Source organism: Mercurialis annua, linkage group LG1-X (assembly GCF_937616625.2).
Source record: "Mercurialis annua linkage group LG1-X, ddMerAnnu1.2, whole genome shotgun sequence".
NCBI classification, from domain to species: Eukaryota; Viridiplantae; Streptophyta; class Magnoliopsida; order Malpighiales; family Euphorbiaceae; genus Mercurialis; species Mercurialis annua.
The window spans coordinates 69,318,743-69,462,093 of NC_065570.1; the positions used below are offsets into that span (position 1 = coordinate 69,318,743).

The 143,351-nt window shown below is 31.1% G+C and overlaps 16 protein-coding genes across 22 annotated transcripts; 11 read left to right on the forward strand and 5 right to left on the reverse strand.

The window, feature by feature from the left end:
* Window positions 1-3,127: 3,127 nt before the first annotated feature.
* Window positions 3,128-14,402, reverse strand: LOC126654837 (uncharacterized). Of its 3 annotated transcripts, none has more exons than XM_050348846.2 (16): window positions 14,131-14,402; window positions 13,996-14,055; window positions 13,869-13,923; window positions 13,659-13,734; window positions 13,386-13,431; window positions 12,956-13,066; window positions 12,439-12,526; window positions 11,317-11,413; window positions 11,154-11,214; window positions 10,927-11,057; window positions 6,155-6,272; window positions 4,992-5,115; window positions 4,143-4,250; window positions 3,975-4,049; window positions 3,475-3,583; window positions 3,128-3,334 (listed from the first exon to the last, which is right to left on the reverse strand). In XM_050348846.2, exons 1-15 carry the CDS (start codon window positions 14,209-14,211, stop codon window positions 3,528-3,530), a joined length of 1,287 nt encoding a protein of 428 aa, XP_050204803.1. In that variant the 5' UTR covers window positions 14,212-14,402; the 3' UTR covers window positions 3,128-3,334; window positions 3,475-3,527. The 3 variants fall into 3 exon arrangements, with proteins under 3 accessions (XP_050204803.1, XP_050204796.1, XP_050204789.1); XM_050348839.2 differs by having other exon boundaries at window positions 3,128-3,331; window positions 13,869-13,929; XM_050348832.2 differs by having other exon boundaries at window positions 13,869-13,929.
* A 908-nt stretch (window positions 14,403-15,310) lies between these two features.
* On the forward strand, window positions 15,311-19,548 carry LOC126654824 (MA3 DOMAIN-CONTAINING TRANSLATION REGULATORY FACTOR 2). Its single transcript, XM_050348819.2, has 4 exons — window positions 15,311-15,755; window positions 16,267-16,788; window positions 17,347-17,438; window positions 17,545-19,548. Exons 2-4 carry the CDS (start codon window positions 16,500-16,502, stop codon window positions 19,363-19,365), a joined length of 2,202 nt encoding a protein of 733 aa, XP_050204776.1. The 5' UTR covers window positions 15,311-15,755; window positions 16,267-16,499; the 3' UTR covers window positions 19,366-19,548.
* Window positions 19,549-21,119: 1,571 nt separating this feature from the next.
* On the forward strand, window positions 21,120-22,196 carry LOC126654875 (uncharacterized). Its single transcript, XM_050348878.2, has 2 exons — window positions 21,120-21,542; window positions 21,759-22,196. The coding sequence occupies exons 1-2, from the start codon at window positions 21,171-21,173 to the stop codon at window positions 21,969-21,971; spliced, it is 585 nt and encodes a 194-aa protein (XP_050204835.1). The 5' UTR covers window positions 21,120-21,170; the 3' UTR covers window positions 21,972-22,196.
* A 3,403-nt stretch (window positions 22,197-25,599) lies between these two features.
* On the forward strand, window positions 25,600-30,770 carry LOC126654867 (ras-related protein Rab7). The gene is made up of 7 exons (XM_050348869.2): window positions 25,600-25,919; window positions 26,095-26,121; window positions 26,403-26,502; window positions 26,599-26,745; window positions 27,943-28,023; window positions 28,104-28,249; window positions 30,287-30,770. Exons 1-7 carry the CDS (start codon window positions 25,867-25,869, stop codon window positions 30,348-30,350), a joined length of 618 nt encoding a protein of 205 aa, XP_050204826.1. The 5' UTR covers window positions 25,600-25,866; the 3' UTR covers window positions 30,351-30,770.
* Window positions 30,771-31,790: 1,020 nt separating this feature from the next.
* On the forward strand, window positions 31,791-37,004 carry LOC126666120 (uncharacterized). The gene is made up of 5 exons (XM_050359073.2): window positions 31,791-32,615; window positions 33,385-33,543; window positions 34,130-34,171; window positions 34,759-35,474; window positions 36,214-37,004. The coding sequence occupies exons 1-5, from the start codon at window positions 31,928-31,930 to the stop codon at window positions 36,853-36,855; spliced, it is 2,247 nt and encodes a 748-aa protein (XP_050215030.1). The 5' UTR covers window positions 31,791-31,927; the 3' UTR covers window positions 36,856-37,004.
* A 9,679-nt stretch (window positions 37,005-46,683) lies between these two features.
* On the forward strand, window positions 46,684-50,334 carry LOC126658705 (uncharacterized). 2 transcript variants are annotated; one of them, XM_050352683.2, is made up of 9 exons: window positions 46,684-46,908; window positions 46,994-47,045; window positions 47,121-47,194; window positions 47,271-47,372; window positions 47,507-47,650; window positions 48,497-48,548; window positions 49,146-49,219; window positions 49,874-49,963; window positions 50,111-50,334. In XM_050352683.2, exons 1-9 carry the CDS (start codon window positions 46,781-46,783, stop codon window positions 50,121-50,123), a joined length of 729 nt encoding a protein of 242 aa, XP_050208640.1. In that variant the 5' UTR covers window positions 46,684-46,780; the 3' UTR covers window positions 50,124-50,334. The 2 variants fall into 2 exon arrangements, with proteins under 2 accessions (XP_050208640.1, XP_050208639.1); XM_050352682.2 differs by having other exon boundaries at window positions 46,686-46,908; window positions 50,106-50,334.
* Window positions 50,335-51,252: 918 nt separating this feature from the next.
* LOC126658731 (ubiquitin-NEDD8-like protein RUB2) lies at window positions 51,253-53,357 on the forward strand. The gene is made up of 3 exons (XM_050352684.2): window positions 51,253-51,488; window positions 51,704-51,963; window positions 53,097-53,357. The coding sequence occupies exons 1-3, from the start codon at window positions 51,396-51,398 to the stop codon at window positions 53,209-53,211; spliced, it is 468 nt and encodes a 155-aa protein (XP_050208641.1). The 5' UTR covers window positions 51,253-51,395; the 3' UTR covers window positions 53,212-53,357.
* A 5,266-nt stretch (window positions 53,358-58,623) lies between these two features.
* Window positions 58,624-62,494, forward strand: LOC126665662 (polyadenylate-binding protein 5-like). Its single transcript, XM_050358517.2, has 7 exons — window positions 58,624-59,069; window positions 59,390-60,165; window positions 60,243-60,320; window positions 60,437-60,526; window positions 60,907-61,212; window positions 61,755-61,964; window positions 62,035-62,494. Exons 1-7 carry the CDS (start codon window positions 58,808-58,810, stop codon window positions 62,233-62,235), a joined length of 1,923 nt encoding a protein of 640 aa, XP_050214474.1. The 5' UTR covers window positions 58,624-58,807; the 3' UTR covers window positions 62,236-62,494.
* Window positions 62,495-62,915: 421 nt separating this feature from the next.
* LOC126666170 (uncharacterized) lies at window positions 62,916-64,666 on the reverse strand. The gene is made up of 4 exons (XM_050359162.2): window positions 64,505-64,666; window positions 64,097-64,388; window positions 63,873-64,028; window positions 62,916-63,327 (listed from the first exon to the last, which is right to left on the reverse strand). Exons 1-4 carry the CDS (start codon window positions 64,556-64,558, stop codon window positions 63,050-63,052), a joined length of 780 nt encoding a protein of 259 aa, XP_050215119.1. The 5' UTR covers window positions 64,559-64,666; the 3' UTR covers window positions 62,916-63,049.
* A 921-nt stretch (window positions 64,667-65,587) lies between these two features.
* Window positions 65,588-67,908, forward strand: LOC126666171 (uncharacterized). The gene is made up of 3 exons (XM_050359163.2): window positions 65,588-65,940; window positions 66,285-66,449; window positions 67,624-67,908. Exons 1-3 carry the CDS (start codon window positions 65,644-65,646, stop codon window positions 67,720-67,722), a joined length of 561 nt encoding a protein of 186 aa, XP_050215120.1. The 5' UTR covers window positions 65,588-65,643; the 3' UTR covers window positions 67,723-67,908.
* Window positions 67,909-68,996: 1,088 nt separating this feature from the next.
* Window positions 68,997-74,942, forward strand: LOC126661894 (DEAD-box ATP-dependent RNA helicase 39). The gene is made up of 9 exons (XM_050355778.2): window positions 68,997-69,608; window positions 69,916-70,011; window positions 70,087-70,275; window positions 70,451-70,591; window positions 71,244-71,384; window positions 71,963-72,105; window positions 73,620-73,749; window positions 73,954-74,002; window positions 74,323-74,942. The coding sequence occupies exons 1-9, from the start codon at window positions 69,069-69,071 to the stop codon at window positions 74,832-74,834; spliced, it is 1,941 nt and encodes a 646-aa protein (XP_050211735.1). The 5' UTR covers window positions 68,997-69,068; the 3' UTR covers window positions 74,835-74,942.
* A 36-nt stretch (window positions 74,943-74,978) lies between these two features.
* On the reverse strand, window positions 74,979-75,711 carry LOC126661902 (uncharacterized). The gene has a single exon (XM_050355786.2). It carries the CDS (start codon window positions 75,609-75,611, stop codon window positions 75,153-75,155), a length of 459 nt encoding a protein of 152 aa, XP_050211743.1. The 5' UTR covers window positions 75,612-75,711; the 3' UTR covers window positions 74,979-75,152.
* Window positions 75,712-76,239: 528 nt separating this feature from the next.
* LOC126677058 (embryogenesis-like protein) lies at window positions 76,240-76,980 on the forward strand. Its single transcript, XM_050371500.2, has one exon. The coding sequence runs from the start codon at window positions 76,311-76,313 to the stop codon at window positions 76,827-76,829; it is 519 nt and encodes a 172-aa protein (XP_050227457.1). The 5' UTR covers window positions 76,240-76,310; the 3' UTR covers window positions 76,830-76,980.
* A 3,179-nt stretch (window positions 76,981-80,159) lies between these two features.
* LOC126666076 (LRR receptor-like serine/threonine-protein kinase RGI5) lies at window positions 80,160-84,222 on the reverse strand. Its single transcript, XM_050359035.2, has 2 exons — window positions 80,879-84,222; window positions 80,160-80,692 (listed from the first exon to the last, which is right to left on the reverse strand). Exons 1-2 carry the CDS (start codon window positions 83,730-83,732, stop codon window positions 80,310-80,312), a joined length of 3,237 nt encoding a protein of 1,078 aa, XP_050214992.1. The 5' UTR covers window positions 83,733-84,222; the 3' UTR covers window positions 80,160-80,309.
* Window positions 84,223-95,890: 11,668 nt separating this feature from the next.
* On the reverse strand, window positions 95,891-100,592 carry LOC126664825 (protein PIGMENT DEFECTIVE 338, chloroplastic). The gene is made up of 8 exons (XM_050357387.2): window positions 99,621-100,592; window positions 99,324-99,398; window positions 99,162-99,233; window positions 98,553-98,633; window positions 98,316-98,413; window positions 97,608-97,733; window positions 96,497-96,545; window positions 95,891-96,398 (listed from the first exon to the last, which is right to left on the reverse strand). The coding sequence occupies exons 1-8, from the start codon at window positions 100,485-100,487 to the stop codon at window positions 96,234-96,236; spliced, it is 1,533 nt and encodes a 510-aa protein (XP_050213344.1). The 5' UTR covers window positions 100,488-100,592; the 3' UTR covers window positions 95,891-96,233.
* A 31,162-nt stretch (window positions 100,593-131,754) lies between these two features.
* Window positions 131,755-139,340, forward strand: LOC130014491 (type IV inositol polyphosphate 5-phosphatase 3). 4 transcript variants are annotated; one of them, XM_050358679.2, is made up of 10 exons: window positions 131,755-132,023; window positions 132,161-132,290; window positions 132,401-132,478; window positions 135,919-135,991; window positions 136,134-136,238; window positions 136,469-137,192; window positions 137,786-137,970; window positions 138,125-138,376; window positions 138,449-138,680; window positions 138,998-139,340. In XM_050358679.2, exons 1-10 carry the CDS (start codon window positions 131,973-131,975, stop codon window positions 139,046-139,048), a joined length of 1,881 nt encoding a protein of 626 aa, XP_050214636.1. In that variant the 5' UTR covers window positions 131,755-131,972; the 3' UTR covers window positions 139,049-139,340. The 4 variants fall into 4 exon arrangements, with proteins under 4 accessions (XP_050214636.1, XP_050214638.1, XP_050214639.1 ...); XM_050358681.2 differs by having other exon boundaries at window positions 139,014-139,340; XM_050358682.2 differs by having other exon boundaries at window positions 131,756-132,023; window positions 139,017-139,340.
* Window positions 139,341-143,351: the final 4,011 nt, after the last annotated feature.

Below are 143,351 nucleotides of genomic sequence, written 5' to 3' on the forward strand. Positions count from 1 at the left end.
TTTTTTCTTTTCCTAAAATTTCGGTTCGGTTCGATTTTATTTTTAAAAAGCCCAAAATTCGGTTCGATTCGGTTTGAACCGAATCCACGCCCCTAAATAGGGGGGACTTTTTGTTTATTTATCTAAGTTATGCTACACATTGAGGAGTCGATTTCAATTCAAGTATTAACATATTCTAATCCCTCAAAAATATTCAACCTTTTCAAATTTTATCATTTATTTTTAAACTTTTTAAAATTCATTAATTTTAGCCTAGTTTTAATAAGCACGTTTTAATTGTAGTCAATTTATTTATTTATTCAAAAAAAATGTCAATTTTTTTTGAATTTTTTCATATATGATTATTTTTTAAAATTGTAGCATAATTTTGATAGGCTGTTTTCAATGAAAAAAATGTTAAAAAAAATACTTGATAATGACTCCATTTTAATTGAGTCGATTTTATATTTGAACAACTTGAATCAACTATTAAATTGAATTCCAATCAAAATATCTAATTCGTCAAACTTATGAAACTAATCGAATTTTAATCAAGCAGATCCCCACTCTTGACTATTTTGTTGAATTCGAACTCTTAAAATAAAACTCTACTAAATTTGAGCTGAATTTCAAATTTAAATTTTAAAATCAAATTAAAATGCTCCTACTGGTTCAACCTGATTATATTCGTACTTGGAACTCAATAGATTTGCTAAAATGATTTCACCATTTGGACCTACAATGATAGTTTTCATTTTTTTTATTTATAAATTTTCAGCTAGCAAATTTATTCTTGTATGTGCCTATCTTAAAAATAGGTGGCTCAAACCTACTTAGGTGTCACAGTAGCCATAAACTTTTTTTTTTCTTTTTTCAAAATAATAGTGGATTGAGATTAAAGCAAATGTTAGTCTATTTGGTAATATATTTTAATTAAAAGAAAAATTATTGGCAAACATGTTTTGAAGGGAAAGAAGGTGGCAGTGTGGAGATAGTAAGCTTTACACTTTGTGCACAACAAAGGGCCACTCATTCTTCATCATTATCTTAAATCTTAATGTGAAAGTGATTGAATATTTGTTTTTCGTTTCCTTCCTTTTCCAGCAACCAAAGTCATATAATTATATACTTCACATAAAATACACTTTTTTAAAAAATCAATTATTTGTAAAGTTTGTTTTTTTTAAACAAATAATCAGAACGTTAATCATTTAGAAAGTAGTAATAACTTTTTTATTTGGTTTAATTTTTAATTTCCAAAAAAAAATTCATTTTTACAACATTGAATGTTAAAGATATTAAAGTTCTTATTATATAGTTACAATAGTAAATTTAAAAATATTTTTAAATGTTTTTATCCAATGACAATTTATTTAGATTTTGCAAGAAATATTATTTTCATAGTTAAAAGGAAGTTGGACTCCTAACTTCCCTGAAAGTAAGATTTATAAAGTAAACTAATTACAATAAAAAAATTATTCAACTTCTCAAAAAGTAAATAAATACTTCTTCAATCGATTTACTTTCAACCAAACGACCTACATAATTTGTTTACTATTAGTGTTTTAAGAATTGGACATGTTTAACTAGAAACAAGAAGCTAATCCTTCTTCTCTAAAAATACAAAAAATTAGTCAACCTCTTTGAACAAAAAAATCCACAAAAAATCACTTAATTCTTTATTTTTTAATTATAATGTGCTCCATTTATATTTTCAATTCATTTATTAATTAATTTTTTATAATTTGAAAATATATACTTATTCTAGAAATATATACTACTACTCATAGTGTCTTAGGCAATTACCCGTACAAGCAACAGAATCAGAAAAAACCGAACCAGTGTTACCTGAAAATCACTTTGATGTCAAAGGCAAGTCTAGATTACCGAAAAATGTCCAATTATAAGGTAATGTGTATATAAAAAATAGATATACAATATAATATGACATGTCTCCTACAAAATTCAAACTTTCGGAGTTTTGGCCACTCTTGGTCATGGATCCGGTGCTAAGTCCATAATTCTCATCACACATTATAATACCACCCACCTGCTTTACACAATAGTGAGGCTAAAGAAAGAAAAAAGTTGGATCATACACTTAAAAAATGGAAATAATTACACCTATATTTAATAGATTTTTTTTTAAAACTATGCTCCTTTTGACCAAAATTATTTGCAAAACCACTTTAGTGAAAATATTTACAAAAATATTTAGGTTCGAGTTTAGTTTTTAGAATTTTGGATTTAGTTTTTAAAATTTAGAGTTTAGGGCTTGTATTTTAGGATTTAAAGTTTAGCTTTTAGATGGTGACGGCCAACGATGGTACGTGATGACCGGTGTTGCCCAGTTACATCGATGGGGGGCAGTGGTAGTGGTGGTCGGAGGCGGTCGATGGCCGAAGACCGGAGGGGAGGGGGGTGATGGCCGCAGCGGTGGTCGATGGTGGTCAACAGTTTCCACCACCGATGGGGTTGGTCGTTGGAGGCTACTTGCCGAAGGTGGTGGTGTATAGATGGTTGACCAGAGGTGGTAGTGGTCGGATTTTAGGGTTAGAAAAGGTTTAAGTTGGTTAAAGGTTGGTTTATGATTAATTTATAGTTAATATTTTTACAATTATTTTTCACTTTTTTAAGTATTTTTGCAAACATAAATTTCCTATACAGAGGCCATGGTACTTCTTCCTATATATGTCTACCTCTTTCATTTTTTTCCCTTTAATATCTTCATAGTGCATATTGCAAATCTAAAAGTAGATGCTCTAGTGGTTTGATTTTTCCTAACGAAAAAAACTCTTATGCAGAAAGAGAGCTTCTAATTTGATTTTCTCAACAATTGAGGCTGATTTAGGATTTTACCGAACAATTTTTCAGATGATTTTGTCATTTCAAAGTGGTTGAACCAGAAATCTAGGTTTCAGTAAAGAATCAAACCAATGGGGCCTCAGGTTTGTGGTCAAACCGGTAGAACCAGCCGCTCTGGTTCAGCTCTTTAAAGTTTAAACACTGGTACACATTACAGTGCAAGTAATGATAAAACCTCTATGGCCTAATATTTGATGGATAAAGCTTTACAAAGAAGCTCAACCCCAACACACACCAAGGCTTTATCCTAAAACTAGCAGATGATTTTTATCAACAACAAAAAAATCGTAAATGAGCAAATAGGGTTGCATTTTTAGCATACACCCATTTGATCGTTTAACACTGGAATAAGAAAAAAAAACACAGTAAATATTCATTTTTGGTTTAACTATCTGGTATTTCAATCACCACATTGACGCCGACTAATCTGAATTCGAGCTGGGCAGTACCAGCTAGGCGGCAGAACTCTCCCCACTAAGTTTTAACGCTGCTGCATATCAGGATCCGAAACATTTAAGTAAGAATTAATCTAAAAGACCGAGGACATATCGACATGAATACATTATTACTCAAATTTTACCTGTAAATAAGTAGTACAAAATACTTATCTATAATAAAACCTGTACTTACAATTACAAATGTATGTAGCTAGATTCTCGATCAGCCGAACTCCAGTTGATAAGTCAGCAAGCTCTTAGCTTCACATTTATTAGTTTAAGGCGGCGCTCTTCATAAGATGCTGGTACAAGTTCAAAGCATTAAGAAACAGAAATCCCGATATCAGATTATGATGGTTCGATACAACAGAAATAAAAACATCCCTCTTTCTTACAAGTTAATCAACCTAATTGGAAACCATCTGAGGGAAAAACATTTTCTTTTTAGAAACACATTTTAGAAGAAAATAATTCTTAAACAGCTTCTGCTTGTTTTGAAAAAAATATTGCATAGATCGGTTGAAATGGCAGAATTGCTATTATAATTTATAACCCAAAAGATATCAGAATTAAGAAAGACTGAAATTGTACCATCAAAAACTTCAATATCAAGAATTCAAAATAATTTCTGAGCGGTGAAACACGCGAAGCATTTTTTAAGAGCATCAATTTATATTTAGGATTAGGACTTACGCTCAGTTGGCTTCAACATGATAGGAACATGGGAGGCTTTCTTTCTGACCATTCCATTGTTTGACAAGCTCCTATCTGGAAAGTCAGAATCATAATCAACATTAATCAAATGAAACTACTTCCTAATTTCTATGAGTCTCAAAAGACACGAGTCACAGAATTACGCACCATTTGAGAAAGGCACACAACAAAATAGGGCCTCGTGAAAAATAGCAGCCTGGAGTTGGTATAGTCGACACTCATTCTCCAAGTGAGTACGCAAAGCTTGCCCCGCATCTGACAAAATTGTACAGCCAGAATTTAAGAATTATTTCGACTGTTGCAATTTGAAATTGACAATTCATTCGACTACTTGTAAGGGATTAAATATGTGAGCTCTTTAACTCTATGTGACTTGTTTGAACTTCAAATAGCTATCATTGGACAAAAAAAGTCCAGTATTGAAATCGATAGAGTTCCAGGGAACTTTAAAATGTAGAGTTTACCACGTCTCCTCCCACCTAATCCCAGTTCTTGTCCCACCGAACTGAAGTGACATGCCAGGATAGAGAATTTCATGACTATTATGATTCAAGGTTTATGCATAAATTGGATGCTATTGAGACTCAAACTTCTACATTTGCTGATGTAAAGCCTAAATTTTTTAACTATTGCACCAAACAGCTTAATTTATTTAAAGTCAATAGTCAATCATCACAAAACAATAATCCATGCTATAACATGTACAATTACAGTGTACTGGTACAACAGTAAAATTTCAAACCTAGAGATAAATTTATCTGATGAAATGGCATACGATAGTCTAACTTTTATCTGCAGGAAAAGGAGATTCGGTAACTTCACATGGTGAAGTAACGTGTTATGTTCTACAACTAAAAAAATAAGAATTCGCAATCAAAGCACTAGACGAACATTTGCGGCTGAAAAAAAAAATTAAGAACAAGAATTAACATTCAAAGTATTTGACAAATGTCAATACATATACGATAATTTATTTACTTCTCATGTTTATAGTACCTGTTGAACAAGTAAACTTAAGGCCTTGAAATTCACAAGAATGAAGTACCAAAGGAACTTCTGGAGCCATGCAATACTGGGGTTTCCTTGGTGTCCTGTCAGTATCCAGTAACACATCTATCACCTGTGCATTGAACGCAAGTTTGTGTCATATCACGGAATCAATAATTTATGAAGTGGAATAATGTAAGATGTTAATCACTCTGAAACCATCTTAACGATGCATCTTGTGGAGTAATAAGCAAACCCCTATTGACATTTTCTACCTCTACTGAAGTGAAAGATTTCAAACCTCAGGAACTTTATTATATACATGAACAAAAGTGGCAAGCAGATGCTACCATCAGGATTATTAGTTAGTTGGGAGGTTCTGGCTCACTTAGAGGATCACCATGATTTGTTTTGTATACCAACAAGCAGGGAATGTTCCCACCATATGTCCCCACCTGAAAATTGTGATGAAAGAGCTATCATGTCGATACTCTGCTCACGGTTGGACTTGGGAGAATTACATGACTACAAGGAGGATATTGGGAAAAGAAATTTAAAGAAGATCGTGAAGATTGTTAACGCTTTAACAAATGTATATAGGATTTCAAGCTTGTAGAATTCATGCATTCATGAATTTCATGGTATTGTTTATCAGTAGCTAGTCATTTTATACTCGTGGTATCTCAGATGTCATTTTTCAGTTATAAAAGGATATCTTAACCAAAATAAGGGAACTCCCGGCTACATGTCATACTTACCGAGACCCAATCATGGGCTAGGCTTGTGTGGATTTAGATTGGTCCCATCCTGGCCTAACTCTTTTATATGCAATCCCAAAACTGGCCTGGGCCCGGTTCAGACCTACTTTTTATTATAAACCCGGACCATATATTTAATTTATATGGGTCCGGATCAGACTTTTTCGGGTCTACATGGAGTATTAGCTAAAGAATTAAAGTCCAAAACTGCTCGTAAAAATACGGGCCTAATGTGGGATTTACCCGGACTAGGTAGAAAGATTAAGTGTTTCAAATCCAACCAAGTTGGAGGGCTTGGGCGGGTCTGAGCTGATACCTAGGCCCATGCACATGTTTACACGAGCCTAGTTCATTCCTTAAATAGTTAAATTAATCAAAATAAATAACACAGGCAGAAGAGCATATGGTACGCACATCAGGGGATTCGAGACCTTGCCCGACCATAAATAGTACAGCAACCATACACCGGACTTGGTGCCACAGGAAAGCACTACCTCTAATATTTATTGCATAAAGTTGATTGCCTTCTGACCTGTATATAGAATAATAATTGAAGTTGCATTTATGTAAACAAGCTAACTGATAACAATATAGATGGTATTACCGCAAATCACCTAAGAGACCAATTTTACTAAAGGGCAACACTGATTACCTAGCATTGATAAGCATAAATATCAAGATGAGTCTCCATATAAACATACATAGAAATGCTATTTCTATCCCACATTGCTAGTTTACAAAGAAACCAACAAAACATGTGTCTATATAAGCCAAGACAACACATCAATAGGGGGGTAAGCTTTCCACCTCTTTCACATAATACTTTTAATATACTCTTTTAAAGACAAATACTGACTTGCTCGTCGGAGTGAACGTCCGGAGACCCTCTCCGGCGTTCTTCTGACTTGTTTGTTCTTAATCTCAGGCGGACCTACGTCACTTGAACTCAAGAATGAAGCTTAAATCCGGTCACTCGAAGTCGTTGATAATTTCACAATTATCACTTGGCGCCGTCTGTGGGAAACACCATCTCTATTCATTATGTCATCCTCGAAGGCAATTGTTCGACGAAGATAGAAGAAGTAGTTTGACAAATCCCTTCCAAAAAAATCAGAAATAGGCCATAGCCTTTCAAGCTTTGCTGAGTCTGGCTATTGTCTCTCATAATTGGCCGAGATAAACCATGACCTTTTCTGCTTTCCCAGTGTAAATATTTTTCAAATGAAAAAACCGAGCATAAGCTATTACTTTAAAAAAAAAAAACGAGCAGAGCATAAACCGAGCAGAACTGAGCAATTGCTCACCAAAATTTCCATAAGCCATAGCTTATGGCCGAGTTGAGCCATTACTCACCAAAATTTCCACAAGCCATAGCTTATGGCCGAGATGAGCCATTGCTCACGAAAATTTTCATAAGCCATAGCTTATGGCCGAGTTGAGCCATTGCTCATCAAAATTTCCATAAGCCATAACTTATGGCCGAGTTGAGCAATTGCTCACCAAAATTTCCATAAGCCATAGCTTATGGCCGAGATGAGCAATTGCTCACCAAAAATTTCCATAAGCCATAGCTTATGGCCGAGTTGAGCCATTGCTCATCAAAAATTTCCATAAGCCATAGCTTATGGCCGAGTTGAGCAATTGCTCACCAAAATTTCCATAAGCCATAGCTTATGGCCGAGATGAGCCATTGCTCACCAAAATTTCCATAAGCCATAGCTTATGGCCGAGTTGAGCCATTGCTCATCAAAAATTTCCATAAGCCATAGCTTATGGCCGAGTTGAGCCATTGCTCATCAAAATTTCCATAAGCCATAGCTTATGGCCGAGTTGAGCAATTGCTCACCAAAATTTCCATAAGCCATAGCTTATGGCAGAGATGAGCAATTGCTCACCAAAATTTCCATAAGCCATAGCTTATGGCCGAGATGAGCCATTGCTCACCAAAATTTCCATAAGCCATAGTTTATGGCCAAGTTGAGCCATTGCTCACCAAAATTTCCATAAGCTCTTACTTATGGCCGAGTTGAGCCATTGCTCATCAAAAATTTCATAAGCCATAGCTTATGGCCGAGTTGAGCAATTGCTCACCAAAATTTCCATAAGCCATAGCTTATGGCCGAGATGAGCCATTGCTCATGAAAATTTCCATAAGCCATAGCTTATGGCCGAGTTGAGCCATTGCTCACCAAAATTTCCATAAGCCATAGCTTATGGCCGAGTTGAGCCATTGCTCACCAAAATTTCCATAAGCCATAGCTTATGGCCGAGATGAGCAAATGCTCACGAAAATTTCCATAAGCCATAGCTTATGGCCGAGTTGAGCCATTGCTCAACAAAATTTCCATAAGCCATAGCTTATGGCCGAGTTGAGCCATTGCTCAACAAAATTTCCATAAGCCATAGCTTATGGCCGAGTTGAGCCATTGCACAACAAAATTTCCATAAGCCATAGCTTATGGCCGAGTTGAGCCATTGCTCACCAAAATTTCCATAAGCCATAGCTTATGGCCGAGTTGAGCAATTGCTCACCAAAATTTCCATAAGCCATAGCTTATGGCCGAGATGAGCCATTGCTCACCAAAATTTCCATAAGCCATAGCTTATGGCCGAGATGAGCCATTGCTCACCAAAATTTCCATAAGCCATAGCTTATGGCCGAGTTGAGCCATTGCTCATCAAAAATTTCCATAAGCCATAGCTTATGGCCGAGTTGAGCAATTGCTCACCAAAATTTCCATAAGCCATAGCTTATGGCCGAGTTGAGCAATTGCTCACCAAAATTTCCATAAGCCATAGCTTATGGCAGAGATGAGCCATTGCTCACCAAAATTTCCATAAGCCATATCTTATGGCCGAGATGAGCCATTGCTCACCAAAATTTCCATAAGCCATAGCTTATGGCCGAGTTGAGCCATTGCTCACCAAAATTTCCATAAGCTCTTACTTATGGCCGAGTTGAGCAATTGCTCACCAAATTAACCTCCATAAGCCATCGCTTATGGCCGACCTGAGCGCTTGCTCAGGAAAAGCTCCATAAGCCATCGCTTATGGCCGACCTGAGCGCTTGCTCAGGAAAACCTCCATAAGCCATCGCATATGGCCGACCTGAGCGCTTGCTCAGGAAAACCTCCATAAGTCATCGCTTATGGCCGACCTGAGCGCTTGCTCAGGAAAAATTCCCATAAGCCATCGCTTATGGCCGACCTGAGCGCTTGCTCAGGAAAACCTCCCAAAGCCATCGCTTATGGCCGACCTGAGCGCTTGCTCAGGAAAACCTCCAAAACCTCCATAAGCCATCGCTTATGGCCGGCCAGAGCGCTTGCTCAGGAAAACCTCCATAAGCCATCGCTTATGGCCGACCTGAGCGCTTGCTCAGGAAAACCTCCAAAACCTCCATAAGCCATCGCTTATGGCCGACCAGAGCGCTTGCTCAGGAAAACCTCCATAAGCCATCGCTTATGGCCGACCTGAGCACTTGCTCAGGAAAAATTCCCATAAACCATCTCTTATGGCCGACCTGAGCGCTTGCTCAGGAAAACTTCCATAAGCCATCGCTTATGGCCGACCAGAGCGCTTGCTCAGGAAAACTTCCATAAGCTCTTTCTTATGGCCGACCTGAGCGCTTGCTCAGGAAAACTCCCATAAGCCATCGCTTATGGCCGACCTGAGCATTTGCTCAGGTAAACTTCCATAAACTCTCGCCTATGGCCGACCTGAGCACTTGCTTAGGAACATTTCCATAAGTCATCGCTAATGGCCGAGCTGAGCTATTCCATATAGCCTAGTTAAGCCATAGAACTTACAGTTATTTACCTAAGTTGTTGCTTATCTCCTAGTTGAGCCATATACTTCGGACATAAATATCCGACATACTCGAGGGGGGACTTGTGATAACAATATAGATGGTATTACCGCAAATCACCTAAGAGACCAATTTTACTAAAGGGCAACACTGATTACCTAGCATTGATAAGCATAAATACCAAGATGAGTCTCCATATAAACATACATAGAAATGCTATTTCTATCCCACATTGCTAGTTTACAAAGAAACCAACAAAACATGTGTCTATATAAGCCAAGACAACACATCAATAGGGGGGTAAGCTTTCCACCTCTTTCACATAATACTTTTAATATACTCTTTTAAAGACAAATACTGACTTGCTCGTCGGAGTGAACGTCCGGAGACCCTCTCCGGCGTTCTTCTGACTTGTTTGTTCTTAATCTCAGGCGGACCTACGTCACTTGAACTCAAGAATGAAGCTTAAATCCGGTCACTCGAAGTCGTTGATAATTTCACAATTATCACTTCGTTGATAATTTCACAATTATCACTAACTCCAGTTATAAATTAAAAACAAAAAGGAAAAAAAATGTTCTCATAATGCATGGGAACTCAATGAAGTTGGTCTTTTATTAAGTTCTACTCATTGCAGACTTGAATATCTCTTTATCCATCCAATAAAATCATAACTACTGCCACCACCATATAGCACCAGTTAGTTAATCCTGACTCTGAGACACATTCAGGTTGTTTATGTTCATAGATGAGTATGCTTCCCTTTTTTGTTTTTATGTTTTGCTTAATGTTTGAACATCTTCTTCCAACTCCTAGCTTCTATATGCCAATAGCTAACTTGAAGATATTGTTGAGTTATGGCTCATATTGTTCCTATTTGGATTAGGATATATTGTTCCTATTTAGATTAGGATACTGAATCCTTTGTTTAGCATTGTTTTCCTTTTAGGATTTATAGTCTAGTTCCTTATTGGATTAGGACTTAAATTGTGTCTTAAGGGTTCACTATAAATAGAGGTGATGACCCTATTGTAAACTCACAACAAACATATAGAATAAATTCTCTCTCTGCCGTGGAGTAGATCGCATTGATCGAACCACGTAAAAAATCTTGTGTGATTCTTTTCTCTTCTCTTATTTATTTTCTGCTGCGCTAACAGATATATTACAACCAAGAAACCGGTTCATAGTTTGACGATCGATCTTAATTAAATGTGATTAATATTTTGGGGAAAAAGCAACATATTCTTTTGTAAACACGGCTATAAAGCCTCATATTTATGAGAGGTGTGATCAGGCCTAATATCAGTCATACAAGGTTCACTTACACCCAATGAAAAAGGGAAAGAAAATCATTTAGCGCATAAACTCATTCTGTTACCTTATACAGCAAGGGGAAATTTCAAATGAGGTAACTTTTCGCCTATAATTGTGCACATTTATTGCATCCATCTTACAAAAGTTTCTGAAGTCATGCTCTCCAATAAACTTCTTACCAGCACTCTCCATAGCCTGAAACACGTATGAGAAATAAGTTATGGATTATGTTGCTACACAGGGAGCAGTGCAGAAACAGGTTTCTTAAATGTCAAGAGAAGAGATTTGTACCAAGAGATTCAAATTGTCACTCCAAAAGAAATACTTATATTCCCTACTTAGACAGCTAAACCTGCATAATAATCAAAACATCCAATTATGGTAAAAAAACAAGAAGCAAAGTTAAAGAATTAAAAAACTGGCAAGTAAAAGTCTAATAAGTGACACGGCAAACCTTGCACTAAAATCATGAGGAACAGGACACCAACCAATAATCCGAATATCATTTGGAAGGACTCGATTTAATACTCTTACATAATCAATTTCTTCATCTGAAAAAAAAGTAAAGTATTATAAAAAAGGACAGTAATTGTGAAACTTAAGGGAATTGATTTAATTAAATGATGCTTCAATTGAAAAAAACACTCATAAAACTTGATCAACACTAACAGTTTCAAACATGGCTCTACAGTCAATTTGACCTTTAGGTCCCCATCTCCTCAAGATACAAATTCATGTTTGTTTAGCCCCCAAAAGACTAAAAACTTGGAGCCTAGGACAGTAATAAAGTTGAAGTAAGCACAAGCTTCTTCAAAATATAATTTGAGCTTCATTCCAGCTTGAGCTTTAAACCTTTAGTTTTTCCAAATGTGCTCAAGTTTGTTCACAAGTTCTACTAGCCAAGGAACGGTCACTATTTTAAGTGTCATGTTAAATTATGTTTATTACAAAATTAGACTAGATGAAAACTGCATATAAAATATCTCTTTTAATAACATTAATATAGCAGTCAAGCTTCATTCTATTTCCAGTTGCCCACAAATGCTCAAGCTTCATTGAGAATGCATATGTTAAAAGTATATTCACTCACGTAAGTGAGGCTAATTCTAACTTGAGTTGTTAAAGTCCGATGAAGCCAAATGAGATTATAATGGGCTAAACTCCAGCGTAGCACAAGAAGCTTGACTCATAAAACCTATGGAAATGCTAAAGCATTTTTGTATAAATCCATTTTTGAAGTGGTAACTACATTTAGTTAATATATCCTAACAAGGTTTTGCTAAACAAAAATGAATTCTTCTTTTGCTGTATATCAACTGAGTAATAAAAACTTCAAAACCAAACATGTAGCAATTATCACTAATCAAATTCAAAAAGTGTTTGCATTCATCTGCAGTCTCATATTTTCTTCCTTTTACAACCTATTTTAAGTGCATAAAGATTTCTAATTCAAGAAAGACTAAGTATCAGTAAATGAAAAGGAAAGAGAAACGCACAGTAACATGAGACACATTACAGATGACAAAAGCCTAGAAAATATCTATAGAAGTTCCTAACGAAGGATAATGATGCTGACCATTATGTTCTTCATAAGCGGTTTCCCCTAGAACTTTGTTGATGGCGCCAACGCCTTTGACTTTGGATCGTAAAAACAAAGCAATGACCTGCATTAAGCATTTTCCATGTTGTTAACTTTGAAACTTTTTTTCCATTTATCATATGTTATAAATCATAATCACCATCTAGATATGCCAAGTTCAAGTTGATGGGAAAAAAACGTATTTGTACAAAAGAAGGATATCATATCAATAAATGTTAATAGCACAGAACCATGATTAAAAGAAATAGGTGAGAGCTGTTTGTATCTTTCCCTGAACAATCCTGGTCCAGTAGCTCAGTTAAGCCAAGAAAATAGCAAAGCATATCCATATGGAGATTTTTATATAGTCTAACATCCTGGACAATGGCATGGAGCACCTCATATAATGTGTATGAACACCTTATTTCTTTCAGACTGTTATTATTCTAATTTCAAAAGGAAAAAAGAAAAAAAAAAGAATTACGGAACAAACCTAACTCGGAATCATCCTTACTTGCCCAACAGCAGAAACTCCTTTGTCTGTTCTACCACATCGTGAATACTGTATCTCCTTCTTGTCCCCAACTAAAAGTCTGGTCCTTTCAAGAGCTTTAAAAATCTCAGACTGCAAAAAAGCTCAAACCGTACAATATAGCATTCAGTAAAAGTTGCTTGACAACGCTTGACAACCTCATCATTTACCAATTCAACTGCTAATGAAGTAAACTCTGGAATTGAGGCACCCTTAAAACTTAAAAGGAACTAAAACAAAAAGGAGGATGAAAAAAAGAGAAGAAATGAATGAATAAACATAAAAGAGGATTATGCAACCACGGTTATCCACCATATGTTTCTACTTTTTCTTTACATACACTCGAACTAATGAATTTTTCTTTTTACAAGGTCTAATAATTGAAAAATGAAAAGATAATAAAATATGACACCTCAACAGTTGGATCCATTTGTCCTTCCGAAGAAAAGCCATAAAACCTGTAATACAACACATAATGTTACAAAAAGCTCTGATTCTTTCATTGTTAATTAAATTTGTTAAACATAATGATACCAATAAAACATTAAATTAACAGACTTTCTAAGCAATAATGCAGATTAAAGGCACAAAATAGACAATACTCTACAACCATAACAAGCCAAAGTAATTTCTAACACTGGAAAAAAGAGAAGTACTTAAGACTAAAAATAAATAGCCAAAGTACCTTTGACCAAAATACATGAGTTTGAGCGCAACATATCTCTTGAACTGGTGATTATACATGGTAATTGTACCATCACCTACACCCAAAGCACAACCACATTTGCAAAAGCGTAATTCACAGAATAAAATTGCATAAAATATTATATGTTATTCTCAGCTCATTTTACTTATTTTTGTTATTAACACTAAATTAAACAGAATAAAAGGTAACCTGGATTTTTCTGTTTGTTTTTCTTTTTGGTAGATGCATCAAGCTTCTGCTCTGCCTGCAACTACAAGCTTCAAAATTATGACTAAAATTATTGAAGTCAGAAACTAAATAATAAGAAAATTGTAACCTGAATGCAGCGGCAATTTGAGAGTTGAGAGGATAACTTAGAATTTTGAGCTTCCAGTTCCTGCATCCATTAAAATTAGTAAAAGAGAGAGTGGTTTTGGAAGGTAAGCAAATGTGTTAGGTTAGCTATAGACACCTTTACTCTGTTTTGGAGGGAAATCAGTTGAGATTTTAAACTGACTATAAGTGTCGTTTCGTCTTCTGCTTGTGTTGACATGATCGATTAATTTCGCCTTCAGGAGGTTGCCGTTTTGAGTTTTGGTGAAGAAGAAGACAGCGACTCTGCTCACTCTAGCGTCTAGTCTTGCGCACCGGAAATTGCTACTTAACTGATACTTCGAACGACACCGTATACCGACGTCTTTTATTAATCTTCATTTTTAGGGTCCCTTAACTTTATGTTTTTTATTAATCTGGTACCTTAACTTTCATTTGGTCTTAAACTTCATACGACACCGTATACCGACGTATATTTTTGTTGTTCTTTTTTCTAATTATACTAGTTTATTAATCTATATTGGTCGATACATTTTAACCCGCTAGATAAAAAAATGAGAAAGAAGAGTGTACTAGTTTTAAAACAAGGCTATCTTTTATAAAAATAACTCTCAAATAAAAAATAAATTATTTTAATCTATAATTATAATGTTTTAGTTTTCTATTTTATCATAGTTTGTACGTTTGAATACCGTTGTTCCACTTTTTCTTTTCAAAATATTTATCCATCTAAATAAATTATTTTTTACAATATCTTTATTGTCATATTTCGATGATGTAAATTAAGAAAAATAAAAATAAATTTGTACAATTTATAAAGATTTAGAATGTTAATTATGTTTTTTAAGTTGTATGAAAATTATCAAGTAGACAATTATATTGAGACTAGAGAAATCATATTAATGTTGAATTTTTGTATTTAACCACATAATTTATTGATCTTTTTTTTTGAAATTGGACTTTACAAATAATTTCTTATTAGAAATAAATCAAATCGTCATTCAGATAAATCGGAAACAATTACATCAATAAGATATTCAAAAAAGTTTAAAAATCGATCTCGATAGCCTGACAGAAAATTGGCAGTTTACAGCATGCACAACTTTATTCGCAGATGGCCTCACATGTGTCAAAAAAAAGTTAACGGCTTCGACAATGATAGACAGTCTTCGAAAAACACATCGCCCTCCGGGCTTTCGGAGATTCAAAATGACATCCATAGCGTCCGATTTGATATAATTTAGTTTTTGCAGCTAACATGAAAAATTAGAAATTACAATATTTACGTCATTTTTTTGAGGAAACCAACTTCAATTAAGAGAAATAGACAGGAATTTTGTTTGCCACAAGATAGCGTTTATTTAGCAAATTTTAAAAAGAAACTTATAGCGGAAGTCTTTGGGGATTTCCATGTATGTGTAACTGAATAAATTAATGAAAAAGAAGAGTCAGTTAGAAGAAAAACGAGTTTCGCGGGCAATTATTTGTTTCCATTTCACAAGGCAAAACAGAAGGCCGTGAGCAAATTCTTCTCTCAAGATCCGTGTTCAATGCAATACATTTTTTTCTTTTTTTAACTCTAATTAACTCGCCTTTTTGCTTTCTTTTCCTTTCATTTCGCTATAATCTTTAATTTTTCTCTGTTTTTTGGGTTCTTGTTTGTACTCATTTGCAAGTCACAATCCACTCAAAATTATTGTGTCGTATTTTGATCGTCACTGTGCTTTTCGGCTTTGGCGAACTTCCCGGTCTCATTCTGATAATGTAAGAATTCTTAATTTTGGTTATTTAATAAGTTTTGATTATATAATACCCCAGAAATCGGTGCAGGTTGTTCTAATTAATTGGCTTGATTCCAATTAAAATGTATAGTTATTTATACTTTAATCTTTATCTACGAGTGTTTCACATTGTGGGTGATTGTTATATATGCTATTGTTATTGTATTGTCTTACTTTAGAATTTCTTGCCTAGAACGTGTTCATCATCGAACCCTTGTTTGCATAAGGTGAATTACATAACTATTTGTTTGCATAAGGTGAATTACATAACTATGGCCTATGGGTTGTGGAACCCTTGTTTCGCCATTTTTCGTTTCTACATTTCGCTCGTTCGGCTTTTGCATTTTCGTGCTAGATAGATATGGATGGGGGATGGAATTATGGGGTTGATTGGTTATAGTTAGAACCTCATAATTGATACTTGATAGGATCTAAACTTTAAACTATGTGATGCATGAAGTTCTAATAATCATCTTTTTTTCGTTGTTGTATAGGTACTAGAGCAAGTGTATCAGTATTGTTGAGGATTTACTACTTTTACTGTTACAAATTGTTCAATGATCACCCTAACCAGATTCAAAATTCCATTGCATTAATGAAATGTGATGAGTGATTTTTGATTTAATTGGTGAGTGATGAATAACGTGTCTACGAAGAACCAATGCTTGGCAAATTTGGGTGTTTGAACAAGTGAGAATTAGTTTGTAGAGTTCAGAATTCGAGGGTGATGGATTCTGTATCAAATGCATCACCAAAGTCTTCTCCAATGCGGATTGCAGTGAATACAAGATCTGCAAACTCTTCGAGATCACCAAAATCTCCCAAGTCTCCAAGGTCATATCCAATGCCGATCCCAGTGAATACAATATCTGCAAACTCTCCAAGATCACCAAAATCTCCTATTTCTCCAAAGTCACCTGGGAAATCTTTTACAGGCAAAGGGAGTCCAAGCAAGGGGAGCCTACTTAAAAATGAGAGACATTCACATTCTCCAAAAGATGGCCGTCCTAAAAAAGGCAACATTATTCTCTTTAAAATCTTGAATTATAGTTTGTGCTATTTATCTCTCATAATATATATTGATTTCTTTAATCAGTATATGTTGCACGTAAATTTGTCAAGATCTATATTTTGACATTTCATTTTTCGTTTTGGAAAACGCTTCTGAAATTCCGAAAATTTGTATTTATAACCTATTTTTATTAAAAATATCATTTTTGTGTTTTTCATTTTAGATTTTCCTGTTGCAGCATTTACGGTTCCATGCGATTGATCTCATTTGTTCCAAAAAATAGAAACCAAATTTATTTGAGCATCCCAAAATATAGATTTTTGTGATCAAAATACTTGTGTTAAGAAAGTTATTGTGATTATAGAAACTTTTTTATATCTGTTTAAGACTAAGGAGAATATCAAAGTAAGACTCGTGGACAAATTTAATTAGTGTTTTATACTTATTTCATGCGTTTAGTTTGTAATGAGAGTCAATAATAATGTTGGTCAAGAGAAGAATATGCACGCATTTGCTCTTATCAGTTAGCTAGAAGTTATGGTGATTTTGTTTTTGATTGCAGGTGGCTCAGGTGGTAAAGGGACATGGGGAGGACTGCTTGATACCGATAATAACAATTTTGTTGATCCAAATGACCCAAATTATGACAGTGAGGTACTTTTATTAGCATATGTCACCTTGAGTTCCATTCACAATACACAAAATTGTTGGGAGGGTACATATTCCTATACTACATTAAAATCATTTCTATTGGTTGCAGGAATGTGATGACAAAACCGTGAGAAACTTGACCATAGATTTTGACGAGTACAGGAAAAAGGTTATGATAATAGTGGAGGAATATTTTGCAACCGATGATGTTGTTTCAACTTTCAATGAATTGAAAGAACTTGGAAAGCCTAGTTATAACTACTATTTTGTGAAAAAACTCGTCTCTATGGCTATGGATAGGCATGACAAAGAGAAGGAAATGGCTGCTGTTCTTTTATCTGCTCTTTATTCAAACATTTTTGATCCATCACAAGTTTATGAAGGGTTTACCAAATTAGTGGAGTCTGCAGATGATTTAATTGTAGATATACCTGATGCTGTCGATATTCTTGCGTTGTTCATAGCTCGGGCTGTGGTTGATGACATACTTCCACCTGCATTTTTAAAGAATGAGATGGCTTCTTTACCAGAAGATTCTAAGGGTCTTGACGTTCTTAAAAGAGCTGAGAAAGGCTATCTAGCAGCCCCTCTTCATGCAGAAGTTATCGAGCGACGATGGGGTGGAAGCAAGAATAAAACAGTTGAGGATGTGAAGACTAAGATTAACAACTTGCTAGTAGAATATGTAGGGAGTGGCGACAAAAAAGAGGCTTGCAGATGCATCAAGGATTTAAAAGTTCCGTTTTTCCATCATGAAGTGATTAAAAGAGCTCTTATAATGGCCATGGAAAGGACACAAGCTGAAGGTCGGCTTCTAGATCTGCTAAAAGATGCTGCTGAACAAGGATTAATCAATACGAGCCAAATAACGAAAGGATTTACCCGGATTATCGATGCTGTGGATGATTTGACACTTGACATCCCAAATGCTCGAGAGATACTGCAGTCTTTAATTTCGAAAGCTGCATCGGAGGGTTGGTTGTGTGCTTCATCATTGAGGCCTGTCTCAATAGGACCAGCTAAACCACCTTTAGAAGATAATGCTACTAAAATTTTCAAGACAAAAGCTCAATCCATTATACAAGAATATTTCTTGTCTGGTGATATTTCAGAGGTTAGTAGCTGTCTTGAATCCGAAAACAGTAATAGCTCTGCTGAATTGAATGCTATCTTTGTCAAAAGATTAATAACACTTGCAATGGATCGAAAAAATAGGGAAAAGGAAATGGCTTCTGTTTTGCTGTCATCTTTATGTTTCCCAGTAGATGATGTTGTAAAAGGATTCATTATGTTGATAGAATCCGCAGATGACACAGCTTTAGATAATCCGGTTGTTGTTGAGGATCTCGCTATGTTTTTATCCAGAGCAGTGGTGGATGAAGTATTAGCTCCGCAACAACTAGGGGAAATCGAAAGCCAGTTTTTGGGGGTAGAGTCAATAGGAAGCAAAGTCCTTCAAATGGCTAAGTCGTTACTAAAGGCTCGACTTTCCGGTGAGCGAATCCTGAGATGTTGGGGTGGTTCAGGAAGAAGCAAACCTGGATGGGCCGTCGAGGACGTCAAGGATAAAATTGGGAGGTTACTAGAAGAGTACGAATCCGGAGGGGATATAAGAGAAGCGTGTCGCTGCATAAAAGAATTAGGCATGTCGTTTTTTCATCACGAGGTAGTTAAGAAAGCAATGGTGATAATCATTGAGAAGAAGAGTGAAAGAATGTGGTCATTACTTGATCAGAGTTTCAGTTCGGGACTTATAACCTCATATCAGATGATGAAAGGTTTTGAAAGAGTTGCAGAATCTCTTGAGGATTTGTCTTTGGATGTGCCTGATGCTCACAGACAATTTATACATTTTGTTGACAGAGCTAAGGTTGCAGGCTGGTTGGATTCTTCATTTTCTTATCACATATCAGGAAATGGAATCTGTTAATAATACATGTAAGCTCATAATTTGTTCGATATCCCGTCGAAAGTCCGACAGATCTACGGGCGGTTAAAACTATTTTGACATATAGTAATATTTTTTTATTCATAAAACTCGTATATGAGATTTTACTTGTAGAACAAAATTGTAAGGTGATTTTTTGTTTAATTAATAAGTGATTCAATGAAAGGTAGCTTTTAATGGTTATATGTTTATTTTTTTATTGAAAATTGCAGGTTTTGTTCTTGATTTTATGCTTTATATTCAGAATTTCTTGATGGAACCAAGGAAAATACAAGGTGGATTTGATTTGGTTTCCTTCATTATGTTCTGTAATTTCCATCTTTAAGTTGTTGCTATCATGAATGGTTTTCGCATCGAGTTAACACTGTTTCATATGATCTAATTGAGTTATTTTTATAATTTTGAGGATATATTTGAGATAAAAAAATTTGGATTATTTCATATTAAATTTCAATGTTCCATTTTTATAGTAATTTAATGCTATTTTTTAAAATGTTGTATTGTACACCCTATTTTTTTCAATTTATGAGATCGTGTAGCACTTTTCCATTTTTTGACGTTGTTTTATACATAATGGTGCCCATTTTCTTTTACACATTTTATAGCTTTATGTTTGGTAAAAATCAATCATAGAATAATATAAAAGCTCGAAAATTGGAATATGCTATACACCATCTTAAAAAATGAGATTGTTATAAAAGCGAACGTTGAGATCTAATTTGTCAATAACTGTAATAATTAATTTAAAATGATTTATTTTTATTTTGAAACAAATATTAAGAATATATTTACATTTTCTACTTGATGATAAATATAGCAAAAACACTTCATTCAATCAATATTTTTCATTTCAAAAACTTGACGTTTCAGACACGGAATTTTCTCTTTAACATAGAAAGTCTTAAAATTATATCATTTCCGTGTCCAAGTGTCTCTAAAGCAATTATAAGAAAGGTTCGTTATCTTAAAAATACCAACATTTACGTTTGAGGTCAACTCTAACACTAAACATTTCATAATCACTCTACTTATCATGTTTTGGAGGTATGTGCGTCAATTGTCATATATTCTAAAAATGATCAGAAATGCAACGATTTTGAAAGTTTTTTTTTTTTGGTAATTGACAACAAAAGCAATGTTTGGTATTTTTCATACACTAATCCAAAAACTAAACTCATTTTTATTTTATTTTTAAGATATCTTTTGTCGTGAAATCTTCAAAATAAACATGAAAATCTATTTTAAACTCTCATTCAATTTATGAGTCTTCTTATACTTTGGGAAATACTAAAGTGATTTACCTATAGATTAAGAAATTCTAATATATTTGCTATTAGTTATCAATTAGAAAAAAAACATCAAAATACAAAGTAATATAGGAGCATAAGCTAAGGTTCTCCGATGTTTCTAAGTTGTCGGTTTCGAATCTCAGTAGGACCAGTAGCATCAAACTGATATAAAATATAAAAATTTAACTGACAACTACTAACTATAAACATAATTCAAAAAAACATTGAATAAAAAACAAATAAAAGGAAAAAGAATTCACCCGACTTAAATTTATAAAACATATAAGGACAATAATGAAATTGGAATTAACACATGAGGACAATTGTGAAATATAAGGAAAACTTTAAGAAAATAAATGATAAAATATAAGTCTAAGGACAATAATGAAATTAGCATATTAAGTTAGGGACTGCAAAGAAAATTACCTATACTTTAACTAACAAACGACTTCTCTTCTGCAGCTAACACATTGGCCGGTCTCCGAAGCTGAAAAAACAATGGAGATCAAAGAAATCGAAGACGCAAAATCTAACCCAAATTCCGGCGAATCATCGCCGGCTGCTCCGAATTCGAATTCGAATCCGAAAGCGAATGCGAAAACGGTGAGAACAAAAGTACCGGAGATAGAGATTAATTTATACAGGCAAGGGAAGGGACCGATCGATGTGTTCAAATCGAGCTTAGGTGGGTGGGACCAGGACCAGTTGGAGGTACGAGATATACTTGACAAATACGGGTTCAAATCTGTCTACGCTTTTAATCCGGATGGTTCAAGTCGGGGCGCCCCGATTAGGTTTAATCCCAGGAATGGCAGGTCTTTGCTTGGCTATAGAGATGGATCCACTATTCACATTGACGGTGAACCCAAGGTAATTAAATTAACCCACTGTGAAAAATCTTGATAATTTCTAGGTTTATAATTAAATTAATTCTTGTTCTATAACTTATTTGACAGCATATTCAGTTTGTCTTATGCATTAGAATCTTGTAATAGGGTTCTTAAATTTGGTGTGGATGTTGATCTTGAAGTTGGATATTAATTAGTTGATATTTTAAATGCAATTGCATTGTCATTATTTTTGCAGGACCCGTTGATCAAACCGGTGACCAAGATCTTGTTTGGTGTGGCAATTATAACCCTTTTGATAACAATGTTGTTGAAAGAACCTCCACAGTGGTTCAAAAACTTGGACCTTTTCGGTGGTAGCTTTCCCCCGTGGATTCTTGCTTGTGTGGTTATTGTTTTTACTCGTATGAGGAAGAGAACTAAGAATTTCTTGAAGAAGTACGGCTGGTAAACACACTGCATTACTTTTTTCTTGACTGTTATGACATTTTGTGTAAATCAAATGAGCAACTGATGAGAATAGATGCTAAACAATATTAATCAGGCAGCTCTGTCTGTTTGATATAGTTTGAGTTTATTGAAGACTTTATTGTACGTGAAGAGAACGAGCTTGAACTACACTTTGCCTTGCTATAAAGTACTTACATATTTATACAAGTTCCTTTTCTTTCGTAAACTTCTGTTGTCGATTAATTTAGCTTGCATGAGGAGTAATTTTCTGTTATTGCTCAATTTGGTGGTATGATATGATACCTTGTAACCGTGTCGTAGTCAAACATTAAGGTCCACCGAGCATGAAAATGCTGGCTGGAGCAAGCTTGTTTATAGGTCTAAATCTAATGGAAAGTATAACCCTAGTCTTGTGGAGGGAAATCTTTTCTTTGTATCATGGTCGAGCTAAGCTGTACGGAAACTTTTCGAGTTCTATGTTTTAGCGTTCCATTTTCATTTTCTGAAACTCTAAAACTTCATATTTATAAGATATTGTTGTAAGAAACATTGTTTTGGTTGTTTTTTCATTTCCCTTTTCGTTTCCTTGGAATATAATGGTCGGGTGTACCCAAGATGGTTTGTGGATTACAACAATGTACGTTCCATATGTATTATTCTTAAAGAGTTGTTTGAATCCAGTTTCCAAATCTCAAATGTGTCGGACAAAACAAAAGTATTATGGCCTGATTTTAAACGAAGTTTTTAAACTTTAACCAAGTTTTGGAAGAAGCCGATACATCAAAATGCAGGTTGAAAGAATGCTTGTTTACAGGTACAATTTATATATTTATCTCTGTTAAAAAAATGATGTAGAAGGTACTGGTAAATTTGATCAGATATAATAAAAAAATCAATTTTATAAGTCAGGAAGATTTAATGAGTTTGACTTAAATTCAGGAATTTTATAAATAGTGATCACAAATTTAAAACTGAATATGTTTGATGCTTTTGTGACCCAAGAGGATGGAGCAACCAGCTATACACAGGCTGGTTATTGGACCAGCTACTACTCAGACTTGTACTCTCCATTGCTGTCACTAAAAATTGGCCAATCAAGCAATTAGACGTGCCTAATGCTTTTCTTCTACCGAATAATTATACAATTCAACGGTTTTACATGTCATTCGTATAATAAATTTATGAGGCGTTGGCTATGTGTGAATATCTAACGATAAAAAAATAAGCCATAAATAAAGAAGGCCTAATGTCTTAAAAAAATTCTGACTTTTCATCCTCTTTTCAATCCTACCCTGACGTTACAAAGCAGTCAATTTTATCCTATTTTATATTTTTTCATCAATTGTATCCTAAAACATAAAATTGACTTTTTTTTATTTGGCAAAATTTTTCTAAATTGATCATTTTTACATTAAATTAATTTTTTATATTAAATTGATCATTTTTAAAGAATTCTTTTGAAATTTTGTCAAATAAATAAAGGTCAATTTTATGCTTCAGGGTACAATTAAAATAAAAAAAATGTAAAATGGGATAAAATTGATAAATTTTTAACGTCTGGATAGCATTGAAAAGAGGATGAAAGGTTGGGTTTTTTTTAAAGCATTAAGCCAATAAAGATTATACATCGCAAATATTTATTGATTGTTGTAAAAATATTATGACGCATTTATTGTGTTGGATAAACACTCTACCAGAAACATTCAAATTATAAATTTGTTGGACTTAATTTATTTAGTGACCTCCAGTTATTGGTCAAATGAATTTTTAGTCATTAAAATGTAAAAATTTGAAATCGATAATCATTCTCTAAAATTACTATATAGTTTGAGAGCCATAATTTTTTTAACTGCATAGCAAAAAGGAAGATGCATAATCAAAAAAGTTTAATGTATTAAAAGGAAAATACTAAATTATTTACTAGATTTATTATAACTAGCATCATTTTATTTACCAATTTATAGCACATATAAGAATATTTAACTAGAACCAACGAGCTGTAGCTCAAATGGTATAAGTGCTGGGCAGCAAATGCCAAGGTCGTGGGTTCCAATCCTCCCACAAGCGCTCCCCCCTCCCCAATTATATATAAAAAAAAAGAATATTTAACTAGATGTACAATTTCTACCAAAATAATAAAATCCCTAAAATCAACAGAATTATTTATATAATACCCTACTTTTAAAACTTAATTTCACAGGTATCTAATTTTTTTGACCCTTTTATATCTCATACCATTTTAATTTCAAAAATATATTTTTTGCATGTCTCGATCGAAACAGGAGTTAAAAAAATTAATGTCTCGGTCGAGACATAACATGTTTCGATCGAGACATGTTTTTATAGTGTATTTATGGTATTTTTATGACGTCTTTTTTTATGATTTTGAAAATAAGTCATGTCTCAATCGAGACATAAGTTAAAATATTATTTTTAAAATTATTTTTTAAAATTAGATTCCAATGAAATTAGCAAATATAGATAAAATTTTTATAATTAAGTTTTAAAAATAGGATAGTTTAGAAATTATTCCAAAAATTAATAGTAAGTATTATTCATTTAAATATATCGCAATAATTCCTTTGTATGCATTTTGTCGGCAAGCAGAGCACTAAAAAACAATAGTTCCTTTTTTAGAAAGTATATTTTGATATTTTTTAGTTTTTTATTTATTTTTAGTTTCAAATATATTTATTATTTTATGATTCAACATCTATTAATACTTTTCTTTTGACGAAATTATCTATTAATATTTAGTTAAAAAATCTATTAGTACTTTTTAATAAGATATTATTAATTCTTAATGGTTAACATTGATATAGTATTATAATTAATGTTAACTGAGATGAGATATACATTCTTCTATTATATTTATCGTCAAATTATCTGTATCATTAATTTCATTAATGTAAGGAGATATTTATATACCCAAGAAATTATATCACCACGATAGTATAAAATTATTAATTAATATTTAAAATTATCTATAAATATATATATAGTCGCTGTAAATATAAGATATGTACTTTTGGTTAAAAAATGAAACTACAATGATAAATTTAAATTTTAGGATATTTCTATTTGGCCTAATCACTCAAAAACCCCTCACCTTTAAACTTTTTTTCAATTCTACCCCGACGTTGAAAATTTGTCAATTTTACCCACTTTTAAATTTTCCGTTTTCGATTGTACCCCAATATTTTAATTTTTGTTAATTTTTTTACTTAAATGATGAAATCATTCAATTAATTAATTCTAAACATGAAATTAAATTCTTTTTTATTCAAAAAAGTACAAATAAGTCCTTTATTTTTAAAAACTAACTAAAAACCATAATCAAATTAACACTAATTTAAATTCTTAATTAATTTAACTAAATTTAAATAAATTTTAAAAATATACAATTAGTATATGCGAGACATGTAGAATGTTTTAAATAAATTTTCAAACGCAAAAGACGTTAATTTAATTTTTCAGGGTGCAATTGAAACACAAAAATGCAAAATAGGGTAAAATTGACAAATTTGCAACGTCGGGGTATGATTGAAAAGGGGCTAAAAGGTCGGGGTTTTTTAAGACATTAGGCCTTTCTATTTTTCCTGAAAGAAATAGTAGAACAATAGAAATAAATCATAAAAACAAAAAAGACGGATCGATATTGGCGCCCTCTTTTTTTCTTGATCCCTCTCTTCTTCTTCTTCTTTATTATTTTTTCTCTGCATTCCTATTTTTCTAATTAAAAGTTACTAAATAAGCAGAGAAAAGAAATTGGAAAAAGAAAGAATTCTTTTATCGTACTTTTTAATCCTTTTTTGGATTTGGATAATCGAACCCGCTCTTATCTATCGTTAAATCTGTTGTATCAGTTAGTTAAATCGCAAAATATAGTTAGCGCCATGTCAGGACGCAGGCGTACCTTGCTCAAGGTTATCGTTCTCGGCGACAGCGGGTCCGTATGATTTTCTAGGGTTTAGTTTCTCTTCTTTAACATTATCGTTTATGTTCCTTAATTGTATTGCTGTAATTTTCTCAAAAATATAAATAAATGTATTGCTGTTAGTTTGTTAAATTTGTGAGTGCGGATATGAAAGGAAATCTAATTTGTTTGTTTTAATGAATGTCAGGGTTGGCAAGACGTCTTTGATGAATCAGTATCCTTTTGCTTTTTCTGTGTTTTGTTTTGTGTGCATTTGCTTTATGTACGACGTCGTTTCGGTTTGTATGCCGTGTTTGTTCACTTTAATTTTGTGATTCATGCTCATGAATGATTGATTAACGTGGAACTAAAGCTAATTGCAAGCTATTTTAGATGCATTTGAGGATTTTTAATTTTTACAGTTAGCTATAACAATCTTTGTGCTGTAGTTTTTTTGGTTGCTCCCCCAACCAAAAAAAATTGTGGTTGTTTTTTTTTCCTTAATTGAATACGTAGATATGTTCACAAGAAGTTTAGCCAGCAATATAAAGCAACAATTGGTGCTGATTTTGTGACCAAAGAACTCCAAATTGATGACAGGCTTGTCACTCTTCAAGTATGTTTTATTGTTAATTTTTGTTGTGCATTTCAAATGGTTTCATATTAGTTAATTTTGTATAACCAAATGCTGAGATGGTTCTCTTTGTTTTAGATATGGGACACAGCTGGTCAAGAAAGATTTCAGAGTCTTGGAGTTGCATTTTATAGAGGAGCAGATTGCTGCGTTATTGTTTATGATGTTAATGTTATGAGATCATTTGATACTCTTGATAACTGGCATGAGGAATTTCTTAAACAGGTTCGTTTCTTGGTTTCTGTTACTGGTTGTTGTTGTCTTTCAGTTTACGGCTGGTTATTTATAAGTTGTCCACAATGATTTACAATGACGATGTGTAATTAGCTGTCATTAAATGTTAGTTAGCTTTGTGCTACTTGATAGTTCTAATAATCTTAGCTTTTGGCCGGAGTTATAATAGTTCTTAGTTCTTACAACGGTAGCTGGTTACTTGTATCCTTAGTACCATTGGCTAGAAAGTTAATTATCATCTCGAGCTTCTAAGAGAACATATTACTGATATCCTCTGCATAGCTGATTTTATTGGACAAATTATGAATTAGGAGAGTTAATTAGACCAGGCTTTCTGATTATATACTTCTTGACTGCTTCTATGTTTTTCTAATGACTTGTGCTGATTCCATTTTAGCTGAAATTGGCTACATACTGAACTAGTTTTTTTTTTGGTCATTTCTTGTTTTGTGCTTAAGTGGAAGGAAAAATAAAAAAGAACTTTGGTTTAATATCACTGTCTAAATCAATGTAAAACTGCATCATTGAACTGGTAATGTGACATGAACAACTCTTGTGATGCATTGATATATGCTTCAATCTTTTTTGTCCTAATCTTCTGGGTGTATACGAATGTGAACTTTCTTATCTGTTGGTACGTATTTCATCCAGCGGATGAGCTATGTATGATTGGCCTACAATTGCTACTCTCTTAAATCACTCTTTCATAAATGCATTATGCATATAGGTGTGATAAGTGCATTACTGTTTATAAATTAGTTTGATGCTATTACTTTAATGAAGTCTAATTCATACTTGCAAGAGGATTAAAATGCCTTAATTTATCAATGTTCATTCTGTTCATTCATTCCCTCTATTTTATATATATTATTTCCTCTATTTGTTGCCAATAATTCTTGTTTTTCAAATTCAAACTTGTGCATTGAAGATGTTCTAATTGGTATGCTCCATGGCTGCATGCTGTGAACGAAATATTTCTATTCATGTTGGCTTAAATTATCAGCCTTGAACTATATTATTCACTATGATTTAGAAAAGACTTGCGAGAATTCAATAGTCAACTATTAATTCTGCTCTTTAAATGCTGATTTGCTGCTCCGGACTTTGTTTTCTTAGCTTTTCATGTCATCTATTGCTTTATTTTACATTTCTTGTTGTATAATAATCCGTTTCCCCTTGTTAATCCAGGCAAACCCCCCTGATCCTAAGACATTTCCATTTATATTGCTCGGAAACAAGATTGATATTGATGGAGGAAATAGTCGAGTGGTAAGGAAATACAGTTAGTGGTGGTTATTTTTTTTCATTTTTCTTTTTCCCCCCAAATATGGTCTAATAGATGGCTATAGGTTTCTGAGAAGAAAGCAAAAGAATGGTGTGCATCGAAAGGAAACATTCCGTACTTTGAGACATCAGCAAAAGAGGATTACAATGTTGACCCTGCATTCCTGTCTATTGCCAAGGCTGCTCTAGCGAATGAGCGTGAACAGGACATGTAAGTTTAAATTGTCAGATTATTCGTCCTTTAGATTCAATCGGTGTAGTTTAATGGAGTTTCATGATAATTACATTCATGGGTTAGAATAGAAAAATTGCAATCAGGTTCCAGTTATGTCTTCCTTTATGTATATCTTGCATAAATTTAACAATATAGGTCTTACCACAGGCATTTATGAAATAGACACTTTATTGGGAAAAATATAGGTGCTTATGAAGGGAATGGCATCAACAACTGAATAACATTAGAAGAAATTGACTTGTAGAATTTGTTCAGACTTAAGACACTAGCAAAAGTTATCTCATAGGGGACTTGTGGGAGCATTGCTCCATTAGGTCATATTGGATTAAGGCAGATAAAGTAAAAAAGCAAACACATCTCGTATATGTTTCAGGAAAATAGAAATAGAAGCCTCTCCTCTAAAAACTCTATAAAAATTATTTAGCTATTATCTCCTGGTCTCTTATTGTGTTTCATATTGAAAATCTCCATCTAAGTTGAAAACTTCATCCCTGTATTGGAAACATAATTAAAAATCTCTTCTTGTGTTTCATATTGAAAATCTCATTATTTCAGTTTGCTCTTCTCGACTCAGGCACATCAGTCTTCAGTCCTCCTCTTCTTCTCTCTCTCTCTGGCACATCGCTTTCTTTAAAGTGCAGTAAAAGAACCCAAAAAATAAAATAGAATGAATTTATAAAGGAGGCATTTCACACATCAGAAGGGAAAAGAGATTCCGCATTTTTCGACGTTATTATAGAATTTCTTTTCTAATTTTGAAGTCATGGTTTCTCATGATTATCTGCGGTTTTTATGCAATGTTATCTGTGTTTTTATCTCCAAATCATCTTCAAAAGGTTTTGTTTTATGAAATAATAATAGCTCCCGGATATTGGCTGTGAAAATTATTCAAAGTATTGAAATTTTTGTATGAAGATGCCATTTGCTACTGGTTCTTTTAAATTTAGTATTTTTCTTAGTTAGCTTATGAAACTCAGTCTATTCCGTGACAAAGGTGTAGATAATGTTGTAGTTTGCATGAACCAGTAAATGGCTTTGACAGTAGTATGCATGCCCATCAATCAGGAAATTCTTGATGACTCCCATATCTCTAGTACATGAAGTTTATTCTAATAGATGATATGTGATTAAGAAGATTAACCCTTTTATTTTTATTCTTTAGTATTTTAAAATTGATATCAATTGGAACCAGTTTCAAATTGCTTCATAGTGTGATCATTTTTTTCCCGCAATAAGCTTGTTATTCCAACTTTTTACTGTCCCTTGGCCATTATTAGCAACAAATTGGGTTTCTTCGTCAATTTTTCCAAGACTAAGGCTATGTTTGGTTCATGGAATAAGTCCGTAATAGAATATCTATTCCGCATAGAATAGCTATTATTTACTTTGTTTCATGGAATAGTAACTCCATGGAATTGCTATTCCATGATTTTATGGAATAAACATTCCTCTAAAAATGTAAAGAATAGCTTTTCCTTTCGTAATGGAATAGCTATTCTATTCCATGTTATTCGATTCCGTGAACCAAACATGACCTAAGATGAATGCTGGTTCCAAATAACAGTTGCTGTCCCTTTCCTTAAAGGATGTTCTCTCATTGCTTTTTCATTTTGCTTTCCTGAAATTCGTAAAATTTATTTTAGTTCCCTGCTTGATAGGCACTATTAAAGCACAAATAGCTAATATATATATTGTACACGATTTGTATTTTTCTATGGTAGCTGATATGAACCAACAGATTTAAACTTTCAAGTATATAATGCTTAATTCATTTTCCCTAGAATTAACAACAAAAATATGCTATTCTGTATAAAATGGTATTTTCTGTATGTTTCATTATTTACGGTAAGTATGATAAACTGCCATTGGTCCGACGCATTTCTTTGATTTCATGGCTTCATAATGAATTGATGTTTGTACTTTCTGGCACCAATGTATTCTAAACTGCATATGATATCCCATCAAATTTGCTAGGGAGCTTAATGATCCTTATTTCTTCATTTGTAATTGCAGATACTTCCAAGGCATCCCTGAGGCTGTTGCAGAAAGTGAGCAAAGGGGCGGTTGTGCATGCTGAACTGGTAACACTTAGTTTTGCCAGACTCATGTCGGCACTCAAGATTCCCTAATTTATCATTTAATTTTGGGTTCTCATGATTCATTTTGTCCGTCAATTGTATTGTATTTTTGTATACCTAGCCCTCGAGACTAAGACGTTATTGAGTGTTAAATTGCGGTTTTGAAGAATTATTTTATGGTAGAGTTGAACTGCGTCCATAGTGGTATTAAGTCATTGATTCACCACGAATTTCTGTTAGCTTGATTTAAGAATTGTTTGCTTCGGAGTATGAAGTCTTGGAATAATCAGACTCGAACTTTGTATTGCTTGTAGATTTGTTGTTCTGAATCTGTTGTGGTTTGCATTTTTGAGCTCCCACATGACTGTAAATGACAAAAGATTGATGTTATAAGATTTTAGTGTGTTCGAGTTCTCCGATGTCACAGTTTTATGGATGTCGTGATGTAATTCATTCATTTATTAATCTAGTCGGACAATGTTAGGAGCAGAAACTATTTGAAATGGACTTGATCTTAATCGAGTTCGAGTTTTGGCCATGCTTTATTTTATGCTTTACTTTAGAAGAAAGAAAGCACCATTAGTTTATTATATTCTTTTACTTTATTAAACATGACATTGACATTTCATTGATGGAAAAACAAGTTATCGATGGAGGGAACGAAACTAGTACGATAAGCACAACGGGGTCAAAAATAACATAAAACATGATGATAATACATATAAGCAAAATAACGAATCATTTCAAGTTAAAAGGGGGGTAGAATTTGTAATAGGAGTAATTGTGTCAATAGCGTCCCACTTTTCTAAACACGTTATTTCAATGTTTGAATTATACTTTAAAACTCTATTTTAAATAGTCTCACTCAAATATTTATATCTATTCTTCGGTCACTATTATTATATCTAAAAGTATGAACTGAGATACATTAAATAAATTATATTTTAAAGGTTTACAATCGTTTACTCTATTTTTATGTGTATACATAAATTTTCATATAAGTTCAAAACAATAACAGTTATGTTTTGGGAAAATTTTGACGACATGATTTAAAACAAAACGCCTATATTACGACACAAACCTCTTGATTGCAGTTTGTCTTACAAACCCTAAAAAGGAGAAATTAATTGCCAAAAATCTTGAAACAACAAGAGTCGACAATATACAAGTCCAAAAAATAACAAGAAAACTCGAATAAACCAATAATTACATCATGAATCGGGATTCATAAAAAAACAGTAAATGTGATCGTCCACAACCAAAACACATATCTCAAAACGATAAAATTTTGAAAACATTTTAATTAAGTACTAAGAGTTGTATTTTGTCTTTCATTTAGTTTGCCATTAATTAGAGATGATTAAGCTCATATCACATTATCAAAAAGTTTGATGAATGCAAGAAGCAAGGTAGAGATACAAAAGTGAGCACAACTCACCTTTCAATTTATTCACTCCTTGTTAGTAACATTATATGCTTATGCACTCTTAAAGTGTTATATAGCTACTAAATCTTGTTCTGATCTACTATTTTCTTCAAGGTTGCAGATTCAGATAAATTTAAGAAGAAATCAAATATGGAGAAAATCAAAGAAATGACGAACACATTCCATGCAATCTCAACACAAGATTGGAAAACTGTGATAAAATTCTACGAAAAACATCAAGATTACATGATGTTTCCATTAAATATGAATCGAGACACAGTTTTTCATTTAGCAATGTACAGCAACACCAAGCAACCGTTCCTCCATCTCCAACAAATTTTCAAAAACTACTCAGTTTTTGAAGAGAGCGACGATCTCTTCTTCAGCCGGAACGAAAGAGGAAACACGATTCTCCATGAGGCGGTGGCCGTCGGAAACCTAGACGTGATCGGAATTCTGGTTAGAGAATATCCTACTTTAATCGACAAGAAGAACGTGCTGGATGAAAATCCTTTATACACAGCAGCTGCGTTTGGTCAGACGGAGATTATAAAGTTTTTATCGGAGTTTTATGGCCGGAGAAATATAGTGAAGATCATGTCGAAATGCGAGAGGAGAAAAATAGACGGGAAATCGATAATTCAAGTTGCGATTGAAGGAGAACATTTTGAGACGGCTCTGCTGTTGATAAATTTGTTGATAGAGATGAATCAAAGAAACAGAATCCGGCGGTTGAAGGACAAAAAGGGAATGTCGGCGCTTGATTGTCTGGCTAGTTTGCCGTTTGCTTTCAGGAGTGGACACGCCATGGGCGTTTTCCAAAGCTTTCTCTACTCTTGTAAGTTCTCAACCTCATCATCCTAAAATCATTACAAAAACTATTACTATATTTTATTTTGATTATTTAATATCATTTTATCATTATTTTAATATTCCTTTAAATATTACAAATAATTATATTGCTAAAAAAGAGTTAAGAACTCCACGTTGAAAAAAGTGTAAAAAAAGCAGGCTTTTAATGTAAAGATGGTTGTTTCACTATTGTTTTAACATATATATTGAAAAGTAAAGATTTTAAATTTGAATAACATGTAAGCTTTATTTTAACCTTAAAAATTATGAAATTATTGCATATTCAAATAATGATTAATACTATAATTTATTTGACAATAAATTTTATGCTTATTAGTATCTTTTGATAACCAATTGTGATTATCTTTATAAAATAATCAGGGGTGACTATTATTGAAGTTGTTTATTCCGGTAACACATATGATACAACCAATTTTTATTGTTAAAACATTTTCAATTTTTTATTATGATATTTAACATTATTAATTAAAGATATTCTTTTACAGTAATGTTCATTGAATTTATACGGAATAATACTAGATTGTTTAGATATTCGGTAGAATTTTAATAATCTACCGAATAATCTAATGCTGACTCTGATCGGACTTAGTAGTAAACTTAAACTTTTAAACCCGGTATGATGGAATTGAACGGATCGAGCTGGTACCCATTCCATTAAATAAGTTTTTTTTTATCTTAGTAATGCGAATTTGATCATAGTTGTAGTAAGATTGAATTATAAATTACTTGTACAGGTCTTCCTGTTGAAGATGAGACTACAAATATAGTCCTTCGTAGAGGAGAATCTCCTATAAAAGCCAACGATATTCAGTTCTCTTCAACACGTCAAATGGACTTGGAGAATTGTATGATCTCCGCTACTCATAGGCAACAATATAGTCCAGATGTTCAAGGTAATTGGGTTATTCAACCTTTAACAATTTAAATAGATGAGTTAGCTCAACTCGTAAAATCTATCCGCTTAAAAATGACGTATTTTGGATCCGTCATAAGAACAGTAATAAAAGAAATTGAATCCTCTAGTAAGATTTATCCGCTTAAAATTGATGTATTTAGGATCCGTCATAAGAATAGTAATAAAAGAAATTGAATCCTCTTAAATTGGAAGAAAAAAATAACTTCTCTCTATATTATCATAAATTTATTATTCTTTATTTAAATTTAATTATTAATTTTTAGCACATTTGGCTCTCATAACAAAAAATTTCATTAGGCAGCACTTCATTAGTGATTGAGTGATTCAACTTTTTGCTATTTAGCGAGTTATGTTAGCTCAAATGTAAAAATGTCTCACTTAAAACTGATATATTTTGGATCCGTCGTAATAATAGTACTAAAAAAACTTAATCCTCTTAAGTAAGAAGAAAAAAAAATATTTCTAGTTTATCCATAATCACTGTGTATTCTTCATTTACATTTGATTACTAAATTAATCTCATTTAGCTCTCATAAAAATTAAAATCTACTGTAATTTGGCAGCGCTAGAAGGGATTAAACAATCTTTATGGAAGTTCATTCAAGGTACACCTTTCATCCTCTTACTCCATATGTAAACTCATTGCATCTTACTTCCTTCGGTCCATAATATTTGTCGCATTTAACTTTGACACAAAAATTAAGAAAGCAATTAATATGTTTTAATTTGTAAACACTTTTACTAAGTTAACCCTACATGAAAACTTGTTTACATTTATGATTACCATTTTTATTTGTTTATTGTATTTATTTATTGTATTTTTTCAATAAATTAATGGAGGACAAACATGGAAAAATAATAATTAATGCTCTCTTGGTATTATAACATGACAAATATTATGGACCAAATTTTTTTCTCAAATGCGGCAAATATTATGAACCGGAGGGAGTAATTAACTATTCATATTCAATTCCAAATCGGTAGAATATTAATTAATCATTTAATTTAGAATGTAATAATCATTTATTAATTAATTCGAAAAGTTTGTTTATTTAAACTATAATTAAAATATTTTCTTCATTCAAGTAGTATTGTAAATTAAAACCAACAGAGAAGTATTGAAATAGTCATCATAAAAGTGTTGCAGTTTTTTGAGCATATTTGAAAAAATGCGTTGAACATATACAAATAGGGTGGCAAGTGGAAAAGATATGGAAAGCAAAAAGAAAGCACAAATATGGTTTGAAACTTGCGAGGTTGCTGATCCAAGAAACCATTTGGGGAGATGAATTTGGTGGAATTACAAACGACAACCAACACCTTTTCTCATCAGACGACGATGAATTTGATGAACCAAATCCAATCGACAACAAAGAGGAGGAGGACGAATTCGAAAGAAACCCCAATTTGATCAACACGCAAGATGAAGTTCAAGCAAATCCAAGTCAGAACACGGAGCATTCCTCCGACGAGAATCAAGGGAGTAATTTCAAAGCAATTCAAAGCCAGAATTTGTCGGAGGAGGATGACTTTGAACGAAGTAATACTATTTCCGGCGAGCAAGAGCCTGAAAGCCACACCACCTCATCAATTGATCCGATTCCTTTGTTTACTGCGACGAAGATGGGAATAATAGAGATAGTGCGTGAAGTAATAGAGGAGTATCCTCAGGCTGTTGAGCATCTGAACAGCAAGGGACAGAATATATTACATTTGGCTGTATTGTACCGCCGGAAACACATTTTTGATATGTTACAAATGATGGAAATACCATGGATGAGGATGACTCAAGTGATTGATAATCTTGGTTATACGTTGTTGCACCATGTTGCCGACACTAAACACTACTCCGGCGGCACCAGGCCTGGTCCTGCACTTCAACTACAAGAAGAGCTACGATGGTTTGATGTATGTGAGCTTCTCTCCATCCCCTTTCCATAATTTTTTACCTTCATATTTTATTCATCAATTTGATAAATCGAAACTTACAGAAAAATCATGAACAATGAACAAAGTATAAATCCTTTTAAGTTAGAATAAAATACAAATTCAGTCTAGGTAAGAAATCTCTAATATGCTCAATTACTTATAAGAATTTTTGTGCTTGCTTATAGACTTCAATCAGGTTCATACCTAAGTAATCACATAAATCTATATAATCAGATTATTATAGACTGAACTTTAATCACATGATTTCCTTCCATGGTAGTTTCTTTTTCTTTTTCTATTAAAATGTAAACAAAATCTCGGATTGGTCATTTTTGGATGTGTTTTGGGGGCATAATAAATAGGGAACTAAATTATAGAAGTTACTCATTCGCTAATATTCACTAGTATAATCTATCTTACCTAAATAGATAGATGTGATTATGCGGAGACTTGAATTTGAGACCTTCATAAATTCACAAATTGAATTTTGAAAATACCAACTAGGTCATCTTGTGATTGTCGGATTGTTCATTTTAATGCTCAAAATGAAAACCTTACACTAACATATGAATTGAATTATACCCAGATAGTTAAAATTTAATGCTTTTATATGCTTAGATTCTTATAACCAATTAATTGAAAACAAGTAAATTGTATGATAATTGTAGAATTTTCAGAATAGTATAGCTATTTTGACTTTGAGACTGTTCTAATGCAGAGAGTGGAAAGTGTAGTTCCATCTTACTACGCCATGCATCACGAGAACAGCAAAAATATGTATACTCCAGTTCAGCTTTTTGAAATGAATCACATAGTTCAACTTCAACAAGCTCAGAAATGGGCAAAGGAGACCTCTCAATCATGCTCAACCGTCGCTGTTTTGGTTGCAACTGTCGTATTTGCTGCTGCATACACTGTACCAGGAGGTACAAACGACAAAGGGTATCCTCATTTTCTTGACTCTCCATATTTCTTGGCTTTCACTGTGATGGATGTTATTTCTTTGGCCTGTTCTTTGACTTCAGTTGTTGCTTTTCTCTCTATACTAACTTCTCCTTTCGAGTTTGATGATTTTCGCCGATCCATCCCTCGAAAACTCATATTCGGCTTCACTTTGCTCTTCTTCTCTGTGATTACCACTATGCTGGCATTTGGGTCTACCATACTGCTAGTGATCCGTAAGGAGAAACAGTTGACAGCAAGTCTTATTTCTGTTGCGGCGTTCTTTCCTGTTTCAGTGTTTGCGATTCTGCAATTCCGTTTGTATGGGACAATGATGAAAGATATTCTTTCGTTGTTAATGAACTGTCTTCCTTGCTGTCGAGTTCTTTCTCGGCCTCGCCGTCGGAAGCTCTACTAAAGTATGATGCATTTTCAGCAGAGTGCTCTGTTTTCTTGCTTTGTTGTCTAGGGTGAGGCTATATTATACGCAAACTTGTCCACTCGTCCATTTAAAAACTTTAAAACATTATATAAATTGTCTATTGTTATAATAATATTATTTCATCATTTTTTATCTTGTTGTTTTTCGTTTTAGCATTTTTATTTCCGTGCTACATATGTGAAAATTTCCATCAGATTTACTCTTAATGCATTATAATTAAAACAAGGCTTAATTACTTAAAAACCACCCAGCTTGAATTTTTTTTTCGTTTATACCCTGACCTAGGAAAAAATTCATTTATACCCTGACCTAGGAAAAAATTCATTTATACCCTGACGTATGTGTTCATGTTTCACCTCTATCCCGAGGCACTTAATTAACCTCTTTTTATTTAGAAAAAAGTTTTAAATAATCCTTACTTTTGTACATTTTTAAAGATGAAGTATTTCTTTATTTTTTTTTTTAATAGAAAAAAGTATAAAATAATCCTTGTATTTAGTTGTTTTTAATAAATCATCTTTTTTTTTGAAATTTGGGATAGAGGTGAAACATAAACACATACGTCAGAGTATAAATGAATTTTTTTTCTAGTCAGGGTATAAAACGAAAAAAAAAATTAAGGTGGGTGGTTCTTAAGTAATTAAGCCTTAAAACAATAGATTTTCCTCTCATTTAATTGATAAACACATGGAACTAAACTGAAGTTTAATTTGAATATTTGATTGGATCATTTCGACCTTGATGGGTGAATTATAGTTTAACATAATATTGCATATAGGGGTGAGCAGAAATCGAACAAAACCGAAAAATCAAACTGAACGGAAATCTGTTGTTTGGTCCGATTTTTTAGTCAAAACAGTTTGGTTCAATGTTAAATAGAGAATAGTTTGGAGATTGGTGTTTGCTTCGGTTTGAGATTTTTAAAAACCGAAATAACCAAAAACCGATGAGACTCAACATTTAAAGACTATGTAAATGTGCCGCATTTGTGAGAAGGTTTGGTTTGGACCAGTTTATTTAACACTAAAACATCCTCCAATGCTACGATAGTTTAGATGTAATATATACTATTTCTTCTTATAATTCTTTGAAATTCTATTTTTCGGTGTGAATGACATTACCCCTTATATATAAAAAGATATTCAACCAGTCAGTTCAAATCAATTCAACTTAATTAAATCCAAAATTATGGTCTAAATGATTATTGAATTAGTTTAAATTTAGAAAACTGAAAAATTAAATTGTTGATTTGATTTTTGATTTTAAAATTTTTAAACCAATATAAATCTATAAATTTTATTGGAAATGTGATTGTTGTCACTTAAATTTTATATTTAATGACCCTATTGTTTAAAATCATATAATACTATGTAATATTATTTGATAGATAATTTATATTGATCATAATAGATTTTATTTTTAATAATTCTCAATGGTTATATGTTTATTATCGATGATGAATTTTGATTCTTAATAATTTTAAAATATAATTGCAATGAAATTAAAATTTGTAAAATAGTAGTTCTATTAAATATTTTTATTTATTAATATGATTTATTACATATTATATTTATGATGTTATAATATTTTTAAAAATTACATATTATATGATATATAACATAATTATTTGCATAAAAGTTAAACTAAGTAAAAGGAAAAACTTCTCAAACTAGATATACTGGTTTGTTATCTATTTAATATTAAAAAATTATCAAACTAATATAATTAGTTGGAAGCATATTACTAAATTAATCAAATCAAACCATATACACCTCTATCGATCATCATATGGCAAGAACCGGTTTTATATATAAGGCCAATTCCTATCTCGACATTGAACTAGATAAGGTCGGTCTTGCGTTTCAACTCCAAACTCTCCCTTATTAAATGTCTTTTTTGACCCCTTTAAACTAATCATATCTAACTATTATTTTAATTTTATCAGATTGCCAAAAGAAAATAGTGAAATGTAATATTTTATAATTTATATAATACAAGAAATCAAATTTTAATCCCACATGCTTTCATTTGGTTGATAATTTAAATATAGGAATTATCAATAAAATATAGTTTAAATAGTACAAGCGTTGGACAACAAACTATTAACTCGTGGGCTCAAATCTTCCCACAAACGTTTTTCCTTTCCAATTATATAAAAAAAAATATAGAAATTCATGTAAAATAATTCTTAGACAAGGAATTGAAAATTTCAATTCATACTCTGAATCTGGATTGAAGGTAAATTTTGTTATTTTAATTAAAGATTTTTTTTTTCAAATACCCTTTGAATCTAGGAATTTTTACGTGTAATAGATATCTAATGTAATATAATAATTACTAGATTAATTAGAAGACTACAGATTTAAGTCTATAAATGCTTTCAGAAATTATGCTAGCTTGGATCATGAGAAACCAGAAAAAGATATATTTTTCCACTTAAAACATCTCAAAAAATCATGCTCTTAACAATTAAAATCGACTGCTCATACTTAATCTATAATTATGTAAAAGAAATACATAAATATAGCAATTTTAATTTAAACCACTCCATACATAAAAATCTATTGTATTAAACGTCATCTTAATAAGTAAAATTTATTATAAACTTACATTACTTGACTATTAATTCAACTCATAGAAGCAGTATCTATTGGATCTGGTTGCTGGGACGTCAAGTGAAGGTCAAGCACAACGACATCGTCGCGAATAACACAATCGGAAACATGATCCCCGTCGTTGTAGATCGTAAAACCGCTTTGGATGGTCATTTGAGTAGCTCGAGCTGGAATTCGCTTTTCGGTTAGCCTCCTCTCAGCCCTGATTTTCAAATCTCGGATGGTTCGGTACGTAAAACATTTGGTTCGAATCACATCAATTAGCCTACCATCTTGCTTTACGTTGAGAATAACTAGCAGTATTGTTCTCGACCTGCGATTGTATGAGCTATCAATATAACGTAGTGGCATTATCTTGGTCTTGTCTTCTATATTTTGGAAGGAAAATATTATGTTTTATGATCTTCTCTTTACATGTATATATATTAGTTTTAGTTAGAAAATCGAAACTATACAATATGGTATTTAAAAATTAATATAAAAGAAAAAACATTCAATATTTTTGTTACTCGTTTAAGTTTTTTTTTTTTATTTAAATTAATTACATATAAAATCACTATTTTTACACTAAATTACAATTCTATCACAACCTTTAAAAATTGTCAATTCTATTCATCATCTTTTAACTTTTTGCATTTACATCGCCATTCAAAATCACCTTCTTTATTTTTTTTTACAATTATATTAATTACTTGTGACATCGAACTTGTGTACCATATCATCTTTCGGTCACCATATTAGCTACAAATCGTTGGTTTTTCAGATAATGGTATAAATAAAAAAAATGAAAAAAGTGTTGAATGAAACTGACAATTTTAAAAATTATAATATAATTACAATTTAATGCACAAATGGTAATTTTATATGTAATTTTTTAAAGTTCTTTCTACTTTACTTTTACTTATTCCGTTTCCACTACAATTTTCCCCACGTCCTTTTGTGGTGTTCAATTTTTGAGGGCACCAAATTTTTGTGTTATTTTATTTTAATAATAAAATTTAATTTGTTTATATTCTAGTACCAAATTTCAAAATTACTAGCAACAAAAATATTCTTATTGATTTCTGGCCAAATCGAGTCTTTGTGGCAGCTAGATTTTGTCATGCTATGGAACAACTTTTGGGTACTTTTTAAAAATTAATGTTTTATTTAAATTATATATTAAATATGAAAGACATATTTGAATAATTTTCGAAATGAAGAATTAATTTAAAAAATAGGTATAATTGAAATTAAAAATTAAAAATCAGAGTAAAATTGACGACTTTAAAAATTTAAGATATAAAGAAAAAGTCAGTATAAAATAATTTTGAATAATTATAGCTATATTATTTTATTGTGTAATTCAGACAGTCCATTGCACCTTTAATAAATTAGAAAAGAAGAGCATATAATCTTTTAAATAAATAATAGAATAAAATTTTATTGAAAAGGGCACACTTGTAGGCTCATTTTCTTTCCATTTATCCTTATTCTTTACTTTTTTTATACTTTAATAAAGTTGCACATTCTTTTCTTTACTCCACCACCTCACCAAATATAGTGATAAGATTCGAATTGGAGTTCATCCCGTTGTTATCCTCCAACTTACTTTCTTCATAATCCTTCCAAAACAATACCCACAAGGGATGCGATTCTAATTGCACTATGTATGAAAGCCCAAAGCATAGCCTCATTTCATATCATGTCCGGGGTTGAGTAAAAATCTAATTCAATTGTTAATTCGAAGTAGATCAATTTAAAATTTACTTCGATAATATTAAAATAATTAAATAACTTGGTTTGATTGGAACGAGTAGAAAATTTAGTTTCAATTCATAATTGATTTTTTTTACGGATAAAAATACGATTTAGCAATGATTTAAGAATATGTTAGAAAGGTTGGAACTTGGAAGACAAGAATTTAGAGTGGTTTGATGATAACTCTCACCTACATTCACTTCTTCAAATGAGGTTTCACATGTACTAAACAATTTAAATTTAATTCTTTTAATCTCAGATCAAAAGAGATTTACAAGGCTAATATGAAAATTTAACTAGAGTTTCAAAGGATTCATTTAAAACCGGCTAATCCTTTGAAAATCCCCTCACCTTTCAACCCCCTTTCGTTTGCACCCTCACCTTTCAAAATCCCCAATTTTACCCTAATTACCACCTTTCACTTTCAATTGCACCCTCGAAATATTAAATTGACCTTTTTTCAATCAAAAAATTTCATATCATTATTTTTTATTTTTACTCATTTTCTAAATAGTACTAATTGTTAAACTTTCAACAATAAAAGCATTTTCTCTAAAAAATATTTCAAAAATTACTAAATTTCACGTTCACTTTTATTTAATTTTACCGTTTTAATTCCATAAAATTAATTAAATTAGATACTATTTATAATATTTGTTGAAATATAAAATATTAATTTGAACTTTTTGCAGTAAAAATAGGTCAATTTAATATTTAAGGGTGTAATTAAAAGTGAAAGGTGGAAATTAAGGTAAAATTGAGAATTTTGAAAATTGAGGGTGCAAATAAAATGAAATGAAATTGAAAGGTGAGGGATTTTTCAGGGGATTAGCCTTTAAAACCAACCAACAACAAAATATTTAGGAAATTTCACGCAAAGAGGACTTTTTTGGTAAAAGTGTTTATACTAAGTTGTTGCAACTCATTTATAATGTAAAACATGAACTATTTATAGCCCACAAAACAATAATTTTTGTTCTTCAATTTCAAAGACTGAGCTTTTGAGGAACAAAGTCAGCATTCTTCTTAAAAAGATTAGCAAACGAGATTATCCGATAGCTAATAATCACCGATGATTCTCGATTTTTGTCCTAACCTTCCGTAAACTCCATATACTTTTAAAAGCTTCACTAAATTCCCCAACTTTTGTGGCGGCGCTATTCACGGTCCTTATAGACGAAACTACCCTTTTGGTTTTGGCGGCTGTCCTTTTTTTTGAAAAAAAACAAATAGTGGTGCCACATGTTAATTGACACGTCATTTAATGTCAAAATAAAATTGAAACACCCAAAATACCCCCTAAAAAATTAAACCAAATCAAATTAACTTTATCAAACCCAACCCACGGTCAATTTATTTACAACCGCTTGCCAACCCGAACAACTCACCGCACCCACCACCGACCCATCGGAATCTGTTCTTGGAGAACAGATGCACATCTGTTCTCCAAGAACAAATGTGCAGAAGACGAGCAGCAGCTTGTCTTCTCAAAAACGGAGAAGACGAGCAGCAGCTCGTCTTCTCGTCTTCTCAACCGGAGAAGACGAGCAGCAGCTCGTCTTCCCCCCTGAGAAGACGTGAGAAGACGACGAGCTTGGTCGTTTTCTCACCTGAGAAGATGACCGCAAGCGGGTTCGGTTGTGGCGGTTCGGTTTCGATAATTCAGTTGTTTGAATGGGTTGATTTTTTTTGATTTTTTATTTTTGTTTTAATTAAATTTTAATAGTTGTAAGGGTGTTTTGGGTTTTCAATTTTTTTTAGATATTTTGCCACATGTCAGATGACACGTGGCACCTTTTTTTATAGAATTGTAGCCGCCAAAAAAGACGGCGTTTAGGGGTATTTTCGTCCATAAGGACTGTGAATGAGCGCCGCCATAAAAGTTGGGGGGTTTAAGGAAGCTTTTGAAAGTATAGGGGGTTTACGGAAGTTTAGGGCAAAGGTCGAGGACCGTCAGTGATTATTAGCCTTACACCATCGAACTGTAAATTTGCGCCCGCAAGTTTCCGATTGAAAACAAAGTCTCAATGGCTGAAGTAGACATGGCAGTATTCGACTTGGGTTGTAGTAAATGTATGTTAGCGTGTTTTTTAACTCTTTTGAAAAATTAAAGTTGGCATTCGTGAAGAATTCCGCGAAGCTCCAACAGTCATAATATACACTGAATAATCTGGAATTCGCACTCGGAAACTAATGACTTTGCAGCCGTGAAAGATCTTATGGAATAATTTGTCACAGTTCAACTTTAGCTCCACGCTAAGGTCCCAAGAGCTTTGCCCTCATGAGCTTCAAGAGATTGCGACAACTCTATTGTCCGTAATCACGAACAAGGCTCTTGCTTCGCACGAACTGCTTCGTATGGTGAATTTAAATTCTCGCATTCATAAAATTCACCAACGGTTAGTGAAATTTGGACTTTGCACCCGCATACATTTTCTATAACTTTTGATGTAAGTTAATTTATATGAATCCTAAGATTTTTGAATAAAATGATAATCACAAATAGACAATATAAAAGATACCTCCTTACATGAAGATTGTGAGTGTGAAATTGTAGAATAACTATTACAATGAAAGGTTTCGGTTTTACTTTTGTCTATATATTTTTTATACGAAATTTATAGGTTCCGACCTGCTCTCCAAATTTATCTATTTGTTGTTCTAAGTGGCTCTCCAAGTTTTTCTATTAGCAATTTTGTTGTCATGATTTGCATATGTGTTGTATCAATAAAAATTTACAATAATTTAAAAATCAGCATAAATTAAAAGTTTATTAAGTATCATAATTAATATCACTAAAATATATCCTTCTCTACAAGTTTATGCTATGAACATGCCCTTCAAATTTATTATTTGTTGTTCTAAGTTCTAACCGGCTCTCCAAGCTATTATGATAATTAATTGTATTGAAAAAAAAATTACTAATATTATTATTTGAAAAAAGGGTAAATGTGTCCTTTGAAATTATAAAACAATGTCACTTAATTCAGTTTTTACTTTTTTTTAACAATTAACCCTTAAACTCTTCGATTTTAAGTCTGATTACCCATAACTGTATTTTAAAAACGCGTGTACAAACTGGAAGTAAGGGATGGGAGAAATAAATTAGAGAACCCCCTAATTGTTGCGATAAAATTATCCTGAACCTAATTTTTGCAATGAAAATTTTAATTATGGGGCAATTTGACCTAAAATTGAAGAGTTTAAACGTTAATTGTTAACAAAACAAAAACTGAATTAAGTGATCATGTGTCATAAATTTAGGGGCCGCGTTAACCCTTCGTTCCTTATTATGTAAACTGTTATTTATGTATTGCTTACAATGTAATTTAGTATTTACATAATTGTATTTATGTTACAAATTAAATTCAAATTTAATTTTAATTTAGTCAGTTACGAAGCAAGGTGCGAACTTTTCATAAATTATAATAAAAATAAAGATAAATAAATTATTAAAATTCAATTAGGCTCGCGAGCTTATCGAGTCGAGTATTTTGATGTTTAAATTTAATTTGGTAATTAACTCGAGTAGATCGAATTCAAACTCAACTCTTTACTGATCGAGTTAATTTTGAATATTTATCGGATCAATTTCAAATAGTTCCAATTTACAAGTTGACCCGACTTGTTTAAATTCTTAAATACGCTCCTCTAGTTCAAGTTGTGAAATAAAGAATATTCTATTTTTGTATGAATATCTAAATATTTTTATATATAAATGATATATTTGAAATTTTTTATGTACGAATGATATGAATAAATATTCATACAAAAGTAAGGGTAAATTTAAATATTTTTATATGTCAAAGGAAATACTTGAACTATAAACCAAACATAAAAAGTATATCTAAATTACTTCAAATTTAAAACATCAAGTCAAATTGGACATAAAATAAAAATTAATTGATTTTTAATGGATTTGATGGGAAAACGTCACGTCAAATTGCATATAAGTAAAAAATTAATATTTCAGGATATAATAGAAACGATAAAATGCAAAATAGGATAAAATTAACAAGTTTTTAACGTTAGGGTATCGAAAAGGGACTATAAGATCGGATTTTTTTAAGACATTAAGCCGTTTTTCATTAATTTAATTTTGGCTTAATCACCAGAAAAACCCCCACCTTTTAGCCCCTTTTCAAATGCATTCTGACGTTGCAATTTTATCAATTGCAGCCTAATTGGCACCTTTGGTTTTCAATTCCACCCTCAAGTACTAAATTGATCTCTTCTCTATTTGAAATAAGTTAAAATAAGTCATCCATTTTTAACTTTTTGTGTGAAAAGAGTTCAAACGGGTACTTTATAAGGGGTTTTATGAATTTTTCTCGAGTGAAAAAGAGTCCAATTTGATTTTGAGGGTGGAATTGAAATCCAAAGGTGCGAATTAAGGTGCAAATGACAAAATTGCAACGTTAGGGTGCAACTGAAAAAGGGCTAAAAGGTGGGGGTATTTTTGGTGATTAAGCCTTTAATTTTATATCCCGATTACTAATTTAAATATTATAAAATAAAATAAAATTGTATCACCATTTCGTATTATTTGTTAACGTTAATGTCATAAAAATTCACCAGCTTTACACGTTTTTTCAATTTAATCGCGCCTTTTAAAGATTATCATATTTGAACACCAACTTTTATTTTTTTCAAATTGATACATCAAATCCTAATTTAGTGTAATTTGCTGAAATGGCAGCAGAAACTTAACGCCTCACATATTGAACTTTTGAATTTGTTAAATAATTCGATTTGACCCTTGAACTTGATAAATACGTAAATATTGAACCCTTCTGTGTCCACCTGACACTTGAAACATTCTAAAGGAGTTTGTGTATGGAGGAGTTCAATGCTTACGTATTTATCAAGTTCAGGGGTCAAATCAGATTATTTATCAAATTCAGAAGTTCGATAGGTATGATGTTAAATTTAAGGAGCAAAGGGTCAACGCACCCCTTGAACTTATGACACGGGGTCATACAACTCGGTTTATACTTTTTTGAGCAACTAACCCCAAAAACTTCATTTTTAGTTCAAATAACCTCATAATTCATATTTTTATTATAAAAAATGGATTTAGGATAATTATATTGCAACAATTAGAAAAGTATCTAATTACATTTTTACATCCCTCACCTCCAATTTGTATTTTACGCGTTTTAAAAATACAATTATGGGGTTATTTGACCCAAAAATAAAGAATTTTGGGATTACTTGCTCAAAAAAGTATAAATTGGGTTAGATGACCCCATATCACAAATTTAGGGAGCACGTTGACCCTTTCTTTTAAATTTAAGTGTTAGATGGATAAAAAGGTATAAATTTAAGAGTCAAACTATATATTGAGCCAAAATCTAATTTGTGATTTTAAACGTTCCTGGTAAACCGCGGTGTATTGGTATGACGTGGACTTAGCATCGCCACTAACTGTGCCAGTCTTCTTCTTCTTCTTCTTCTTCTTCTTCCTGTGATGATGACTAATTCTGTTTCAACAACACTATCTTTACATTTCTTTCAAAATCACAAAACCAAATCATAATTAAGAAATGGGTATTCCAGCATTAGCAATTGGCTTAAAAACTCTCTTCTTATCATTATGCTGTGTAATGATCGCCACCCTCGTTTACACCATCTCCGTCGACGGCCTTCCCTTTCGCGGCGACCTACTCACTCCGTAAATTCCGCATTTTCATTCTCTTTCTCTACAAATTTATTAACAGATTAATGGTTTAGTTTTACTAATTGTTGCTTACTTGCAGCTGGATGACTGCTCTTTTAATTGATTTCTATATCAACGTTGTACCTTTAGCTGTTAGTATCATATTACCCTTCTTTTCTTCATTTTTTAGGTGTAATTTTTGTATTAATCTTCAATTAAATTCCTAGGCTTGGACTTACTACAAGGAACAAAATCCTATTATTGCTATTCTTTGGATAATTCTCTTAATCTGCTTTGGCAGGTAACTTATCATTTTCATTTTGTGGGTTTGTATGCGTTGTTGTGTTGTTTAATTGTTTGAATTAATTGTGCTTCAGTGTAACTACTTGTGCCTACATTTTCATTCAATTACTCAAGTTATCACCTCAAGAATCTGCAAATGATCCCATGTATCATCTTCTACTTCGCCACGAAAATAAGTATGTGACTCACTTATTGTTTGCTGTTATTAAAATTTACCATGAATTGATTAATTTTAAAAGGTATTGAATGCAATTATATGGCGTCAGTTAAAAAATTATCCATGAATTGATAAATTTTCTGCTTTTATTAGGGGCGGTTTGCTACAAAAGAAGAATAGCTCACCTGTTGTGGCTGTGAGAATTGGTTTCAGCCTTTTGGGTTGTTTGATGTTGGGAACATTGATCTATACTATTTTAACTGATGGTTCTCCTTTTCGCAAAGAACTTTATACTCCGTAAGTTTGGTGGATTGTTTTCTTACTCTTGTCATATTGCATGTTGTTCGAGTTAATCTAATCAACTGTCATTTATAATTAAGAATAGTTCAATCAAAAATACAGTTCTTCGTGGTTCTTAAGATAGTTGGATGATACGTTGATCTATCACATACTGGTATCTATTGACATCCTGATAAAAAGTTGATGACATATATGGTTACTCTAGTGAAAGGACGATGTCTATTCGGTTGCCAACTAGAACGACCTGACTGCCTGAGCCATGGTCTTCTAGTATTTAATGTTAAAAAATCACTTGTTGCCAAGTGATGTTTAAGAAAAGGACCAACTGATTTTGGCATAATATCTATTTTGATTGCCTTAACTATGATTAAGTCAGAAATCAAATGTGGCTAAGAATATCTTTGAGTATATTTATGGAAATGTTACTAGTAGAATGCAATGTTTAAGGGATAGATTGTATTTCTGCGGTCTTCTAGCTTTATTTTCCGCATCGTTGCTCTTAAATAAACCTGTAGCTTGGTTTATGTGTTTGATTTTACAACCTCTAAAATACATACCTCTGGCATCTTGAGAGAACAGTCACATTGCATGTGTTTGCTTTGAACCAGAGAAAACAGAAATTGCTGGATGGAAAGGGGCGAAGTCAAAAACTAATCTAAAGTTTTGTTCTTTTCTTTTTCCTCTTAAATGGAGTCCAATGGGTTAGAGTAGATAAGTGGAATGATTTTGCTAGTTATAAACAACCTAGGATCATAAGATATAAAATCATGCATTCACTGCTGTTGAAGTTTTACATGCCTCATGTGAATCAGAGAATGTAATATGTTGCAAAAATGTTTTCAGGTGGATAGTTGCTACACTGATTGACTTCTACATCAATGTTACGGCTCTTTCGGTATGTCTAATCTTCTTTCTCTTTATAGCTCCACCATCAGTCGAATTAGTTTACTAGTATCCTTTCTAACTTTTGAGAAGCATGGAGAGTCGATACAGAATCACTTTACAAGAAAACTCAAAACAGCCACATCTATGCAGGACGTGAAATGATGTACTATATTGTACTTGCAACGATAATACATTGCAACTTTTGTTGCAGAATCATTGCCTAAAAACAACAGAAGTAAACATTGAATTTTTTATTAGCTAACCTTTTTAATTTTCATTCCATTTTTTAACTTCCTTTGAGGCGCAAATAATAATTTGATCTCTTAATTGGTCATGCTTATAGTTACTGTTGATTGCAACGGCTGATACTACTTGTATCAGACTGCAAACCAAAGTCTGTCAAATTTTCTTTGAGTGCTACACTACTCCTGTCAAAGCTGCCTGGGAAATGGTTTTCACGGTGCACAGAGTTATAGGGAGATACTGTTATGTTAAAAAAATATTAGAAGTTTAATTGAAGATGTAGTTGTCTTTTTTAAGTTTTGGAACTTATAAGGTTATATTTTGTGCTTTACGCTTAATCAATTATGTTTGCATATGAATTTAGGTTTGGATTTTATACAAGGAATCAAATTGGATTATTGGATTCTTGTGGATAACTTTATTGATATGTTTTGGCAGGTAATACAGTCATTTTAATTATTGATATTTCATTTTCAACTGCTGAAAAATAATACACGTCATTAATGTTGAAGTGGGAAATCCCACATTGTTTGTGTGTGTGAATGGACTTGTGTTTATATGCTAGTTCGGCACCTCCACTTGATACCAATTGGTTTTAAGATGGAATCTAACAATTAAGAGGGTAGTTTGTTATGGTATGTCTCAATCCACCAGCGACTAGAATTTTCTTACAAACATTGGCAGGCAAGTAAAGTTTTGTTCAAAAGCTATGGTTCATGGAAGTTTGTTGAGAGTGTTGCATTTTTCGTTTCCGAAAACATTTTTTAAACTCCAAAATTTTATATTTATAACATATTCATATAAAATTTATATCGTTTTGCCATTTTTATTTTCGTACAACATAGTTCAAAGGTGGTGAAATTTTTTTGTATGCCATCTTTGCTGTCTGTTAATGGAATTCCATAGCACGGCTGATGTTTGTAAAAAATACCACATGATATAGAAAAGTTGGTGGAAATGAATTACGTGTGACAGTTAACGTGTGCATTTAGTCTTCTGCATAACATTTTTGCTCTCTGAAGCTCATCAATATTTGTGTTTCATTACATTGAATTGCTACCACGACTGATATTTTCATATGGTACTTTGCAGCATCAGTACTAGTGCATACATTGTTGCACAACTGTTGCAGCTTACATCTCAAGATCCACTCTACCTAGTTTTATTGAATAAGAACAACAGGTGAGATAAATTATTTCTTCTTGTGTGATAGTCTGCACTAGCTTTTAGCGATTCAGTATCAAATGGAACGCGAAACTGCATTTTTTTGCGTCTTTGTTACTTATTGGTGCTTCTGTACGAGCTGAAGAATTTTATGTAATAGGGCAGAAAACAGGTATGAGAGGACTTAGTTGGGAGATAGCATGACAGGAACTTCTGGAAAAGAAGATTTAGGCCAAGATTTTGTGTATGTATAACAGTTTTATCTTGTAAGCTTCTCTGTTTATACATTTATAGTAGCAAATTGTTTAGCTTCTTGATTCTCGTTAGTTAAACATTGCTTAACAGATTATCTCTAGTTTTCACATTTTATTGAATTCTGTTTGTGTAAATAGTGCCAAATATATAAGTTTGTTCTAGAAGTGTGATTATCTCCTTTTCCCTCTTTTTAGTGGGCGGCTGGCAATTCGTGTTACTATATTATATGTATTGGTGGAGAAATTTTTAAATAGACTCAGTTCACCACGTCATCCTTCGACTAAGCTATCACATAATGACATGTCATTAAAATGATGGCAATCTTATAAATTTATTTATTACTTATTTACATATTTGAATAGTAATATTATAAGATTGCCATCATTTTAGTGACGTGTCATTATGTAATAGGTTGAGTTGACGGATGACGTGGTGGACTGAGTCTTCCTAAGAATTTGTCATGCATGATGTATCCATTTTTTTTTAAGAAGTGTAAGTCGTTTAATTATTCATAAAATGATACTCTTATTTAAAGAGTTGAGATGATATAAATTGTTTGACCCATCAATTATGATTTATGCATATATCATAATATATTAGATTTATGAAATAATAATAATAATAATAATAATAATAATTGGGGGTATAATTCAATTAATAAGGTCGCTGGCCTTTCTTTAGCTTTGAACTCTCAATTGCAAACCCAGTGAAAGTTGACTTGCTAAACAAAATAAATCAACAAAGGTTTTTTTTTTCAAAAATATTATTTTGCACCTTGGCACAAAATATCAATTTGGAGTTGAAAGATAAACGAGCTAAAATGTTCATTCTGAAGGTGTTTTTGTCTAAAACACCTAATTTAGAAGTATTTTTTGTTCAAAACTCCCAAATTTTATCCTTATTTGATATTTTAAGGCAAATCTAAGAGGCAAAATGAATTTTTATTAAAAAAAAATAAATGAACGTAAAAAATTGTCCAAAACAAAATTAAAAGAAGAATAGTTTTGGTGGGTCCTGAATGATAGATTTACCATTGTCCGTGGCTAAATCCCCAATTCCAAAAGTAGACCACAATTCCTCATCAAATTGGAATCTTTTTGCCCTTTCAATTCAATCTCTCTCTTTCAAAAACCATCTTCTTTATAAACCAATCAGAAACCAAAAGAAACACCATAAACATTAAAGAAGCTAAAAGATGCAGATCTTTGTTAAAACCCTTACTGGTAAGACCATTACTCTCGAGGTCGAGAGTAGTGACACCATTGACAACGTTAAAGCCAAGATTCAGGTGCCCTTTTCCTCAATTTATCCATTCCTTTTAAATTTCTCTTCTGGGTATGCTTGTTTTAATATAAAGTTTAGATTTTTACATCTGTTTTATGGGTTTATATCTGTTATCTCTTATGGGTCTGAGTAATTCTGTTGTTTTAATATATGGGTTTCTGTTCTGTTGTTAAATTGATGAACTTAATCATAGTTAGTTGTGATATTTTTAATTGGCAGGATAAAGAAGGGATTCCTCCTGATCAGCAAAGATTGATTTTTGCTGGTAAACAATTGGAAGATGGGAGAACTTTAGCTGATTATAATATTCAAAAGGAGTCAACACTTCACCTTGTTTTGAGGCTTAGAGGTGGTACTATGATCAAAGTCAAAACTCTTACAGGCAAAGAAATCGAAATCGATATTGAACCTAACGATACTATTGATCGTATTAAGGAACGCGTTGAGGAAAAAGAAGGAATTCCTCCTGTGCAGCAAAGGTATCAAAATAATCTATCTTTACTTTGGTACAGTTTTGATTATACTTAAATTTGTGCAAAAGAATTAGTGTGCTTGCATGTATGCATATGGTTTGACTTTTTTTGTGATGTGAACTTAAATTCTTTAGGGATAGTGTTTATTGGATGGGACTAACTGAATAATTGATAGTTCACTATGCATGCTATTGTTCTATTTGTTTGCGTCTACTATGGAATCAATGTATATTAAGGATTCTAGATATATAAACAATAGCTATATGCATTGTTGGGATGTGCAGTATTCTGAGTATAACAAATAAACTGACTGAACCAAACCAAAATTTTAGTTTGGTTCGAATTTGGTTAAATTGGTTCTCTTCGATCTTTGTAATTTTTTAGAAATTTGAGATATTTTTGTAATTTTCTATAGTGCGGATGTTATTGAGATTATGCTATTGGATCTAAAGATAGTTTGAATTTGATTGAGATTATGCAATTTCAGTTTTTAAACTTAATTATTAATGTTAATGAAATTTGGTTATTCGTTTAACTGAATAACTGACCGGACCAAACGCAACATTTTGGTTTGGTTACAACTTGGTTATGTTACTGTGTATATATTCTGATTACGGTATGACTAAGGAAAATTAGAGTAATTTGGTTTCGGTTAATTCGGTTTGATTCGGTGACTGAAACAACCAATGAGACACCCCTAATTGTTAGTCACTGATGGAGGTGAATCTATGCAATTCGCTCCTTTTTCTGATTTAATGTACAATACCGATTCAATTATTTTTCTATATTGGAATCAAATTTGTTGTTATACAGAATCATGATATTTTTTTGATTGCTGCGGATTGGGTCACTACAAAGGTTGCAATGCAACCCTTTCATAACAGTTCTACCTACTTTCTTTGTTTCGCAATGTAATATACTTTTTTAATGCTATGTTGCACGAAAATCTATCGAGTTTTATGTTTTTGAGTTTTATTTCCATTTCCGGAAACACTTCTGAAACTCTAAAACTTTATATTTAAAATTTACTTCTGCAAGAAAATATCATTTTGTTGTTTTTCATTGTAGTGTTTTCAGTTTCAGCAATTCCATGCAATATAGCTCATTCATGAATCTCAATTGTGTTACTCTTGTTACAGGCTTATTTATGCTGGTAAGCAGCTTGCAGACGACAAGACAGCTCGTGACTACAATATTGAAGGCGGCTCTGTGCTTCATCTTGTACTTGCTTTGAGGGGTGGCAACAGTATTTAGATTGTGCTTGTACGCTATAATCCCTGGAGCTACGGAGCTTTGGTTGCAGAGAAAGTTCAATGTTATATTCCGAAAATTATGAGATTATGAAAATGAACTTATTGCTGATCAACTTTTCTATTTATAAATTTGCATTTGCCATTAAAGCTTAGACTATCTCCTGCTGCCAATTTTATCTGCTGGGATATATTACTCATGTTATGAATCCCATTTATTTACTTGAGAGTTGAGACATCTTAGCAAAAATATTTTAGCAATTTCCATGTTCTGGTCACTAAGGTGCGGTTCAGGGCGGTTCCAAGAGATCTTGGAACCGTCGATTCCTAAACCTTGGCCACATCTGCCCCTTAAGGAAGTGCACCTTTGAATCTTTTGAAAGATCTTTACTTGCCCTTGGAAGATCTTCTAGTGAAGGAAAAAGGCTATTTATAGTATTATCATTTATGTATTCTCTCTTTCTTAGTCCGACCCTTTCATGTATCCCGCTCCGATTTCCAAGCAACGAGAGTAGGAGGAATTTATCTTATTAATGGTGTTATATAGATTCTACGTTTTACTACCATTCTCTTAATATTTTTCTTTTCTGCAAAATAAGAAAAGGAGACCGGAAGTCCGGTAATACTTTAATGAATGCCCTTGTGGTGAACAAAAGGTGATGGATTGTGAAAATCTATCTTTATTTTCCGTATTTGGGGTTATCTTACTTGGATAAAGGTGTCTAGCACTGGAATAAAAATTACTCGCTATTTAGATAAAATGTACTCCCTCCGTCCCGTTTAAGAAGTCCCATATTCTATTTTGGGATGTCCCATTTAAAAAGTCTCATTACTATTTTTAGGATGTTATTCTATTGAATATCCTATTTTACCTATATTTTAGTTATCTTAGAGGAGCTCTATGAAAAAATCCACTATCATTAATAAGGGCAAAACATGAAAAAACATGAAAAGACAAGAATAATTAATGTTTTCTTAATCTGTGTGCAAAGTCAAATGGGACTTCTAAAGTGGGACGGAGGGAGTACCTATTATTGGAATAAAAATGTCAAATCGGCTAAATACTAGTACTATTATAGGTCATTCTTAATGCAAGTACTCTTAGGATTTTACCTTTATAGCAATTAACGCAAGTAAAAGGTGCTGCTCAGGAATTTGTAGTAAAAGGTACCAGTCCTTTTAAACAAGAAAGTTCAATTTGCAACGAAAAGAAAACCCTATTGTTCAAGAATAGAACCTTGTAAAAGTATACTTTTCAGTTATTTTGTAACTAGGGATTGTCAAAAATCAAATCAAATCAAAAAATTGATTAGGTTCAATTTTATGTCATAAAAAGTTAATTTTAAGTTCGGTTTGCTTTTGATTCTAAAAATAGTTAAGTTTAAGTGCAAATCGAGCAAAAATAACTGAATGAAACTGAAAAAAATCAAACGAATGAACTAGTGAGGCTTCAAAAGATAATAACTCCTTCAAATTTCAATTCCGTTTAATTTTGAAGAAAATAAAATTTGTATTTGGGTTGATTCGATTCGAACCAGCCGCACATCCTATTTGTAGTTGTACACATATCAAAAGTCAGTGCTCAGCTCACATACCAACTTTAGTTTGCTTTGATTTCAACCACTGAAACCAATAGGGAAAGAGCTCACTCACATCCGTTGGTGGACATTTTATTGTGGCATCTTATCACCTTGCCACTCCTATCCTATTTACTTTATTTTTGCACAAATTCAATAGATTAACATTTTAAATTTGAGTTTAAGCTGTAAAAATAATATAATATTAATGATAATAATATAAATTAAGCCTAGTGCCTTAACAAAAACTCCAACTTTTAAACTTCTTTTCAATCGTATCCTAACGTTAAAAACTTGTCAATTTTACTCTATTTTGCATTTTTTTCGTTTCAAATATATTCTAATTTTTTAATTTTTGACAATTTTTTTACTTAAAAGATGAAATCATTCAATTAACTAAGGGAGTGTTTGATAACCCAACTTATTACTTAAATTAATGTATTAAGCACTTAATTGTTTTAAGAACTCAAAAAAGTTCAACTTAAAGATAAAAGATTCATTCTCATTTAAAAAATTAAAATAAGTCTTTTATTTTCAAAAACTAACTAAAAACCATAATTAAATTAAAATTAATTTAACTATATCTAAATAAATTTCAAACATATACAATAAATATATACTCCCTCCGTCCCACTTTAGAAGTCTCATTTGACTTTACACACAGATTAAGAAAATATTAATTATTCTTGTCTTTTCATGTTTTTTCATGTTTTGCCCCTATTAATGATAGTGGAATTTTCCATAGAACTCTTTTAAGATAACTAAAATAAGGGTAAAATAGAGTATTCAATGGAAAAGTACTCTAAAAATAGTAATGAGACTTTTTAAATGGGACATTCCAAAATAAAATATGGGACTTCTTAAACGGGACGGAGGGAGTACTAGACATGGAGAACGTTTTTGATTTTTTTCCAAATGAAAAAAACGTCAATTTAATATTTTAAAGTATAATTGAAACATAAAAATGTGAATAAAGATAAAATTGATGATTTTTCAACGTCGAAGTAGGACTGAAAAAGGGTTAAAAGGTTGGATTTTTTAAAGGTATTAGGTCTATAAAATAATATAAGAAAGAATACACAATGATTATTTTTTTAATTTTTGAGATAAAAAAAATTATAATTAAAGGGGGAGAATATTTATAGGAGAATTCAAACCCACAAACTACTAGTATTTTACTGTTTAACACTTCTACCATTTAATTGTATAGTTCATCGGCAACGTTAGAGATGGAGTTAATGGTTATAGAAAAAAAAAAATTATAACTCATTGTTTTTTATATGAAGTCCCTCTCAAATGGGATTGAAAATGACCTTGAACAATACTCATCTCGCATTAAAAACAAAACACAAACAACAAGATCTCATTCCTATCACAAAAAATAGCAAAAATAATAAAAATAATATTTGTATTTTAAATTTTATTTCAGTATAATTTATTCTTTAAACTTGTAAATCAATGCAAAACTAACATCTTTTCCAATGAAAGAGATAATGGAATCAATATAAGAAGTTGATTTGAATTGATTTTCTAATTTTAAAACTGGATTGGACCAAATTAACAGCTACGAATACAAAATTTCTTTTATAAAATTCAAAAGTGTTATATACTTTTCATTTAAGGGCGTACTTACACCTTTTTATAAATTTAATTATTAAAACTAGTTTTATATAATAAATTATTAAATTTATTGTTGAAATATAAGGAGTAATTAATTATTTTAAATATAACAAATAGTTAATTAATCCAAATAAATCACTTTTAGTGGCTAATAATGTTTTCGAAATTTAATTGGAATGACTTATTAGACTGAGTTAATTGGTCGGGTTGAATTTTAATAAACATGCATGATTAAAAAGTAAATTTTATTTTAAAAGTGAAAATAGTATATGAAGATTTATGTTTTATGGAAATTTATGTTTTATGTTTATATAAATATTTAATTTAATACTTTAACTTAATTTCACAATTCTTTATTTTTAATGGCCGATAATATATTTCTTTCACTTTAAGATTTATTATTATATTTTAAATAATTTTAACTTTATAATATTTTATTTCACAGTTTAATATTTAATCATATTTCATAGGCAACCAATTTCCAATTAATTCATTCCCATGTGGTTTTGTTATATGTTTTTAAAAATATTGTTAGGAACTAAAAATAATCTTTGAAATATTTATTTAATATAGGGTTAATGTCAAAAAAAAATCACGAACTTGACATATTTTTTATTTTAATCACGCAGTTTAAATTTTCTCATTTTTATACACGAACTACCATTTTTTCTCAAATTCATGCACAGTGCTGAGATGATACTCATTCATTTGTGTAAAATGACTTTCACCTCAGCGAATTACACTAATGGAGCCGTTACACCTCAGCACCATGCATGAATTTGAGAAATAGTGATAGTTCGTGCATGAAAATGAGAAAATATAAACTGCGTGATTAAAATGAGAAAACATGTAAAGTTCATGATTTTTTTTGGCATTAACCCTTTAATATATTTGAAATAATTTAAAACAACAATAAAATTATTTACATTTGAAAAATGTTAATTTTCATCAACTTTTTAAAATATCCAAAATTCTACTTTACACTTTTATTAAAAAATGTTTATATTCTTAAATTTTAATTTAGTGGAGTCGTTAAAATTATAAAACTAGTTCAAATCAGTCAATAGAACTAACTCCGTGTATTGTTTGTTATAGAAAAGTCAAGTTGGATAGATTTTATAAATTTAGTGATCATATTGCACCAAATTAGAGTTTGATGCATGGAAGATAACCAAATAAATTTAACGATCGGCGACTGAAAAGATCAAATGATATTTAAAATGCTACTTTTTTTTTATGTTTGATTAAAATCCACTGCTACATCCTCAATTAATGGATTCGCTAGTTAAAATTTAATTTGATTTTGATTATTTTTAAAAGTTTGTAAATGATAAGGTATTTTATTTATTTTTAAAATAATTTATAATTTTTATTAAATGTTAATATATTTATAACTATATAAATTTTAACTGTTGTACCAATCTTAAAATATTTGCTACTAGTAAACTAACCAGAGAGTCATATAAATATCAAAATGTTTTAAAAATTAAATTTATGTTTTTTTTCTAAATTAGTTAAATTTAATATAGTTTGGTTCAATTCAATTTAAAATATCAGTATATTTTTAATATAATTTAATCGAATCAAAAACATTAGTTTTTAAATCAAATAGAAACATATTTAATTTATAATTTTACCAAATTAAAATATTTTACAATTAAATGAAAATTAATTTTAAAATTATTAAAAAATATTTAAAAACTATTATTATGATTTAGTAAATAATTATAAATTACATTAAAAATTACATAGATATTCTGTAATTCATATTTTCAATATATAAATTTCAAATTTAACTTTATTTTTAATAATTAATAATTTAATTAAGTCAACCAATAAAATTAAATAAAGAAAGATGATATTAATAAAAAGTGAAAACATCAAAGGAGAAAACTGCTAACTTTTTAAAAGCTAAAAATAATACTAACAATCGTGGTATAAAATATCAAAATCTCCTAATTATTTCTTAAAATAATATTTTCCATAGACTAAAAGTAAAAAAAAAAAAAACAATAAAACGACAACGAAACAGAACATCAGGAGTAGAGAAATACAAAGTCAGAGACTTAGGAATGCCACGTCATCACAACACATATACCCACACGTGCACATCAAAAATAAAATAAAAACGAAACGCCGTGTTTCCGCTCCCGCCCCCGTCCTTTTCTTTCCCCTCACATATAAAAGCTCATTTTGCTCCTCCCCTTTGTTTTTTTTTCTCTCTCAAAAACACCAAAAAAATTAAAAACCAAAAAAAATAAAAATCAATTTTTTTTCCTTATTTAGAGTTATCAAATAATTAATTACAGTTGTTAGGTCAAATTTGTTTATTCTTTTGATTTTGTCCTGAATTAGGAGAAATTTGAGTTAATATTATTATTTTTATTAATTATAATAATATTTATGGCGGCAACCAGTGTGGCTTTGGCAACAGCAGTGGCTGCAGTGGCGCCAACAGTGAACGGAGCGGCGGGAGTGATGAATGGCGGTGGTTTTGGGAATATGTCATTGTACGTAGGGGATCTGGAGGATAATGTGAATGATGGACAATTGTATGATCTGTTTAGTCAGATTGCTAGCGTGGTTTCTGTTAGGGTTTGTAGAGATCAAACTAAACAGTCATCTCTTGGTTATGCTTATGTCAATTTCACTTCTCCTCAAGATGGTAATTTAATTGATGATCTGTGATTAATTTTTTTTATAATCTATGTTTTTGATGCATGTTCTTTATGATCTATGATTTTGATGCATGTTTTAATTTTTTTCTTCATATGCTTAATTTATTATTGATTTATCATTGTTTGATTGATCATGTCGTTACTGGATTGAGATTAGTTATTATTTTTAATTTGATGTGTAATTAGGTAAATTTCTTTATATTTTTATCATGATTTTGGTGTTGAAGCATGTTTTAGAAATTTGGCTTGTCTTCTGTTGTTATGAACTTATGATCTGCTCGTGTGTGTTTTGATTCTGAATTTACAGCTGCAAATGCTATGGAGTCCTTGAATTACACTCCTTTGAATGGGAAGCCTATTCGAATAATGTTTTCTCATCGTGATCCTAGTATTAGAAAAAGCGGGCAGGGCAATATTTTCATCAAGAACCTCCACGCATCAATTGATAACAAGGCATTGTACGACACTTTTGCTGCCTTCGGAAGAGTTCTTTCATGCAAAGTTGCCAATGATTTTAATGGCCAATCAAAAGGTTACGGTTTTGTGCAGTTTGAAGATGAGGAAGCAGCAGAAAGTGCTATTAAATTCTTAAATGGCATGCTGCTAAATGATAAACAAGTCTATGTTGGACATTTTGTTCGACAACAGGAGAGGATTCGGACTAGTAGTTCAACAAAGTTCACTAATGTTTTTGTTAAAAACTTATCCGAGACAACAACTGACGAGGACCTTCAGAAGTTTTTTGATTCTTATGGGACCATCACTAGTGCAGTTGTTATGAAGGATCAAGCAGGGAATTCAAGAGGCTTTGGCTTTGTGAACTTTCAGGACCCGGATTCTGCTGCTGTTGCTGTTGAGAAATTAAACGGCCTAGTTAATGATGACAAAGCTTGGTATGTCGGCAGGGCCCAGAGGAAATCAGAAAGAGAGGCAGAGCTGAAAGCCAAATTTGAACAGGAAAGAATAAGTAGATATGAAAAATTGAAGGCTGCAAATTTGTATTTGAAAAATCTCGATGACAGTGTCGACGATGAAAAGCTGAAAGAATTTTTTTCTGAATTTGGGATAATAACATCATGCAAGGTCAGCTTTTCATTTAATAACTATCCTGTGAGTCTCAGTATTTTTAATTATTTATTCTGATAAGTACATTTTTTCAGGTCATGATCGATCATAGAGGGATGAGTAAGGGCTCAGGTTTTGTTGCGTTTGCTACACCTGAGGAAGCTTCAAGAGCTGTAAGCTCTTTTGTCTGACTCATGTTTTTTTAAATAAAAAAAATAGATTGTAGTTAAGTTGGTCAGCTTTTCAATTTCCTTTTGTATAATAGTTTGGCTTTTTAATTGGTATTCAGCTGAATGAAATGAATGGAAAGATGATTGGGAGGAAACCTCTTTTCGTTGCTGTTGCCCAACGCAAAGATGAAAGGAAGGCTCGACTACAGGTGTTATTTTGTTTTTGCTCGCCTTTTTCATTCATCTAGAGAACATTACCCTCGCACATCTCTAGTGTGTCTGTGGAAAGAGTGTTGTAGTAGAGCATCTTGTCATGTGACAGCACAAGAACTTGTAAAATAGAGCCCTTCAGATGTTAAGAGTAAAATAAAAACAAGTTCTGGATTTTTGGGAATCAGTATTAAGTTACTGCATTTTTCAGTCTACTTGCATTGTAGGAACTGAACTTTGGTTGTGGGAACACTACAATTGCATGCATTTATTTTTGTGCACTATTATGCGATGCATTAGAAATCTAACGGTTTCCTTTCCGTTATACCTTCTTATAGTGTGATATCTAATGTAACCTTTATGCTATATCTATTTATAGGCTCAATTTTCTCAAATTCGAGGCCCTAGTGCGTTGGCACCTTTGCCTTCAGGTATTCCTGGATATCATGCAGGAGCACCGAGGCTTGCACCGCAGCATCTTTACTTTGGTCAAGGGACTCCAGGCATGATGTCCCCTCAGCATGCAGGCTATGGCTTCCCACAGCAACTCTTGCCTGGTGTCCGCCCTGGCGTTGCTCCGAACTTTATGATGCCGTATCACCTTCAAAGACAGGGTCAACCTGGGCAGCGGTTTGGAATGCGTCGTGGAGGGAACGGTCAACAGCAGCCACAGCATCAGCAACAGGTGCATTCTTCTGAAAAATATGTTATGAAGTGCAATATTTTGAAAAGGAAAAATTACACGAGAGATGTTAGAACTTCTTATGAATCTACTATTTCAGTATTTGAACTCTTTTCTTAATTGGTATTTTAACTTTTTAATAATATAACAAATAAGTATTTTTGACCCTTTTTTGATAATTGCTGTGCTAAAAGACAAAAATAAGCTTCATATTTACTTAAATTTTACTCTAAATTAGCAAAAACCTAATGATAGTGTCTAAATGATACTATATTTCTATGAGACATTAAAATATTAAAATTGATTGGCAATTAAAAAAAAAGCTTCTTTTTGTTCTTATTAGTTGTCTGATGATTGAAAAATGGCTAACATGACTCATTTGATGTACTTTTAAAAAGTTGAAATAGCAACTTAAAAGAAAAAAAATTCACACTAAATAGTAGATTCAGAAAAGTTTTAGACACCATTGATATAATTTTTTCTTTTGAAAATTTATTTTGACATTTTTCTTCGTTACCTAAAAATAATTACTTGTTGGCTTGAAGTTACCTCACCGTAACAACAACCAAGGGTTAAGATATGTTGGCAGTGGAAGGAACAACATAGATTCATCTGTTGTTACACAAGGTCATGTGGGCCCGATGGTGCCATTACCTGTAGAGGTTTCAGGGGCTCCAAATGATGTTCAGCGACCCATTACCATCTCAACTCTTGCATCTGCATTGGCATCTGCTGCTCCAGAGAAACGTACTGAGGTACGTGACAATATTCATTATTTACTAACATGGCATATGCAGGTTTTTGATGCTGTTCTGCTGTACTCAGATGCTGGGTGACCATCTTTATCCCCTTGTGGAGCGACTTCAGCCTGAACATGTGGCAAAGGTTACTGGGATGCTACTGGAGATGGATCAAACAGAGGTATTGCATCTTATCGAGTCTCCAGATGCCCTGAAAAAGAAGGTGGGTGAAGCAATGCATGTCCTTCGAGAAGCTACCGCTAATGTCGGCGATCAGCTTGGCTAACTGGGGCTGAGTGAGTGAAGTGACCTTATTTTTATGGCTAACTTCATTGTTTTGGTGGTTTTGAGCCATTATCTTACAGGGCAATGAGGAGTCATTGATTTGGGACCATCTCCTAAACTATTTTTTTATAGGATCAGTTTCTTTGAAATTTTTTTAGACTTTTGATCTGGGATAGAGAAATTAAAAGATTTTCTGGATGTTTCTTTAGATATTTGTTTCTGTTTGACAATGCTATAGATAATGGGTTTCTTTTTTGGAATTTTTCTGGATGTCTCTTTATACACATCTATTTTCTATATCAAGTGGAATTGCAAATGATCATATAATTTTACCCATATCTGACGCTTTTCTTTACGTAGCGTCGAAAAAGGAAATCTGTTTATACATGTTGGTTTGTTCAAGTTTTACCAAATTATGCCGAAGATGAAGACTCTTTTCATGAGGAAAATGATTGATATAGGCACTTTCTTTTTACTCATGTTAGCATAACGTACTATTACATTGTTCTCGTCTTCTGTTTATCTGTTAGGGTCAAAGCTATATTGCTAGGAAACATTGAAAATGGAAATTCCGAATCAGATTATGTTTTTATAAGAATTTGTGATAGATATAATAAAATTTCAGAATTTCAAATGCAGTTTTGGAAATGAAATCTTCAATAAGTTTTTGTATAATATTGGTTTAAAGTAAAAGAATCATTAAAGTACAATTATTTTCTTATAAACAGCCACAATACCATTATTAAAAAAAGCAGGTTCGGCAAGTTTTGGATCATGACTCGTACATGAAAAAAATTAACGACGTACCAAACATTTCAGATGAAATCAGGATGGATGTCATCTTCTACCTTTTGTTCATCCAATATGGTCTCCCACACATCATTGCTACAGTGCCCCATATCATCTGCACAGTTTCTTCTTCTTTCAGCATTGAAGTCGCTGTCATCATGTGTTATGTAGTCATTCCATTTTGAAGCTTTGGTTGCCATTGTTGGTTGATTTTTCCTCTGCTCCTCGCAATCTTTTTTCATGTAATCCCTCCATTTTGTAGGGCTGATGACGTCCTCTGAAGCATTTTTCTTTTCTTCCTTCCCTGCATATTAAACTCTGCCTGAATTATATATGCACCAATGATTTTCAAATGAAAGATTCTACCATGTCTAGATTCAATTACGAGCAATCAAGTGAGATGAGTTGACTAAACTAAACATGCCCCAATCTTAACAGGCCACTTCAAGTTGGACAAACCAGTTATCTACCGCATCAAACAGATAGAATATCTTTAAGATGTTCTAATGTTGTACTAGGCAAGTAGGCCTAATCAAATCAAGTCGAGTTGAATCAAAACTGTGACCATTAACTTTAAAGCTCAAAACTCAATTCAAACTTGATCAAATTTTATTTTAAGAGCTCAAACTTGAATTCTATAAGAATAAGTTCGTCTCAGCTCAACTTGATTATGAAGGACGAAAAGTAAAATAGCAAAGTTTGACTAGGTTTGTGAGCCAATGCATCTTAATATTGAACTCAACTCGGAAATTGGCTCGAAATGTGCGTTCAAGCTTGATTCAACTAACAACGAGTCAATTGTGAGTTGATTTGACTCGGTTAGACCTACTGCAGCCATGTAATTCTTACCTTGAGAGCAGACATTTTTGCTGCTGGTATTCCTCTTAGAGAAAGTAGGTTTAAAACCATGACATGCATTACCGCGAGAATCATAATTCCTGAATTTAGGTTTCTTAAACATCTCTTTCGTCAATTCCGTCACAATCTTTACCCCAAAATCATCTCCTGCATTACAACCAAAATTAAACAATTCAATCAACCGGCTAATTGAACACAAAATCTCAATCTCTTACCTTGTTGTTCTTCAAATTGTTCCTGTTTAGCACTGTCCTGGTCAAAATCAAGGTACTCAGTCCAATCAGAGCGTCTTTTCCTCTGAATTTGGGGATCGGCAGTTAGGGTTTCAGCATCTCCTGCTCCGCTGTCGTTGTGTTCGGCTAATTTGCCGCGGGACATGTTGAAGGACTGCACAAACATACGGATGTCTTTAGCCATGAAGCTTTGAGCAAACATTTTTGTTACAGATTGTCTCTGATTGCACACTACACATGTCCACTTGTTACTGCTTTTCTTCTTCTGCTTCGCCTGTAATGTACATAGCATAAACCAATTAGACAATAACATAGCAATTGATTTCCGTTAATCGTGTATAATTTTCTTGAGAAAATCATTAGATTAAGAAAAGGAAAATGAGAGATTGCCTGCATTGTCGCGCATTGACAGCACTGAACAGCGACGAATTCTGTACATCCCATTTTTTTTTTGCTCTTCTCGTTTCGATTGTTCAAGAGAGGGTTTGTGGTTTCAGATGGTCCGAAATTTCGAAAATTTAGGGATTTTGGCGCCAATATATTAGCGGAATGGTGGGAACTTGCTTATACTGTCATACAGCCAAATTTTGAAATTATACTTCTTTTTAAAATAATAAAAACAAATTACTTTTATACTCCTCACATTTATCATAATTTATAGTGTCATCGTTCCTGTTTAAAAAACAAATGATATGGTCCTCTATTTTCGTTAATAATCTAGTCGTTCCGTTTACTCTCTTTTTTTATGTCAGTTAATTATGTCAAATGGCTTAATTCATAGATCTAAAGTTTTACTTATAGTCTTTAAATTTATTTTTCATATAAATATAAATAAATTATATTTTAAATAGTTTTATGATTTAATGAATTCAATTCATAATTTATTTATTTATTTATATTTTAATTTTATCAATATTTTAAAATATTTTTTAGGATTTAATTTCTAGAAAGTAAGAAAGTAAGAAAATAAAAAAAAATAAGAAAAATATTAAGTAAACTTATTAAATCAAAATCTCAGAAAACATATTTTTTATTTATATTTATGTTAAAAATAAGTTTAAAGATAATATTGAAATTTAATTTTTTTTAGTTAAATATTTTGCCTTAATTGACTAAACACTGAAAATAGATGGAATGAATAAAACACTAATAAAAAATAAAAATATAAAATTATATCATCCAATTTTTAAACAGAAAAGACGAAATTATAAATTACATGGTAGTATATGTTTGAGAATTTGCTCATATAATAATCATGTTATTCTTACTATTAAAACTTTTGGATTTAAAAGAAATGTTACTGCAGATAAAATAATATTTATTTATTTTTCTTAATTAAATTTTATTTTTTTTAGATATTTTGTAAATTTTCATTATGTTTTTAGAAAAAGAAAGGTAGGGTTTAACATAGCCCAATGAGTCAAAGCTTAACCTTACTAGAAGCCCATGCCAAGAGCAAAACTCCAAAGAAAACCCTGCAACACCATTTTCAGCACTTCTTCAGATATCACACAATCTTTAGAAGGTCAATGGGATTGGATTGTCACATAAAAGAAGTACTATGGACCAAATTCCAAATTTCAAAAAGAGTTACAGAACTTGCCTCTCAAATCTCTACAGATTTTGCTGATTCCCCACCTCCACTTCTTGTTGGTGTTGCTACGGGAGCTTTCTTATTCTTGGCTGACTTAGTCAGGCAAATTCATTTACCTATATCTGTTGATTTCATTCGTGCCGAGTCTTATGGTTCAGGTACCGAGTCCAATGGCTCACCCACCATTTCCATGGACTTAAAGCTTGATGTCAAAGGCAAACACGTCATTTTGGTAATTCTCTTAGCTTTTATCAATTTTTTCTTTAATTTCTTGTTGTTGTGATTAAAATGTGACGTGGGTTGTTAGTGAATTTTAAAAAGAATAATACTTTAGGAATTGGGTCCTCAAAAAGTTTTTTTTTATTGAGTCCTTAAAATAAGAAATGCTGACTGGGAATTGGGTTCTTCAAAAGGGTGAGACTTTGCTAATTGTATATGCTATCCTACTGAAAGTTACTGCTAAATGTGTGTCCTACTGAAAGTTACTGATAATTCTGGCTTGCATCGAATTCTTTTAGTTTTGGAATATTTGATTTGTTAGATGATAATGTGATTAATAAGCATAGCTTGTTTCAGGTTGAGGACATTGTGGATACAGGAAGTACTTTATCTACCCTTATTTCACACTTGAAATCTAAGGGAGTGTCCTCTGTGTCGGTTTGTACGTTTCTTGATAAGCCTGCTAGAAGAAAAGTTCATTTTGAATTAGTGGGTGATGGAAAGTATTACCGAGGGTTTGAGGTATGCGCGCAATCTCTGCTTTCTCTTCATATATATGATTTGGAAACTAGTAGAGAAAAAGCTATTCATAAATTCACATTCAACTAAATTGATGAGTGACTGGTGTGCTACTTTCTTGTTAAATGATTAATACATCTTCGCCCGATTGTTAGCATTTCTCTTGACATTAGGGACAATGCTAATTGCTATTTTCTACCATTTGACATGTACATGCCTTTTTTCTGTCACATGTGAATCATGTCATATTATTGATGGTGCTTTAAGTATGTTCTCGGGTGCTTTTTTTTCTTTAGCACGCCCTTGAGCACATTTCAGGAAGTAGGTGGCAGGGTTATTTTGCTCAACTGTCCTTTCTCCAGTAAATCTTTTGAACTTTGTTATGCTGTAGGCTATGATGCATGAAAACACTGAAACGGCAATGGCAACACCAGTTTTTTTTGTAAGAATAGTTTATGAATATAAAGTTTCTGAGATTGAAAAGATAAAAGATCGCCAAAACGTAAAACTCGCCGAGTTGTTGCGCACTATAGGCTGTAGGAATCACCAGGCACAAACACAGCTTTGTGCTCGTCTGTTCTTAGTCTTAGCAAGTTTATTACAATTCCAAAATTGTTAGTGTAAGAACCAGTTTTTACCAAAAAAACATATTTATCATTTTTCAGTCGGAAAAATCATGGAATTCTGCCCTCAAAGACTCTTAACTAATTTGGGGGTTCTTTCTACTCTGCTTTCAAGGAACAGTATTTAAAATTACTTATCCACTGTTATTCCAAAAACAACCAATGATTAGGGTAATAAATATTTATATCCATGGTCTGCAAATTGATAATGTGATTATATAGGTTGCCTTCAATGCACTATAAAATTCCCCTAATATTTGGAAATGGTTTTTTAAACTATAAATAGACTAGTCTTTCTTTGCATTTACGAAGTTATTCCTGGACCTTGATTCGGGACAAATTATCCAACTCATTCATTGATTTCCTTGCTTCAAAAAGTTAATCCAAGAAATCTCCCACCTCTAAAATCTTACATTTTTTTCATAAATGCTGGCACATTTGTGTTGATTTTATGTCTAGCATGCTAACTACTATAGTATTAAAAGTAATAAATATATGTCTTTCATAGGAGTATTTTATTAGAAATGAAAATTTCCTGTGTTTCCCTTTTGCAGTGTCCAGATTACTTCGTCGTGGGTTACGGGATGGACTATGCTGAGCTTTATAGAAATTTGCCTTATGTTGGTGTCTTGAAGCCTGAATATTACAAGTGATTTTAGCCTAAAAGAGCTATCGTATACTCTTATTTTAGTATTGCAGGCACCTATTGGATTAGGAGGTTATTTTATACTTCTCATAAAAGGCAAAGTGCTTTATAGGAATGTAAATGTGCGTATTCTTAGAACTGCATCTCGGTACTAAATTAAAAACTTTAATTTATTCAATATTTTTGTCTTGAATTATCTGTTTCGATTGGCTGATTATCGAAATGAGCAGGCAGTGCGAACTAAGTCGGTTGCTTTATTTATTTTTCTTGTATCGATTGCTTTATAATTTTGATGTCTGAACTCAAATTTTATTTTCCAAAATTAGATTAAATAAAATCATAAACCTTAATAATAAATTTAGTGTTTGAACTTGTTCGAAAATGACAATTTGATATTTGAATAAAATTTTATATTAATACGGTGCTTGAACCTGCTAAAATATTACAAATGTGTTTTCTATAGCTCACATTTAAAAATGTTGACGTGGAATGTGCAATCCATTGATTAAAAGATCTTTCTACCCCTTAATTTAACATTGAATATCAAAAGAAATAAACTTATTTGATTGTCATAAAAAAAATTAACAATTTGCATTATAATTGTTTTAATTAAAATACTATTTTAATAGATTTTAATTAATAAAATTCTTTTATAATAAAACACGGATGTTTAATTTTTTATTATTATTTTAAATATATTTATGGTTATTGTTTAATCTACATTCAACCACTCCCCAACACATCCACGATTTCTACTGCCACCCTTATCACAACCAGTACTTTCTTAATATTAGGTTTAGGTTAAAAAATTACAATAATTATTTTAAATTAATTAAATATAATTATCGAGAGAGTGATCTCTACATTCTCAACTTCTATAGTTAAACATTCCAAATATATAAATTTTCATATCTTTTTATCAAAATATTATAAATTTGTATATTTTTTGGTATTTTATGTAAAATTAAGAAGGTAAAATCATATTTGTAACGTTCAACCTAAAGATGACCTGATAAAAACATTTGTTTGTCTTTTTTAATCGGTTCAAACGCTAATTGTCATTTTTAAAATAGTCTAGACAAAAGTATCAAATAGGGTAAAACTGAAAAAATTGCAACGTCAGGGCGGAATTGAAAATTAAAATAAAAATCAGGGTTTTTTCAGTTTATTGGTCTTGTTATTATCCCATTCTTTTTTTTTTCTAAAAAGTGGAAGACGGGAAACAGGTTAACCGACAAGTCGTATGATCTCCAAATGCAGACAGGTTATCATCATCTATTTTGAGTGAGGGCAAATTAAAACTAAAACCCCGAAACCAATAAAACCCCAAACAAAATCTAAGCAAGTGCAACCATGGCAGGCACATCAAGAACTCTCTTAATTCTTACTCTCTCTTCAACCACCAAAACCTACTGTTTCCCATTTCTTAAACTCCCCAAACCCACTAGACTTTTACTTGGTTCTAACTATAGACACCTCTGCACCACCACTACCATACCCTCAGCCACAGCAGCAGAAACAGCCACAACATTATCAGACCCAGACCAAGCAAAACATTCTATTCTCTTAGAAAGACTTAGAGTTAGGCACCTTAAGAGCCCGTCAAATACCCCACAACCAAAAATCCAATCTTTACCCAAGATAGCTGTCGATGTTGCGAGGGAAAAAGATGACAGCTTTAAGAAGTCTAAGAGAGAGAAAAAGATTGTGGGTAGCTTTGAGGAGTTGGGTTTGACTGAGGAAGTTATGGCTGCCGTTAGAGAATTGGGAATTGAGGTTCCTACTGAGATTCAGTGTATTGGGATTCCCTCTGTTTTGGACGGTAAAAGTGTTGTGTTGGGCTCTCATACTGGCTCTGGTAAGACTTTGGCTTATATGCTGCCTCTTGTTCAGGTGAGCTTTTGTTTATTGCTTTTCTAGTTGTTTTGCCTGTGTGTTTGTGGTAATGCATTGTTGAAATATATATAATTCTTGTGATATTTCAATACTTTAAAATGCACTCTTTTGAGTTCATGTGGTCATTGATATTGAGAAAAAAGTATTTCTTGAATTGGGCGGTGGTTGGAACTTGATACTTTGCACATGTGATGATACATAATACATTAGTTTGTTGCATGTTTGTTTTGGTTCACTTGTGTTAAAAATTGTGAAAACATAATATGAAGTCAAAATGTTTTCTTTTTGTTTCTTGCTTTTGCAGTTGATAAGACAGGATGAGGCATTGTTGGGTAAGTTAATGAAGCCTAGGCGTCCTAGAGCTGTTGTTCTATGTCCCACTAGAGAGCTATCTGAGCAGGTATTTTGGGTTATTTTCAAATATGGCTTCCTCAGTCGTATCAGATTCCAATTTTGTTAGCATTTGTGTTTGTAGGTCTTTCGGGTGGCAAAATCTATTAGTCATCATGCACGATTCAGGTCTACTATGGTTAGTGGCGGTGGCCGAATGCGACCACAGGAGGACTCTTTGAATGGCCCTATTGATATGATTGTTGGGACCCCTGGCAGGATTCTGCAGCACATTGAGGATGGTAATATGGTTTATGGTGACATCAAATACTTGGTGAGTGTTCACTAATTTCTTTTAATTGCATTTCTTTTAAGCATTGAAAGTATTTAAAATCTTGAATATCAATGGTTCACATCAATATTTGGAGTACTAGTGTTGAAATTGACTGCGGTAGCTTATGTCTGTCGCAAAATTGTGGCACTTCATGATGTTGCTAATGTGTTAGTAGGTATTGGATGAGGCAGACACCATGTTTGATCGTGGCTTTGGTCCTGATATTAGGAAATTTCTGGACCCATTGAAAAATCGTGCATCAAAACCTGATGGCGAAGGGTTTCAAACAATTTTGGTCACTGCAACAATGACAAAGGTATGCTCAGCACCAATTTGACTTTTGTCTTTCAGTAAAGATGAAATGCTCTTCTATCTTCTGTGGATTATTTCTAAGTAGTTAAGGCTTAGTTTTCTTTCCTACCAGTGTTATCTTATGTGCGCTCGATCTTTTTTTTCCGAGGCTTGTCTCATAGGCATGTTTCTTGACAGTTGCATTACACATCCTTAGGAGAGCATTTTGTTTGTCTCACAATTGATATCATATACTTGACATTGTTTTTTCTTCCATATACATCTCCTTGATATCATGAGTAGACTTTTTTTTTGTCTTTTCATGTGAGCTTGTTGGTGAAGGATGAATCTTTTGAAAGCACTATTGGAATTTCTATAGATTTTGATTTCTCATTTTATGCCTTTCTTTTATAAAAGCTTGTAGCCTTTTTAGATTATCATAAAGAATTTGAGTATCCATGAGTTTCTGACTTCCACATCTTAAGGTATATGGGTGAATTTGAACTAGTGCTTTCTGCGGCGAACTGTTAATTTATATGAATTCAGCTGAACATGATCTGGATTTAATTTGGTCAAGTTTGGTTATTTTTGTCAGATTCTGTGATTCAATGAAATTTCTTCAGCTCAGATTTTAGCTTTCAGTAATTGGTAGAATTGATGTTTTAGAGATCTTGCAGGCAGTTCAAAATCTTATTGATGAGGAGTTTCAAGGAATAATCCATTTGCGTACATCAACACTACATAAAAAGATAGCATCTGCTCGCCACGATTTTGTAAAACTTTCAGGATCAGAAAACAAGCTGGAATCACTGTTACAGGTTAAATGATGTTTGCTTTACAGCCTTTATTGTATTATCGCACTAAAAAGTGCTAAAATGTGTTTATGCACATGTATATTTTTAATCTGTTCTTGGTGAAACACAAGTTAAGCTACAATTGCATTACCGATGATGGCGAAAATAGTCACTGGTAGATTTGGTCCAAAATATGGCGAGACAAAGAACTTTATGCTACAACTAAATCTTTCTCTACTCTCTATGCAAAAGCTTTGACTTTTTGTAAACGGCAATGGATCTACTATCAGTGAGAACCCACACTAATGTTTTTTGTTCTTACATCCACCTAGATTATATTTCTGGACAAAATATTAAGAGAGCCTTTTGTTATGTTACAATTTGATGAGTTTGAGACACAATTTGACGTCATTCTCCCTTTGGTAGTTTTTGTGCCGTTTAGCAAATCCAGCCAGTATTGGTTTCTTCATGTTCAGTTTCAGATTTTTTTTCTCAAGAGATATGACACAGAAGTTCTCTATAAATTGTTGAAACTGCTATTGATTGTGGCATTTTTGTGTGTGTGCAAAACATGGGAAATTACCACATTCTTTCAAATTCAGGCACTTGAGCCAAGTTTGGCAAAGGGGAACAGGGTGATGGTGTTCTGCAATACTTTAAATTCCAGCCGTGCTGTGGATCACTTTCTTGCTGAAAATCAAATTTCTTCTGTCAACTATCACGGAGAAGTCCCAGCTGAACAGAGGTGAGATTTTCAAAGTTTGTTGTTGGCCCATGGTTTTGAAATCCACAATGTCAGAATGTGGCTTCTAAAATGATAGTGGGTGATACTTTATATCACTGTCGTATCAGCCGATCTGGTTGATGGGGACCATACGGCAATGATATACTTTCACTACAGGTGATATAAAAGGGATGTATCATCTATATCGAGAGGTATATATATCAGTCTGGTTAATAAAACAAAATTAAAAAAGTGATAATATTAATGTATGTATAGCTTGTTTGAATACAGAGAAAGTTCGTACCGTTGTTCATTTGGGTGTTTTAATGACTTAATGTGAGGAAATAACAATCTTATGTATTTAATTTTTTATTGGCTTAAGGTCTGAAAAACTACCGACCTTTTAAATTTTTTTCAATAGCACCCTCACCTTGTAATTTTTTCAATAGCACCCTATTTTGTATTTTTGGCTTTCAATAGCACTCTAAATTAAAAAAATTAGATGATTTGATTACTATAAGGATGAGAATTTTCAAAAAAACTAAATTTAAAGGTGAAATCATACTTTTTTCTACTTGGACACTTTTAAACAAGTTCTTTAACTTAAAAAAAATTCAAATAAGTCCTCGATAAATGAGTTTAATTTGATGATTTATGGTGCTATTGAAAGTCAAAATACAAAATAGGGTAAAATTGACTGTTTTACAAGGTCGGGGTGCTATTGAAAGCCAAAAATACGAAATAGGGTGCTATTGAAGAAATTACAAGGTGAGGGTGCAATTGAAAAAAATTTGAAAGGTCGGTAGTTTTTCAGACCTTAAGCTTTTTTTATTTGAGTGATGTTACTAATTGTTTTCTAAAATTCACAGTAGCCCCTACTGAAACTGTTTGATAATTAGATGCTCATACATTGCTACCTATACCGAAAGGTTCACAGTACCCATGTATAACATCATGATTGGCACTCCACTTGAAGGTGACAAAGAAAAATTCATTGATAGATACAGCATGGGTAGCTGATTCCTTTGGTCATCCTATCATGTCTTTGTACTTCTAAATCAAATATTGTGATTATGCTGCAATACAACTGCTTAACCAGAAGATATTTAGGTTCAACATATATGCATCCCTGATTCGTAAACTTGTATGTTTTGAGTGTTCTGTGTAGTTATTCCGAAAATAGAAAACAATAGGTACCTGAACATAATTTCATGTCATGGCTCTGTTTTGTCGTGTTGGAGTGTGTTGTGCCACTCAGTAGCACAGTCAGCTCCATAATGACTAAACTGAAGCTTGAAGCTCAATCTTTTTAGTCAAAAGGAGGTGGTCAAATTGTGTATAAAGAAGGCCAACGCGGCCCACGGCCCACTTTTGTACTAGATGAATGATACTTTCCTTTACCAATCTTATTTTGCACGAAAGCGAGTATATTTCAGTTCGCCCTCTTTCCTTACCGTTTTTATTCTTGATATGTTAATTTGTGTGCTTGATAATTTTTTGTTTAGCACTTTGCTAACTATTCCTCGTAACAACAGGGTTGAAAATCTTCAGAAGTTCAAGAGTGATGATGGAGACTGCCCAACGTTGGTCTGTACCGACTTGGCTGCAAGGGGACTTGACTTGGATGTGGATCATGTCATCATGTTTGATTTCCCCTCAAACTCTGTGAGTGACTTTCTCTATTCTGATGATGCTCCCTCGATGTGCATTCTAATGTTTTTCTAGGTTTTCTCGTCGATCTGTCCTTCTATCTGTTGGTAGTATCTCTTGGGGGTTTTGAGGAAGTAGAGTGCTTCTATTTTCTAGCCTGGCTAATGGAATATTAAAATATGAGGACTAACGTCTACTTTTTTTTCTTTGGCCTTTCAGATTGATTACCTTCACCGAACAGGAAGAACAGCTCGTATGGGTGCAAAAGGTATGCCGCATACAAATTTCTGATAAATTTAATCTATCTATTTTAACAGTTTTATGCGTCTTACTCTTACCTTGAAAAATGTATCATAAGAAATCATATGCTATATAGACAAGCATCAACTTATGAATAAAAATAATTTAAATTTAAATTCAATGCGTCCTCATTCGAATTTTACGATCTTCACAAAATGAGACTTATTTTGAAATTTTGGCTTATGATGCTGGGAGGCTTTTTATCTATGTGAAGACATTCTACACTTTTGGTGATCACAGTTTCTGGTTATTGGATGTCTGAATGGCGCTTCGATTTTCTGTTTACAGGGAAAGTTACAAGTTTGGTGGCTAAAAAGGACTTGCAATTGGCTGCCCGGATTGAGGAGGCAATTCGGAAAAACGAGAGCTTGGAATCACTCACCGTAGACAATGTTCGGAGGGACATAGCCAGGGATCAAATAACTGAACAGAAGGGGAAGAAAGAAAAAATGGTGAAACTTTCTCATCAGAAAAACAAGATCAGCGCTGAGAAAGAAAAAACGGATAAACCTTCTTATCAGAAAAACAAGCTCAACACTGCAACAGTTAAATCCTCTAGCAACCGCCCCAAGACTGCTTCCACAGCAACAAAATTTAGAAAAACATCTGCAAAACCCGTAAAGGGTGTTAGAGTTGCAAAAAGCTTAAAAACCTTCAAGAAAACATCGTCTCCAGGCTCGAGCAAGAGAACAGTGAGTAAAGGATCTATTGCAGTCAAATCTACATCTTCAAAGTTAAATGTTGTGCCACTTAGGGGTCGTTCCACTTCTAGTAGGAGTGAATCATTGAGGCGCAGTTGATTATTATAGACATTCTATATGTATCAGGAAATGCTTATTATTTCTCTTTTGTTAAGCATTATTTTCAAAATTTAATGTGATGGAAATTAGTGCTTCTGTTCCTGCTCATATCATCTTTTTCCATACCATTTTGAGTTTGTAATGTTGAGTTTGAATTCTGTCATTTACTATCATAAATGTTGAAATGGAAAATGCCGGAATGTAAAATGGCGAGACAATAATTTTACAAAAATAAGACATAAATATAGAGAGTTTTGTAGTTTTTGATGTGTTTTCAGATATGGAAATAAAACGTCCAGAAGTTTCTCGCTATCCTGATCATTTCCACGTGAGTCGGAGATGATTTCGGGCAGGGGGTACGATGTTGCCATCAGAATCATAAATGATGACACCTGAAAAATCCGGTAGCTGACACTTTCCGCCCATAAGTATGTTCTTTTGCCAAACCGGGACTCCTCGCTGCTCACCACTAAACATGACTTCATTGTTGTCACGTCCGGGAACCCCATAAACTCCATTTCTCACCATAATATCATCATTGTTGAGCTCTATAACTGGATCATGATTGGACGAGCCATAGCAGGCACCCAAGCGACGCCATTTGCGCGAATGTGAAGCACACATGAACAACGCAAATGCACACAGGAGAACTGTCATTGCAGCAAGGCCAGCTTGTGATGTGCTTAGGGGCATTTGCTTCAGATAAATTTGACGAGCCATCGGAAATTTGATGTTTTTGGTTCTGCTTTGCCTAAGTTTTGATGGGAGCCCATACATAAATACAAGTAGGAATTTGTGGGGTTGTTGGGTTTTGGAGGATTTGTTGGATTGGAGTTTATTTGGTGGAGAAAAGTGACTGACTATACTAATGCTATTTGGCTACAATTGGTGTTCTCTTACAAATGAGGAATTCTAATATAATTACTTTGTTTTAAAGATTTTCCTCCTATGCTCTATAGACAAATTTGCAAATAAAGCAATAGAAAGTTTATGTTCAAGCTCCTTATGCTATTTTCCCTCCTTTATTACTCTTTTCTAATAGACTTCCATTTTTACTTTAACTAAAGCCAAAATATTATAAAAAAATATTTAAAAAAATTGGGATGTAATATCATTCATAAGAACGTTCTTTTGAGATTACATCAGTGGTGTTAAGACTTTTTAAAATTTATTTTATCGATGTCTAGATTTTAATTTTTTTATATTAATATTCTAGTTTTTTTAAAATATATCAAATAAATGTATTTAGTCATTTTTCATTTTTTTTTTGAGAGAATTAAGTTATTAGTATACTGAAAAAATATCATTGAACACCAAAATGACAAAAGAGCATTGGACCAATTTTTAATGTTTAATGGGCCCAGCCCATCAGGTTATTCCTGCAAAATGGGAAGTTGGAGTTTCAGAAATAGAAAACTTCTCCATCTTCCTTTGCTCTGTCTCCTTTTCTAAGAACTGAAATTTTAGAAATAAAAAATGCATAAAAACTCACAGATTTCTCTTCTCAAATTGCTCCTAAGATACCCTTTTCAACGTTCTACAAAACCCATATTTCCATTTCCTCTTAAATCACACACACCATCCACTCCAACTCCACTATTACCCAACTCACTCATACCTAAAAATCTTCACTCTGTAGCCTACCCACTTCGCCAACACCTCAATTCCTGGCCTCTAGCTCTCAGTTCTCCGAGACATCTCAGTACTGGGTCAGGAAATGACTCAGTTCCCGAGTTGGATGTTAATAGAGAAGTGGATATGATAAACCTTAAGTTTGCAGAAGCAAGAGAGGAGATAGAGATGGCAATGGAGTCTAAAGAGACTGTTTATTTCAACGAAGAAGCTGAGTGTGCACGGGAGGCGGTTAAGGAAGTTCTACATAGGTTTGAAGGGTTATTGAGTAAGCTGCCAGATAGTGAAAAGGCAGCTTTGCAAAGGTCAATGGGGCTTAAGATTGAACAATTGAAAGCTGAGCTCCAACAGTTGGATGATTGATTTATTGGGTAATTGCATTTTTCTTTTCATGGGTTTTGGTTTTGATGTGTTGTTCTTGAGGATATTTTAAAGTTGATGTTATAGGTTCAAAGATGATATGGATTCTTAATGTAGTCTATTGAATAATGGATTAAGAGGAGTTCATTTCTGATGTTTAATTGTCTTTATAGTAGTAATCATGAATTTTTATTATTATCTTTTGGAATGTAAGGGTTTTATTTGTTTGTTGCAACTTTGAATAAAAAATAATTACCCTTTGAATGGTCTAGGCTTCTAGTAAATCATATCCTTTATTGATTGACTGATTAGTCTCAAACTTCAAAGATTATTGTGATAAAACGAGTGGAAGAATGATGTGAGAAAAATTCTCTTAGGTGAAGTAACTGCTGAGATTGCAGCTTTCGCGGACTCGCTGTTGAACACGGAATCTAAGCAGTTTCTAGTACTCTAGAACAGTTTGCTTGATGATGGCATTAGTTTATTGAATTTTAAAAGTACTCGGAGAATTAACGGCTACTTGTTTCTTATCCCGGATAGTATGTATTAAAATGATTGCTGTATAAATTCTTTCTATTTTCATAACCCGCATGGTGAGATCTCCTCTCGAAGAGCAGGATGGTCTATGCTCATGTAGTACCTTCATGAGATCTTTCAATACTCTCTTGCTCTGACTTCTTCTTTATCTTAGTGTGTATGGGTCGGACATAGAACTTGGATATATGATCTAGTGATTATAAGAAAAAGCTCACCTTTTGTATATGAATAGGTAGCCTACTCTTGTATGCAAGTCTGAGCAACATAGGCAAAGACCCTCTTGAATGAGAAAAAGAAGTGTAAAAATAGTTTGAACCTGCCTTAGTGAGTTTGGACCCGTCTTGTCCTTGTACATCTTACTTAGAGTATCAAACCCTTAAATTGTGAAATAATATTGGAACAATTCTATGCATGTTGGGTCACTAAAGGTTTGTGTATCAGACTTGGTTGAGTCCAATACATTCTGTATATCCTAGATTATGTGGTTAGCACCATTCATTTATAGTACAGCTGCACTGACTCAATCAGAAATGTTGATCATAGTGTTGTAGTAATTTATTTCTGAATGAGATTGAAGCAGAAAGATGCACTCAAGTATGAGCATTCCCGATAAGTGATTAGTTTTTTGGTCTTAATGTGATGTTTTAATAATCTTGTTTCTTACACCAATCTTTGATGTTTGACTATTTGTTACTTAACTATCATGTTGCTTTCCAGTATTGTTTCCCCTTTTCTTTCGGCTTATGCTGTTTCCTTAAACCAGCAGTTTGAAGTTCCCGAATTCCTGAAAGAGCTTGTGATTTTATTTTCATTTTCACCACATACATCATAAGCTAGAAGTATAAGCAGCAACTAGGCTTCATTCCTTATGGGCTCGTTGATTAGCCTAACCAGCTTTAGCCAGAATGTGAATGTAGATAGGATGGACGGAGCTAAGGGTATGTTTGATTCATGGAATAAGCAAGGAATAGAATAATTATTTCATAAAATTATAATTTCATGATATTGTCATTCCATGATTTTTGTGGAACAAGTGTTCTTTGAAAAAGTAAATCATAGTTATTCAATGCCTTAGGAATAGCTATTCTATTTCATGTGTATTCTATCCCACGAGCCAAACATAGCCTTAGGACTACCTTTTGTGATGATCTTCTCTATGCATAAATCACTTTCAAAAAGAAATATTGTCTGCTTTATTCTCTATGGGCTTGTTTGAATCATGTGTGGCTATCAACTTTAAATTCTTCAAGTTGAAAAACAATTCGACAGTTCCACCTACATACATTCATGTTTACATTTTCTACTTTGATTTTGCATATATGCTTCTATTATATTATTGTTGAAGTTTAAAGCTATTTGAATTCTCATAAACATTTCGAGTAATCCTCCTGCGATGGACTCAAATATATCTATGTATTAGAATAGTATTGGATTACAGTAGTAGATCCTGAATTCTCCAATATTGGTTCTGTTGATCCTGGTTTCACCTTATAAAACCGTTTCTTTGATGAACGATTTAGCTGTAAATGATGTAATTTACGGCATAATCTTTGATGCTATTGTGTGAGCCTTTGCTGTTCTTTTAGCTCTTCATTTGTAAATGATGAAGTTAAGTTTGGATGAACATGACAGTACATCAGTTCAATGAAATTGCTATAAGAGAATTATAGCAAGAAGAAAGAATGAAAAAAACAAGGGTGAATAAAGGGAATATTGGCAAATGGAATGATGTGGCTTTTTGGGACAAGCTGAGTGGAAGTAAAGATAAATCCACTAGGGCACGGACTTAGTTTCTATATATTAAATGATACTATTATATACTACTCTGTTTGATCATTTTCCGAGTGAAGAAACATTTTAGCAAGTGCACCGCAGGCCAGATTCAGGGAATGTTTCTATATATGAAATGATATTATGTACTACTTTGTTTGATCATTTTGATTTTTTTCCGAACCGAATCGATTTATAATTATTTCAAATTGAATTGAACCACTTGGTTTGTTTTGTACAAGAAGTGAACTAAAATTGTTTACTTCTAAAGTTAAACCAATCATAAAGCTTTCTGACCAAATCAAACTGAACCGAATTTATTAGTTCGGATTATTCAGTTTGACCCTGTTTTTGCACATCTCTAGTGATAATGCCTTGTTTTACTCTCTTTTTGGATTGCTTTAAGGCATGATACATGGGATGGGATCATAAAGATTGAGCTTACTACCAAAGAAACAAAAAGAAAGAGTTCACTGCTTCAACATTTCTTTTTTGATGTTTCATCAAGGCATTACAAAGTTAAGGTAGTGCACTTTTTTGTTATTTTATGTATTAATGGTATCATTTGAAGACAAGGAAAGATGTAGGAATATTAGATGTCCTTTTTTGACCAAGAACTTCAAGTATGGATCACATAAATATAAATGGAACACAGGGTGCAAAATCCATTGCCTGTTGAGGCATGTGGGCAAGGTGGGGATGATAGTATGGCCTGTTTCTCTATGTCTGCTTTTTATCCTGCATCAGAACCAAATTTTATTTTTTGTTTTTAAACCGAACCGCATTAACGGAAACAAGCGTGTAGGTTCGGTTTAGGAACTGAACTAAATTGTTTTTACTCCCAAAACTGAGTCGAACTGGAAAAATGAATTTTTTTTTAATGATACCAAACTTAACTGAATTTAATGATTTGGCTCAGTTATTCAGTCTTTGCATACTCCTAACACAAATTAGGTTTAGAAGGAAATGCATAGTTGACAAAAACTAAAAAGAAATAATAAAGATCAAGAGAAAAAAAACAAAGCATGAAGCAATTCAACCACACTGACGTTTCTAAAAGCTGTACAAGAAAACCCAAGATCCCTAATCCAATGTCAATGAGACCTAAAGCTTCTCATTATCAATCATTGATGTTCTTGGAATGAAATAAATCACATAACAAAAAAAAAAAACTTATTAACTTTGATTTGCTGACTGTTTTATTAGAGGTTGAGATGTTTTTCCCCATTCCTCAGGTGGACTCTTCACTTCCATCAACAATGCCACCACTTCCTTCATGGTCGGCCGCTCGGCCGGCGAATAGTTCACACAAAACATAGCAATTCCTAGTGTTTGAAGCATTTCTTGCACCATTTGATCCGGTAAACCTTGCAGCTTAGCATCTAGTATCGAAATGGCAGGTTCGAAACTTCCCATCTTTTTCTTCACCCATTCAACTATGTGTAGTCCATCTCCAACTTGAGGTTCAACGGCACTGCGGCCGCTTAGTATCTCTAGCAACACCACTCCGTAGCTATAAACATCACTCTTTTCTGTTATGTTCATTGTGTATCCATACTCTGCAGTTGCCAAAGAAAACTTATAAGAAATGTTTAAAAGTTTGAGTTTACCATATATGATACTATATGATATATGCATACTAGTATGATGATTCTTAATAAGCCAATTAATCGAAAACGCTATAAAGACATAATCAAGAACCAACTGAGTGCACTTAAGAGAATAGGGACGTGGAGTATACGTGCCTGGGGCGATATATCCATAAGATCCAGCTACCCGGGATATAGCTTGATGATAATTCGGAGAGTTCATTAACTTAGCAAGGCCAAAATCTGCTAAATAAGCCTCGAACTTGGAATCTAACAGGATATTGTTGCATTTAACATCTCTGTGAAGAATTGCTGGCACACAATCATGATGCAGATATGCCAGACCTTGAGCTGATCCTACTGCAATTTTATACCTTTTTTCCCAATCTAAGTTTCGATTCCCTTGCAAAAGTTGTTGCAGATTACCATTTGGGATGTAGTTGTAGAGAAGGAGCTTGACACTCTTGTTGGAGCAATAACCTAAGAGCTTTAAGATATTCCGGTGTCGAATGTGTCCAAGAATTTGAATTTCTGCTGCAAAAGAATCTATTGGATCTTCTTGTTTTGTTTTCCAAAGCTTTTTAACTGCGATTAAGTCCCCGTTAGGCGTTTCGGCCTTGTAGACGATGCCAGAACAACCTTTTCCTATCACATTTTCATCTCTCAGACAATCCAAGATGTTATCGATGGTGAAGTGGAGTTTCTGAAATGGGATAAAAGTCCATGGATAAGAAAAATCTTCAGCCCCCGGCGATAATTCTGAAGCTCCTGAAGACTTGTCAATCATATACCTATGGTTCCTAGCGACTAAAATCCATGAAGCAATAACTAATATGGTTACTGAAGCAAGAATCACTGAAATCAATGCTGCAGTTTTTGCAGATTTCAATCCATTTCTTCGGATAAGTTTCGATGAACAACTAGAACCATCTGTAGATTCACAAAGACTTGGATTTTGAAGGTATGAATTAGAAGAGAGAGTTCTGAAGAATGGTGTTACCGGAATCGGCCCTGTAAAGTTGTTGCAGGAAACATTAAGGGAAGTGAGGCTAGTAAGCGAACCGAGAACCTTAATGTTTCCATGAAGCAAATTATGGGAAACATCAAGTGATTGTAATTGAGACAAACTGGACATTGTCGAAGGGAGCTCTCCGGTAAATGAATTCGAGCTCAAGTCTAAACTGATGGTTAAGCTAGTCACATAACCGATTTCAGGTGGGATCGGACCAGAAAGACTGTTGTAACTCAAATCAAGAAGTGTTAGCTTCTGCAAGTTCTGAATGGCTTTTGGGATTGACCCTGATAACAGATTGTTGTTAAGAATCAGCTTATTCAAGTAACTGAAGTTTCCGAAACTCCACGGAATTTCGCCTGTGAAACTATTTCTGCTAAGATCAAGCTGCTCAAGATTCACCAGCTCCCCTAGTTGAGATGGTATTTCACCAGTAAAGTGGTTGTTATGAACATCAAGCAATTCAAGAACCGTAACGTTGGCAATCTCAGTAGGAAGTGCACCAGAGAAATGATTCATGTATAAATCAAGAAACACCAAATTCTGCAACTGCCCTATCTCCTTTGGAATCTGACCCGAAAGTTGGTTTTCTCCGAGCCTCAGTCTCACCAAAGATTGACAGTTTGCAACACTTCGAGGTAACTCTCCTGATAATGAATTACCTAGAAGCAGAAGCTTGCTTAGTTTCTTCAAACCAAAAATCTCATCCGGGATTGACCCTGTCAGCTTGTTTCTAGAAAGATCAAGTGAATAAAGCTCCGTACAGTTACCGAAAGACGCTGGTATAGTACCGGACACCGAATTACCCCACAAGAAAAAACTTTGCAGAACCTTCAAGCTCCCAATCTGCCATGGAATTGCACCAGATAATTGGTTCTTATCAAGCTGCAGAGCAGTTAGACTTGTACAATTACTCAACTGCTCAGGAATCAAACCAGTTAATGAATTATCAGACAAATGAAGCTGCTCAAGAACCACTAACTTCCCTAAATCACCAGGAATTTCACCAGAAAGATCATTAGCAGAAGCATCAAGAACAACAAGCGATGAACAATTTGAAAGCTCAGCTGGGATAGTTCCAGAGAGTGCATTGCCCCATATAAGCAAGCTAGTAAGTTTCTGCAACTTACCCAACTGAGGAGGTATCGTGCCCGAAAGCTTATTCATATGCAAATACAAATTACTTAATTCAGAGCACGAACCGAGCTCAGGCGGTATAGAACCAAATACCTCTGTATCATATAAAGCTAAAGTCTGAAGATTGATTAAGTTCCCAAATGTAGGTGGTAAAACACCTGAAAGCCCAGTTGCAGCAGCACCAAAAGTTGTCAGATTAGTTAACAGCCCTAATTCAGGAGGTATCTCTCCTGTTAGATAAGGATTGCCACCAATTCTAAATTGTTGAAGGGAGATTAAAGAACCTAACTGAGATGGTATTGAGCCATTGATAAGATTGTCTTGCAGACAAAAAACTTGTAAAGAACTAAGGTTTGCAAGCTGAGAAGGTATTTGACCAGATAATTTATTAGAGTTCAAGTAAAGAAACTGAAGTGAAGAAAGAAGACCGAGCTCTTGAGGTATAGAACCAGAAAGAGAGTTGGAGGAAAGGTCCAAAAGCCTGAGATGAGTAAGTAGGCCAAAAGAAGAAGGGATTGAACCAGAAATATTAGTTGATGAGAGATTGAGAAGCTGTAAAGAAGTAAGAGAAGAAATCTGTGATGGTAAAGAGGATAGATTGAGAAATGTATTAGGCAAAGAGAGGGAAATAACTCTGCTTTGTGGAGAACAAGTAATGCCTTGCCATGAACATGGAGTTTGGGATGATGGGTTCCACGAAGACAGTAGTGAAGATGATGATGGGTCAGCTGCTGATAGTAGAGAGAGAAGTGCTTGCCCATCAGGAGAGAGAGAGGTTACAGAAATTAAGGTTCTTTCCATTGTTGACAAAATCAAAATCAAAGAGAACAAGACAAATGACTGGTTTTTAAGTTTTGCCATCTGGGTGTATTGGGTGCTGATTTGGTAGACAAAAAAGAAACAAGCTTGATGATAAAATGGAAGTGAGGTTTGACAATGGAGATAGAGTGAGAAATTTAGGAGACAAAATGCATGTGAGAGGATGCTTCAGTTTTACACTAAAGAGTTGAATTGGAACCTTGCATGTGATTTACACTCAAGAAATCTCCAATTAAGTCTCATTAAAATCCTTACAATTTGCTGTGATAGGAAGTTACCAGAATATATTAATGGCATCAAAGCTGGTGGTGATTGGTGCTGGTGGTGATGCTAGTGGTGGCGCGGTGCTGATTTGAAACAAGATGACAGTCTTTTTTGAAGTCCATGCTGCTGCTCTACATTATATTAATGCCAGCCATGTATGTATGGTTGAATGCTTTCTGGGTTTTTAATGGAGGGATTTGCGGCGGCGCTTGAGGTGGTGAATGGTGGCTGAGCTTTGAGTTTGAAGCTCTTCTAATGGAAATATTTTCTCACTATTAAATAGCTCACTTATTTTAACCAGTATGTTCATTTTGGGCGCTCAATATATTCGTTTCTAAAGTCCAATATTACCCTTGGCTATGAACTGAGAAAGCAGCAAGTGTTTTGTCGGGAAGTGAGGATAGTAAGGACATTTTGGATAATTTGTGTTCGAACGAATGTTATATAAGTCAAGGTGGGACCAGCAAGGAGTGGCCAGCATTGCTGACATGGCAAAATTAGGAATTGTAAAATGCGCGCCTTGTCCGAATGATATTAAACAATTTTATAACTTTTTAATATTGCTTCTTTAATAAAAAAAAGTACTTTTAATTAAATTTATAACTCATATTAAATTAAATTATTCAACTTCTGAATATAATTAATTTTTACAATTTGTTGAGACAATATAATACTATAATATAATTAAATTAAATTTAGTGATTAAATTTGAAAAAAAAACTCTTCCTATTTATTAATATATTAAAAAAAAGATTTCATAAGCATACAATTTTTAAAATTATATTAATTAAATTTTAAATCAAATTTTAATAATATTTTTTTTGATAGCCTATAATTATAATAATGTATCATTTTTTTAATTTGGAACTTATAATTATAAATAATATATCACCTTTTTAATTTGGAACTTATAATTATAAATAAAACCTCAACAAATTTCATAACTATCAATTGTTTTAATTCTATGAGTTTAAGTTTTAACTAATTAAACTTATATTTTATAGCACATTAAATTTATAATTATTAATATAATATTATATAATAATTTATTGATTATATTTTTATCTTCATATATAATTACTTATAGACAGTATTAATATATTTAAATTTGAAGATTTATGACCATAAAAATATGTAATATTCTAATGAATGATTGTTTATAAAAACAATTTGTAAATTCAATTATTTATAAACATTAAGAGAAAATAACAAGAAAGCCAGAAAAATGGCTCACTATTTCACACAATGCAATTTTAATTAATTTGTTTACTTTATTACCATCTTTCTTTCTTAAATACTAACTTTTCTTATTTCTTTTCAAGGAGTACCACCTACTTCCTCTTTAAAAATAATAAAATGTTTAATCTTTCCTTCTTCCTAGCTGGCACTTTCTTTTCACTTTCTTTAATATGTCTCCGCAGTGACGAAGACAACATTCACCCAAAACCAGCCACCGCAGCAGCACGAGCAGTCTCTGTACAAGCAGGAACATCCTCGTCACCGTGAATTCGGAGGATGAACGTTGCTAGACCGGAGAACAAGGCTCCACTGGAACTGGAGAAAAATTTCACATTTCAGTGCTCTTTGGGTCATTGCTATATTGGGTTTTTGTTTGGGTTTGTAGGTCTGGTAAATCTTACATCTTTAAAGAAAAAGAATCTACATTTATGGAGTTTCGTTAAACTGAGTATTTAAAACGGGTCTAGATTTTTATAAGTTTGATTGAGAGTGGATAAATTTGTGACCAGTGGGGATTAAAATGAAAAATGGTAATGTAATAATTGTGGAGCAAAGCAAAAAGGAAGAAAGTTTAATTATACAAGCCAATAAATGGGATTAAATGTTGCTTGTGCACACGGAGAGGTCTGATCAATTTTTTAGAGCTTACCTTTTTTGTGTTGTATGTGTTGAGTGACATGTCAAGTGACATATATGTTCATGATACTCAACGGTGGTTGATTAGTTTAGCTGGATATTTCAGAATTAAAATGATGGCTCAGACGCAGTCTAGTTAAAATCTTCCATTAGACTTCAATATTTCCTTAGTATAGTCTAAGTTTTATCGCATGAATGATTTGAGCAGAACCTATTTGTGAAAATTACTGAATGAATGTAGTTAGACTTTGAACTCAGGAGACTGCTTATAAATTTTATTGGCCTAGTTTGGTTGCTACTTGTTTTACTTACTCTTCACTTCAAATTGGTTATAAAATTGAATCTATTTCTAAATTTATTTTTTAAATTCATTTAACTTTTATTTGTAATTTTTATTCGGTTAAATGAGCATAATACCTCTATTATCATAGTTCTGCAAGATGCATTAGTTTTATTTTATTTTTTAAAATTTTAAATCGAGACCGACGTTATAAAATTATTAATAGGGCAGATACATCTCTGATACATTTATGATACATCTGCGATACATTTTCAATACATATATAATTTTATTTTTAATGAATTGAGTTTAAATTTTTTATTTTTGAATGTTAGATAGTGCATTTTTGGATGTTATTGCTGCTAATGCTATTTTCTAGTGCTTATTGAATTCTAATTGACTACATTTAATTGTAGCTCGAATATATTTTTGATACATCTCTGATACACAATTTATTCATGATAGATACATATTTGATACATTAATTGAATTAACTGACTAATTTGATTGGTTCATTTTTATATTTAGAAAAACTTATAAACATATATGTTTAAAATGAACTAATTAGTTCATTTTAATTAGTATTATTATATTCTTTTAATATATATATTTGATCGGTTCGTTTTTATGATACATATGTGATACATCTTTGATACATAATTTATACGTGATATTTATCAAAAATATATTAAACATGATAGATATTTTTTTAAATGTACTTAATAGATTTATCGCCGATATATAATTTATACACGATAGATGTATTTTTAAATGTATTTAAATAGATACATTGTTAATACATAATTTATAATTTTATATATATATATATATATATATATGTATATATATTAAATATACTTAATAAATATATTTTTAAATGTATTAAAATAGATACCTCATTATAATTAATTTAAATATTCGATCAATTGTAATTGAATCAACCGACTAATTTGATCGGTCCAGTTTGATATTTATACATCTCTGATACATATTTGATACATGATAAATACATTCTTTTACACATTTTCGAGATGTTTATTATCAATGTGTTAGTTATGCTATAAATAGACAATAAATATATTTTTTAAAATTTACTTAATAGATACATCGGTGATATATAATTTATGCATGATAGATACATTTTTTAAATGTATTAAATTGATACATTGTTGATACATAATTTATATATGATGGTTACATCTTTACCACATAATTTATATATGATATATATATATATATATATATATTAAATATATTTAATAGATACATCTCTAATACATAATTATACATGATAAATAAATTTCGGTATGTATCAATAATGTATCCGATAAATAATCACTTATATTTTTAAAAATTGTATTATCTGTGTATTTGTATATTTTATATTTTTAAAATTTAATATATTTATACTTTTAAAATTAAAATAAAGAATATATATAAATTTATATAGGTAAATTTTTAATATTTTAAATCAATAGTTATATAAGTGATTTTTTATATAAAAGATATATGTAGTGGTATTAATAGTGCTTAACAATAAACTAGTCCAGAGTGTAGATATAGGAGTGCATAAAAAATTAGTGCACTAGTAACAGTGCATCACGCGTCAATGTCAGCGTGCGTCAGGATGACACATGCTCACATCATTAAGATTGTATTAATGATAAAAAGATGGTGCTGATGTAAACAAATCTAAATTTGTGGTAAATAGTGTAAATGGAAGGGTTTTTTGTGCTAATTTTGTTATCTTCTCAAACATTAATTATATTAAATTTGTTTAGCTATTGAACTTTTAAAATCATATAAATTTAAATTTTCCATATTTATGAGTTATACTAAACATTAATATTAATAATGTAATATAACTTTCAACTTTTATAAATTTTAATATTATTTAATAAGAAAGATATCTAATAGAATGATAAATCAATTTAATGAGAAATGTGGTCGATCACTTATAAAATTACACCTATTAATTTGAAATTCAATTCTATAATATATAGTATATATATAGATTATTTGTTTTTTTTAAATTATTTTTTAATGGTCAGCTGTTTTTTTCTCAACTCTTATTTATTTAATTGTGCCACTGAATAGAACTCATAAGTTCGTAGAGCAAGTTTTCCATCATTAAATCAGACTACTCCAAGTAAATGAAATCAAATTTCATCAAATTTATTTTTATATCCAAATTAATATGAAACAATTCTATAATCATATTAGTTTTCATTAATTGAGAATGCTTACATAAAATAAAACCAAAATCTTGTAAATGTTGTACCAAACCATAACACAAAAGTTGACTATCTCCCCAACCCCAAAAAAAGCAAAGCAAAAATGGGAATATGAAGCTCAAACATACATATACTTCAAGAAGATAAAATCAAGGGTTTCCGAGTCAATTTGTAAAACGTAAAATAGATACTAATAAATGATTCAATAAAATAAAATTGGAGTGTTGTGCGTGTAAGTGCATAGGGAAATGAAGAGTTTGATGATCATAGGAGTGAGGCAGCTTAGGAGATTGTGAAAGGTAAAAGGGTTTAATTAAGTAACCGATTTCAATTTCTTTAATACTATAGTTTATTCGATCAAAGAAATTTAAAAAGATATATAAACGTAAAATTAAAATTTAATTTAAATAATAAAATATTTGATTCATATGTAAAGAAACCGAAACACTCATTCAGCTCGAATTTAAATTTATATATTATTTATTTAAATACTACTAAACAAGCCGAATACCAAGAGCTTAGTTAGATCAGACGATTCATACCTTAGCATTATATGTTACTCCATAACAACAATGTTTTTGCATTTAATTATTTAATCCTAAATACGGTTGTGCCATTTTAAAGAGGTAGGGTTTAAGGGTGGCGTGGATATAGAGGAACTCTAACTGGGGCATCTACTAATTGTTTATGACTCAAAAGAGTAAACAGATTATTTATTTATTTTTACTGAGGTGTTGTGTGGTGAAATTGATGAGTAAAAAAATGTGGGTGATTTAGTTATCGAGGAAAGGATGGTGGGTTGGTTTTGGGAGTAGGACTAAAGATAAATAAATTCTGCAAATTTATACTCTCTAATCAGTAACATTCACAGACAAATATGGGTTTGCAATATAATTAGGGCACAGCTCACGAATTAGGGTTTCATCTAGCCGCACTTGTTCATTTCTAAATGTAAAATATATACTTACATCCTTGAACTTATAATTTAGTAAAATTGGTTACTATACTTTTACCAGAAAAGTTTCAATCGGGTACATAAACTTGTGATTTCGGATCAAATAACTTACTTTCTGCCATTTCGATCAATTAAGAACAATATTCTCTATTTATAAGACAATCAAGAAAAGAATTATACATTATGAACAAATTTAAGGACCAAAATGATCCAATTTTTTCCTTAATTGATTTAAAAATAAAAAAATATTTTTTAATTATCACGACCTAATTTCAGAGATCATGACTGACGCTAGGATATGGGTATGGTAGTACTGAAACTCGTAGCTAGCCTCGCAGATAAACATACAAACATACAAAATCTGCAAGAAACCAACGTTCGGGGGCAACCGAGACTCCAACCTAAGTCTAACAGTTTATATAACAACATATGAACAAAATGCTCGGCTCAAATCTGATACTCCAACAACATACTTATATATAAAAATCCAATATTCAAAGTAATACATGCCAGCGTGCATAACAACAGTTATACCGATTTGACAACAACAGCCCTATAAACATACAAAAACAGAGACAACACCCATGGCATGAACATATCAACAAATCTTACGTAAAATCTAACAATTGATACAACACAACCAAAGTGTAAACTTATACAAACATGCTTAACCAAAAAACTTAATCATACAACTCATATCTAACATGCCCAAACAGTAGATAACACATACCAACAACCTAGTAATTCATAAACAACAACAACCACAAATTTGATAAGCAAAAACTAAGGGATTTGAGGAAGCTTACCAATTGAATCAAGAAGGAATGTGATATTCAGATTAAAGACAGTAAAAATAACTCCACACACTGAAAATAAGAGAACCAACGAGCCAAGAATCGAATCTATTGAGGAATGAACGAATACACAATGAAAGAAATGTAAATTCACTTACCGAAATCCAAAAATGAGAGGAAAGGGGGAAGGGTTGATCAATCTCAGAGTGTTTTATGTTTTTAGGTCGGTTAGGGTTTGCAAAAATAAAAGGGGAGGGTTTGGATAAGATAAAGGGTCTTTTTATAGGCCAAAACAACAATTCAAACAGCGAGATGGGAGGTGCGTCGACCCATCGCGCCTCAAGAACAAAATTTACCTGAAGCGTATTACGAGGCGCGTTGGACCCAATGCGCCCTCCATCGCGCCTTGATAAAAACCCGATGCAACCACACAAGTTTTAGCAAACCCTTTGAGGAACAACATATCTGAACAGCAGCCCGATCCGACGGTGCAATTTGGAGATATGGACGTTTTACTAAAGCGTGACAGATTCAGAAGGCACACGAACACATCAACGATAATAATCTGGAAACAAATTAAATCCCCATCGAAAACTCATACGACACATATGACACATACCCAATAAAATCAATACTCAAATCAAAGTGTCACACTTGCTAAAACTACCATAACAATCCGAAACTAAGTCGGAAACACAACAAAACCATGACGAGAAAACACGGGATATTACATTAATTGACCTAAAAATAAAAATATTATCTTTAACTAATCAAAAATATTGCGAGTTATTTACTTCGGATCACAAATTTAGAGATCGGATTAATCATTTACTCATACTTTTATTTACTAAAACTAGATCTTAATACTTTTAATTTATTAAAATTAGACCCTTCTATCAAAAAAAGATAACGACACTGTTGAAAATATCAAATTTAGTTTTTTAATTTGTTATTCTTAAATAATTACATAGTTATGCTTTACTTTTAGTAACTTAAATTTTATATTTTAAAAAAAGTTAACATAAATCAATAACATAAATCAAAATACATATATTTATTTTATTATTTTAATATCTAATACAATTGTGTCTCAAATTATATATTAAAAAGTAATCAATATATGTAAATATTTAAACATTTATTATTACTTTCTTTTATCTAAGTTCAAATAGCAATCAAAATACAACGCTATCATATTTGTTCACTAAGTTTATGAATTTAAAATTGTAATAAACTAAAATAAAAATAATAATACTACAAGAACCTAGTTTTTCCTTCTTCTTTTTTCAAAGAATTTGAATCCCAAATCGATGTATGAAACAAGAAAGACACAAATGAGTAGAACCCCAGTTACTGTACTTATATGATATGCTTGGTTTCCTTCAAGTCAAAACAGTTATAATAATTGGACTCGTTTACCCATTTGATATCATATTTTCCCACAAGTTGTATAATAATTTCTATGCCATATTGTTTGAATTTTTTTTTTTGAGAAAATATTGTGAATTTCACCCACCACAATCATGCATCATGGATAGATGACCTATACAAAAGATAGTATGATATTTATAAACTAGCAAATTTTGATTTATGTTATGAGTATAAATTTTTTAAAAATAAAATTTTTTTTTCTTAAAAATTTGCTTTTATCAATACACTATAAACTTATAATAAAATACTATATCAATTTATATTTTTATTATACACTTAATAAAAAAATTATATATCAGTTACTCATACGCATGCAATATAATCATGTTTATTTTGTTAAGATGGGACTTTAATTTAGTTTGCATATCCGATGAGAAAATAACTTAAATTACCTGTAAGATACTTTAAGATATACTAATAACCAATGAACTATAATTCAAATGATATAAGCGTCAGCAAACTGTTAGATCGTGGGTTCAATATCTTTTACAAACGCTCCCTTTCTTCTAATTATATAATAAAAAAATTGATATTAGTGTATTAAGGAATAGGCTTGTATAGGATTGTGCACTCCACAATCTACCTTTCCAAAAAAACTTACATAATTGATATTCTTTCCGTTTTATTTTATTTATTTAAGGCATCGTTTGGATTGATGGATTCTAAACGATGGATTTTAAACAATCAATGGATTTGGACAAAATCCATTGTTTGCCTTAAAAAAAAATTAATAGAATTCATGAATTTATAAATTCCCTCATTTTCTACAATCCATCATTTTTTAGGGTTTTGATTAGTAGGTGGGAAAGTCCAAATCCACCATTTTTTATGAATGCTGAATTGTTATACTATTTATTTTTTCCATATATAATATTAAAAACCATTGATTTTATTTTCAATCCAAACGATGAAATTTTAAAATCAATGGATTTAAATTCCATTGATTTATAATCCATCGATTTTGTTAAAATCTATGGATTTTAAAAACCCTCAATCCAAACGGTGCCTAAAGGTTGTTTATTTATTTATGAAGGGTTGAAGTTGAATCATTAACTATCTTATTTTCATAAAGTAAAATATATAGCTTAATATTTTTATTTTTTATTTTAAAGGGTTAATGATTCTATTATTTTATTTTTTAGAATAAAACAAATAGCTAAATGTTATTTTTTTAAAGTTGAAGCAGTTATATAATTTTAATTCTATATTATAAAGTGATATTGTGTTCGATGTCCGACTTATTAAAGATAGGGTTGTCAATTCGTGTCAATGTGTCCAAAATGTGTTGTGTACCATTTAAAAATAAACAGATTTCTCCAATCCGAACACGACCTGTTTAACTAATTGTGTCAAAATTTCAAACCCAAACACGATCTGTTTATTAAACGGGTTGCATGTGTCGGACTGTCTAACCTGTTTTCTAAAACATGTCATATAAATCACATGTTTAACACGTTTATTGATAACATCTTTAATCAATTTAATATAAATTTTTTATTAAATGAGTATAATCAAACAACAAATATCTAAAATAATCACAAATCTTAATTGAAAAACTACAATTAATAACTTATATGCATATTATGAATATGAGTGTATATGGTCACATATAATAATTTAATTAATTAATATAATAAATAAACAAATTTAAACACGTCTTAACGTGTCTTAGGCGGGTTTAATTTGTTTAATCCGCTATTTAATAATGTCATAAGTGGGTTAACCCGTTTATGACTCGAACTCATATAAATTCAATCCTAACCTATTTAATTTCGTGTCGTAATGTGTCGTGTAAACGAGTCGTGTAGGAAATTGTCACCCCTAATTAAATATACTCTTACAACATTAATGAATTTTTCTTAAGATTGAGGAATCATTTAATTTCATGCATTGAAGCTATAAATATCTTACTTAGCTATGGGAAAGAGATTTACATAATATCCATAGAAAAATCCATAAATATATTCTCGGTAATGACAAAAGCAAGCGAAGTAGTGACAAAAGCAAGCGTATGAATTCTTAAGAATCCAATGAAAATCTCACACAATTGGGATTTATATCAACAAAAATTACCTCGTCGACCAGGCTCTCATCCCAGGTGAGAATAGCCCACAACTTCCGGTCACCAGAGGTCGTCTTTTTTTAATTAAAAAAGAAAAAAAAATTAATTTGATGTATCGATGGTCGTTTGCTCCGAGAGAGCTGAATGACTGTGGTTCCCTTTTTAAATGGATTTTAATAAAAAAAATTAATTAGAATTAATTAAAAAAAAAAGTTAAATAATACTCACTCCATCCCACTTTAGAAATTCCATTTGACTTTACACACAGATTAAGAAAACATTAATTATTTTTGTCTTTTCATGTTTTTTCATGTTTTGCCCCTATTAATGATAGTGGAATTTTCCATAGAACTCTTTTAAAATAACTAAAATAAGGGTAAAATAGGGTATTCAATGGAAAAATATTCTAAAAATAGTAATGGGACTTTTTAAATTGGACATCCCAAAATAGAATATGGAACTTCTTAAACGGGACGAAGGGAGTATAAAAGAAATATAAATATAAAATTGATAATTATTTTAAAAATTAAGGGCAATTTTAAACCTTTTTTTTAGTGCCACGTCAACACCTTAGCAACAGTTAGTCAAAGTCATGGACTTAAGGGATATTTTGTTCAATTTAGAACTACGATATTTTTTTGTGCTTAAAAAATATTTAAAGACTGATTTGTACTTTTAAAAAAAACCTTCAAGAATTTTTTTATATTTTATGCCTTTTAATTAATAGACAGACTTTATTGAATAATTAATTCCCAGAAGCTGTAGGAGAATGCCTTTTAAATAAAAGTAAATGTAATATTTTTTAAATATGATTTTTTTATATAAATTAACGATACACTAATTTATTAAAAGTCTATGTTTGTCCTAAATTATCTATAGATTTAGGATAAAGAGAATATTATTTTCGACAATAATGATATTTTTTTACTATAATTATATGGTGAATTGAGTTTAAAGATTAAGCTAAGAAATGGATACAAATAAAAGTTAAATACAAAAATACTAAATATATAGAGTGAGTATTTAAAGTGGAGCATTGATTTTTTTTTTAAATGAGGGGACGGAGTGGATTAAATAAGACTTAAAGGTTTAAAAAATTAAACCTTTTTAACTTTTTATAAATTTATCCACAACTTTTAAAATTTGTAAATCTATTTAAATTTGACAATATTTTCTAAATTATTCAAATAATATATTCTATCTTTTTCACCTCAATACATTATTCATTTTGTTTATTTAAGATTTGAAGCTTGCTTTGTTTTAGCTTCAAGCCTTCAACTATTTAAAAATAGAGATTTAAAATTGAATTTTCTGTTTTTGTTAATAGGTTTTTTTTGTTTGAAGATAGATATCATAATTCCAAAAGATGGAGTTTCGCTAATTAAGAAATTTAACTGAAAATTAAAAATTGACACAATTAAATTAATTAAAAAAATGAATCAATTACAATAAAATTGTCAAATTAAAATAAATTATAACCCTCTAATGAAACCTTTTTTCTCTCTCTAGTGAAACCGTACTCCTCTTCTAACCAGTGCGGCATCGATCCTCTTAAGGGAGGTGGTTTTGGCCATTTTTTTGGGGCCAAAATCACCTCCCTAAATTCCAAACTCTTCTAAAAAAAATTATAGGTTAATTACATATAAAATAACTACCTTTACACGAATTTTTAAAAATAACACGACCTTTAAAACGTGTTAATTCAGGGCATCACCTTTCATTTCTTTTCAAAAACAACATAGGCATGTTTTATAGATAAAATTTTGCTGACTTGGACACCCAGTGGGAGTGCCACGTATCATGCCACGTCAGTAAAAACGCCACTAAAAATGTGTATATGTTGTTTTTGAAAAGAAATGAAAGGTGGTGCCCTAAATCGTCACGTTTTAAAGGTTGTGTTATTTTTTCAATTTCGTGTACAGGTGATGATTTAATATGTAATTAACTCAAAAATCATCTTGGAACATATAAGTGATGTTTTTTTTAAAGCGTATTGTTGATATTTTTTAGTTTTTATTATATTTGTTTTATTCTAAATGGGTTTCACCCTTTATGGGTTCTAGCTTCTTCTTCATTTCATTAGCTTTCTGTCTCCGGCGTTTTTCGATGACTTCTCTAACATCTTCAATATTTGCCTCGATATCTCTGGTATAGTCCGGTGTATTGGAAGATTAATTTTATAGATCTAAACGTTTTCAACTTACTAGAGTTTAGACTGTTATACATCTATGACTTTTATGTTGTATTCGTTCAGATTTATAATTCTTATTTTCATTTATAATTGTACTTGGATGATCTTTAATGGTTATCATAAAAAATGGACTTTAAAGTTACATTTCTTGACTATACAGTCTCTAATACATAGAGCCCCCAACCTATTCAGTTAGGCAGTTTCAACTTGTTCACTTGGATTTACATACATTTCTTATAATCAAACAACAAAATAATTTGATGTTTGAAAGTATACAACAACTGGACAGAACTCACGTCCAGGTTATGATCATCAATCATCATATGCTGCTGTTGTCAATTTTTAAATAGACAATGCAATTCACAAAAAAAAAAGTAGAATAAATGTTATTCGTGCTGCACATCGACAAGTTACAAGTTCTCCTTCATATTGCAAACCTAGGTCAGTAGTGGTTCCGTTAATCCCTTTCGAATTTGAACCATTTCCAATTTGAATACATAGTTTCTTCTTCATCAAATGGTAATGTGTTGCTTAGAGGGTCTGCGGACTTACGAGGAGCTAAAACCGCAGGTAGCTTTTTTCTGTACTTCCGTGCCATCTCTTCTGCCTCTGCAAACACTCTCTGCGTAAAGAATACGGTACTTTTATCAAATTCTCTTGTACTTAAATTAAAATGAGATCTAACAAATGGATTAGGAATTTTTTTGAAAAATAATTCACCTCTTTGTTTGATATGAAAAGGCCTGGCTCGCTTTCAAGGTCAGCAATACTGCATGCCACACAAGGAATTTTATTATTTGGAATTAAAACATACACCATGTAATATTAGACAATGTACAAGGCGATGAATAATAGCATAAGTAGAATAATACTCGACGCATGCTATGCAAAATCAAATAGCCTGGGTCATTGAATTTTGAAGTCCATCTGATTCTCTAAAAGACAAAAATACATAGCCAATCCAAGATGTGGGCAAGGGGTGCAATATAATAATTTATCCTTGAACATTACTATGAAGAGGAACAAGAGACATACGAGTAAAAGAGACCATGGTGGGATGACCTTAATGAACTAATGGATCCTGAAGCTACGAAATATACAAACGCACACTTTTTGTTGTAGGACTTGATAAGGACATCATATAGGAAAAGTAGGATATTGACTAGAACAACCGGCAATCTGGTAACTAGTGAAGTGGTAAAATCAAACACATTGATTTTGTTATTTGAATCAGAATTTCCTTATAAGTTTTCGACTCCATTCAGCAAGCAGAAACTCGCTTTCATAATTATACTACCAAAACTATGCTTCATCATCCTATTTACTAGATTGATGGTGGTCAAGTAATATTTTGTTAGTCTTCTCAAATTACCAATTCACCAAATGTTCGTGAACAAACAATCACACATGCCCACCTCATATTCAAAAATATAATTTACTAAATGGGATAGCTAAGGATCAAACTCTAAGCTCTGATACCATGTCAAATAACTAATTCATCTAAAAGTTCATACTGTTGAGATTTGGGTGAAGCTTCATCTATAGTTTTATTATCTTAACATTCTGATAAGAGCGCACACCTGTTTTCTAAGACAAAAACCATATAAAATGAATTTATTTGACCAAAAACAATTTATCTACAATCCCATGTTCTCTTCCATCCTTTCTATCATTTGTACACAATATTCACATGTAAAGACTTGTACATGTACATTTCCTTTTAGAGTTCCTTTCCGAAATTACTTTGTAATATAAATGGATTGTGAAGATATACGAGGCAAATAAAAGCAGAGGGTGAAAATAGTAAGGAAAATATTGAGTACTCAATTACCTGAGTGAAATTTTATCAGGAAAATCTGACTTCACAACCAGGACTTTAACCTTCTCATCAACTTTAAGTAATTCACTAACATCAGTAACTCGGTTCCGACTGATGTTAGAGATATGCACCAGCCCACTGTGAAGCATCAACAAAATTTTAAGATACTTGTATACGGATGATGAGTAACAAAGTGTAGCATCTTTTAGCATACATTTGCAAACAATCTTCAATAAACATTAAAACTGATGATCAGAAAAGTGTACAGCCACTTATTCTTAAAGTTCAGAGCAACCGTTGCTTATCCCGAATCTTATATTGGGAATGGATCATGGACATGAAAAAAAAGAGTGAAACTTAATGTAACAATGTAAAGTTTCTAGAAACTTTAAAGTGCTCCCTAACTGTTTACTAGAAGTGCCCAAAATTAAGGCAAAATTGCCGATTGACCAAAAGGTCAATCAACATGCGTACTAGCCTTTGCAGATTTTATTTTGAGTATAGTCATGACTGAAACTATTGTCAAATTATGCCAATTGTCAAAGATTTTCTGAGTGTTTCAAGCTGTTCTTCAATTTATAAAACATCTGACAAACACGCACATGTATATAACTTCTTATGGTAACATAAATGGAATATCAAACTCGCAAGAGCAATTTAAGCTTTAAACAGAACATTAAATGAGATAGGTCTGCAAAAAGAAAGGCATTGCTCACTCACCTTCGGTTAGTTCCCCCAATTCTTACTTGTGCTCCATATGTAAATACTTTCCTAACAATTCCTTCCAGAAGTGTTCCTTCCCGAAGGTTTAACCTTTCCTGCAATTATAAATTTATAAAAAGTGAAGAAACCTCTTCTCCCAACAAAAGTTAAAGATGAAATCAGATCGAATTAAGCGCTAATATTACAAACAATGAAAGAGAAAAAGGTAAAACAGACTGGCACATGGCAACTCACCCAAGCTTCCCTTTCGCTCAATACCAGCTCATTGTTACTCTCATTTATTCGAATAATCAGTACATTTGTTCGGCGACCTACCTATACCATCAGAAAAAAGATAACTCTTAGAGCAAGAGAAGGAGAGGCAGAAGCAGTGAGGATTTCAAAAGAAGCAAATAATGCATGACTGTAGATGAGCACAATACAGAAAAATAAAAACCTTAACTTTTTTATCCTTCTGCTCTAGCCAGAATGTCACATCATTTCATCGTATAAGATAATTTAGTTGCTTGACTGAGCAAGACTATGAATCTTAAACACTTTTCAGGGAAGCATATCATATATGCTGCAAATTAATTAAATCTGGATCGAGCATCATCCATCAGCTCCAACAATCAAAAATTTGAACCTTCTCCTAACTATAAATAGTTGTTACTTATTAAGGCACAGAGCATAACAAATGCAATTCCAGCACAAAACATTGTGTATTTCACATAAGTTTCAGTGTAATCTAGCCATGAGTTCTTTGTCTTCCCCAACTCATGCATGATAGCGCAACTATCAAATAATAAAAAGCACCATGCTTAGAGAAAAGCTAAAAAGAAACTTAAGACGATTGCAATATACATTATCTTTCAACTCCTTGAAGTTGTTCACTCTGTTCACTAATTCAATCTTTGGAAGGAAAGCTCGCAATCCCTGCAAAAGCCAACTCTAAATATTAACCGATGACAGTTGATGCTTGTTTTCACATGGAAGCTGAAACAATCAAATAAAAGGAACACAAACCTCGATTCTTGTAAGCAACCCTCCTGTATTCCACTTTGTAAGTTCAACCTCAATAGGCTCATTCAGCTCTTTTATCTGACATAGTACATACACAATAAAATGTCAAAAGGAATTGCGATAGTCATTTCAAGCTGATTGCTGACAAGTGACTGCTAAAATGTTGCAAGGAAATGTATGCATCGGCGGACCATAAACTACAACATAATTTCGTAAAATAGAATTAAAAAGAAATGAAAAATTATAACAATTAATATGCAAGCTCAGAATGCTGCATAAAAACTTAAGTGAGAAAAGAACCTGCCTCGCTCGATGCCAAGCTAGACGGCGAAATAAACGTCTAGTAGAAAGCAACGGCCTGCCGCTCAGTGTCCTCCCAAGAACCTCTGCAAACAATATAGTTCCTGTCTCCACAACCGGCCTTCCTTGCCCTGATCCCTGGCTCAAGGCAGCCTCATCCTTAATTATTCCCATCTTCCCTCTAACCATAAAACTCTCAGCATCCTTCTCCATATCACACAACAAATAATCCATCTCTTTGTCATACAGAGGCAGAACCTCCTTTGTCAGCATTGTACCTAGCAAATCTGCCCCAACATTTACATCTAGCTTATTCTCATTACCAGAAACCACAACACCTACAACAAAATCACCCGGTTTCGGCTCGTAATAATCCACAATAACCTTCTTAACTTCATTATTCTCATTACTAACCTCTACTGCAACATCCAATTCACTTTCCTCTTCCTTCACTTCTCCTAATGAATCTTTAGTCTTAAAAAATTTCAAAAAAGGGGCTAAAGCTTCATCAGTGTCAATCTTTTCAGGTTCTTTTTCCACTTCTACACTTAACCCATTATTTAAAGCTACTGGAGATGGCTTATTTAACAATTCAAGCTCTTCATTATCTTGAATTCCATCATTTTCCTGCCTCTCAGGCAATTGGGCACTTGAAAATTTATCCAAGGCGTCATCTTGAGAGCAAAATGAGAGATGGGTACCTCTCAAAAGTGAGATATTCTTAGAAAAAAACAGACTTTTTATGGACCCAGCAGAGGATTTTATGTGTTTGTTATGCACAGAAGAGACAAGGAAATTGGTTCTATGAAGTGGTAACGAGAAGGTATGAAGAGATAAAGACTTACAAGGTTGAACCAAAGTGTGCATCTTTGATAATCCGGTTCAGTTTGCAGTTCATGTCATGAGCTAAGCTTCTTCTGTTTCCAAATTGCAGATTTTTTGTTTGTTTTTGTGCATACACAAAGCTGTTATATGTTTAAGACTTCAGAGAAATTGGGCTAAAAGATTGAAGAGTTTGGCTCGGCAAGTTTGGATTTGGATTGTAGGATAATTACTGGGCTTCACTGAAATCTACTAAAATTACCAATATATCCAAAATATGTGGGCTTCACTAAAAAATTAGGAAAACATTTTTAAAAGCTAACACAATTGCAGTTATAGGTGATTGAGGAAAATAATTTCATCCAACACATAATTCTCCAATCTCACCAAAAATTCTCTTCGGCAAAACACAACTCAATTTCTTTTCTTTTTTTTCTCAGATTTTCGGCACAAACCTATCTATTTTTTTAGATCTCCGATGAAGAACCAGATACGTCAATTTGTTTGTCTCCGCTTACCCATCATCATGCTTCATCTCTGCTAATTTGTTCGTTTCCGCATATGTCGATCATGCTTCATTTCTTTTTTTTTTCTTTTTTTAATCACTGCATGATAATATTATGATATGATTATGATAAGGTTATGATAAAGGTTATGATCAAGTACGTACAATAATTTTATATTATACAATTATGATAATATTATGATACAGTTATGATAAGTTTATGATAAAGGTTAAGAATAAGAATAACTATTTTTATAATATTAATTAAACGGTTTGATTTAATAATTTATTATTTAATAATTTTATAGTAAGAATAACTATTTTTTATACTATATGTTAATTAAAATTTAATTTTTTAAATTATTAAAAAGTTGAATAATTTTTTCTAGTTTTTTTGAGATAAATGATATTATCGTTTGGCTTATAAAAAAATTTAAAAAATTCGGACCATATCATACTTGTTCATGGGCATGGTTCGGGCCGAGCCTGTTGAGTTTTAGTATTTTTATGTGAGTCTGAGTCCGATCCGAACACAAATTGAACTTCATATTTGTTATCCAAATGTGGCACTTTCTATATGCGAGTTCGGGCTAAATGTTTTCGGACATATATGAGAAATTGTGTATAAATAAAAGTTCGAACCTGCTCATAAAATTGTGGAGTTTTTTCGGTTTGGACTCAAGCTCGGACCGGATTTAAAATAAAAAGTTAGTGTCGAAGCCCCCACACCCATTAACTGGTATGGACAATAAACATGTATACTATGTTACCCGGACTCTCTATTTTGGTATTGCCGTACTCGTGTTGGCACGACATAACACGAATACAGACATGGGCGCGGAATCCATATTAGATCTGTCGAAATACAGTCAAACACTTGAGGTTTAAAAGAAAAACTTATGAAACGATTATATTATTGTAAATTGAAGGTGGTTGAGAATGAAAAATGAAACTAAAGCAGTAAGATACGGTTTCAAAGTTGTTTCAGTTGGCTGGAGATAGCAGAAAAAGATAAGCGCCCAAACGTTTGCAAAATAGAAGAAAAATAAGAAGTGGCGTGATTGTCTTTGTTTAAAATATAAATATAGGTCTTACAAATAAGCTTTTTTTTTATTATTATTATGAGCTTATCTTGTTTAGTGTTTTGTCATTTGTGCACAATGTGACATATATTAAAATATAAACTTAATAATATTTATAATTTGACGGATCTCCATATCCGTGTCTTATTTCGGACCCGTATTTTCTTATCTTGAAAATTGAATATTATCGAATTGGATATGCGGATATGTGTCCGACTTGAACACCCGAACTCAAATCCGGGTAACACAGCAGGTATGAAATAAAATTCCAGTTCTCCAACATTTGTATGAGAATGCATAGTTATAACTGTATGAGGCGACTTTATTTGATCAGATGCGGCCAACAATGGTGGACTTTCAGAAATGATATGAAGCACTAATAATCATTTTATCTTTTGAATGAATGTGATATCCTCATACACTACTACTCTATGAAATGGTCACGTTAAATATTATTTACATACACTCACAAATATTACGTCATCCTAACGTCAATCACCCTTGCTCTAATCTTCATTTCAACAAAAACTTAAAACTCCAATTCAGACCTAACCCAAAATACCCAATGGCGGAGCCAGACATTAACGATAATTAAATTTGTTTTTTAATTAAGGATTTCGATTCGAAATTCTATTGAGGGACCATAAACATTATCTAACACAACCAAGTGTTTTTTATGTTATACGCATCAGATACATCCTTCCAAAAGTTTTACATAAATATACAATTTAACATCAACATTTAAACTAATGATAAGAATCATTCATGTTACATAACCTCGAATGGTATGGTACTTCACGAATTGTAAAACTCTAGATAATATGTTTTTTTTCTCTATTTTTCTTTTATTTTTTATATTGATTTGAACGTCGATTGAAATTTTAATATAATTATATAACTTAAATAAACCGAATTCAGTCCAAAATGCGTTGAAAAATATAACTCCAAATGATCTAAGTTATAAAGACTCAAAATAATACAATCCAATTACACCTAACTTTGACTCATTTGTACCTCCAACTTAAAATGACCCAAAATAATCAACATAATTCAATTCAAATCCACCAAACTTTGACTCATTTGCACCTCTAACTTAAATACAAATTTTACTGAGATAATAGCATGAGCTCTTAGATATATTTTTTAAGTCAAATAATAATTAAATTATTATTTGTAATTTTTAATAATGTTAAACAATAAAATTTCAAACAATTTAAAAATAAACAAATAATTTTATTTATATACTTAGTATCCTAAATATCATTCTCTCTCTAAAATGTTACCGCCTAACTTCTCCTCTCTACATCCTCCATTGCCACTACATATTTGAGATTGGTGAGGCGGTGATCGTCAATTTCTGTCCTGATTATAGCCGTTTCTTCACCCGTACGTATAATATTCGTATGTTTTTTTAATGTTTTTTTGGCATAATAATTTTCTATGGAGGAGATTTGTTTGTTTTTATGGTTTGTTTACAATGGTAGTTGTTATATTTGTGTGTGTTTCGAATTTGATCAAAACATTATTGTTCTGGACGATCACTTATTTAATTTTTGGCGAATTCAGTTATTTAGTTATTTTTTTATCCATCCAATTTTTTTTATTATATTTCAAATTTGTTTATTACAAATTTCTGTTGATTTCAGCAATTTTTATGATGATTCGAGCCAGTAGACAAAAGGAAAAGAAATATGGTCTTGCAGAGTTTAATTTGGATAGAAGAATATTGTCTTTGAACCGGCCAATATGACATATAATCACCACATTTCAAAGGAATAATTAAGGATGAAAACAAATAAATTCTAAAGAATAAGAAGAGAATTGGAAAATTAAAATAATTTAACAAAATTAAAATGATAGCCTAATTTAATAATTCAAAGAATTAAAACTATTATCATTTTGTTAATTTTATCTAAATTTTTATTTCATCCATCATAGTGTGAGCTTAATATTATTCAAGTGCCTACTATTAAATAGCTGCATGGGTCACTAATCTATTTGTTTGTTGCCATAGACATATGAGACCATTGGTTCGGGTTTTCAGTTGAGCTTTAACTTTTATTTTTTTTTAAAAACTCCATTTAAATATTTGGTGAATTTTTAAAAATTGATAGTAATTTTTGAATTTTTAACAGCTGTAGTTTGAAGATCTTTATTGCAAAACTTTTTACCAACAATTAATAGCTGTTTTAATATTATTAATTATTTAGACAAAATTATTCATATTAAATTATAAATTTAGGTTATGCATTGCTAATTATATTCGATACCCAGATTTATAAAATATTTATAAAAATATCTTTCTTTTTTATCCAACGTTTACTCACCGTAAATATATTATGAGTATAATATAAAAATACTATAAATACATCATAAATACTTTATAAATACATCATAAAATACCAATAAAAAATACACCATAAATACTTTATAAATACATCATAAAATACCAACAAAAAATAAAAAATACACCATGAAGGATACTATTGAAATTAAAAAGATGATTTAGAAAATAAAAAAGGTACGTTATGTATAATTATATTTAAAAGATAGATACCGCTTTAATTGAAATTTTTCAAAACTGCCCTGAGAAATTTTCCCAAATAACTATATTTTTAAAAAAAAATTATCAATTTAAAAGTTTAAATGTTTATGTGAGCTTTCATTGTAAATTTATTCTAGTTAAGTAAAATAAAGTAATTAAAATTGAAGTTTAAAATTGTGTATCAATAATTTTTTTTAATATCATATAGGTAAAAGATACAAAAAAATCCTTGATTTTTTTTCAAAAGTAAAGATCAGCCCTTTTACTTTTTTGGACACAATTAAGTCCTTGTGTTTTTAAAATTGAACAATTAAATTCTTATTGTTTTAAAATCGAATTAAACCTTTTTATTTTACTTTTGGGACACTTACCCCCTCAAATTTTCGGTAAATATTTTAAATATTAAAATTATTTTTAAATTTTTTTCCTATATGATTATGAGAGACATGTCAGCCATTAACGAGTGTTTCTAATGATGATGGATCAAAGGGGTTATTTGTTCTATTTGGAAATAAAGAGGGTTTAATTATATCCCAAAAGGTAAAAGGACCGATTTATACTTTTGTAAAAACTATGAGGACTTTTTTTTGTACCTTTTGCCTATCATATAAATAAACAATAATTTTAAATTTTAAACTAATATAATCATTATTTTACTATCTGAACAAAAAAAATACAATTCAACAAAAATATCTAGGTAAAGATAAGAAAGGCTGATTCATTTTAATTGGATTAGATATATGGTTCATATTGTCTCTCGGATGTCTTGTCTCTAAAGTAGAGATCACTAAATTGGAATGGTATGGAAGAATATATGCATACAGTTAAATTTCCACAAGAAAAAAGTCATCTGGGAATAGATAGTGTATCCCATACAATCATTAGTTTTTTTTTTTTTTTTTTTTGCCTTTTGGCTTCTAAAACATGCATATCAATATCCCTTGTTTGGCCTTTTTTGCTTGGAAAAGAAATATAATTGCATCAAAAATTGCTTCCAATTTTGACTTGTATATGCCCATAAGGTAACTCCTTCCTACCATTATTTAATGGTAAAGGAAATGACCGAATTTAATTTACGTTTTATTACATAACAATAAGAATGAATTTGAATTCAAAAATATTACATTATCAAATATGAATTTAAAATATGTAGATGATAATGAAAAAGGGCGCCGCGTCTGGACGGGCGGAATAGATGAGCGAAAAGTACCATGGAGTGAGGAAGATCCCGAGTCTCATGTAAGACAACTAAATGCACCTCGAGGTGCTGCCAAGGAACTGGGGGGGGACCATGTAACCGGTTATATTTATTAAGATACAACACGTTATAAAATAATTACTAATCATATTTGATATACAAAATACAAACACGGTATGTTTATAATATAAGATACTTTTACAACATGCTACTTATAAACACGTTTATCTATATAAGCCAACGCTTCCTTGTTATGAAACTCTTTCGTATATTAAATTGTCAATCTTAGCTTAAATAAGCTATTTAGAAACAGCGATGTTTTCATCAACAAGGCCAAAAACATATTACTCCAGCCCCTAAAAAGAACCCGAAGCTATTTCAACTTTTACATTAAAACCATAAATTGCCAGATAAATTGATAGAAGACCAAAATCTTTTAACATCATCATACTGAAAATCAACATGATTGACCTACATAGATTGAAAACGGAAGGGCTTAGGATGAGTGCATTTAACTAATTACAGGTCAACAAAATAGAGCGATGATCGCACTAGAGCATTACACTCAATGAATTTGCAAAAGGCTAGCTCATTATTATTTATTACTCCCTCCGTCCCAAATTAATAAACAGTTTAGGCAAATACAGTTATTAAAAAATTTATAAATTCTAGATAAAATAAGTTAATATATGAAAAATACCATGTTTGCCCTCATTTGATATAGTGATAATTTTTATCTTTTTATGATTTTAGTTGTGTTTCCAAAATATTCCCTATAATTAATGAGGATATATTGACAATTACTTATTAAAGTAAATATCTAGTGCCTATAATTTAGGACAAAAAAACTTGAAATAGTGCTTATCAATTTGGGACGGAGGGAGTACAAAGCTAATAGTCCGGAAAAAAATCTCCATTTTTAGCCTATTTTTATTTATACACTGACGTAGTAAAATCGCCGATTTGATCTAAATGCATACATTTCATTTTTAATTGCATCCTCAAACATCAAAATTCACACCTTTTTAACCTCAATAGCATCCTCATGTATCAAATTAACCTCTTTTTCAATACTTTATATTTTAATAAATATTCTAAATAGTCTTTAATTTCACAATTAAAATAAAAAAATTATTCTTCTTTAAAATTTCAAAAAACCTATCATATTTATTGATAAAAAAAAATATAAAGTATTTATCTCAAACTTTTATACTTGCCCGACATTAATTCCAAAAATTTAGATCTATAATTAATATTTTTAATTAATCTTAATTATATATATTTAATTTTTTTATGAATATATAGATATATAATTAATTCAAAATTTTATTAAAATAAATAAATTAAATAATCTAAACTCGACATTAGAATACATCGCTTCCCCTATACTCTCGCCGGCAGTCCCTCAACGATCCCTCCGACAGTGGTCAAAGTGTCAGAGTTAGTTTGAGAAGACGAACTCAAATTTGAGGACAAAGTCTGTCTGGGTGCGTACTCAGATGGGGAATCTGAGGATGAACCCAAATGGGATTCGCTTGCGTTCATCTGAGGACAAACCCCATCTGGGTTCGTCCTCAGATCTGGGTTCGTCTTCTTAAACGAACTCTGACGCTCCAGCTATTGCTTGAGTGGTGGTAGAGGAAGGCTGCTAGATCATTTAATTTATTTTTTTTAATAAAATTTAAAATTAATCTATAATTATGATTAATTAAAAAACGTTAATTATATATCCAAAATTTCCGAATTAATCTTGCGGCGATGAGGTCGAATAAAGGCGGGTTATAGATTATTATATCAATATAATATTTATTTGTATTAAATAAAAAATTATTATTAAAATTTATTTTTTGAGGGAATTTTTTTATTTTAAATATAACAGTAAGCGCTATTTAGAATATATATTAAAACATAAAGTATTGATTTAAATTTTTTTAAACTGAAAAGAGGTCAATTTGATATTTAAGTGTGCAATCGAAAATGAAAGATGTGTCAAATCATCAATTTTACAACGTGAGAGTGCAAACGAAATAGGAGATAAAAGGTAGAGGTTTTTCCAAATTATTAACCTTATTACAAAGTACTCTATCAAGACGAATAACAATTCTTTGGAAAAAAATTTAAGTAGACTCAATCTATCACGTCATCCGTGAACTAACCTATCACATTATGACATCTCCTCAAAATATTGGCATTATCATAATTTTGTTTATTATTTTTTACACATTTAAATAATAATATTACAATAATACCATTATTTTAATAACAATAGGTATAGTACACGAACGTAGTGGACTGAGCCCACCTAAAAATTTCTCCGATTCTTTAATCTCCCGACCAGCTATTATAATAAGCCCCCTGAGTGTCTAAATAAGTTGGACCAAGGTAGTTATATGGCGATGATAAATTCATTATAAAAGCGAGTAGAAGGATTAATACGGCCACCCACAGTTTCAATGCACCAAAATAAAGATAAAAATCCACGAAAAATAATAATTACCATCGCAAACAGAGGCAAACTGAAATAAATTATTGTAGAGCAACCAACATTTTAAAGAAGGAACATTAGCATACAGTATTTGTTTAGAAGAATTTTACGTAATTTACTGATTCAGAACTAGCCAAAAAAGAGATATTGCGAGCTACAATTAATTGTAGAAGAAATAAAAACCTGCATAAATGAATTATTAACTTCAATTATTAAGTTGGGAATTATTAATAGGCTGATGATAAAACTTGAGAAATTAATTTCTCAATGCCATGATTGTGAAAATGACTAGAAGAATAAAAACAATGCAATGGCTGGCCATTCTCAATTCCCAACTAATTCTATACCATATAAAAAATTCACATTGGTTCCCTTCATTAATTGAATCTATTTAATTATCTGCTAGCTTCCATAAGTACAATGTCACATGACATAAATCATTCGTTCATATTCTATATTTTGTAGGACAATATGGGACGCGGGGTACTTTTAAAGGATATTATAGTTGAAAGTCTTTAATGCAAAAGTGGTACAAATTTATGAATATGGCAATAGTTAGAAATTTAGAAGTTCTATTCTAGCTAGTTTGAAAGTGATGGAGGATGAGATAAACAAAATTTGTTGTAGTTATGAAAATACTAAGGTGGGGTTATGAATTTATTTTGCATAATAAATAAAAAAAAATCAATATTTATAAATGTAACTAAAAATTTATAAGAGATTATTGCTCAAGAAGAACTGTAGGAGATAGAAATTTCTCAATCTAAAAAACAGAAGATGAAAGAAACATTTAAATTTTTGGATTGGTGAGAATATTTTAGTCAGTATGATAATTTCTTGAAACCCATTCCAAATTTCGTTGATTTTAATAGAATTTTAGGGTAAGTATAAGAAATTAAATAGAATTTTGGTATAGAATTATAAATGGATTCCATCAATAAATCAACACAATTGTTTGAAAATTTTAGTTCAATTCATATAAGTTGTGTAATTTGTTTTAACCAGACACATTCTAAATGACATTAACCTCCAGCTACAATTCTCTAGTTATAAATCAGGGTTTTTGATATTTTTGTTCCCCCCTTATAGGGGGAATTCCAATTTTGTGCCCCAGAGCACAAAATTTCCAGATTTGTGCCTGGGGCCCACCTGCCCGCAATGGCTGTTTGCGGGCAGCATTAACTGGCCCGCAATTAGCCATTGCGGGCCAGTTAATCACCCTTAATCAGGGTGTTTAACTGGCCCGCAATGGCTAATTGCGGGCCAGTTAATGCTGCCCGCAAACAGCCATTGCGGGCAGCATCCCCTATTTAAAGTGGGAGTTTTTCTGTACAAATTATAAAAAATTAAAAATTAAATTTGGAGTTTGATAAAAACTCCCCTATTTATGTAATGCGGAGTTTTTCTGTACAAATTTGGAGTTTGATAAAATTATAATTATAATTATATTATACTTTATAAAATTAAAAATTAAATTACATAAATACGTTTAATAATTGAGATACTAAAATTATAAAAAAATTAATTTAATTGTGGGTTATGGTTTGTTTATTATTATGTATAATTCTATTATTAATTTATCTTTATCGCTTACATATTACTCGGAAAAACGCTCAATTCTTTTTTAATATCGAAATTGTAGATTAGTTTTATTAATTGCCATTTTTTTCATTTATTATTTGTTGGACTTCTAAAATTAATGTGTAAATTATGGTGAAAAAATTAGGTGTATTATTGCTTACCTTTTTCAATGTTTCTCTTTTATATATGGTAAGTTTAAAATCATCTTTTTTATTAATCGTCATTTCTTTTCTATTTTTATTATTTGTTAGACTTTTAAAAATTAATCATACAAAATTTAAATTTTTGATTCAACAATTTAACTATTTTTTTTATATAATATATATAAATTTAAAAAATCTACACATTAATTTATATAATATATATAAATTTAAAAAATCTACACATTAATTTATATAATATATATAAAATTTAAATAGTATATAAATTTAAAAAAAAATATCTCCCCATGATTGGAGAGAGAGTGTATTTACTCTCTCCCCAATCATGGGGAGAGACCAGCCCGCAAACAGCCATTGCGGGCTGGTATTAAACCAGCTGATTAAGGCTAATCAGCTGGTTTAATACCAGCCCGCAATGGCTAATTGCGGGCTGGTATCCAGCCCGTTATTAGCCATTGCGGGCTGGTGTGCCTCAGGCACAAAAATAGAATTTTTGTGGCCTGAGGCACAAAATAGGAATTCCCCCTTGATAGGGGGAACAAAAATATCAAAAACCCTATAAATCATATGACTTCAATTTTTCAAAAAATTATTTGACTTCCAGTTTTTTTCTTGTAAAAAAACCATTTGACTTCCGCTTATTTGTTCACATATTCATTCACATCTTCAACCGTATGTCATTTATTGGCGAAAATTCATTTATAGTAAATGATAAAAGATTAATCTATTTTAAAATCTCTTGACTTTTTATTTTTAGTTTATATGATCCATAAATTTCTATTTGATTTTTTTTTATTTTATGTTTTTAATTTATCTGGTTCCTTAACTTTATATTTATTAGTTTACCTGGTCTCTGAACTTTCATCCGTTTGAAGACCTAAGAAAGCGAAAAAAAATTAAAGCTCAGGGACCACATAAGATCAAATGGAGATTTAGGAATCAAATAAATTAAAAATATAAAGTTCAGAGACCAACGTGCAAATATGACCAAATGGAAATTTAGAGATCAAATAAACTAAAAATGTAAAATTAAGAGATCTTAAAATCGGTAAATCCAATGATAAATTAACTAAAGTAGTTCACTTTAAGTACTTTATTTATATTCCATTACGAGTTTAGTCTGGTAATCTCATTACCTTTGTTTTTTTTTTAAATCTCATTTATTATATAATAAAACCAGTCTAAATCTATATTTTATCTAAATATAAAGGGAAAAGGGTCATTTATACCCTTATGGTTTGTCTACAGGATCAAATGAGCCTTTAACGTCCGAAAAGGTTCAAATATGCCCCTAACGTCTTACAGAGTGAACAATCAGGCCCCTATTTTAGCTTATAAATGAGACGTTGGGGGCCTGGTTGTCAACATCGGAGGGCCTGAATGTTCATTTTTAAGAAGTTAGGGGCATATTTGAACCTTTCTAGACGTTAAGGGGTCACTTGATCCTTGTGTCGAACCATAGGGGCATAACTGACCCTTTTCCCAAATATAAAATTTAGGGATCAACTTTTTATACAAGTGTTAATATTTTTTCTCTTCGGTAATATTAAAAAAAAAGTTCAATTTTTTTGTATTATAACACAATCATAAAAGAAATCTTTATTCTTTAAAAAAAACTTTATAAGTTTTAGTTATGCGATGTTATTTTTCCGTATAAATTAACTTCAACAACTCCCAGTAGCTTCCATCTAAATATGATAGTACAAACATATAAATTTTATTTTAATAAAAAAAAAAATTTCTTATAGTTGTGATGTCATGTTATTATTTTATATATAAAACCTCATTACAATTATATAATAAAGATATAATTTCAACTTTGCTTCTTTTTTTTTCGTTACAAAGGGTCAAAATGTTCTTTTTTTTCATTATTTCTGAAATGGGGCGATAAAGGTGTCAAATTGAACCCTTTGTCACTTCTCCATCTAGTCACCATTATGTTTTAATAAGCATATATATTTACTTTTAGTTTAGCAGACTTTCCATTAGTTGCTTTATTTTTTTCTAGATCTTCTGTTTGTTTCTGTTTTGGCACTAGAAAATGGGAATGTAAGTAGTTAAGGAAAATACAAAGATAGTATACTATATTTTTTCTTTTTGCTATTTTAAATATTTTTTCGTTAACCATTTATCATCAAAGTAATCATTATTATTTCTTTAAAAGATAATTAAAAAGTAGTGTGAAGGTTGGCTTTCTAATTGAGCAATAAATAAGTAAACAAACTGATCAAATCGATTTAGCAAACCAAAACTGAAAAATTGAATCATAAAATATGATATAGGTCAAGAGTTTAGAGGTAAATTTGTATTTTTAATTTTATGACTAATGGTTTACATTTAAAATTTGAAGTTTTAAAAATCGATGATTAACCGATTAACCAGTTATAAATAATACTATATAGTTTATATAGATTATAATTTCAATTCTATATATATATATTCTAGATTTTTTTAATATTTAAAATAAAATGTAGTTTTTATTCTACATAATTAATGACATATAAATTAAAAAAAATATAAAAACAGTGATTTGTTTAGAAAAATATACAAAAAATTATTTAGAAAGGCGTATGTTTTCCCAAGGACGAATCTAGACTGGGCAGGCTGCGCCGGCCGCTCTAGTTGATCGCCAAAATTCCTTAGGGGATCGGAATAAGAGTCCCACTTTTTTGTCGCCGTCGGCCGCTTTAGTTTTCCATTTCCACCACTAGAATCCCAACTGATTAAAACTTCTAGATCTGCCATTATGTTTCCCTTTTTTCCGATAAAGAATAATTAATTTTTTCTTTATAAATATTTTGAATTTTCATAGCATTTTTTCTTATTTGTTAAAAAACTATATGAAGTAGAATTGTAGTTTTTCATCAAACTATACCCAAAAAATTATAATAAAAATTTGATTTTTTAAAATTTAATATATATATATATATATATATACATGGTTACATGGTTATAAATTAAAAAATCATACAATTATTAAAAGAAAATTATCTAAAATATTTGTTTCCTCCGTTCTAAAATAATAGATCATTTGCACAAGTATAAAAATATGATTAAATTGGTTAAAATTATTTTTAATTTAATTTTCCAATTTTATATTTTTATAAATTTATAAATATATGAAAAGCATATTAACGACTAATTTTTCTATTGGTTCATTTAATATCAAAATATAAATAATTAATTCATTTGGAGATAATTATAAAATTATTAAGAGTAAATAAGTTTTTTAATTTTTAAAGTATATATCAACAATAGGAAACAACTTACAATTTATAACGCCAAAAAATAAATAAAATGGACAATGAATTCGAAAAAAGAGAATAATAAAAAGGAATTACTATAAATGGGTCACCCACATAAACTGCTAATTAATAAATGGAATCAATTTTGTGATACCAAGAAAACAAAATGTTACTAATATTTCAATCACATTAACAAATTTTTCCATGTGAATGCACAAAAAATAAGACCATATTCATGTGAAATCTGAAATTATTTTTGGGTAAAAAGAAGGCAAAAACACGGCAAGATGTTACGAGCATCTTAGGGCATCCAACTAAGCCATAACTCAGAGATATGAACGGACCAACCAGCCAGTTGAATCACACGGTTTTGCCGCCCAAGCCCCATCCGGCACAAACACATACATCAATCAAACCTGCTTTGCCTCACCTTTCCAAAATTCTTACATGGCCGAATTCACCTCCATTCATTTAATAAGTCATATTATTAAATATAATAATTAAAATTTAATCATTCAAAAATATTTTTTATTTTAATTTTTTTATTTATGATCCTTACTTTTAAAACTATCAATTTTAATCTATTTTTAATTTTCAATTTCAATTGTAGTCTTTTTTTAAGTTAAAGCGGAAAAAAATATAATATGTCATTCATATTGTTTAAATTTACCTTCTTACCATTAAAAATAACAAATATAAAAAGTATATTTGAACATTTTTTCGCTCAAATATAAACAAATGACTACAATTGAAACTGAAACTTGAAAAATAAACTAAAATTAACTTTCATGAAAATTTATTCTATAGACAAAAAAATTCAAAAAGGTAAATATTCTTTTAATGATTAAGTCAATAATTAATAATTACAATATATTTATTTCTAGATAAAATATTACTCTCTCCGCCTCTCAATTCAATAAAAATTATCATAATCTTTTTTATTTTTAAATTATACGCACTCAATTACTATCTCTAGTTCGTAATATTGTCTTTTTAGAATAAAAAATGAAATTGATAATACTTGTCATTTTTATAACATGAAGACGATGTTTTTTTTAATTTGTTTACAGAATATAATAGCATAAATAAATTGTTAATCATGAATGTCAACAAATTTTATGATTAATGGTAAGATTTATAAATTTAGACATAGTATTATAAGACTTAATATCTTAAAAATGCAAAAAAAAAAAAAAAAAAACTGGTGAGATCAAATTCTAACCAAATCTTTTAAAAACATCAATTTTAGTCACTTTTTGATAAATATAATTTAATTTTAGCCAATCATTCAATTTTTTTAAAAAAAATATCAGTTTTTTTTATTTGTTTCAATTATTACCATTTTATAAAGTATAGTACTAATTTTGATAAGCATTTTTCAAATGAAAACAACAATTATATTTTATTAGAATTAAAAATATTATAAAAGGGGTGGTATTTAAAAAAAGAATGAGTGATTAGTTAAAATTAAAATGTATCTATTAAAAGTTAGCTAAAATTTCCTTTAAAAACTTTGGATATAGTTGATCTCATCTGAAAAATAATTGTCATTCAAATGGAGAGATAAAAATAAGCCTTTTAACTTTTAATAAAAGATATTTGCCTCTAAATTCTAATTTGGTTCAACTCAGCCCTTGAATTTATAAAACTAGTGCATATAAGTATTTACCTAACGGAAAAATAAACAACGTTAGTCTGAATGGCTGGTTTGCACCAATTTTTTAAGTTTAGGACCGGGTTGCACCAAATTTAAATTTAGGAATATAGATATTCTTTTATGACAGTTTAGAGGCGTATGAGCATCTTTTATTCAAAGGCGTATATGCACTTTCTATAAATTTAATTAAAAATTAAAATTATTTCAATGAAATTAAGCAATTAATTTAATTATTCCAACCAATGAATTATAGCTCAAATGGTATAACCGCCGAAAAGCAAAATGTTATGTCGTGGGTTCAAATACTCCCATAAGCGCTCCTCCTCCCTAATTATTAAAAAACATTAGTTATTCAAATGTAATGATTAGATTAAAAAAATCAATTAGAAACAAAATTTTACGAATCACCAGACAGAATAAATGGACTGAACAATTATTTATAAAGTCCAATTCGATATTAAATTTCAAATTAGAAAAAATGGGTTAAACAGGTTCTATCAATTTAATCAAGAATCTTGATAAAAATATTTTATTTTAATTTTAATTTTATTTTAAAAATACTTATTTTTCTCATTTAAAATATATGTATCTACACATTGAGAATACTAAATATACATTTAAATTATTTATTTAATATAACTCTATAGTTTAGTATTATATTATTTTTTAATGGTTCAAATTATATATCACTTTAAAATAATATTACTTTTTATATTTGAGACAATTTAAATTAGAATTTTATTATAAAATTTTATTTTTAAATTTTTAAATTTATTGTATGTTTAAAGATATTTAGATTTTGTTTTGTATTAAAAATATATTATACTCTAAATTATATTTAAAATTCAACAGTCAAATGTAAAATAATAAACTATTCAATATTTCAACAATAAAATTAATTACTCACTATAGTTGAAATAGTTTTGATTTTTACTTGGATTTGTAGAAGGTGCAAATACACCCTATAATAAAAGGTGCATATACGCCTTTAAAATTTCAAAAAATTATAGTATTATCCTTAAATTTTAATTTGGTGCAACCAAACCCTAAATTTATAAAATCAATACAAATGAGTCCTTAAAACTAACTCTGTTTATTTGTCTGTTAAGATAAGGGCTTATTTGGACCAGCTTCTTAAGTTTAAGAAGCGGGTTAAACCGAATTAGAATTTTAAAACACAAATATTTTTTTATTAAAAGTTGAAGGGCTTATTTGTAACGTCTGCTATATAAAAAAAAGTTGAAGTATATTTTTTTTTTTGTGAACATTCTATTAATTTAACACGCCATCATGTTAAAACATTAAATTGTTGTTTTTAGATTATTATTTTTTTTGCAAACATTTTATTAATTTAACACGCTCGTGTCATCTTAAAAAAAATTACCATCATGTTAAAAATCAATATTTTTCCCAGTTTAATTAATTAATATTGTTTGATATGATTTGGATTCCGGAGAGAAAGAATTTTTTTTAAAAAAAGTAACTTTTCACTCAAGAGAGAGATAGAAAGAGTTAATTGCAATATTATAACAAGTTGAAATAAAATATTAAATTATTTTAAGAGCTTAATTTTAAAATTTATAAAAAAATTGATATCATATTATTAATTTAGTTTATGATAAAAATAATTGACTATATGAAATTAATGGTTAAAATCCTATACTTTTTACGGTTTAAGCAGAGTATTTTTTGACATAAAAAAGCATAACTTCTCACTTTTTGTCATTTTACACCCCATATATTTATTCGAGTCATTTAAATCATCCGAAATGGCCAAAACGACATTTTTTTTTGTGAAAAAAACACTTATTTGGGTTGTAGAACTAAAATTTTGAAAATGTTGGAATATGAGGTATCACATTCTAAATAATATGATTAAATCACAAAAATGCGAATTGTATAAATTTTTTATACAAATAACTCTAAAAATGAAATGTAAATTACTTAATTTTTTTTAAAAAAAAAACTTGTAATAATGTTGGTGTCAGCTGCTGCGCGTGGATAACACGTGCTGTCGTTATCGCTGACGGAGGAAGGCAAGGACCATTAGTGGTGCCTGGTGGGACTTTCTGATGTATGACTCCCACATAATAGTGGCATGTGAATTGTGATATCCACGTACGGGGTACCGAAATTAATTAAAATATACTTCCTTTAAGAAAGAATATATGCTTTTTTTATATGAATTAATATTGTGTTTTGTCATTTACCCCTATTAATCGTATTATAAGTTGTCTTAGAATTACAGCTATTAATTTAATGAACTGAAATAAGGATAAAAATAAAAATTCACCATATATTTGCACGGAAAATACAATATGACCTTTTTATATATGCCATGTGATATATTTCTTCTTAAATGAGACGGAAAAAATATATTTAAATATAATAATATTTTCTTGGGATTCTTTAAAGATTATCTTACTTTCGAAAAATAATTACAATATTTTTGTCCATGATTTGGTAATTTCCCTCGCTGCTCTATATCCGATTTCGTTTATAAAAATAATCCCTTTTCAATTAGGGCTTCACTTATTCACATATAATTTTTTCTTCACAACCGCATTTTCCCTCTTCCCAAATCTCTCCATTTCTCTCTTCCTTTCTTTTCAAATTTCTCTCCAAAAAGCAACCGGCTCTCAGATCTACAAGAATAAAAAGTAACCGCTGATGGTTTTTTCGACGCCGTCTTTCTTTCGTTGGTTTACTCGGCGCCGTTTTTCTTCCGGTATTATTCTCGATATATACTCATTTTACACATAGATTGACATTAATTAATATTATCGTTTTCAAATTATTTATATAATTGTGTCAAAAAATATAGTCATTAATTTTTTTAAGGAAAAAGTAAGTTATTAAAGAGAAAATTCAATATAAATTAGTACAAAAATTTCCATATGAACATTTTAGATGAAACATATAAAGATAAGATATATATTTTTTTATACGGAACGAAAAATATATTTAAATTCACTGTTTGATCTTTCGATCAAACATTGTTACTTCTCAAATAAACTCTTTACCTCTTTAATTCTTGTTCCTTAGTAATTCTTAATTTTTGACATCCATTTATTTATCTCTGTAGCAGATACCTAGGGATGGCAATGGGGTGGGGTGGGTGTGGGGAAGCTCTCCCCATCCCCGTCCCCATCTATTTGATAGGGAATAATTCATTCCCATCCCCATCCCCATGGAGATCCCTACATTCCCGTATAATTTAATATAAATATTTAAATATTTTTGTTATATTTATGAAATATTTGAAAAAACAAATATAAACTAGTCAATATCAATATAACAAAATTAAATTATCTAAAAATTAATCATCTAAAATATTCAGCAATTTTAAATATTAAAATAAAATAAAAAGTTCTCTAAATTTTTTTATCTCGTTTCGTAAGTAATTAAAAGTCTATTTCAAAAAAAAATATTTTCTTTTAAATAATTAAATTATTAAAAATCATGAAAAATATATTAAAAATTATAATAAATGTCACGACCCATTTTCATGAATCGTGACCGGCGCTAGGGTATGGGTATGGTTGTACCAAAACCCGTAGCTAGCCTTGCGGATAACCAACTTATATCATTTAAAACAATGTACCTGCAGAAAACCACATGCTCGGGGGCAACCGAGACTTCATCCTAGTCTAGCAGTACAATAAGCAACATTATATTCAAAGTATACTTATCTGAAAATAATGTCTATCAGCATGGTAATATATATATAATTCCATAAACATTGTAATCATGCCAAAGCTGATAAAATAATAGTTGGACCAATCCAACAAACAATAGTCTAAAATATGAAATAAAGATTAAGACATGAATAACTGATACTACTACTGCGGTCTAAGAGTTTAAAACAGTTCGACTCTTTTATTCTGAAAATAAAATAAAAACCTCCGAGAATGAAGAAACGGAGATCGACCAAAGCTCAAATCATAAACCTGGAAAATTTGGGAAAACAACGGGGTCAGATTTACTGAGTAGAGTTTATATAACCATTTACATTTATTAAGTTAAAAACCTTTAAAACGTTTAATAAAACATTTTCATTATGGATTATCAATGAAACCCTAAACCACAATTCTAAATCCATTGTCGTGTCGGTGAGACGTATCTCAATAACCGATCCCCGACTATCACTTAATAAATAGTGAGCCCAGGAGACGTATCTTCCACCGGTGCCCTCACTAAGGTGAGACGTATCTCGAACCTACCTCAATACCATAATCATTACCGGTGCGCACGCAGTCCCGATGATGCCCATCGAGTAGCACGTTCCAAATCAAATCCACAATGCCGAAAACAGTTCAAAAGCTGCTTATACATATATATATATATACAAAATAATATAGTTGCTTAATAAAGAGGTAAATAGAGATATAAACTCACCGCTTGCTATTCCACGTGAAACCTAACAAGCAGTCTAACTCTGGTTCGCCTCTGAAGTACGAACAGTCGACGGGTCTAAATAAGATATTAAAATCATAATTAAAATCAGACCCTAACTCTAGAGAGTACTAGACACCACATAGGACCAGCACACGTAATAACAAACCAACGTTTAACCGAACACATAAGGTTCATACGCATCCAAACCATAACCCAAGTTATAGAATACAAACCATATAAGTTTCCATTTCAAAACACAATTTGAATAATTCAGAAAACAGTTTTAAATAACCCAAGTTTAAATCCGTACCAGTGAGTCAGCCGAGTTATCAAAACTATCAAGCTTCTTCCCACTTGTTGGGCGACCATAGTCAAACCCAACCTAAAGTTTTATCAAAATATAAACCCAAGTTTATAATCTAAAAACAACCTTGATAAAATAATATATTATCCAAATTATAAAACATAGTGTATAATTATAAAAACAACCTTGATTAATAATAATCAAATTTAAAACGGAACTCAATATCTTTTAATTTAAATAACTCAAAAGTTACAAACAGTTACTTAATTAAAATAAATTAAGAAAATCATTTAGAAGTTAAATTGCAGTTTTAGCTAAAAAAAATTGAAAATGGTAATTACTCAAATAGTTATCCAATTTAAAATATAAAAATATAAGTGTTGTTTTTTTTTTGGAGCATAATTATTAAAACAATATCATTTATATTTAAAGTCCAAAATATTATTAGTTTTGAAATGAATAAGAACCAAAACCATTACAGCAATTTGTAATAGTGGTAGACAATCAAAATTGGTTCAAAAATGTCGAACCAAACCAAAGGAAAAGCCAAGGATTCAAACCATGAAACCCTTAATCAAACAACAAATAATTTCTCAGGTTATAACTCCATGACACATGTGCACACCAACAGCAATCACGATCAAAAAAATAACTCTCAACATATTGGCATCAAATAATGCAATCAGAACCATCATCGTAGCAAAAGCACGATGAAATAAACCACATACACTATTTATTCAGATATTAATAAGCAAACGCGAGATTATATTCTTTACTTAAGCAAAAATCAAATCAGAAAATAAGAACCAAATTCGACAACACCATGAATTCAAAAGGAAACGCAGCAATAATGCATGTATACGGCGAATCAGAACGGAAAATGCACGGAGAGATTTTTACGTACCGTAATCGATTCCAACACAAAGGGATTTATGAGATCGATGAATAAGGATGAAAAATCGAAGAAAATCTCATATTAAAGCTAAAACACACGAGATCGTATCAAGAACGATATTGACGATATTGAAAGGAATAAGAAAATCAACGGGAAAACTTATCCGAAATTAACACGATAGGAAGGAAAGGTAAGAGCATAGGATTTCAGAGCGTTTTTGAGAGTGTGACGGCTAGGGTTTGTTTTGTAAATAGGGTCTGAATAGGTGTTAAAAAAAAAACCTAAAAATATGAAAATAGCTAGTTTCCGTGCTGCTGCTGCAAATATGGAATTATAATACTACACAATTTGACAAAGGCTAAGATTAAATAAGAAAATAGCCCAATTAATAAGAAATGGGCCACAGCACATGGAAGACAAATTTATAAAGGAAAAATGGGTTTCTTTTTGTTTTCTTTCTGCATGCATGGCAATATATATAATTTTTAAATAAAAATATGTATAGGCTAAAATAATAATATAAGTCTAATACGAATTGAACCACGACCAAAATAATGAACGATTCAAATAAAATTAAGTAATAATAATAATAATAATAATAATAATAATAATAATAAATTACTTAAAATTTGACGGACTGCAAAAATTAAAGATAAAAATTTAAAAAAAAAAATTTAAAAATACGGGATATTACATTTTCCCCAACTTATTAAAAAATTCGTCCTCGAATTTAAAACAAAACAACTGACGTACAACATAACGTAAAATTACGCGTCAATCTGAAAAAGTCGCGCGTGACCAAAGTGAAAATGCATCCACAAGATACCCAACATAATCAAAGACAGCAAAAACAACAATACTGCAAACGAACCATGTCTTCCAAAACAGTCCCCAACCAAGAACCAACCCAATTGAAAACAAAGGTATATTGTACCCAACGACCAACTCACTTGCGTAAACAGAACTCAACAGGTTGTCCCTCAAAACAACTCAACACCACCACTTGCATAAACCGAACAATCTCAAAATGATCACTAAAACATCGACCTACTTAGCATAAACGATAACTCCATATTTTTAATGATAACTCTAATCAAAATTTCTACCAAGAGAAGGTCAGCACAAGACCAAACACGACAAAAATACATATGAGGTATTACATTTTCCCCAACCTATGAAAAAATTCAATCTCGAATTTTAAATCTGAAACTGATTCGCAGTTTAAACGGTCACAACATACATATGCGCAAAAATTTAAGCCTAACAACTCGGTGCTCTAACGATTACTCGATCAACACAAAAGTGAACACACAAAAATTTTCCAACTGAGAATCACAATTACTCTTTACCAGGATGGCTTCCAAAACCAGCTCGAATCTTAACGATTACCAAATCCACATTACTAAAGCGCAAGAATAAGCCCTAACCTCAATCTATAGTTCTAACAATTCCAAACTCTATCGTATCAAACAGGAACACAAAAAAATATATTGCGTTCTACAACACTTACTCACCTGTCCACTTATAACTAGATCGACACCAAAATAATCGATAACAATACTCAATAACAACTAAATAATATTTCGGCCAAAAATAAACACTACTTGGATCATTCTGTCCAACGATTAACACCAAATTTGATAATACCATCAATCTCGCGAATCATAAAACACGAAAATTCATATCGTTATTCAAAAGAATACGTGAACCTATCTCATGATAACAGAATCTCCAGATTAGTAACAAACCATCTCAATCATAATTATTCCTCCAATCATTCAAAAATAAACAGCTCGTAATAACCTAAGGTAACTAACCATTAACTTAATTCTAACTAAGTTTCACAGACTTAACTTTATTCCACACACAAAAGGTTCAATAACCGAACAAAACGATATCCAAACTTTCGACAATTAAACCCTCAATCAACAGTCTCGACCAACCAACTTTGTTATCGAAATTCACCAAACACGATCATCGATTTTCGAATCAGCTAGCTCATATATCCTAGACCAAAATTATTCAATCAAATGACTATGACCTCGTATACAACGAAAGATCACTACGATCAATTCACCTTAACCGGATTGTTAGTTATGCTCAAACATTTAATATTCAAAAAAAAATTGACTTCTCTTACACCTCCTTTTTATATTCAATAATCAAAATGCTTTACCGTCGAAAAACCATCAATTTCCTAAACCCTTGAAATTTTTTAAAAATATTCGCATTTTGAATTCACAAATTTTTCTTACTCTAAAATAAGTTTGCAAAATTTTTTGAAACAGTTCAACTGACAAAACTTATGTTATCTTTAAACCAAACTTGCTAAAATAAATTTATCTCTTTCTCGAAAATACACAAACCGTGAAAAAAATCCTTCGTATTAAAATACACATTGATGTTTCAAACATCCAAAATTTAAGCCGCTCTTAAGTCTTACTCACAAACAAAAACACGATTTGAAGAATTGTTCAACCGATAAATTAATTATTTTTTTTGAATCAAATTTGACAAAATTGCTTTCTTTCCACCCGGACGTAAAATTTAGTAATGCATATCTCTTTGTTTATGAAAACACCTTTATATAAATATACCAAAACATTTGAATAAACAACTTACTCTTAAAATTCCTGTGAAAAAAAAATGAATGGAGCATAACAAAATCTCTTAATCTAATAATCCTCTAATAAAAATCGTAAATTTTCCACGAAAGTTTTCGAATCTATATATAACTATATATCGCACTTAGCACAACTAAATTCTCGCACGCAACCATAAAATATTCCTTCAATTCCATACTTAAAATCTACCAAATCATACAATACCACCAAAACAAATAAAAACGATATCTCCACTAAAACTCATAAGCATAAAGTAATATCCAATAAAACTCCAAATCAACTGAAACCTAATTCAGAGAAAATAACAGATCACATACATTTTTACAAAACTTACCACCAGTTGCCTTATCACACCGAATCAATTTAATGAAAACACCAGCGTATTAAATACACTGATATATCATCTCGGGTCAGGATTTTCAATATCCTTTTCCAGGGTAATCAGAAACCACCAACCGTTCCAAAGAAGTAATTCCCTCAACTTTCTCGATATCGAAACCCAAAGATTTCGACCCACAAACAAAACAACAAATCAATCGAAACTAAAAATGAAGACAAAGGCAACTGGGTCTAAACAGAGATCTTATTCACAAATTAAGACCATACAACAAGGTAAGCCATCCATGACCACGTGAATTAATTCATATCACGTGTTACTCCTAACGAAGAGACAAAATAAAAACAGTCAAAATAGTTCAACCAAACATGACATTCAGCAAAATCAGCCCAACATACTTAAAAGACCAAAATCTAGACATGCTAAAACAAGTTTGAATTTTCGTATCAAAATCAACTTGTAATTATATCATCTTATTAGAGTGCACTTCAAAATTCATTTTGAAATTTAAAGATCAAGTTTGAGCTTCATGGTTTTTTTAAAAAAAAAAAAATTCATTTTCCAGAAAAATCTCTTTTACAAGTTAATTGCTTTAAAAGTATCCAAGTATCTTAATTCTTAAAACCATCGAGTTAGCCGATCATTACAACTTCCAAGCTCAACTCCTAAATTTGGGTGACCCAAGTCAAACCTAAAACAACCGTTTATAAAACGTATTCTAAATATTTGTAAATTCGGAAAATGCACTTTAAAACAAAATCTCAATTTTTTTTAAATAGGAAGCTCGACGTCACCAAAATAGCAACATAGGACTCATCACCCAAGTGAGGAAACAATTAATATTTAACAAACTTTTAGAAAACACATACTTCGGCCATAACTAGTAAATCAAGTATGAAACCAACGACACCAAAGTATAAAAAAAACTACAACCTGCTAAAATTACAAAAGTAATATTAATTCTTCAAACAGATCACCTTTCAAAATAATTTTATTACAAAAATCACTCTTTTCGAATCATTAGTCAAAATAAGTCTTGAATATGAGAAAAAATTATTTTATTGGCAACGTAATGAAAATCACCTTTTAGGGTATCATGCTCAGACTACTCATCCGACTTTTATGTCAAAACACCAATTAGACCAAATATAATTTTTCTTAAAGAATTACAAAATCAATACGTGGTCAGCAATGTAAAGTCATAAAACGTAATACAAGATTTTACGATTAAAAATCATTTAAACCAAAAACAAGACCCAAGTCTAACGAAATATTATTTTTAATAATCCATGTTCTCGGCCAAAGTGAAAACTACTCACCAAATAACTCAGCGTTATTAAAATCATTAAAGGCAACTAAGTCAAAAATTATCTTCCAGGTGAAATGCAACATCAAAAAGATAAGGTAAACAACATCATACCCAAGTATGAACTTAAACAAAATACCAATATAAAATTTCCCAAGAAATAAAAAGCAATAATAATCACCCAAGTGAAACAACAACAATTTAAAATATTAGCATCAAATCAACATAATACAACTGACTCGACGCAATCCTATCGGTGTAGGCAGAAGGTTTTAAAAATTAGAAGATGACGTTTCAAAGACAAGACTCGAATCCTAATTCCGCAGTAGTTCCTAGGGCAAATTAACCACTTAACATGCCAAACAATTAAACAGTTAAAATTTAAAAGGCCTTGGTTTGAAACCAAAGCTCTGATACCAAGTTTGTCACGACCCATTTTCATGAATCGTGACCGGCGCTAGGGTATGGGTATGGTTGTACCAAAACCCGTAGCTAGCCTTGCGGATAACCAACTTATATCATTTAAAACAATGTACCTGCAGAAAACCACATGCTCGGGGGCAACCGAGACTTCATCCTAGTCTAGCAGTACAATAAGCAACATTATATTCAAAGTATACTTATCTGAAAATAATGTCTATCAGCATGGTAATATATATATAATTCCATAAACATTGTAATCATGCCAAAGCTGATAAAATAATAGTTGGACCAATCCAACAAACAATAGTCTAAAATATGAAATAAAGATTAAGACATGAATAACTGATACTACTACTGCGGTCTAAGAGTTTAAAACAGTTCGACTCTTTTATTCTGAAAATAAAATAAAAACCTCCGAGAATGAAGAAACGGAGATCGACCAAAGCTCAAATCATAAACCTGGAAAATTTGGGAAAACAACGGGGTCAGATTTACTGAGTAGAGTTTATATAACCATTTACATTTATTAAGTTAAAAACCTTTAAAACGTTTAATAAAACATTTTCATTATGGATTATCAATGAAACCCTAAACCACAATTCTAAATCCATTGTCGTGTCGGTGAGACGTATCTCAATAACCGATCCCCGACTATCACTTAATAAATAGTGAGCCCAGGAGACGTATCTTCCACCGGTGCCCTCACTAAGGTGAGACGTATCTCGAACCTACCTCAATACCATAATCATTACCGGTGCGCACGCAGTCCCGATGATGCCCATCGAGTAGCACGTTCCAAATCAAATCCACAATGCCGAAAACAGTTCAAAAGCTGCTTATACATATATATATATATACAAAATAATATAGTTGCTTAATAAAGAGGTAAATAGAGATATAAACTCACCGCTTGCTATTCCACGTGAAACCTAACAAGCAGTCTAACTCTGGTTCGCCTCTGAAGTACGAACAGTCGACGGGTCTAAATAAGATATTAAAATCATAATTAAAATCAGACCCTAACTCTAGAGAGTACTAGACACCACATAGGACCAGCACACGTAATAACAAACCAACGTTTAACCGAACACATAAGGTTCATACGCATCCAAACCATAACCCAAGTTATAGAATACAAACCATATAAGTTTCCATTTCAAAACACAATTTGAATAATTCAGAAAACAGTTTTAAATAACCCAAGTTTAAATCCGTACCAGTGAGTCAGCCGAGTTATCAAAACTATCAAGCTTCTTCCCACTTGTTGGGCGACCATAGTCAAACCCAACCTAAAGTTTTATCAAAATATAAACCCAAGTTTATAATCTAAAAACAACCTTGATAAAATAATATATTATCCAAATTATAAAACATAGTGTATAATTATAAAAACAACCTTGATTAATAATAATCAAATTTAAAACGGAACTCAATATCTTTTAATTTAAATAACTCAAAAGTTACAAACAGTTACTTAATTAAAATAAATTAAGAAAATCATTTAGAAGTTAAATTGCAGTTTTAGCTAAAAAAAATTGAAAATGGTAATTACTCAAATAGTTATCCAATTTAAAATATAAAAATATAAGTGTTGTTTTTTTTTTGGAGCATAATTATTAAAACAATATCATTTATATTTAAAGTCCAAAATATTATTAGTTTTGAAATGAATAAGAACCAAAACCATTACAGCAATTTGTAATAGTGGTAGACAATCAAAATTGGTTCAAAAATGTCGAACCAAACCAAAGGAAAAGCCAAGGATTCAAACCATGAAACCCTTAATCAAACAACAAATAATTTCTCAGGTTATAACTCCATGACACATGTGCACACCAACAGCAATCACGATCAAAAAAATAACTCTCAACATATTGGCATCAAATAATGCAATCAGAACCATCATCGTAGCAAAAGCACGATGAAATAAACCACATACACTATTTATTCAGATATTAATAAGCAAACGCGAGATTATATTCTTTACTTAAGCAAAAATCAAATCAGAAAATAAGAACCAAATTCGACAACACCATGAATTCAAAAGGAAACGCAGCAATAATGCATGTATACGGCGAATCAGAACGGAAAATGCACGGAGAGATTTTTACGTACCGTAATCGATTCCAACACAAAGGGATTTATGAGATCGATGAATAAGGATGAAAAATCGAAGAAAATCTCATATTAAAGCTAAAACACACGAGATCGTATCAAGAACGATATTGACGATATTGAAAGGAATAAGAAAATCAACGGGAAAACTTATCCGAAATTAACACGATAGGAAGGAAAGGTAAGAGCATAGGATTTCAGAGCGTTTTTGAGAGTGTGACGGCTAGGGTTTGTTTTGTAAATAGGGTCTGAATAGGTGTTAAAAAAAAAACCTAAAAATATGAAAATAGCTAGTTTCCGTGCTGCTGCTGCAAATATGGAATTATAATACTACACAATTTGACAAAGGCTAAGATTAAATAAGAAAATAGCCCAATTAATAAGAAATGGGCCACAGCACATGGAAGACAAATTTATAAAGGAAAAATGGGTTTCTTTTTGTTTTCTTTCTGCATGCATGGCAATATATATAATTTTTAAATAAAAATATGTATAGGCTAAAATAATAATATAAGTCTAATACGAATTGAACCACGACCAAAATAATGAACGATTCAAATAAAATTAAGTAATAATAATAATAATAATAATAATAATAATAATAATAAATTACTTAAAATTTGACGGACTGCAAAAATTAAAGATAAAAATTTAAAAAAAAAAATTTAAAAATACGGGATATTACAATAAAACTTATATAAAAATAGATCGGGTCCCCCATGGAGGCGGGAATGGGGATCCCCATGGGTGGAGACTTTATCCCCCGTCCCCTCCCCATCCCCGTGGATGGGGGGAAAATCTCCCCCCATCCCCTCCCCATCCCCGTGGATGGGGGGAAAATCTCCCCCCATCCCCGTACTAATGGGAAAAATTAATGGGCATTCCCCGCCCTATTAGGGGCGCGTTCCCATGGAGATCGGAGAATCCCCTCCCCATTGCCATTCCTACAGATACCTCCAAACTCTTTTTTTTTAAATACTTCATCATATGAGACCATACTTTGATTTGTCTCATTATTAAGATATTTTATTGCTTCTCTCTAGTGAACATTAAGTCACATAATAATTAAAATTATTTTACTCAATTTTTCAATAAATGCTATAAATGGTAGACTTAAGCCTTCTCATTAATTATGTATAATTTAAAAAGTAAATTTGATTTTTTTTTTTATAATTAAAGAGGGGACTTGTGGGAGAAACTGAACACACGACCTTAGCAGTTTACTGTCCATGCTTATAATATTTGAGGCACAACTCGTTTGAAATATTTAATAAATAGATAAAAAATTCAAATTAAATTATTGATAGTATGACAAATCTTTTAATTAAAATTGATAAAAACAATAAATATTTGATTTTCTTTAATTATTAGGTCTTTTCATAAAAATAGTCATACACATTTTCAATTTTCTTTTTGCCCTTTCTCTTTTTTTATTTGTCTTTTTTCTTAACTAAAGCAACATCATGACCTATCAAGAAGGCAAACACAACACAACAAAGGGCATCAGCACATTAGTTATTCACTTGAGCTTTTCAAACTTTTTAAAAGAGCTCTACTTTTCCATCACCAAATTGCAAATTAACCCTAATCAGTCTTTAAAAATTATTGGCTTAATACATAATTTGGTGTTTGAATTTATACCCCCACCCACCTAACCTTCTATTTTTCAGTTTAACTTCTCTAACATTTAAACTTTTAAATTTTACATTTTAACATCTGAAGTAAAGAGTAACACACAAATACGATAATATGGTAAAAAATAATAAATGGATTGTCATCTAATTTGATGAATTAAATTGAAAGATGAGAGATCAGGAGGATGAAATGGTACAAAAAATAAAAAAATATTTTTTTAACAAAAACTCCATAAAAAAAAAAGAACATTAAAATCAAACTCTATTTTTTTAGATAGCAAATTTTTATTTTTGCTTTAAAACTATAAATTAGTATTTTTATTTATAGAGTTAGTTTTATTTGTGTAGTTGGTTTTTATTTTTTTTCATATACAAAATAAAACTAAAACTTAAATTCAGTAAGTTTGTTATTTATTTTTATTTTAATATTATAATTATAATTTTATATTTTAATATATTGATTTATTTTTGAATTCTAATTGTTTCTTCTTTATTTTTAAATGGGTGAATAATTGCTTTATTTAAATTTTAAAAATATTTTATTTAAAAAATTAAAAGCTCACTAACTAAATATGAAATAGAGAGTTATTGTTTTAATTTTCTTAATAAAAGAATATGTCGTATAATTTTTTTGAAAAATTAGAATGTCAAAGTCTCAAAGAAATTAAAGTGAACGATGGGGTTATATAGGTAAACGGGTCTACGTATTAATTTTATGGCACATCAGCTTAAAATACCCATCCACTCTCCTCTTTTGATTTGTAACAGAATGGTTGTTCTAACTAGACAAAAAAAGCCAAACAATTATTAAAATGACAATTTTGAAAGTTAAAAAGATAAAATTTAGAAGTTTGAATGTTGAATAGGCTAATCTGAAAGTTACAAATTTAGATAATGAAACATTACAAATTTAGGTCTCATTTGATTAGGGACAAATTTACTAAGAAAGTTTAACTTCTCGGGAAATAATATTTTTTTCTCATTTAATTCACTTTTGCTAATTTATTTCCCGGAAAGTTAAGAGGCTGCTTTCCTTTTAACTAGGAAAATGACTTTCTTAATAAAAACTAAGTAAGTTCATATTCTCTAATTAAATTAATCAAAATACTATTCTATTTCTACATTTAATTAGCCAATTTAGTTATTAACAGTAATATTGTCTTTAAATTTTAATTAATTAGAAATAAATGTAACTTTTCGGGAAGTTATTAAGTGAACCAAGCAATGAAAATATTAATATTAACTTCCTCAGTAATTAACTTCCCGGGAAATATGCTTCCCGGAAATTGTATATTTTTGAACCAAGTGAAACCTTTGGATTCAAATAATGTATTCAGCTCTAAATTATTCACTATTAGAGCATCTTTGGGGATGATCTTTAAAATAAAAAACATTTTTTATAAAATATAGAGTTATATTTATAATTTTAATCCAATAGATTTTAATATTATTTTTTTTATATTTTATTTTAATAAATAATAATAATAATGATGATATTAAATAGGCCTAATATCTTAAAAAAAAAACGACCTTATCAATCCTACCCTAACGTAGCAAACTTGTCAATTTTACCCTATTTCGCATTTTATTATTTCAATTGTACCCTGAAATATTAAATTGACGTCTTTTTTATTTGAAAAAAAATTCAAAAACTTTCTCAATGTATAGCATATATTAATTGTACATGTTTAAAATTTAATTAGATTTATTTAAATTAATTAAGTATTTAAATTAGTTTTAATTTGATTAAAGTTTTTAGTTAGTTTTTAAAAATAAAGGACTTATTTGTACTTTTTTGAATGGAAACGAATTTAATTTTATCTTTAAACATGGTTAATTGAATTGTTTCATCATTTAGGTAAAAAAATTGACAAAAAAAAAATGTGGTATAATTGAAATTAATGATAAAATGCGAAATAGGATAAAATTGACAAGTTCATTAGAGTAGAATCGAAAAGAGGCTATAAGGTCGAGTTTTTTTTAAGGCATTAGACCTATTAAATATTAGTAATATTAATTTAATTGATTTTTTAATATTAACTTTATATTTTGTTTTGTTTTTATAAATAAAAAAATAAAAAAAATATTACTCCCTCCGTCCCAAATTGATAGGCACTATCTTGAATTTATTTGCCTCCAATTATAGACAGTAATTTATTACTTGAATGCTTGAATTACATATATATCCTCATTAATTGCAATATATTACATAAAAAGAGAGCAAATTCCACTAAAAAATAAAGCCAACACTGCATTAAATAAGGCCAAATATGTTATAAAATTACTCATTTTACATAAATGTGCTAAATTTTTGGTCTAAACTGCCTATCAATTTGGGACGGAGGGAGTAATAATTTAAATTTATTTATTTATTCAGTTTTTATACTGAAAGAAAAGATATAATATTTTAAAATAAAAATTACTAACCTAAATTTAAAAAATAGAAAATTTATTGGACTTATAATTTATTGTCTAATTTTTTAAGTTAAAAAATTTGATAATTTTAAAGATTTCATTAGAGATGCTCTCTTAGCTATTATAGGAGTTTATCAATTTTTTTTGGTACAGGGTGCATGAAGTTTTCTGAACGGATCTTAACTATGAGACGGCACCTTTAAACCTTTTACATTCAAACTAATCTTCATTCGAGCCGTGTAGGTCCCTTGCGGGAGGCAGATTCTGGTCCCAAGTTTTAAATGACTATATACATGAGTACGGTTCGAACCCGCGATTTCATTTAAGTCAGAAAAGCGCTTTACCAACTCATATGCGCTTAGAGTTTATCATTTTAAATTGGCTTAAACGAGTGATACTAGTGATGCTGGAACTCTATAAATGTAAACAAACAGTAAAATGATCCTTAATGACGAAAAAAACCTATAAAGTGCTGTCTCTTCCCGACTTCTTCCTTCCCACCATTTCTGCAACTACTTACACATTGATCTCTCCAATTTCTCTCTCTTCAACCCTATTCTTGTTGGTTTCTTGAATTATAATTGAAGTTTTTATCGTATGATTATAACATATTGAAAGAAATGAAATGTAAACAGGTCACGACGTCTCGTTCTTCAAAGACCCAACCAGAGGTAACTTTTTTATCTCTCTCTTTCATTACTCTTATCTTTTTCAGCTTTTTAAACTCTGGGTTTTGTTTACTTTTTCAAATCCAAGAAATGGGTATGGTTTTTTAAAGTAGTTGGGCTGAAAGATTTTGGTGTTGCAGCTGTTTTGGCCAAGAATTGTAGTTCGTAAATGGTTGAATATCAACCATAAGGAATCTGATTTCGGTGCTGACACTGAATCTGATGGGGATAGTGATGATACTGACTCTGATTCTGCTTCTGATACCGAAGGTACCTACGCACCATTTTCTTTTTTTAAGAATTGAACTCACGATTTAACAGCGCAAAAATAATTTCTTTTCTTTTTTCTTCTTCTGAATATCTCAAAAATGTCCAACAAGTTCTTGTTTGTGTGACAGAATCCGCAGTGTGTAGGAGAAAGTATAGAGGGAGGAACACAGTTATTGATCCCAGCAATGGTAATTATTCTTTCCATTTAATTAATTCTTGGAGCTGATCACTTTGTTCTTGTATTTGCTAGTTTCTGTTCAACATCTTTTGATTTAGAATTTGGGAGTGTGATCCTTTGTTACATCAAAACGCAATCTTCAAGTCTATTAGAGGACAACAGTGATTAGGGAGGGTAGAGATCCACTTCTACTTAAAAAAAAAAAAAATTGACATTATTATTCTTTATTAAAAGTTAGGCCAAATGTACTGTTGGATCCTCATATTTGGTTCGATTTTAAATTTAGACCATCAGTAATTTATAACATAAGTGGACTGCAGAAAAAAAAAAGATAAACAATAAAATGTGAAACACGCATGTTCAAGTTTAAGTGCATAAAATGAATTTATCATAAACAAAGACGAAATGCATATTTATATTATGGAAAAATTCTTATGTAGACTCGATCTACCACGTCATTCGTAAACTAACCTATCATATTATGACACGTCATTAAAATGATGGCAATCTTATAAATTCGTTTTTTACTTATTTGCACCTTTGAATAGTAATATTACAAGATTGCCATCATTTTAATGATGTGCCATAATGTGATAGTTTTGGTCTACGGATAATGTGGTAGACCGAGTCTACCTAAGAATTTCTCTTATATTATGAACTTTATTTGGTTATTTATACAATTACATTTTATTTTTATTATATTTATACACATTTTTAAATATTTTCAATTGGTCATCATCGCTTGTTGGATATTTCTTTTATTAGGTTATGAACTTCAAATAAAAGAAATAAATCGGTAGAATTTTTTTTCTTATGATTAATTAGTTTAAATATTTATTTAAGGGTTAATATCATAAAAATTCACGAACTTTACATGTTTTTTCAATTTAATCACGTTCTTTAAAACTTCTCATAAACATACACCAACTTTCATTTTTTTCCAAATTCATACACGGTGTTGACGTGTCACTCAGTCATTGGTTAAAAATGACTTACACCTCAGCAAATTGCACCAATGAATGAGTGACACATCAGCACCGTGTATGAATTTGGGAAAAAATGAAAGTTGGTGTATGTTTATGAGAAGTTTTAAAAAACGTGATTAAATTGAGAAAACATGTAAAGTTTGCACATTTTTATGACATTACCCCTTTATTTAATATGGAACAACTAACTTAAAGTAGGTCTATCTCTGATAAAAAAAAAAAGTATAGTTGCAACATTTTATTTTGAGATATTTTAGCTGCAAATAAGTATCCTACACAGAATTAAGGAGTTTTCCTCACTGAAAAGAAAATTACAGTGAATTAGGAGTGTGGTTAAGAAGGACAATTATAAAATATTAAAGATAAAAGTAAAGAATTGTTTTGATTGTTAAGAAACAAAAATAAGCATTTTGAATAAAAAAATACTAAAGATATTTGTAAAGTAGAAAAACATAAATGGAGTTCAATTATCAACAAGTGTATTGCAAATTACTCCAGCTATGAGCTGATTGTTAATGGAATTAGTGGCTAGTACATTGCCACATCTTAAATCTGTTTTGGATTGGATTAAATTATTTAATGAATTCTTCAAAACCTAGATAGGAATTCCCTTGTTGGTTTGTTGATGCGATTTGATTTGAATTTTGTAGTAGTAATTATTTTATTGAAATTGTAATGTCGTGCTACATAGTTTGTCGGTTCAAACCCTACATTAAATTAATGAATAAAGGGTCAACCAACACTCTGAATTTGTGACACGAGGTCATTTAACCCAATTTATACTTTTTTGAGCAATTAACCCCAAAACTCTTTATTTTTGGGTCAAATAACCCCATAATTGTATTTTTAAAACACGTAAAATACAAATTGGAGGTGAGTGGTGTAAAAAAGTAAATAAATATTTTCCTAATTATTGTGATATAATTATCCTAAATCTATTTTTTGAAATAAAAATATAAATTATGGGGTTATTTGACCCAAAAATGAAGAGTTTTGGATTACTTGCTCAAAGAAGTATAAATTGGGTTAGATGAACCCGTATTCCAAATTCAGGGGGCACGTTGACCCTTTATTCTTAAATTAATTCTTCCATAGCCTCTGAGTTGATCAACCAAAAAAACAGATAGTCAAATATGTTCCAAATTCTACTAAATTATTGTAATTTCGAATGCCAATTACTAAAATCTTTAGGGGCCATTTGGTATCGCAAAACTTGACATCCAAATAAATTTTAATTTTATTCAATTCTTTTTACTAATCAAATAAATTTTAATTATTTTTTAAAACATATAAATTTGAATGTTTTAATTGCAAAATTAATTTTATCTATCAATCATTATAATAAAAATATTAAAAATAATTTCAACAGTACTCGTAATGAAATCTAAGAAGAAAATAGTCTTTTTTTTAAAAACATCTCTAATTCAAAATACTAATACCGTGTGAAATTCACCTAACAGTTTGCTATTCAACAATTATATCATTTGAGTTATAGCTCATTGTACATTATTTTAGTGCTATTGTAGCATTTTACTTTAACCTATCATTTTATCTTTTACATTAAATTTTTATTTTTTTACATTCAATACTATTATATATAAATATTTACCACTTTATACCTATATTTGTATTTTTGAACACATACATTTTCATTTATTACTATATCTTAATATTAACTAAATAATACTAAATTAATTTTTTAATTATATAATTGATTTTATATTTAATTAGAAATTAAAATTATAACAATTAAAAAATAAAAAATAAAAATTACATTTAAATATTAGTAATAAAAGAATATAATTCAAATATTAAAATATATTATATTTATTGATTATATCAAATTGCTAAAAATTTAATTATTATTTAATATACATAGGAATAAATTGAATATTCAAAAAGTCAACAATATAAGTTATAATTAAAAATAAACAAAATAATTAATCAAAAGAATATGAATAGTGTATATTAAAAAATTGCTATCCATAAACAAGATAGGTTTGTGTTTAAAGATGGGTGAAATGGTTTTTAACTTTTTAGACTATCTTAGTGTTGGGTTGGAGTTGGTCTTAGGGAGGTGGGCTATGTTGTATGCACTATGCAGGAGAATGGAGGCCCAAAAGACCTGGTCTGTAAGGGGCATTTCGTCGAACCAGTGATGAGCATCATGAACCAGGCCGCGTTTTCCATAAACATCTTATAGAGTGTTGGGAAGAGGTTTGATATCTTGAACGTTCGATCAGTTTGATGATTTGGGCATGGAGTTTTTTGGCAGTTAAAGTAATGTGTGGGGCTCACTGGCTCCTGTCTAATAGTTGAGTTGGTGGAGACACTCATAGATTTGCATGCATTAAGCTTACGAGATTTGCATGCATTCGCCCCTCCTGGTTCTGCCCCTGCTCAGTACTGAAGTGTGGTCATATAGTTTCAGTTGATAATTGTTTTCATTTTTTACTTACTTCAGATGCTCTTCCAATATTAAGGAGACGAAAATCAGAAACCTTAAGGAAACATTATATCAGCACCAAGGAATTCAGGTATGCTACATTTTACTTGTATTGGCTTCTGACTGGTATAATTTATTCAGTTTTCTTTACACCAATGACATAGACATGTTTCTTTCAGATCTCAGTGATTGAGATTTAAGCATTTAAAACTTTGACATATTTATTTTTGCAGAATATGCGTCGGTACGTGGAATGTTGGAGGAAAACTTCCACCTGACGACCTAGATATTGATGACTGGATTGATATCAATGACCCTGCTGACATCTATGTTTTCGGGTGAGTGTTTCGTTGTATTTTTACAGCTTGGTAACAGAACTTTAAATTTTTCATTTAGATAACGGGAGGTGACTTAGTTAAAAAGTCAGTATCCATTTTGAATTAAAATGTAGATTGATAACCTTTTAGATTTTATAATATGACGAATATTCTATTTCCATCGTTCACGTACGAAGAAATACACTTGTGAGTCCATTTTATTAACATTGGAAAAGGCTTTATTTTTGCAGTCTTCAGGAAATTGTACCATTGAATGCTGGGAACATATTTGGTGCTGAAGATAACCGTCCGGTTCCTAAGTGGGAAAATATTATCCGTGATACATTAAATAGAATTCGACCTAGAAGGTCTAAGGTTAAATGCTATAGTGATCCTTTATCTCCATCAAAGTTTAAGCCGTCTGATGACATGCCAGATATTGAAGAGGAGATATTATATGAGAGTGACAGCGAAATTGGAGAAGAAATTATTCCATTGGATGATGAACTCGACTGTTTTGATGAAGTTGATAATAGTTATAAATTAGGTATCCCTATAATAGTTGAAGCAGCCGCAAGTCAATTAACCAAATTACTTAGTAGTACTGAAAGGAGAATCGGTTTGACCTGGCCAGAGCCCCCATTAGACTTGCTATCTCGGCATGTTTTACAGAGACAAGCTTCAGTGAAATCTGTTAAAGAAACGAAGTCTCTGAAAGTAAGCAAGTCCTTCGGAGGATATAATTCTTTGAAGTTGGTCTCAGATGATGTGCAATCAGGATTAGCATTTCTTGCTGAACTTGACCTTGAAGCTCTTATGAAACGGAAAGGAAAATCATCGTATGTGCGGATAATAAGCAAGCAGATGGTAGGGATTTTTCTCTCAATTTGGGTTCGTAGAAGCTTGCGTAAGCATATCCACAACTTAAAGGTCTCTACCGTTGGTGTTGGTGTCATGGGCTACATTGGTAACAAGGTAAGTTCCATAAGCTAGTTTTACTTCTAAGTTTTATCATCATTCATTTTTAATGTTTTGATTGTTTTTACATTTTGTCATTTTTAATGATATCTAATTGTGCATTTGACAAAACTAACCTCATTACCCTAGTCATTTTTCGATCACTAGACTACTAATAGTGCCAAAAATAATTTTTCAATTTGCTGATATGGTTTGCTATATTATTATTGGATTAGGAAAATTTATCATTTACGCACTATAATTATTATTTTTTGAATATGACAGCATAGTTTAAGCCAATATGGAGTTTAATTTTGTTCTTTTAGCACACCAATTACCAAAAATAGGCCAAAAACACTTGTATGATATCTTTCCTAAAAGTTGCAATATTTAATTTAGAAGAAATAAAAGCTCACATGCTGAAATAGTAGATTCATACAAATTCAGACACGCTGGTGCAATTTTTACTATATTTTATGTGTGAGGTGTTGCATATGAGAGGTGCTGAAAAATTACTGCATCTTTGTCGATCATTTCATTATGAAAAGCATTTAGACTTATTTCGTTGTGATAATTCTTCAAAATGTAAGACAGTTTATTCAATCTTTCAGGGAGCAGTATCAGTCAGTATGTCTATATATCAGACTCCTTTCTGTTTCATATGCACTCATCTGACATCAGGTGAAAAAGATGGGGATGAACTTAAGAGAAATTGTGTTGTGCATGAAATACATAAAAGAACTCAATTTCATAAGCTTTCTGCTATTGGTCTTCCAAAAGGCATCTTTGATCACGAGTGAGTATTATACATCTAAATGAGACATATTACTCTTTTTCTGCTGTTCCGTCTTATGACATCAGGCGTAGCATTAAAAATGTTTAATTTTGGTCTCATAGATCTTTCATATTAAGTGCTAAATTTTGAATAACATTACTAACCAACTCCGCAGAAGAATTATTTGGCTGGGTGATTTGAACTACCGAATCAACTTGTCTTATGCGAAAACATGCGAAATGATCTCCCGAAAGCAGTGGTCCAAGTTAGTGGAGAGAGATCAGCTTGTAAGAGAATTAAGAAAAGGCCGCGCATTTGATGGATGGACTGAAGGTCTACTGAATTTTCCACCAACATATAAGTATGAGATGAATTCAAACAAATATTGTGGATCGGATCCAAAGGCGGGGAGGCGTGTTCCAGCATGGTATGTTCAAATTCTTTTACTTGTGTACTTGTTTTTGTGCCAACTTGTACCTAATATACAGTGATGTTCTAGGTGTGATCGAATTCTTTCATATGGAAAGGGAATGAAGCTCCTGAATTACAGGAGAACAGAGCTCAAACTTTCAGACCACCGACCTGTGACAGCCACATATATGGCTGAAGCTGAAGTCTTCTCTCCAAAGAAGCTACAACGGGCACTCGCGTACACGGATGCAGAGATTCAAAATGAGGAAGTTGTGGAAGCAAGCATAGCTGTGGGAATGAGTCGCTTGAAATTGAAGCAGGTGAGCAATCAACTACGCAAGCCTACTTATTAAATTTTGACCGAATTGATTGCTCTGTTATGCCCCAATGGTTGGCTGCAGAAGTGAGTTCGGGACCTAATAGATCGCTCAATTCCAATGGAATCGTTTTCATTTGCAACAAGATAAACTATTTTATTTTGCAATTGACATGAAACTTAAAAGGAGAATGTCCATATTTATGCTATGTAAATTATCCCCAACTAACAGATAAAATTGCTGAAATGAAAATCCACTTCTTTGTGCTTTAGATTTTAAACTACCAGCTTTTCTTGTTTCAAACATGTTTTTGATAATAGGCTTTTCGATCCGAAGCAGGATTTCTGTCCGTGGGAGCGATAAGAGAGTAAAGATGGAAGCAGCCAAGAGTAAGAAACTCATAATTCTCTTATATAATAACTATCAACTTAGATTCATTCATATGATTTTGCTACCTTCTTTGACCAATATTTTGTAAATTCCAGTTTTGTATTAGAGTGTCCCTGGTAGGGCAGGTTTTACCTGTAGAACTCATAAAAAGAGTTTAGATAGAAAATATGGAGAGTTATACTTGTATGTAATGTAATATATGTATATAGAGATCAATCCCCCTGATATGGGCAGTTTATTATCAATTACAATCAAATCTTTTATTTTTTGCAATTTTGTCCCAATCTTTCATTGTGGTTGCAATTGTGTCTCATTTTGTGTTTGTGTAGTACATTCTTGTCTGCAGGATTGCTTGATCTCAGGCAGTCAGGTTGAATGTATTTGTTTTGGATTTGATCCAACTCTACCTATTATATAACAAAAATCCGTAAACCCTAAAAATATATTCTTTTTGCTATTTCTTTTTATATGTGTAATTTTAAAGATTTTTATAGAATATACAATTTTCAATTCCAACACCATCGAGTTTCAAGAAATTTACTATGTTCTGCACCATTGAAAAGTAGGGGCGTGCATCAATGATTATGTCATCCAACCGAGTTAATCAAATTCGAAATGTTCTATTTTTTTAACCAAACCATAACTGACATTATATTATAGTAATAAAACTGTAACTAAACCGAAAATTGTACTGTATATGGTTTGCTTGGTTATTCAGTTAACCAAACCGAATTTAGCTACCCCATTTATTAAAAGTTGATTGCCGTAGCTTATCCAACTAAAAGGTGTTATGGAATATTATAGTACAATTCAACTGTTGCATTATATTATTCGTGCAACAAACAAATAATACATTAGCTATTTGAAATTTTTAATAATTAAAAAAAAAATTAAAAAAAAAATTCTATCAGACACTTGACTTATTGTAAATAATGCAGGAATAAAATACTCTGTATGTAAAACCTATTGATAAAAAGTGGCTTGTCCCTCAAAAAGTTGTTAAAAGAAAAAGAGCAAAGAAGAGGCGCCTAGAAGAGAACTTACTACCCAGACCAAGTAGACGTGGTGGTTGTAAGTGATGAAAGTGACAGTGTGGTTGTAAGTGATGAAAGTGACAGTGAGGAGGAGTCTGTTGAAGAAATTAACCTGGCCGAATTTTTGTCCTCTAGAGTGTGCGGCACTAAGGAAGTCTGACTTTTTAAATAAAAAATAAAAAATTCAGTTATACATAAAGATTATACTTTCGATCTCACCAAGGTGGATGACATTTTCGATGCCTTACTAAAGAATGGCCAAATCACTTTGGGTGAGGGTCATATAATGCCACTTGCCGATCAGAACAACGGTCGAAATTACTGTAAATATCACAACTCGAATTTTATTTATTAATATATTGTCAGTCTAAATTAAAATTATCTTAAACTAATTTAAGTAGAGAACAGAAGCAGCCAGTGGTCCAAATATCAACATATAGTACTTGTGAATATGCATTATTTAACATAATTGCATGTGCTGATGCAACAATAATAGAGAATTAAATCCAAGGAAACACAATCTTGTCTTTAGTTGATAAATTAAAAAATATTTTTTTTGGTCAAACTTTATTTTATGGGTTTTTCATTGTCCTATATTACATTTGTTTAATAGCATCCTTAATCTAAGGTTAACAATCCATTCTTCTATTGCCACATTGCAGTTTAAATATGATTATGCTGATTGCAGCATAAACACCTGTCCATATTTTTGATTATATTGTTTCAATCATAATCTTCATTGGTCAGTAGACCTAATTATTAAGTACATTTAAATGTTTGATGATGCTTCTCAAAAAAATGTTTGATGATGCTGAAATGCATACAATTTCTTTCCCAACATAAAAAAAAATCGAAAATTAAGATGCCATATTACACGCGTAATGATTTAATTGAATTTATGGGAGAAATTTATTAATTATAAAAATTAGTAGATAATTATACTTTTATTATTATTGTATTTTTTTACTACTTTTTTATAATATTTAATATGTATGTCTATTTAAATATAATTTTTAATTTATATATTAAAAATATTAATATTTATTTAATTATATTTAATAAAATATATTATTATATTGTAAAGATATTTATTTAAATTTTATTATTTTATTATTAATAAAAATTACTATTTGTTTCTATTTTTAGAATGAATATGTAAACAAACTTTTAATTTGAGCTAAGTTGTTAAAATAATAAAGTAGTGTAGTTTTAAAACATTCTTTTAGAGTTAAAGATAGTATTTGTGATTGGAGAAAAATTTAATTTAAATTAAATATAGAATTTGTGATTGGAGAAAAAATTACTCTATTCGTAAAAAATAGAGTTTTTATTTTAAAGTAGGTTAGAAATGGCCTTAAAGTGTAATGTACTGATGTGTTCATTGAGATGTTGCCCCGCCTTTCATGCCGGTATATTTTAGGCTCATAAACTATAATATTTATATACCACAATATGATAAAAAGAATAGTTGCAATTAAATTTATACGGATTTGGATTATAAATGATCAACCAATTTGTGACGTTGCAAAATAACGGATTAACCTGCGTAACCCCCGAAGAATGTATTTCAAATCTATTTATCAAATGTATTGATATATTAAACTATTATTTCTAACTGAAATATAATCATATAACACAAATTATTAATTTTAATCATAATTTGTAATTTGTAGATCACAATCTCAAGCATACTAACATATTTATGATTGTTTTTTTTATATATATAATTGGAAAAGGGATAGCGCTTATGAGAGAAATTGAACACACGATCTTAATAGTTTGTTGTCCAACACTTATACCATTTGAGCTATTGCCCGTTAGTAACATATTTATTATTGTTTAAGAAGTTTGTTGCATGTTATTAACAAGTTTGCAATAATATTTATCTAAAAATATACTTTTGTATGAACTATTATATTATTTTATTAAAAATAAATTTAAACAGGTTAAATAAATTACGTTTAAACACGTTAAAAGATTTTTATGTATATTTATTAATAAATAAGTTAAATAATTTTTTGTGTGTATATAGCGATCTATTATAATTGGTGACATAGTCAAAATTATTGTATCGGAGAAGTCAAATTACAATATGCATCATATATATGAGGGATTTTAAAAGTTTGAGAGATCAAACCGTAATTAATATACAATAAAATTCATTACAAATTTCAATAATTTTTGAAAGAAGGGGGGCTAAGAGACCCCAAACCCTTTGATTATGATTATTTTTAGTAAATGGATTAAACAGCTCGATACGTATTAATTACCTGTTAAATAAACATGTCAAGTTTGGATTTAAAATTTAAATATAATTAGTTAAACGTATCGGATTCGAAATGATTAAATATTTTAAATACACAACACGTTAATGATACGGTTACATAAATTTTCAATTTTAGGAGGCGTTTGGTTCATATTATCGGTGGAATTTTTAGTTTTTATTTTTCAATAAATTCCACTTAAATGTTTGGTGAACTTTTTCTAGTGATAATTGTTTGAACCTGCAATAGCTGCTGTTGAAAAGCTCTGTTTTGAATTTTTTTTTTACCAACATATGATAACTATTTTGATTTTATTACTATTTTGACAAAATTATTTTTACTAAAATGTATTATTTTTAGAATATATAAATTTTTTAAATTATTTTTAAATGATTCAATTATTTTATAATTTGTATAAAATTATTTTATATATATTACATTAGCTATAATTAAATAATTTATCAATTAATTATTAAATTATCAAATTAGTTATTAATTTATCAAATTTTTAAATAAAGTAATTAAAAATTAAATGCTATTTTTTAAATATTGTATTTTTAAATATAATTTATTTATTATATAGTATTTAATATCCTTTAAGGTCATTTAACATATCAAAAGTAACAACTAATAAAATCTCACCAAACAAGTATTGTTTATCAACTAACAGCTATCAATTAACAACTACAAGCAATAGCGGAATCAAACATGCTCTTAAACTTTTATTAAAAATATATTCGATGTATTCATTTGTTAATATATATATATATACATATATAAAAGTACTCGGTAATTTTTTAACAAAGAGTTAACACGGTTCTCAAATTTGTTTTTCGGGATCAAATAAATCCATATTAACTCTTTGAGTCAATTAAACCTAAAATTTGTATTTTCGGGATCAAATAAGTCATTTGAGTCAATAAGACTCCTAAATTTGTATTTCAAAATTAAATAAATCCACATTTGAAGTGTATAATTTTAAGATT

Coding starts and splice junctions, on each gene's coding strand:
- LOC126654837 (XM_050348839.2), bottom strand. CDS start 14,211: ATGTCAACACAAGCAGAAGACGAAACGACACTTATAGTCAGTTTAAAA. Junction 11,215..11,316: donor CCTCATGATTTTAGTGCAAG/GTTTGCCGTGTC, acceptor ATTATTATGCAG/GTTTAGCTGTCTAAGTAGGG. Junction 11,058..11,153: donor GTGACAATTTGAATCTCTTG/GTACAAATCTCT, acceptor TACGTGTTTCAG/GCTATGGAGAGTGCTGGTAA.
- LOC126654824 (XM_050348819.2), top strand. CDS start 16,500: ATGGATTCTGTATCAAATGCATCACCAAAGTCTTCTCCAATGCGGATT. Junction 16,789..17,346: donor AGATGGCCGTCCTAAAAAAG/GCAACATTATTC, acceptor TTTTGATTGCAG/GTGGCTCAGGTGGTAAAGGG. Junction 17,439..17,544: donor ACCCAAATTATGACAGTGAG/GTACTTTTATTA, acceptor TATTGGTTGCAG/GAATGTGATGACAAAACCGT.
- LOC126654875 (XM_050348878.2), top strand. CDS start 21,171: ATGGAGATCAAAGAAATCGAAGACGCAAAATCTAACCCAAATTCCGGC. Junction 21,543..21,758: donor ACATTGACGGTGAACCCAAG/GTAATTAAATTA, acceptor TTATTTTTGCAG/GACCCGTTGATCAAACCGGT.
- LOC126654867 (XM_050348869.2), top strand. CDS start 25,867: ATGTCAGGACGCAGGCGTACCTTGCTCAAGGTTATCGTTCTCGGCGAC. Junction 28,024..28,103: donor ATGGAGGAAATAGTCGAGTG/GTAAGGAAATAC, acceptor AGATGGCTATAG/GTTTCTGAGAAGAAAGCAAA. Junction 28,250..30,286: donor AATGAGCGTGAACAGGACAT/GTAAGTTTAAAT, acceptor TTGTAATTGCAG/ATACTTCCAAGGCATCCCTG.
- LOC126666120 (XM_050359073.2), top strand. CDS start 31,928: ATGGAGAAAATCAAAGAAATGACGAACACATTCCATGCAATCTCAACA. Junction 32,616..33,384: donor CCAAAGCTTTCTCTACTCTT/GTAAGTTCTCAA, acceptor TTACTTGTACAG/GTCTTCCTGTTGAAGATGAG. Junction 33,544..34,129: donor ATATAGTCCAGATGTTCAAG/GTAATTGGGTTA, acceptor GTAATTTGGCAG/CGCTAGAAGGGATTAAACAA.
- LOC126658705 (XM_050352682.2), top strand. CDS start 46,781: ATGGGTATTCCAGCATTAGCAATTGGCTTAAAAACTCTCTTCTTATCA. Junction 46,909..46,993: donor CGCGGCGACCTACTCACTCC/GTAAATTCCGCA, acceptor GCTTACTTGCAG/CTGGATGACTGCTCTTTTAA. Junction 49,964..50,105: donor TTATTGAATAAGAACAACAG/GTGAGATAAATT, acceptor TTTATGTAATAG/GGCAGAAAACAGGTATGAGA.
- LOC126658731 (XM_050352684.2), top strand. CDS start 51,396: ATGCAGATCTTTGTTAAAACCCTTACTGGTAAGACCATTACTCTCGAG. Junction 51,489..51,703: donor ACGTTAAAGCCAAGATTCAG/GTGCCCTTTTCC, acceptor TTTAATTGGCAG/GATAAAGAAGGGATTCCTCC. Junction 51,964..53,096: donor ATTCCTCCTGTGCAGCAAAG/GTATCAAAATAA, acceptor CTCTTGTTACAG/GCTTATTTATGCTGGTAAGC.
- LOC126665662 (XM_050358517.2), top strand. CDS start 58,808: ATGGCGGCAACCAGTGTGGCTTTGGCAACAGCAGTGGCTGCAGTGGCG. Junction 60,321..60,436: donor CTGAGGAAGCTTCAAGAGCT/GTAAGCTCTTTT, acceptor ATTGGTATTCAG/CTGAATGAAATGAATGGAAA. Junction 61,965..62,034: donor CTCCAGAGAAACGTACTGAG/GTACGTGACAAT, acceptor TGCTGTACTCAG/ATGCTGGGTGACCATCTTTA.
- LOC126666170 (XM_050359162.2), bottom strand. CDS start 64,558: ATGGGATGTACAGAATTCGTCGCTGTTCAGTGCTGTCAATGCGCGACA. Junction 64,389..64,504: donor GTCAATGCGCGACAATGCAG/GCAATCTCTCAT, acceptor TGTACATTACAG/GCGAAGCAGAAGAAGAAAAG. Junction 64,029..64,096: donor ACAATTTGAAGAACAACAAG/GTAAGAGATTGA, acceptor GTTGTAATGCAG/GAGATGATTTTGGGGTAAAG.
- LOC126666171 (XM_050359163.2), top strand. CDS start 65,644: ATGGGATTGGATTGTCACATAAAAGAAGTACTATGGACCAAATTCCAA. Junction 65,941..66,284: donor AAGGCAAACACGTCATTTTG/GTAATTCTCTTA, acceptor AGCTTGTTTCAG/GTTGAGGACATTGTGGATAC. Junction 66,450..67,623: donor AGTATTACCGAGGGTTTGAG/GTATGCGCGCAA, acceptor TCCCTTTTGCAG/TGTCCAGATTACTTCGTCGT.
- LOC126661894 (XM_050355778.2), top strand. CDS start 69,069: ATGGCAGGCACATCAAGAACTCTCTTAATTCTTACTCTCTCTTCAACC. Junction 70,592..71,243: donor TCACTGCAACAATGACAAAG/GTATGCTCAGCA, acceptor GAGATCTTGCAG/GCAGTTCAAAATCTTATTGA. Junction 73,750..73,953: donor TTGATTTCCCCTCAAACTCT/GTGAGTGACTTT, acceptor TTGGCCTTTCAG/ATTGATTACCTTCACCGAAC.
- LOC126661902 (XM_050355786.2), bottom strand. CDS start 75,611: ATGTATGGGCTCCCATCAAAACTTAGGCAAAGCAGAACCAAAAACATC.
- LOC126677058 (XM_050371500.2), top strand. CDS start 76,311: ATGCATAAAAACTCACAGATTTCTCTTCTCAAATTGCTCCTAAGATAC.
- LOC126666076 (XM_050359035.2), bottom strand. CDS start 83,732: ATGGCAAAACTTAAAAACCAGTCATTTGTCTTGTTCTCTTTGATTTTG. Junction 80,693..80,878: donor TTATGGATATATCGCCCCAG/GCACGTATACTC, acceptor TGGCAACTGCAG/AGTATGGATACACAATGAAC.
- LOC126664825 (XM_050357387.2), bottom strand. CDS start 100,487: ATGCACACTTTGGTTCAACCTTGTAAGTCTTTATCTCTTCATACCTTC. Junction 99,399..99,620: donor CTTGGCATCGAGCGAGGCAG/GTTCTTTTCTCA, acceptor GTACTATGTCAG/ATAAAAGAGCTGAATGAGCC. Junction 99,234..99,323: donor GGTTGCTTACAAGAATCGAG/GTTTGTGTTCCT, acceptor TGGCTTTTGCAG/GGATTGCGAGCTTTCCTTCC.
- LOC130014491 (XM_050358679.2), top strand. CDS start 131,973: ATGAAATGTAAACAGGTCACGACGTCTCGTTCTTCAAAGACCCAACCA. Junction 132,024..132,160: donor CTTCAAAGACCCAACCAGAG/GTAACTTTTTTA, acceptor TTGGTGTTGCAG/CTGTTTTGGCCAAGAATTGT. Junction 132,479..135,918: donor AGTTATTGATCCCAGCAATG/GTAATTATTCTT, acceptor TACTTACTTCAG/ATGCTCTTCCAATATTAAGG.